Genomic DNA, 144,179 nt, shown 5'->3' with positions numbered 1-144,179 from the left:
TTAAAAGGAGTGTCTTACTTTGTGTCTATAACTTAGTTTCATAGAAGACTTTGAGTCTGATATTGAACCATCGGTAGTAAAACTAGGAATGTGAATCCATGTGAACTTGTATTATTGAGCCATATTTTAAGACACTTAATTTTTTAAATTAATTTTTCTGAATTGCAAATGCATTCAATCATATTAAATGTTTTTATTTAAGATACCTCTTGTTTTACTAGATTGTTACTTCTTTACAGATTGTTACCTTCTTTATATTATACAATACTCAACTTTTTATTCACACTGTAGATTTAGCACTGGAATATATATAATTTCATATTCATTGTTTATAAATTTTAATTATTTATTTGTTACCTTAACTTCAAATCATAGAATTTAAGATTCAGAAATATGCATGCCAAAATTTCCTCAGAGATAAATGTCACTTTTAATGCTTCCACAGTGAGAAATCATTAGAAATGACTAGAGCATGGTGGTAACACAACAGAGAAATAATACGTACTCACCTACGTCACCTAGAATTACCACTGATAATCTTTTATAATCTTTTACCATGTTATGAAATATTTGTTTTTATACAGATGTCTACTCTCAAAATAATGAAATTGGATCACAAGCAGAAAATGTTTCAGTCCACAGTTCTCCCATATCCTACATTAAAGCGACTCAAAGTAGATTAGCAATACCTAGCCATGTATTTGCATAATAGCTTTTCCTTTTCCTTTTTGTTACCCCAACTGATTACATGAGAGTGCCACTTCTATTCTATTATTCCCTTGAGAAAAACCAGCTGCCCGTTATGTAAAATTCATGTAATTTGCTGGTTTAAAGAACATTGTCCAAACTATTGGCTTTGGTCTTCATCTTAAAATATCAAAGGAGACAAGGCCCCTGATGAGATTCTATTGGGATTTCTTCCATTTCTTTAAAATTAGTATTTAAAGGAGGAAATTTAGATGATAGGTAAAATCTTTATAAAGCTTCGTCACATGTGAATTCTGATAACTTATCTCTATAAATAATTGCATGAGTCTCCTGGTATTAAGGGCAATGCATGTTCATGAAATCTCCTAAAATTCCACTGGTCAAAATTTTTATTTTCTTTACATTATTCCAGGGCACTCCTGTGGCCATTTCTCAGTATAGTTTAGTAGAACAAAAAAAAAGGGATGATGTATAACATTCCTGAGATGCAAGAAATGCACATCCACATTTTCTAATACTGTAATCAGGCATTATAGGTATCACACCATTAACAGAATATATATTTGTTGAGTGTCTATTTTATATAGGAGACTATTTTTCTCTCTATGGGAGATGATAAAAGGGTAAGTGCTCGTAATTTATTGAAAGAACTTAATAAAAAAGTGAGAAAATTATGACATAGAGATAAATATTTATACTCACAGCCTGATGGTGCTTTGGTAACAGAGAGAAAGATATGGCTAAGGAGGTATAGGCAAATGTGTGAAGATGTCATGAAAGTGATATCTACATTATGTATCAGAATCCCTAAAATATTGAGGATATAGCACAATAAGCAGAAAGAATGCATTAAAATTCAATAATGGAAAGGTTAGAGGTATATTTTAAAATCCATTGTTATCTAAATTGAAATACAGAGAATATTAGAAGGAAAAGGTGAGGCTAGAGCCAAGAGGGCCTAGAGTGACCCTAGAGGTTCAAGTGCTTGTCATGGGCAAGTGGTAGCTATTGGAGAGTATTGAAAAAAGTAATGGCATAATTACATCTATGATTAGATTATATCGATAATACAATAAAATATTCAGAGCAGGGTAAGGATATGTAATATTAAGCAAGATTAGAACTAGACAGTGGAGAGCTGGGCAGGGTGGCTCACCCCTGTAATCCTAGCAGTTTGGGAGGAAGAGGAGGGTGGATCATTTGAGGTCAGGAGTTCAAGACCAGCCTGGCCAACATGGTGAAATCCCATCTCTACTAAAAACACAAAAATTAGCCGGGCATGGTAGCAGGCACCTGTAATCCCAGCTACTCGGGAGGCTGAGGCAGGAGAATTGTTTGAACCTGGGAGGTGGAGTTTGCAGCGACAGTGAGCTGAGTTTGCGCCACTGCACTCCAGCCTGGGCAACAGAGTGAGACTCCGTCTCAAGAAAAAAAAAAAAAAAGAACCAGAGAGTGGAGGGAAATGTTGTAAGTTAACAAAAGAACAAGAGGTAGACAAAAATCTGGTGGTAAGTTTAGATATAATTTAAAAATAAGGTAATTATTTAAATGTTACATGATATCATAACCAATTATAAAAAATAAAAAGATGTAAAAGTATCAGTTATGTATTATTTTACTAATTTTTAGGGTACCTATGATTACATATTAATACAAGAATTTCTATATATTCTTACATTGTTTACATGAAGGCAACAGAGCAGAAGTGATTATGGATATAATGATGTTGGTCATGGCTCATATTTGTCTCAGAACAAAAGGCCAAATACTCTACTACTCCTTCTGTGAGCTTTGTTGCTATGTACTTGTCATTATTGTAACACAATCAAAGCAACACTTTTGTTCAGAGATATCTTATCTCCTAATGCCTCATATGTCCACACACTGCCTGCTGTCATTTTCAAGTCACCAGAACTGATTGTATTTGGTTTCCAATTGTGGCGCAATATCTTCATTAATGTGTGCAGTTATCTTTTTTAAATTAATTGTTATTTGTCATATACATATATGCATATGTTCGTGTTTACCCTAGCTTGTTCCAGAAAGAATTTAAAGTAACTTATAGTGTGTTATATAACATATTGAAAAAATAAGAGTAAGAAAACCAAGGCTACAAACAAACAAACAAAAATACTAAAATAAGTGTGACTGCAGCACCAAAAAATATTCATTTCATAAAAATGTATATACTTACTTGATGTAGCCAAAAATTTGCTCGTATACTTTTCCATTAACCAAGATAAAGAGAAAACCTGATCAGGTATAATATTCACAGAAATTAACTAAACAATACCATAGAAACAAAACGATTCCTGATCTTAAGCACAGAGAGAGCATCTCCTAAGAGACATAATAAAGAAGACTCTGGCTTTCTTGTATCACTTTCATATTTTGTTGACAATACATTCATTGAATTTTGTTGTAATGACATGTATCTTCAAAGATAAAATATTGACCAAGCGTGGTGTCTCATGCCTGTAATCCCAGCACTTTGGGAGGCCAAGGTGGGCAGATCACGAGGTCAAGAGATCGAGACCAACCTGGCCAACATGGTGAAACCTTGTCTCTACTAAAAATACAAAAATTAGCTAAGCATGGTGATGCTCGCCTGTAGTCCCAGTTACTCGGGAGGCTGAGGCAGAAGACTCGCTTAAACCCAGGAGGCAGAGGTTGCAGTGAGCCGAGATCTTGCCACTGCACTCCAGCCTGGGTTACAGAACAAGACTTCATCTCAAAAAAACATAAATAAATAAATAAATAAATAAATAAATAATAAGAAAATATTGTTGAATTATAATCAATGAAAAGTGCTAACTGCTGAATGAGGAGAAAAGAGAATTTGGGAGTGTTGTGTTTTTTTGCATTTTCCATTTATCAAGTCTCACATTATTCCTAAAGTTAATATTTTGTGTACTTCACCCCAGTGCCTACGTAATTAATTTTTTCACAAAATTTATTAAATTCACAAAATGTTATTTCCTTTGGACATAATTGCATATTCAGAAAAACTATTATTCTTGGTTTCTCTGTAAGCATACCCAAATATTAATTAAACGCCCATTTGTACCTGGTATTGTGCTTAGTTCTGGTAGTACAATGACGAGCAAAAATAGATGAGTCTAGGTCTTCAATGAGACTGTAATGTAGAAAAAAAATCTTTAAAAAAATTTTAATAAACTGCAAACAAGTTACATGCTTTGAAAAAAACAAATGTATTATGTGTCTATAAACACGATCAACCAAAGAGCATGACTTAGGCTTCAAATTTGCAAGAGAATTCCCTAGGAAGAGCTACTTGTGAAGCTGTCTGAAAGATTAAGAAATGGTAATTTATATTAAGAAAAACTTTTTCAAAGGAAACAGCTTGTGTAATGTTCTTCAAGTACAAATAAGCACATGCTTTTGTCCAGGCATGGTAGTGCACACCTGAAATCCCAGCACTTTGGGAGGCCAAGGTAGGCAGATAACCTGAGATCAGGAGTTCAAGACCAGCCTGGCCAATATGGTGAAACCCTGTCTACTAAAAATACAAAAATTAGCCGGGTGTGGTGGTGGGCACCTATAAGCCTAGCTACTCCAGAAGCTGAGGCAGGAGAATTGCTTGAACCCAGGAGGCAAATGTTGCAGTGAGCTTAGATCACGCCACTGCACTCTAGCCTAGGAAAGAGAGAGAGAATCCATCTCAAAAAATAGATAAATAAGCACATGCATTTGAAGAACAGTAAAATGGTAAGTGTGACTGCAGCACCAAGAACAAAAAGAAACACGACATGAGATAAAGTTGGAGAAGGAGAGAGGGGCCAGTGCATTCAAGACCCTGCCAAGATTTTGGCATACATTCCATGGCCATTGATGAGTCTTTAAAAGTTCTTAATGAGCCCAGTGAAAAGTCAGTTTTATATTTTAAAGAAAAAAATATTGGTTTCATAACAGAAAATGTATTGAGAGAAATCCAGAAACTTGCTCTTGGATTTGTTGGGTTTGATGTTTCTTAGAGCTATGTGCAATCTATCAAGGGACAGTTGGATTGACAAGGGTGAAATACATTTTGGCAACTCAACTGATAATAGTACCTTGGGGGCATTTAAATATAAAGTGTATTGAAGCCATGTCTGGAGATGAGGTCTTCACACATTACTTCTAACTTTTTTTTTTAATATATGATATGTCCACATTCTTCTCATCCTAAGCCCATTATTTCTTCAAAGAAATCTTAATAATAGTTTTAAACTTTTAATTGTGTCTTAAAAGAAAAATAGGAATTGATAGAGGAGAGTTGATGAAAAAACTAAGCAAACTGTGCCACGGCACAGAGGTGTGAATGAGCTCTCAGGGAAGAGTGAATGGCTCAAAATGTTTGATGGTCATGATTCATGTAGAGAAACCCTCAAAAGTGAGTTTGGAATAACAGGGTGGAGACAGATCATGAAAGACACTGCCAATTCTGTTAAAGAACTGGACATTTCCATACAAGTGAATGAGAAACTAAAAAGCCATTGGAGGTATTTAGTAAGGTAAATATGTGTTAAATTATTGGATATAGAGGTTTATTTTGTTCTTGGCACAAGATGCTTAAATTCTTGGTCAAAAATTATATCTTTCCAGGTCTGTATTACTTCTTTAGCTACATATTCAGAATTTACCTCATACTTAATGTAAAGCCATAACTTGTGTTCTACTTTACTACATTTCATCCCAACTTGTACTCATTCTGGCAGCACTGCTATTCTGTTCCATTTCCAATACAATAAATTTAATTTGAATTTACTGAGTTTCTATATTTTAAATATAGTACATTATTTTCATATCTAACATGTATGTAACGCCAACATTATCTCAAATAGTATAGTAAATGCTGCAAGTGTCTGAGAAAAACTACGTGTCAGTATTATTACTTTTCTTGAAAAATTATTATTATTATTATTTGAGACAGAGTCTCACTCTCTCACCAGACTGGAGTGCAGTAGCACAATCTCAGCTTACTGCAATCTCTGCCTCCTGAGTTCAAGTGATTTTCGTACCTCAGCCTCATGAGTAGCTGAAATTACAGGCATGTATCACCACTTCCAGCTGATTTTGTAATTTTAGTGAAGACAGGGTTTCACCATGTTGGCCAGGCTGGTCTCAAACTTCTGACCTCAAGTGATCTGCCCTCTTTGGCCTCTCAAAGTGCTGGGATTACAAGTGTGAGTCACTATGCCTGGATGAGAAATTAATTCTTTCTTTTCACTTTGAAATTAATTTTTATATTTGTTCATTTATTTGTTTAACACGTAATAATATTTAGTAATTATGAGAGCTAAGGCAACAACATGATGCTACTGTTATTTTAAGATTTTTGCAGATTTAACAACTTTTATCTGCAGAAATACTTTAAAAATGTTTAAATCACTTTTGAAGAAGTAAGAAAAAGTTATGTTATTATATTCAACTTTCATAAAGTGAAGCAGAAGAGACATTGATGAATTTGTCCGGGGTCATAAAGCTTAAAAGTGGAATAGCTTAAGTTAAACCCAGGCAGTATGAATGTGAGCCTACAACCTTGGTAGTCACTACACTATTCTGTCTCACACTATAATAAAGAGTAAATAATATATATGTGTGTGTGTGTATATATATATACACACACACACACACAAATATGTATATATAAACATGTATTGTCTATATATTACATATATATACTATATGTATTATGAATAAAAAATGGTATTTATAATTTGCCATCTATTTAACTGGTATTATACAACATACTTGAGAGAGAGTGTTTTTTTTTTTTTTTTTTTTTGAGATGGAGTCTCCCTCTGTTGCCCAGGATGGAGCACGGCAGCATGACCTCAGCTCACTGCAATCTCCACCTCCTGGGTTCAAACGATTCTCCTGCCTCAGCCTCCTGAGTAGTTGAGATTACAGGCACCCACCACCACACCTGGCTAATTTTTGTATTATTGGTAGAAACGGAGTTTCACCATGTTGCCAGGCTGGTCTCAAACTCCTGACCTCAGGTGATCCACCTGCCTCGGCCTCCCAAAGTGCTGGGTTTACAGGCGTGAGTCACCACACCTGGCCAAGAGTGCTTTAAAATATAGACAGATTTTGTCTTCATTTCAGTTTATACTTGCATGAAGAAAATCAGATTAAAAATAATTTTAAAATGAGATTGAAATTTTGTGATATTGTGAGTGCACATAACAGAAAAACATGATCTCATAGATGAAAGGTTGTAAGAATTAGATAAAACTTACCATAAAATGTGGTATTTCTTTGGCTATTCTTTGGAAAAAATCTAAAGATAAGAGTTGTTATGCTAGAAGGGGACTCGGATAAGGTGGTCACTTCTCTCTGCATAATTCTGTGATTTTTATATTCCTCTCTATTCAGTAATATAAATGCAAATATAGAGAAAGCCACTCTGCTGAGTTTTAAATTTCCATGTCCACACTCAAGGTTAGTATAATAGCATAATACAGGAAAAAGAAAATGGATAACAGAAATTTCTAGGTGATGCAACAGACCCTTGACTTAAAATTGGAGATGGAAACATGAGCAACAGAAAAGGTTGATAGATAAATAAATAGATCACTAAGGAAATATATATATAAAGTCAACAGATCCAGCCTGATAGATCCATTTGAGAATAAAAAGTTTATGGTAATTGTCGAAATAGAAGCTACGGTTTGTATTTGAGAGTTTATTAATCAATTAAATCATCATATATTTCCAGTAGAAAAGAACATGCATTGTGTACTGATGAAAATAGAAGAAAGGTGATAAAAAAAGAATGTAATTAGAAATGCGAAGATCAAGGAAATGAGAGGGCAGTGTTGAAATGAATTACCCATTTAAATTTTAGAATCATGCAGTGTACAAGGACCTCAAGTGTGTATGTGTATGCATGTGTACATGGGTGTGAGTATGCTTTTTCATTTTCCCTAGTTTGTATCAATAAGGACTGTTTTTGCTATAAATATAGTATTAGAAGTGAAATATTAGTAGAATGAGATAAATAGAACATTAAAAATTTAGAAAGAAAAAATGTGAACTTGAAGACAAGACAATTGAAACTATCTAAACTGTAGCTCAGAGAAATAAAAATAATTGAACAGAGCTTCAGTGACTTGTGTGACATCAAGAAGCCTAAAATATGTTTAATTGGAGTTCTAGGGGAAAGAGGAAGTCATATTTGAAAAATTATACATATAATATTTACCAATTTGAAAAAGTCTAGTTATAGGACTGCTTTAGGTTTTATTAAATAAGTAGCTCACAAAATCATGAAGAAATGAGAATCTTTCATCATTTCCTTTTCTCCCCCCGCCCCCCGCCCCCCGCCACCCCCCGCCGCCCCCCGCCGCCCCCCGCCGCCCCCCGCCGCCCCCCGCCACCCCCCGCCACCCCCCGCCACCCTCCCCTTAGAGTTTCGCTTTTGTTGCCCAGGCTGGAGTGCAATGGAGCGATCTCGGCTCACGCAACTTCCGCCTCCTGGGTTCAAGCAATTCTCCTGCTTCAGCCTGAGAAGTAGCTGGGATTACAGGCACCCACCACCACGCCCAGCTAATTTTTTTTATTTTTAGTAGAGACGGGGGTTTCATCATGATGGCCTGGCTGGTCTCGAGCTCCTGACCTCAGGTGATCCACCCGCCTTAGCCTCCCAAAGTGCTGGTATTAGAGGCGTGAGCCACCGCGTCCAGCCTCTTTGATCATTTTCCTGTGTTGTCCTTAGTATGTTAAACACAGACTAGCTGCCTTCTAGCCAGAAAATGAATGACTTATCTCAAATAATCAAATGTGCAACAGAAAATGTACAACAGAAATAAAGAACATTTGAAATTCTTTTTATGAACATAAATAAAAACATTGCCAAAGCAGATTGGAAAATGTCTCTTATGACTCTGGCCAGAGTCGAATTATGTGTCCTCTTCTAACTCCATCTGTTAATGAGAATGGGACTACCACTGAAGTCTTGCCACCATAAAAAGAGAAGAAAATGGCCCCTGAGCAGACAAATTATAGTATCTGCCACATTCTGTTTCCTGTCCCTGTAGGTCATTCGTCAGTTTATACACAGTGTAACTCAGATAAGCACCTGCAGGCTTGTTTTACTCTTTGATCTCCTTCCATTTCTATATTTTTCATTGACCTCTCTATTTCTACCTATTCACATCACTCACTCTTAGTCTCTTCTTGCCTAAAGATACCACATACATGAAGTATGTGTGTCACTGGAAGTTATTTTCATCATTAATATTCTTAGATTACAATAAAACAAAAACATACAATCATCCACTTGCTAACATTGATCACCTCTTCATAGTATAGCTTCATTCATCGTAAATCATAAATGTATGTATCCCCCATATGGAATTCTACCATAGCACTCTTATTTTAAATGTACATATTAAATTAATTTTTCCAGCCTACCAAGGATTAGAACACTGCTATGTGCCAAATCAAATTAGAGTTTGCATTTTCTAATGTGTACCACAGTACAAAGTGGAAATTGGTCAGAAAGGGGGGTAAAAAATAGTGAGAGACTCAGACTGAGAAAGAAAACAAAAAGTAAATGTGGGAATTGATGCTTGCACTTTGAATGGCAGGCAGAGGTAACAGATTTGGGATATTCGAACAAATAATTATATTGCAATGTGTTAAGAGTTATAAGAATAATGTGATTTAAAAGAATAGGGTAGGGTTTTAAAGATTAATTTCTGGAAGAGAGAGTATATTAAAGGGGAGAACTTTCAGCTTGTTTTTAAAAATAAAAATTCTCAGGGAGAGAGGGAGATGTAAGTCCATTCTGCAGTAAATGAAAAGTTGTTGTAGATGCAAATATGTATGAAAGATAGACACTAACATTGAAATGATAGCATTATAATTAAGACGTAATATTCTTAAAGAAGTAGTAGATGATTAAACCAGGTAAGTAGACTAAACATAATTATGAGCTATTGTTTCTAACAATTCTTATTATATTTATATTTCTATAAGAAATGTGGGACTGTATTTCATATTATTATTTATTATCAATTTTACCTGTTCTTGCAGGTAAATGTCTTGGTGGTTAGTACAATGTGCTTCCAGAACCCTCCATGATTGTGGGAAAAAACTTAAAAAAATAAAAGACCATATATCGCTTGGGTTTGACTGAGTTATCATTAGTAATATTCAGCAGTGTAAATAAATTGCATGTAATATTTTGCCTCTGTTGGGAAAGGGATAGTTTACTTGTAAAGGTCATCTTGGCTGGATGGCAATGGCTCTTTGGACATTAAGCTAATGTATTCAGGAGTGAGTCAGATGCCATTTTGTATGCATTACATGCTGTCGAGAGAAACTGCACTTTGGTAAAAATGATGGGAGAAGGCCTTTGGAAAATGTGAACGCTAATTTGATTTGGCACATAGCAGTGTTCTAATCTTTGGTGGGGTTGCAAAAATTAATTTAATATGTACATTTAAAATCAGAATGCTTGTGGATAGAATCCCAGATGTGGGATACATACACCCACTCATGTGCTCACACACATACAAATGCACACACACTCAGAGATGTAATGTTGAGTTTAGGCATTTAAAATTCAAACATTCCGTTCAGACCAACTTTTACTTATATTGCACAGTATCACTTTGAAGACTGTCAGTTCCACCTAGCTTAGGTCGTTATCTTGTTGGGAATATAATAGTCTCTGGGTGATTTTCTTCTTTTCCTCAGTAAAGCTTAAAGATTTTCTTTAGTTTAACCAGAACAAAAAAGTGGAAAAGAAAGCCTGAGTACTTGTGATATACATTAAATGGCTCACTAAATAAGAGATAGAGAAAAAATTGTAAATTTCAGACCAATTAAACTATTAAAACCTGTTTATATTGGGACTCCTTTCTCAATGCTGTTTATTGTGTTTTTATTAAATAAACTAATGTAACTCTAAGTATATTTTAAATTTGTGTATTATATTCAGTAAACACATAATCAGCTTTAAAATGTTTAATTGAAACAGACCTACAAAGTTTTAACATAGTTTGAATGGAGAAGGCAATCCACCTAATTAATGACACACATGTATTGCCCATGTGGATTTAAACACATTATCTACACATGTCATCCAAACCAAACTATGATATATGTATTGTGTTAATAATCTATTTTGGATTAATTCTTGCTGAGACAAAAGGTATATTCTTTGTTTTAATTTAAGGTGCACTTAATGGTTATCAAACTGAGCTTATCTTTAAAGATTAAATTCATCTAATTGATGGGAGTGCTGCTCCTCATAGTCATCACAGTATGATTCAATTTACTAGTGAAGGCAGGATGCCTTTATGAATAATTTCACAGTGGGATTGAAAACTTATTCCCAAACAGTTAGTGACTATTTTTGTACCTGAGTGGGAAGAGTGAAAAAAAATTCCATACTTATAAAAAAACAAAAAGTTAGAAAATGAGGTGGAAAATTATAAGATTACATGTATTGTTTATGTTTTGTTTGAATGGATTGACTTTTGAAAAATAACTAAGAATTTATGTTCATTTCTGCTTTGAATTAAAATGTTTGATTCAACTATCTGCATAATTGATTACAATAGAGTACAAAATAGAAATGAATAAATATGATGACTATATTTTCATAAAAATTAGAAAAAAGACATCATTACTGGTGCTTAAAATTTCTTTGTCCTATAAAATCAACTTGAGATAGACATTGCTAATGTAGAAAAATGCCATCTAGTATTCAATTTAGATTTCTTTGAAAGAAGATTATTTTTAAAATATACCTTACAGGGAGTGGTGGCTTATACTTGTAATCCCAGCATTTGGGGAGGCCAAGGCAGAGGATCACTTGAGCCCATGAGTTTGAGACTAGCCTGAGTAAATAGCAAACCCCATCTCTACAAAATAAAAAAGTAAAAATAGCCTGATGTGATGGTGTGCACCTGTGGTCCTATCTACAAGGGATCCGGAGATGGGAGAATCTCTTGAGCCTGGGAAGTTGAAACTGCAGTGAGCTATGATCAAGCCACTGTACCCCACTCTGGGTGACAGAGTGAGGCCCTGTCTTTCTCTCTCTCTCTCTCTCTCTCTATATATATATATATATAAAATATATATAAATATATATAAATATATAATATATATATATATAAATATATATAAATATATATAAATATATATAAATATATATAATATATATAAATATATATAAATATATAATATATATAAATATATATAAATATATAATATATAAAAATATATATAAATATATATAATATATATAAAATATATATATTTAAATGTACCCCATATAAATAAAAAAAACAGAAAACAAGTGTGATTACTAGATCTAACCATAAGTCAGTATAAGATTGGTATACCATGTTTACACTTCAGTGCAAGGGCTGTGCAAACAGAGTACAGGGTAATAGGAAAATACAGGAAGAGACATATGCACAACCATAAGCAAGAATAGAATATTTCAATTTTCACATAAAATTTGCAATTTAATGTAATGAGAAGGGAGATTATTTTATAATCCAAGTTTGCCATTTAATCTAGGACAATCTGACTCTTGGTTGACTGAACTAGCTTAAAATAAAATCTGAATATTAACTTTTCTCTGAAAAGAAACATATTGAATAAATGAGATTAAAACCGTTTGATTTTAAGTAAATTTAAGAATTCTTTTAATTGTCTTCATTATTTCAGAGGAGTATGTGAGCATTTATTAAGAATGAATACTACACAAAGCATTGTTAAGAATGACTTCAGAATTTGTTATTTCATGTTCTGTGTCCTAACTTAGACCATTCAAGTAAGACAGCAGTATAGACAATTTACTGCAAAAACAAAATACAGTTTAATTTTGGAACTAACCATTGTAGATATTTATTTGGCTGTGATTAACATTTAATATGCATGACTCTACTATGGAGAACAGATTTGAAACTTGTCTTTAGTAAGACTTTGATTTGAAAAGCAATATGCCGGAGAAGATTTAATAGAGTAAGATTCAACAAGCAAATGCATGTTGAAATAATTCCATACTTTCTTTTATGTCTGTAACAGATGTATCCAAGTGATAGGAGTGAAAGGCTCTGAACACTGTTTTGACATTAAAGAGCAACAGATTCAGCTACAATGCGAATTTGTTTCCACGTTTGCTTCTTTGTTGTCTGAGAGTAAAAAGATTGAATGATCTTAAACTTGTGAAATTACTGAATATGCTTTCTCTTGTAGTTATAAAGAAAGAGTCTTTTTCAGCATGAATGCATATTATTACTGACTGATATTGTGGCCACTTTTAATTTTGTACAGTGTAGCCATTACATAAACAATTAGGTTTCAATTAAAACTGTCGTGTCAGTGTCTTTAAATGCTTCCATATTAAAGAAATGTACAGCATAATAGGCTACCAAATGTTTCACCAACATTGAACTGTATAAAGGCAGTTGCTTTATTACCAATTAACAGTTCAAGCACATGCAAAAATCCTCTTTAACTACAATATGTACATAGTAACTTACTATCTTTTAGAACTTTCATGATTGACTAGGGAAATGGGATTGTATGTTAATCACATCAGGAAGAAAATTTTAACTTTGTATTTAAGTATTACTAGAGATTGAGAAAAGCATTCATCCCTTACTGGGGAAGGAGCAAAATCCGTTGCTGTCCTGTGGCTCTGAGAATTAGGCCACACTAATAATCAATAACCATATGTTTGGCTTTGTTCATGTGTATGTGTGAGCTTCAGTTTTCCAGAAATAATGGGCTAAGTTATCAGGGAAAACTCTTGCTGAAAATAACTAGGGAAATTGGATAAAATATATATTTTAAAATCTTTTTAAAAGCATCTAATAGCTAACAAGATAGTAATAAATTATTAGGATGAATTGTAAGAAACATTAGTGTCCGAAGAGCAAAACAACCCATAGGCACTTTTGGTCTGGAGTATATATTTTTACTTATCTTCTCATGTAGAAATAGGGCAAAAAAAATTTTAAGAGACCAAAATAAAAGCCCCAGAGAGTGGTACTCTCACAGAAGACCCACTGCACAAAAGAAGGATTCATCTAAGTTAAGGAAACAATGCAAGTGGTCAAGTCTTAGTGCAAAAATAAAAAAAATAGGCTTTAAAAGCCTTGCTAATCAATGGATAATCAAGTATTCATTTGACTTGAGGTGATTCCAGACTAGTTATATCTCCAGCTAATTAGTCAAAGCAAATTTAAAATCTCTCAGGAAAGAGTAACCCCATCCAAGGTTGCATATTGCTCCACAATGAAACATATATATATATATATTTAAAAATATATATAATATAAATATAAATATAACTATTTATAGTGAATGAGAAGCATAGTAATATTTATGGTGAGGGAGAAATATATTATTGATAGTTGGTACAAACCAGACCCTATGAGGGAGAAGCATATGTAAAAAAGACAACTTGTGAAAGACATAGTCAAATGTTAAGTCCATGTTAACCCTCTGGATCCCTGTAAAGATACTATCAATAAATTAAACACCTAAATCATCTTATTTAAACAATAGAGAAGAAATGACAGTTATCAAATCTTAGAAAAATCTGGGGTGAGAGAGGATAAAATTACTTTCAAAGGAGCAACAGTTGTGTGTAACCTGACATCCTATGAGCAACAATAGAAACCATGAGATTATGAAATAACATCATTTGTGTGCTAAAAGAAATAAATGCCACCCTAGAATTTTTACTCCAGCGAAAATACCTCTCAGGTATTAAAGTGGTTGTATTAGTTTGTTCTCACATTGCTATTAAGAACTCCCTGAGATTGAAAAAAAAGAGGTTAACTATGAAAAAAAAGAGGTTTAATTGACCCTCAGTTCCACAGGCTGTACAGGAAGCATGGTTGGGGAGGACTCAGGAAACTTACAATCATGGCGGAAGGCAAAGGAGAAGCAAGCATATCTTCACATGGCAGTAGAAGAGAGAGAGAGAGAGAGAGAGAGAGACAGAGAGACAGAGAGAGAGTGAAGGGGAAAGTGCTACACATTTCAAACAACCAGATTTCGTGGAATCTCAGTCATTATCACCAGAACAGCAAGGGGGATGTCTGCCCCAATGATCCAATCACCTCCCACCAGGTCCTTTCTCTAACATATTGGAATTACAATTAGACATGAGATTTGGGTGGGGACACAGAGCCAAATCATATCAGTGGTAAAAGTCATTTCAGATCCCAACTTAAAAAAAAAAAAAGTAGATCTTAAATTTTAAAAAACTACAATTACATTTCAGATAGGTAAATAATATAATTAAATGTGATTATACTCAATGTTCTAGTTAAAAGAAAAAAATAGAAACATATGGGAAAGTAGAGATATAATATAAATGTTGAGTAAAGATATGACTTATACAGAAATGAATGAAAGGAAAAGCACTGTAGCTCTATAAGGAGAACACAGAGATTCTTAACCCATAGCTCTCTTCAAGGAATTACTTGTTGCCCTGGTTGCTGGGAATGCTGTCAGGCTACAGTTTTCAGTTCTCAGTGGACTCAGGAATGGCTTCAGTGGCACACAGCCACCTCTCCAGCGATAATGCCTTTCTGGAGCAGCCACATCACATGACCATATGAGGCAGAGTTAGTAAGTCTCAGATGATTTGGCATGAATTGAGCCATTTCAGCTCCAGGGCTACCTGAGGGGTTGCCTGAGAATGACAGGCTTATATCAGAGCTGGATTTCTTCTGCTCGTCACTCTGGTCCACCTATTCCCTTCCACAAGGAATTTTTTCTAGAAATTATAAAAGTGTTAAAATTCTAAGTAGCAAAAAACATACCAACTGATTTGCATGAAGGATAGCTAACAGATCAAAGAAACCAAATAACTTTAAAAAATAAAAGCAGGAAATTCTTCAAAGTGGAACATTTCAACTAACTTCTTTCAGTAATTTATAGTAAATGCACATAATAAATCTATATAGACATTGAAGTTAGGAATAATACAGTTAAGGAAATTGACAAAATGGACATGCATAGAACTGCACACAAGAGCAAAACAATTATTTTGTAAATACATTTAATATATATCATAAACTGGTCATGTACTGTGTCATAAATTGAATCTAACCAAAAACTTAAAAAATTAAAAGCAAATATTTCGAGTTTTCTGATTACAACATAATCAAGTTATAAATTAGTATAAGAAAGATAAAATAGCAATATACTTGGGAAAATAAGAAATATAGTTATAAGTCACTCATCAATCAAAGAAGAAATATAAATAAAATTTTAAAAATATTTTTAACTAACTATTAATGGCAACACCACACATCAAAACACAGAGGAGGCACGTAAATGTGTACTTTTACTAAAAATACTGATTTTTCTACAGTTTTAGAAAGATTTCAAAGATCATCAAAGAGTAAGATAAAATTAAGCATTTATGTTTAAAAGTAAAGTACATCTAGTTAACAATATAAAAATAACAAATATCTTCAACTTGGTCTTCATTAAGAGGATTTTTAAAAATAAAAATCAAAGAAAACAAAGAATAAATAGAAAAGAAAAAATAGTGAAAAAAATGAATAATAGAGATAGTCAATAAGAAAAAAAAGTAGAGTTTTTTCTTTATTTTTTTAATGCCTAATGAAAATGACAAGCATTCGGGAAGAAGAATAAGAAAAACAAGGAGACTTAGCAAGAGAGAGATTTTAGGGAGCCACTGCTCAGTTCCGAACCTCTGCATTGCAGACTCTAACTCTGGGAGACTTCTTTTCACCCCAACATTATTATCTGGCTCTTTGACATTTGGAGAGAAGATACAAACATAAACATCAGAATTTAATGAAAGATAATACTCAAGTAAATGACAAGTGTTACAAAAGTTAATTAAAAATTATGGAAAACTTTATATTTTCAATATTTGTATAAATGCATGAACTTCTAGAAATATATAACATATTGATTCAAGTGAAAATTTAAACTGAATAATTCTATATAACAAATATGAATAATCAAAAACTTTGTCTATCAAAAATAAGACACAAGTAGATTCATTGACAAGTTGATGTAAATATTAAGTCATACACAAAATCTTTCAGGATGGAAAAATAAGGAACACTACTTGAATGCTTTTTTATTCAGGTTCAAACATAATTAATCTACAAATAAATAAGGGACAAAAAAATTCACTAGTCTGTAGATTATGCAGTACACTACTAAATAACCCATGCACCAAAAAAAGAAATCACACACAAAAAATTAAGAAAAGATGAACATAAAAATCAAGAAAACATTAACTCAATGAGGTCATGGTACCTCTGTATCTGATGATGAAGAAGCACACTCGAACCTTATGAATTACTGCCAAAACTGCTTTTTGACAGAGCTGACAATTATATTCATGTTAATTCAATAGTTCCAGGGATGTATTTTTGGTTTATTATTATTATTAAGTTTAATGCTGCAGTCTACTGTCAGCAATAATGCACATATTTTATTTAACTATATACTTACAGTACTTTTGAAATAAGTGAGTGGTAGATTTACCCAAAGAAACACCTGAAGGTAATACAGTGACGTGGTTCAATGCCAGGAATCTTAAGTCATACTACTTAATTTCACATCCTACATAACCTTGTGGAAATTAGTTAACCTCTCTGACTCCTAGTTTACTCATCCGTTTGTTTAAATACACCTATTATATTACTTAAATATACACAAGATACATGTATCAGTGTAAAGTCTCATTGATGCTTTTATTCTCCATATTAGCCATAGCTGTCTTCTAGTGACTTCTAGTGATATTTAAATGTCCTAAGACATTCTTTCCATTTCATCCCCTTACTGTGAACTTTATTCTTATCATTGTTTTCTAAGTTATCTTCTCTATGCTCTCTCACTTTTCACTCATTATTATTCCAAGAAGAAAAAAAGTACTAGGATTTCAAGGATTTGTAATTAAAATATCAAAAAATATTAAATTGTAGAAAAATAACTCAGGGGCCTGGGGTGGTGGCTCCTGCCTGTAATCCCAGCACTTTGGGAGGCTGAGGTGGGTAGATCACTTGACTTCAGGAGTTAGAGACCAGCCTGACCAACATGGTGAAATCCCGTCTCTACTAAAAATACAAAAATTAGCTGGTGGCAGGTGCCTATAGTCCCAATTACTCTGGAGGCTGAGGCAGGAGAATTGCTTGAACCTCAGAGGTGGAGGTTGCAGTGAGCCGAGATCATGCCATTGCATTCCAGCCTGGGTGACAGCGTGAAACTCTGTCTCAAAAAACAAAAAGAAAGAAAGAAAAATAACTCGGATTACCCAGATATAAATTGAGAAATCAAAATATTCAAAATTGAGAAAGAACTGGAAAGGTGACTAAATTGTCCAATTTTCACCTGGATGTTTGACACAGGAAGCTATCATATTATGAGCAGAAGTGACACATGAGCCTAAGGAGGTTCATCTCAACCTACCCTTGTTTCCTGGAATTTCCAAAAGTTCAGCTAATTAGTGAGTTCCCAGAAGTGCTGTCAACATACAAGCACATTACATGCCCTCTTGACACAAAGTGCTATATCTGGGAACACAAATGGTACCAAAAACTTGTTGTTAAATTTGTCATTTAGGTCTAACTTACTGGTCACTGACATTTTACTTTATTCTACTTAAGTAAAATTTCCTAAACCTTTTAAATTCTACTTATTGGAAATGCTTTAAAAGCTATGTAATTATTTTACTTAATCAGTAAATTCATAAAGAGGGCAAAGGTATCATACCACCTTAAAAAGGGCTTTCTGAGATTGCTGTTTGGTATAAATATGAGATTACTTTAAGAAAGAACAAAACACCAATAAAATGGTTTTAAAAGAGAAATTTGTTTTCTTTTAATTAAAAACATGTTTTAGGATCCATTTCTTTAAAATGTTTAGGCTGATTCTTTTGTTGTCATCGGTCTATCATTTTCACTGATAACACTGATTTAAGTGTTAACACTGGGCAAGTATTAAATGACAAAATCAGCTTTAAAGTAACTAGCAATATCTTGAAAATTACAGATTTCTATATTTTCTCTTATATTTTCTGATGTTACCATTTTTGAGGGGAGAGTTTATTGTTGTTGAGATAGTGATGCATATGTGAATTTTAATAAGATTGTCAGGATATATAAACTCTGGAGATTGCTGCTTGTCTTTCACAGACGAAAAGTTCTTGGAAAAAACAGAGCAAACAGTTTAAATTGAGAAAGTAAAGTGGTATTGTTTGCCCTGTGCGTGGATTTAGCAGTAAGTGAAACCTTCAGACAACTCCAGAAAGAGCTAATGTATCTAGTAGCTGGTTTGTCTGTAGGAGAGTATAGGCTATCCTGATAGCCTTGTGTTAGAGGAATTATAAACAAAAAGGCTGGAGGAAACCAATATTTTTTAGGGATTTTGACAGGCATCCCATGGAGGAGCACATGTACAATACTTTATACCTGTCAGATGCCAGCCAGGTTAGTTGCTTTATCAGGAAAAAAAAAAAGCAAGCTGATAACTGAGAATTGTTTTCTGAAACATGATAAACACTATTTTTGTGAATGTATTCTCAGTAGTAGACATAGTGCTGCAACTTCTTTACTTGGAGGATAACAACAGATTATCATGAAGGTTTCAATTAAAGGAAAGCCTGGGTATCTCTTTTCTGTTTCCATTTTTCTGTTGTATGGGAGCAATCTAGGAGATGCAAAGTGATAAAATATCTATAACGGTGGTTCACTTAGACGTAATAATGGCTTTAAGAGGAGATTGGTAAGTGGTACATCCTTTCTAGATAAAGTCTCCATGGAACAAACCATATATTCAACCCCAAGAAAGAAATCTAGACATATGAAAAGTGTTTTTTAATTTTAGTACTTTTAAGAAAAAGTCACGTGTTATTTTCTAGGATTCCCTTGCATACCACAGCAAGGACTAACTTTTTCACTGTAAAATAAAATGAAAAGTTGATAAAGATGTAAGAAAACTTTGCCTGCCCAAGTGAATTATAGTCAGTTCCTCTGTGAGGCTAAAATGTTGATCATGTAAATTTTACCTAGGGCTCCACAGATGTGAAATAATTGAGCAAGAGGGATGACTGAATAAATTATTTTTAAGTTGCTACCAAATGGTACCCTGGGTGCACTATAGTGATAGAGGTCAGCTAGACACTGATGAATGAGATTTTGGAATTATGCTTGACCTTGGTGGGTTTTTAAAGAACCTCATTTTATCATTTTCAGGAAATGGGAGGTGGAAACTCATTCGACACATTGCAATTTTCATCTTCACAGGAGAGCTGTTCGATTCTAAGTATGCAATTGAAAAAAAAAAAGATCTTGCACTTTTCTATAGGCTGGTTTGTAGGCAAAAGACCAGAAGCTAACTTTCATAATTACAATTAAATTTATCTAAAGTTTGACCAGTGACAAAGCAAACCCACTGATATTTCTTGCATTAAGAATACAGTTTGTAAGGTACAGCAGCAAGTACACATCACAAAATGGGATTGTATACATACACACCTATATTCAACCAAATAGTTGTAACCTGCATCACTCCATTTCATAATTCAACATATTTTGAATATTATCTCTGATAATTTTGGACTAAGAAATGTGTCCATGGACATTGATGTTTTTGACTATATAGCCTAGAGGTGATTTGCCTTATTTTCAGGGCTTCAAACATGTTCAGCCAAGACTTGTATTGTGATGCAGAAAAATATAGCAACTGAACCTAAGTCTATTTCTGCACTACTTACTCATCATTCAAAAAGCATTTATTTGAAGTCTGGTATACCATAGATTAAGACAGACACTCACACATCGATGAAACTACTGGTACACTATGTTCTCACTACCAGTGTAATCTTTGGATAGATTTGAGGGTAGAAGATACTGTGTACTTTCCCGTGTGTGGAACTGGGTAGAACTCCTTTATGCATGAACAGAGCAAGCAAATACTATTCTTTACTTTTTATCATTTAGATAAAAATTGGTAGATCATCTTGTACTCAAAATATCCCTTGAAAATAGGTGAGTGCTAAATGAAAAATCATTTCTAAAAATTCAGTTCTGATAAAATAAAAATAAAAAACTTTTCTGATAAGCAGCTGGTAGAAAAGTCTTCTAAAAGGGAACTAGTCTTTCTGTTCTGCTTTGTATTTGGCTGGTTACAAGATTCTGAGAGAGAAGAGAATAAACAGAAGATGTGGATTTTTGTGGAAAAGATGGTAAAGATGTAAATTTTAAGAAAAGTTGATATTTATAAGCTCACTGCAACCTGAAATTGGCCTGAGGACAACCAGATAATTGTTAGTAGGCAGCCAAAACTAAATTTTGAGAATGAAATAAATGCTTTTAAAAGACCCTGTCTCATTCTGCAATTTTATGGCATTATAAAAATTGCAAGCCAGTAGCTGATAGTTGATAGTTGAAATATGTAAGTTCCATAAATGTATACAATTTTTTTGAAAAAAAAATCAAAATTTATCAAAGAAATGCAAATGAAGTCTATGGTACGATTTTTTTACCCTTGAAATTGACAATTATTATAAAGTATATTAACTTTCTTGAAGATGCCTGGAAAAATTGGTCACTAGGACTTTCCTAACAGGGAAGTAATTCAGTACATATTCTAATATAAAACTGAGGCAGGATAGTCAACCATGTCCTCAGGACATGGCAATCATGGAGACCACACCATCAATGCAAAAAGCCCCAGCATTTGCATCGCAGTCAACCTCATTCAAGCAGTTATCTCCAGTAAGGAATTTCCCCTGTAGAAAGCATGCACATTTTGATTTTACCTGTCCTGAGACTGAATCTTTGCTTATTATAATAGCAAAAAACACACCCCTGGATGGAGATTTGAGATGCTAATACGACATGCAATGTATGAACAAACATGTACAGCTATTGCGCATGTGCCCCCAGAGGACCACTCAAAACATGCTTACTAGTAACACCTCTTTTCACCCTCTTATGTATAATCGTGTAAGACTCATATAAAGGGAGTTTCCCCAGAAACAGTTAACACTTTCTTATCCTTAGGAACAGTGCGCTCTGAATCATCTCTGTCAGAGTGTACTGTCTATTTTGCACCTAACTTTCAGAGTATTCTTTTTCCTTTGCAATAAATATCTCTATGCTGCATCTCCTTGCTGTATGTCCCTAAAATTCTTTTAAATTGAGAAGACAAGAACTGAAGTTTCACAACCGTCATCAACACAACCTGGCAATATGTATGCAATCAACAAAGTCATTGAATGCCCTAGAAATAGGTGGGATTTGGTGCAAAAAAATGTCCAACACTGTTGCATACTTGCCCCAGGATCAATAATTTGATCCTGAGCAAATTATTGACCATCTCATTTGCCTCAGTTTCCACATCTGAGGAGTTGAAATGGTAGTCATACTATGCACCTCATGGGGACATTGTCACGCTAAACATTTTAATTTCCATTAAGTGCTTAGATTGAAGCCTGGCCTATCAGATATACTCAGTAAGTGTCACATAATATTCACAAGCTCTAAAATGTTAGTTACTATCTAGTCATTCCACTCTCTGGGCATGGTTTCCTGAGAAAATTATCAAAGATACACGCAGAAATATATAAATAATGCAGTTTTCAATAATATTTATATAATCCAGATTCTAGAAACAGCAAAAACATCCAGCAATGGGCAACTGGCTAAACAAATGTGTCTATGGAGCCACTAAAGTATCTTTATAAAACAGTTTTTTAAGTGCCACAGTACTGCATTTTTAAAAGGCCATAAAGAGCACATACAGAAAAAAAATGTAGTTTTGGTTAATAAAACACTTATAGCACAACTCAAAATAGAAAGAAATAATTCATATGTTGACAATAATTATTTTTTGATTGATAGATTGTGGGTGAGTTTTTACCATATGCACGCAAATATTTGGTAGTCTCTTCCATGTTTCTATGCATTATGGGTTAAATTGTGTCCCCTGATATAGTTTGGACATGTCTTCCCATCCAAATCTCATGAAGAATTGTAATCCCTAGTGTTGGAAGTGGGGCCTGGTGGGAGGCTATTGGATTATGGGGGTGGATTTCTAATAAACGGTTTAGCACTATCCACTGGTGCTGTTCTCCTGATAGAGAGTTCTTGCAAGATCTGATTGTTTAAAGTATGGTACCTCCCCCCACCCCTTGCTCCTTCTCTGGCTCTGTGACTTTCCTGTTCCCCCTTCGCCTTCTGCCATGATTAAAAATTTCCTGAGGCCTCCCCAGAAGCCAAGCAGATGCCAGCACCAAACTTCCCACACAGTCTCCAGAACTGTGAACCAATTAAACCTCTTTTCTTCATAAATTACCCAGTCACAGGTATTTCTTTATAGCAATGCAAGAAGGAAATACTACATCCCCCTAAAATTGATATATGTTGAACTTTTAACTCCCAGTACTTCATTCAGAACCTGACCTCATTTAGAAATAGCATCATTGCAGAACTAATTAGTCATGATGAAGTCATACTAGAATAGTTGAGCCCTCAATCCAATATGACTTGTGTCTTTATTTTAAAAGGGACATTTAGTGACAAGTACACACAAGGAGAGCACCACGTGCAGATGAAGACAGAGATCAGAATGATGCAGCAGAAACATGTAACACCAAAGGTTGCCTGCAAAGCAGCAGAAGCTAGGAAAGGGGACTGGAAAAGATTTTTCTTCACAAACCTCAAAAGGAGCAAAACCTACCAACACTTTAATCTTGAACTTCTAGTCTCCAGAACTGTGAGACAATAAATTTCTGTTTTTTAAGCTGCCTGGTATGTGGCAATTTATTTTTTACAGCAGTCCTAGGAAACGAATACACTATGCTTTAAAGTTTTATGCACTAATTATGCTTCTTTGTAACAGGAAATAAAATACTTTGCTATATTTATGAATATCAGTGCTCATTACACAGAAGATTCCACTCTCCAAAAAAGTCTCTTTCTTTTGGTTGTATTGACCCTGAAGAGGTCTATATCATTCTGTATAAGAAATAAGAAAATGTCATGTTTTAATCATCCTAGATGCACTGAGCTTTATCTTGGTTTCAAAGACAGTTATTTCTTGGGGCAGTATAGAAGGAATTAAATTCATGTTTTGTCATTTTTTTTCTAAGTAAATTCGAATTCCATTTATGTATCAGTAAAAGGATTCTTTAAAAGAAAAATCATGACTCATAAAAATATACAATTTTACTTCAAAAACACTATTTATTTCATTAATTAATGATGGCACCAGTAAGATATCACAGGTGGCTCAAAGGATAATCCAAAGAGCCACATATATTTTAACAAAAGCATAGACTGACATAAATTTAGAAATAGATGCAAAACTATAAAATTGCTTTCCACAGGAAAGTTCATTTGCATTTGCATTGTTTGTGTGTTAAAGAATTTATAGAGTTGTAAATTAGCTCATACAATGAAAGGCAGAGATAACCTGAGAGGATGCCCTAGACAATGCCTACATGTCTAACTAGTTACCAGTAATTTTCTTTGGTCCATTTCAAAGGCTTTTACAGTTTTTCCTTATAGTACTCTACTATGTTGGCTAATATTGTTGCAGCTAGCCACATGCAGGTATTGAGCACTTGATATGCGCTTATTACTATTGAGAAACCAAAATTCTTAACACAAACCTCACTAAACTAGTTGCTGTCAGAAAAATTGAATCAGATGAAATGATTTTTGCCTGCACAATGATGTAGCATTTTAACAAACTAATTTGAAATTTTATGTAGGCAGTGTGAATTACAGTGATACCTACACAAATCAAAGTTTTAAATTAAAATACCCTTTACTGGTTGGGTGCGGTGGCTCACGCCTATAATCCCAGCACTTTGGGAGGCTGAGGCAGGCAGACCATGAGGTCAGGAGTTCGAGACCAGCCTGGCCAATATGGTGAAACCCCGCCTCTACTAAAAATACAAAAATTAGCTGGGCGTGGTGGCATGTGCCTGTAGTCCCAGCTGCTTGGGAGGCTGAGGCAGGAGAATTTCTTGAACCCGGGAGGCGGAGGTTGCAGTGAGCCGAGATCAAGCCACTGCACTCCAGCCTGGGTGACAGAGTGAGACAACATCTCAAAATAAATAAATAAATAAATAAAATACCCCTTACTTTAATTATACTCTATATTAGTTTTATATTGCTGTGGCAACAAACTGCAACAAACTTCATGGCTGAAAATAACATAAACTCATTATCTTACATTTTTAGAGGCCAGAAGTCCAAAATGGGTCTCACTGGGCTGTGGTGAAGGTGTTGGTGATGCTAAGCTCCTTGTGGAGTCTCCAGGGCACAATCCGTTTCTTTGCCTATTTCAGTTTGTAGAGGACATCCACATTCCTTGGCTCACGACTCTATTCTACCATATTCCAGGGCAGCAGCATCAGGATCAGTTTTTCTTATACTACTGATTCTCTGGTTCTCTTCTGCCTCCCTTTTCCACTGAAGAACAATAGTGATTATTTTGGGCCTACCCAGATAACAGAGAATAATCCCTATATCTCAACCTTGATTTCACCTGCTACCATAATTCCCTATTATCATACATGCAAGAAAAGACGAACTCAGCCTGGGTTGTACACATCCCTGCGCATTATCAAGAAAGACTTGTTTCAAGAATTGGCCCCTGACTGGCTCCTGGGAACAGCTCTTGAATTCTATGGACTGTTCTACCTGATATGAATGTTTTTGTATGATTGTGACCTTGGCTCACACCATACTAATTTGATCACATGTTTTATACTAAAAATATGAATTTATGGTGAACAGTTATTTTTGCTCTGGGGGTCAGGAATCTGAGTAGATGAGGTCAGCCACGCAGGCACTGTATACCAATATGAGTGACTTCTCCGCAAAAAATCCTGGACTCAAGATTCAGGTGAGCTTCCCTTGTGGGCAACATTTAAAATGTGTAGCTACACATCATTGTGGGGTGAATTAAGTGTGTCCTGTGAGACTCTTCTGTGAAGAGACACCTGGAACCCAGGGCTTGGTTTCTTCTGAACTATACCTTTTGCACCTTTTCGCTTTGCTGATTTTAATCTGTGTTCTTTCCCTGTTATCAACTGTAAGCAGGAACATAACAGTTTCTGAGTCCCATGAGTCTTACTCTCAATGATTACTGAACGTGAGGATAGTCTTGGGAAGCCCAAGTATACCATATAACTTTACATCATTATAGGTTCTGGAGATTAGGACATGGCCATATTGGGGGATTGCTAGTCTACCTACAACATAATATAGTTTAATTCATTTTTTTTAGCTTACAAATTAACTATGAACATTTTAAAAAATTAAAATTAATGCATACTTCTGAGCAGAATCAAGTGAAGATGCAGAAACTATTACCAGGACTGTCACAGTAAAAAGAGAAGAAGAAGAGGAAGGGAAAGAATAGAAGAAGAGAACAAGAGGAACAGGAGGAAGAGAAGGAGGAAAGAGAAAGAGGAATGACATTGTAATTCGCTGCTACATGACAGAACGTAAAGGTTCTTCTTTGCATGATAACTTTAAAGGTAATAAAGTGGACACTCTTAAAAGATACTACTTGCAGAGGCATAGTGAATTTTATAAGAAGAGTCAAAAATAATCCGTAAAACTTATCACCTAAAATCTGAATTAAAGTAGAATAGAAGTTTCTTAATTTTAAACAAAATCTGAGCTTGTAAATTTGGAGAGGTGCAAAATACAAATAAGAAAACACTTTTTAGCTGAGGTATTCACTCAATATTTAAGTTATATACATCTTAGAAATGTCAGAGAAAAGACAAATTTTTTTTTTGTGAAAGTGAGAGACATTTATTAAACATTCAAACAATTAATTGCCTATAGAATACAAAACCTAGTTAATAATATGATAGATTAAAGGATTCAAAATTTGAAAAATTATATGTAGCTTTCTTTAGATTGAGTTCATGATATGAGACGTTGACAAATTAATGTTGGGCGTATGTTTTGTTTCAAATGACTTGTAGATTTAAGAAGAAATGTAATCAATTTGTGTCATATGAAATCAAACCATGGCACAGATGTTTTACAATCATTTTATCTCAGTATATTAAAAATAGGTTTTATTATCTTTGACCATGCTTTAGCTATATAGCTAAAATTTTGGCCTGGAATTTTAATACAAGAGACAGATAATTCTCTTATTGAATATGTTTGCCTCCATGGTACATATTAAACTTCTGTGCTCAGTTCTCTGAAATGGACGCTCTATCCTGAGTGCAGTTGTAAAGAGTGTATTATGTATACATCCAGATGGTATGAATAATTGCTAGGTTATGAAAATGTTAAAAAAAAAAGACTATACTTTTTTAAATCTTGTGTTTACTTGTCAATGCTTATTTGGGTGAGTTGTGGAAAAGTTTACAAAAATTTACAGTTAATTCCTCTTTAAGATTTTATTGGAACAATAAGAATATTTGCCAAATAATTATCAAAGACAAAAAACACAGCGGTTTGATTTATGTTTACTTAATAATATCACCCTGCATATAGTAATCTATAAGAATTTATGTCTACATAAAAACTTTCTTAATAAAATATATCATCATCATTTTATACACTTTTCCAATGTCCATCAACATGCAGATGATTTTAATTGTGATGGACAGGGACAGTGTTATGGCAGCAACAACTACAAGGAAAATTTAAGAATGTTTCTTTGGTATTAATACCCCCAAAATTTCTTTTCAATTTTTCTTTTCAATTTATGCAATATCCTTTTGAATTCGATGTTAATTACAACAAATTGACTTTAGTATGAGTAAATTTCCTTAACTTGTGTAGAGTTTTTAAAGTAATATACTATTACTTTGAAACCAGATTCATTATTCTAAAAAAATGAAAAAGTGCCATTAATGTATATGTGAATATCAATAGAATAAAAAATTTGGTATTTGATCTAGTTATCATAATACTTTTAAGTATATTAACTATACTTGAGTATGTAAGTTTACTGCTTTAATTGTATATTTTATGCCACCTAAATATAGGTCAACTATTTCTGATAAAGTTTTAGCTCTGAATTGAGATATTTTATAAATGTGAAATAAAAGATGGAAACTGAGTTCAAAAAAAGAATCTCATCTATTTCATTTTATCATTTATATGAGTTTTATGTAGAATAATAATACTTAGAATATAATATTTTCAAATTATATTATACTTAGATTAACTCACCTGTTTCTTTTTTTAATGTGGCAATAAACATTTTCAAACTACACATGGGAATCAATTTCTTTCCCTATCGTACAGTGTTGTTGTACTATAATGAATTTAAGGTATAATTGTAGGTATGTCATAATACCTTCAGGCTAATTACTTCATTAAGATGAACACAATTTTTTAAAGAACATTCTTTCTAGAGACCACAACATGGTCTCTAGTATTTTTGAATTAATAATCAATGTAAAAATGTGTAAAGCAAATAGTTGTTTTTTTCTTAAGAGGTCTAAAGACTGGTCAAAGTGATTTTCCACAGAATTTCAATAACTATTGCATTGAAAAAAATAGTCAAAAAGAAAAGTTATCTCCAAAGGACTTTATCTTATTATTTAACTTCAAATTTCCATTTATTTATTACTCCTTTATATGCTAAGCAATTTTCTAAATGGAAAATGTCTACATTCATCACATTGTATATTCAGCTCGATTATCATATATTAAAACTGTTCATGTTGGCAATAATAGATACTTGACAAACTGCAGAGACCATGAGAATCAAAGGGGTTACTGATCAGCTGCTTCCTCGCAGAATTAGATGTGTGCATGCACTTGCGTGCTTTTTAGTACTCATTTTAAACTTTTTTTCCATATATAAAACCACGTTCTAAGACAGTTGACTAGTGGAAATTACTGACATTGCATGTGAGCCTTGGAATAAAACTGCTAGGTCAAAAAATATAAAACCTTTATTGCGGCACTATTCACAATAGCAAAGACTTGGAACCAACCCAAATGTCCAACAATGATAGACTGGATTAAGAAAATGTGGCACATATACACCATGGAATACTATGCAGCCATAAAAAATGATGAGTTCATGTCCTTTGTAGGGACATGGATGAAATTGGAAATCATCATTCTCAGTAAACTGTCGCAAGAACAAAAAACCAAACACCGCATATTCTCACTCGTAGGTGGGAATTGAACAATGAGAACACATGGACACAGGAAGGGGAACATCACACTCTGGGGACTGTTGTGGGGTGGGGGGAGGGGGGAGGGATAGCATTGGGAGATATACCTAATGCTAGATGACGAGTTAGTGGGTGCAGCGCACCTGCATGTCACATGTATACATATGTAACTAACCTGCACATTGTGCACATGTACCCTAAAACTTAAAGTATAATAATTAAAAAATATATATATATAAAACCTTTATTTTCATTGATGGCTTTAGTTAACTATGATAAAATTGATCGCAAGAAAAACATGTATATCAGATTTAAATCAAAATGTATTTGAGGGAACGAATTGAGAAAGAATATGTCTGTGGGAGTTTGTAACAATGTTTCTAAGAAAACTCAACTTTTGGGAAATATTTGGAATCATCTGAAAGTCTAGATACATTTAATACATTTGTATTAACTGCTTTATCAGGATTTAATTGACAAACTGTACAAGTAAAATGCGAAATTGTATAAGTTTTGACATTTGTATGTACAAGTTGATCATAGGCATTGGATCATTCTTGTGACACTTAACTAAAACAGAGTTGAAATGCCGGAAGATAGAGGCACTCAGGACTTAGAACATTGCCCCAAAAATGTAATTATCTGCAAGCCTGGCTGCTGACACTGCCTTTTGTAATCTGAAACCGGTTTCACCTAATAGCTACTGAAATGACTAACTACAACTCTAAGACTAATTTATCTACCTCCATCACTCATCAATCTAAACTTGCTAGCTCCCTAGACCCTTACTAGTGCCAATAAACTTTCTCAAAGGGCAATATATAACATTTCTCCTTTTTGTAAAAATTCCAAACACCTCTTTGTTTTTGGAATATGCCCGAAGGCACTAGTCTGCATGTGTGTTCTTAATTGCGATTCTTTATTCCCAAATAAAATATTAATTTTAGAGATTTATCTCTACATTTTTACTTTTACTTCGACTTGTCTATGTCAAGAAACTGAAGGATCTGAGGTTTTTTTACTGATAAGCTAAGGGGTTCACATAATTACTTTGTGATTATCTCTATTCTTGCTTTCATCAATAGCTCATTTTTCGTTATTATTGATAATATTCCATTGTATGACTATACCAAAATTTATTTATTTATTTTGCCATTTACCTTTGCATTGTTTTTCAGTTTTAGCTACTACAAATAAAGTGCTATATACAATTGTGTCCAAGTTTTTTGTTTTTTTTTTTTTTTTTTTGAGACTGTCTTGTTCTGTCACCTAGGCTGGAGTGCAGTGGTGCAATCTCGGCTCACTGAAACCTCCGCCTCCAGGGTTCAAGCAATTTTCCTGCCTCAGCCTCCCGAGTAGCTGGGATTACCGGCATGCGCACCCACGCCCAGCTAATTTTTGTATTTTTAGTAGAGACGAGTTTTCACCACTTTCATCATGTTGGCCAGGCTGGTCTCGAACTCCTGACCTGGTGATCTGCCCACCTTGGCCTCCCAAAGTGCTGGGATTACAGGCGTGAGCCACCGCGCTCAGCCTCAAGTTTTTATATGAGTATTTTTTTTCTCTTAAACAAACACCTAAGACTACAATGGCAGTACAACATGGTAAATTGATGTTAATATTTTGTGAAACTCCCAAAGTATTACCCAAGGTGGTTATATTATTTATAACTTTTACCAATAGTGCAGGAGGTTTCCAGTTTTATCACATAAAGTGTCAACACTTGATATTGCCAGTCTTTTAATTGAAGACATTCTAATTGTTGCTGATCGTTTCATACTGTGGGCTTACTTTGCATTTCCTCAACTACTAATGATGGTAAGCATCTTTTCACTTGCATATGTATTATATAAATATGTATGTGTGTGTGTGTGTGTGTGAGTTTGCACATAACCAACTTCCATCAAAAACTACAAAATAAATGTTTTCCACCTTTCCATATTTACAGCTGCATTCTGGTTGTATTCACAACTGAGCTAGATAATTTGACTTGTACTTTAAGTTCTTCTAAAATCTCCATTTTCTGAGCTCTACTGCTTATTTCCTATTCCACATTCTTTATCTGATATTAATTCTACTTTTATAATTCAAAGCCCTCATAAATGTGCCAATGACACCATCATAACACACTGAATGTCACGAGAAAACAGACTTCTGCTTTGTTGAAGATGGAGACTTGAGGATAAGTTAAGATGCTTAAGACCTCAAGCAATAACATCAAAAGAGTTGGTTACCTCACATAACAAGATGCTGGTAAATAGAGTAGTCCCGGGTTAACTCAGTAACTTGTATTGTTGCTAGGTGCCTCGTGCGTCTAAGTTTACATGTTGCCATTCTAAGCATTTTAGTTTCATCCTAAGATTTATCTTCTTATGGGCTTAAAATGCTGCAACAACTCCAGATATTATATTCAACTGCACATGGTAGTAGGAAAATATAAAGATTCATGACTTCTCACTCTTTTTAAAATTGAGAAACTTTTCCAGAAATATCCCTAACAGACACTTCTCCCCTACGTCACTTGCCTGAACTAGCAGCATTTCTATTGCCAAATAATAACTGGTAAAGAAATGTGAGCATATTTTCCCCAGATGAAGATGGTCATTCAAAAAAGAAGAGTAAACAGAGTTATTTTCAGAAGGAATGAGCTGAGGAATAATTCCAGGGTAGGAAAGGAACATCACAATAATTCCACGTAGTTCACATTTGTTCACATGAACAAATACATGTTCATCATTGGTATAAAAATTATTTAAAGTGTGAAGTATATTGATATACATTTAAAAATGGAAAATACGTCTTCTAACAAAGACATATATGCTTAATTTTATGCTTGATTTCTTAAATAGCAGAATTATATGAAAGGAAAGTTCTATTTGCAGTAGATACAAAATCAAAGGTATTTGTCTGCATTTAATGGTTACTTTAGTATTCTTTAGTAGTAGTTGATTGGAGATTATTGTCCCACCTCAAAACAAAGTACCTTCACTTACTTAACACAAATACTTTAATCACTCTTCCAGCTACTGAGACTGTAGCAGTTTATGCTAGATGGGTTCTTCAGTCATAGTCAGCTAGCTTTTGTTTTCTCAATAAAGTTTGAAAATGCCCACATTATCAGTGGTGGTCTAGTGACCAACCTCATCTAAGGCCCCTCTGGTTCTAGAACCTAAGAAATTATTCCTCTCACTATGCAGATGAAGTAGACGTAAAGATATGAATTACCTTAAATGGCAGTTAGAAAATATGGCCCATGGGGAAAACTAGTCCACTGCATGCTTTTGCAAGTAAGGTTTTCTTGGAACATAATCATACGGAGTCATTTGTGTATAATCACTATGTTCACTCTACCATGGCAGAACTGAAAAGTTGTGACAGAGATTGTAATGCCACCAAAGCCTGCATTATTGTCACCTAACCCTTTAAAGAAAAATAATTGCTGACCTCTGCCTTAAATCAAGAAGAAATGAAGATACGAGACACTTGAAAATATACTAAGTAAGGTAAACTGGGTAAGTTCTTTGATTCAAGTGAAAAGAAATGTAATTCTGTCATCTCTGCGTTCTTTCCTGCACATATTTTTTACTCTCTTTTCTTTCCTGTATGTTATTTAGACTGAAACAAAAAGAAAATAGATTTTTGAAAAGCATCCAACGGGCTTTTTTAAAGAAGTTTTCATATAGTGCACACACAAATACACATTCTAGAATATATAATTTAAAACAAGCTGGAGAACAGGATGGTGGAATATCAGTTATCTTATATGTTCTGTATTCTTAACGAAACATTGACTCTTCTTTCTATCCTTTCTATATGTAGGAGGAATATAGATCAGAAGGCACCTCAGGACACTAAAAGGTGCCAGTGTAGTTACATATGCTTTCCGTTTCTTTATACCAATAAGAATGCAGGTAAGGCCATTCTGAACAGTACCAGGCAATATGAATAGTATTTAATAAATACTATTTGACAATATGAATATCATTTAATAAATATGAATAGTATTAGATCAATACTATTCATATTGAGATAAGATAAAGTAAGTTTCTTAATTTCTCCCAGGTTGAAATGATTAACTAATAAAGAGTATATGGATTGGGGAAAATAAGTAGATGCATCCTGTAATATCTAGCATGTAGTCATTTGAAGAACACTTAACATGCAATTTTTATTTTTTAAAAGCTGCATTTGTTGTGTGTTTGTGTATGTAAGTGCATGTGTGTGTTTGTGTCAAATGAAAAAATAAAAGTAGATCAGCAAACTCTCATGATTTCAAAATTTCCCAAAGCAAATTTATCTTATAGAAATAAAATATCGCTAATCTCTATTGACATTAACAATATTCTAAAACTTTGCATATATTTGATTGAGCCAATATTTTGTAAATGCTTTCTAGAGATCATTGATAACGAAGTTTAAAAAATAAATAAATAAATGACAAATGAGAAATCTAGAAAGCCAATATGTTTTACTTTTACTGTTTCTTATTATATGCTTGAAACAACTTCAAAAAATATTCATAGACCTAGAATTATAATGATCAATGTCTGATATTTACTAAGATGACTTTTCCTAATTATTATTAAATCTCAATTCTTTTCTTTTATGACATTTAGAGATATATAATAAAATCATTTATTAAAAAACAGAAAATTGTAAATATTTACCATAAACACAAAATTTTGGTTATTATTATTATTGTAGAACAACATATGATTGAAAGACATGGACTCACAGAAGCAAACAATAGCTTTCATGACCCTTTAAAATCTATTACAGACTGTAAGACCAGAAATATTGATCATCTGAAATTTGTTCTAAGCATTCTGATACCAACTATGGGAAATAGGGAATTTAGTATGAATGTCAAGCAATTAGAATAGATCATGTTCTAAAACTTTTTTTACATAACATTTAAAAAATCATTTCAGAAACTATAGTGCTCTAATCATCTAATAAGAATTCCAGTGCAGTTTACTTCCTCCTTCTTGTTTAAGGGGGTAACCATGCTGTACATTTTACATTTCTTAAGGCAAATTTTCAGAAAGAAATATAGAAATAAGACATTCCCGTAGTCTATAAAAAATAACTTGACTCTATACTTAAAAAGCTATATTTTTCTATTAAGAAATTATGTTCAGAGTAAATAATCATTACTCTATTAGTTAATAAGGAGAACTGCTTACAATTTGTTTCTAGCCAAAGAAAATTCTAAGCTAGAGATAGGATTAAGAAGTAACATCTTTGAGCACAAATCACATTAATGCGTACTGTTAAGGTCCTGCAGAGGATCTCCTGAATAATGCTAATTATCTGCTTTCCTTTCCATTCTCTTGTCACTACCTTATTTCAGTTTCTCCCTAATTTATGATTTCCTAGTTGTTTTTAGGATTTAAATTTGCGAATTTTTCTTTTTTTTTTTTTTTGATGGAGTTTCACCTTTTCACCCAGGCTAAAGTACAATGGCACAATCTCCGCTCACTGCAACCTCAGCCTCCCAGGTTCAAGCGATTCTCCTGCCTTAGCCTCCCAAGTATCTGGGATTCCAGGTGCCTGCCACCACGCCAGGCTATTTTTTTGTATTTTTAGTAGAGACAGGGTTTCGCCATGCTGGACAGGTTGCTCTCGAACTCCTGAAAATTTGCCAATTTTTAAGTCTATTCTATCACCCTTGTCTTCTTCCACACAAATTGGATCATGACCTTTCTGCATATAAACCTTTAAGGACTTCCTTCAACTTTAACAGCGTAGTACACATGTAGTACATGATTGCTATGTTTTGAAGGTTTGCCCCCTCCAAAACTCATGTTGGAAGTTAATTGCCGTTGTAACAATATTACGATGAGGGAACTTTCAGAGGCAATAGGGCCATGAAAGCACTGCCATTATGAGTGGGATTAATGCTATCGCGAAAGAGCAAGCTCAGATCCGTTTTGCTGCTTGGTTCTTCTGTCTTCTGCCATGTGAGCGTCCAACCTTCCTCCAGAAACCAAACTTGCTGACACCTTGACCTTTGATTTCTCAGCCTCAGAACTGTGAACCAATACATTTCTGTTTGTTATAAATTACTCAAGTCTCAGATATTCTGTGACCACATCACTAAGACAATGATGATGTGATTTAGACTCCAGTCATCATTTTCATTTTAGTGTCTTTACACATTTTATTTCCTCCTGGATGACTCTTCCCCCCTTCTTCATTCAGCCACTTCTATTTTCCAATTCATTTAAAAAACTCAACTTAAATATCATATCCATCAGTATGCTTTTTTCTGAATCACATTACTTTTGTTCTCCTAGTGTTTTAACATCTTCCAATTATCTTGGAGTTCTTCATATTTATTAAATATTTATTTGCCTTTCTTTTCCTCTACAAAATGTCTTTGAGGGCATGTGTTATGTTTTATTGGAATTTTTGTTCCTAGAGCCCATCTTAGTGCCTGACAAATATTAGCTGTTTAAAAAGTATTTCATAAACTTTAACGAAGGCTGGTGAAATGTTAGAATAGAAATATTCGAGTTGAATGGACTAGACACATTTAAATTATACTCCTAACATTGTTTCTTCTTTTGTGTATCTCTGGCACTATGTTCATACCTCAGTTTCTGTAACACCGTTTATCAGTTACATAGAAAATCAATTTTAATTAATGTCAACAACGTTTATGGCTTTTAAAGTAGCTATCATTTCAAAGAGGAAGTACTTGTTTTCAGACAGAATAACCCAGCACAATGACTCACTCTCTGTATAGAGTAACTGAGTCAACATAGTTTTATTTACATTTTATATGTGTGTTGGGGACAGGGGAGACAGATCTCAAATCTGGTGGAGATTACAGGGAGGACTACAGCTGAGGACATAGACCTCTGCAAGATCTGTGCTTCTGATCCATGTGGGAGTGAACATAAAACAGATTAACTTTTATCCTTTATTTCTCCATATCATAATGTATTTTTTAACACTGTTTCCTTCATGAATTTTCATCATATACGTATTAACTTGTCTTATTACCTAAGAATGCTCTAATTTCAGAAGATGTATTCAGAAATGCAAACCCCTCGAGAACTTCATCTGGTTTCCAACAATCCTTTTGGAGATGATGTTACTTAGTAGATTCAGTGTCTTTGAGGGTCTAGTGTTCCACTCAGCAGCATTTAGCAGGCAGGTTAGCATTTGCTTGAGAGTAACAGATGGAAAGTCAGGCTAGAGAAACATGACAAAATCTCAGATGGACTGAAGGCATATTATGCATGAGGCAAAGTGTACAAGAATAAGGCTGGAGGATAAAGAGTGGCAAAACAACAAGCTATATAAGCTTTGCTAAAAAATTGGTTCATATCCAAATATCATTGAAAAAAATAGTGCATTTTGTAAACAGAGTTTTGACATGGCCCATCCCTTTTATTTTATTAAACAAGGGACCAGATGAGGAAGATTTTAATTGTTTATTTAATGAAATTAACACATTTTTATTAAATATCTACTATAGTTTTTGCAGACATTATGCTACACAAAGTTATCCAACAAGAAATTATAAGAGCATAGTTTAAGACAGTTGTCATGAAGGTGGGAAGACAAGGATAAGCAAAGGAGAGTTACAAATAACAGAAACTGTAAAGAAGATAAAGAAATTAAAGGCAATAATCAGGTTCCCCCCATGGGTAGATGAATATACGACAATCTTCAAAATATAAAATTCAGAGTTTTGCTCAAAATTATAGTAAAGAAAATCAATTGAGTTTTGGTCATTTTGAGGTTGAAGTGTCTTTTAATATTCCAGAGGACATGTTGGCATTCAACCACATATAGCTCCCTGGTGCCATAAAGTGAGGATTGTCTGGGAGAAAAATGTAGATTTAACAAGTAGTAAAAAAAAAAATTGTGAAAAAATGGACTCACATAGGTAACTCTTATAAATCCAGAAGTTCCATTAATAGGACATAGATTATTGTGTGAATAAAATATACCTCACATAAAAAAAATGAAAAAATTATTTATTTCTCATAAAAATGAGATAAAAACAGTGAAATGAACATTCTCATATATAAAATTGGGTAAGGTAAAAAATATTTTGGCAATAATTTTTGATTATTTTTGTGCCTTCATTGTAAGCATGAATTGGTACAAGCATTTGTAAGGATAGTTGTTGATTATGTATCAAAATATTAAATACGTTTATATTATTTGTTAAAACATTTTCATCTGTTGAAATCTATTTTGGTTAAATATGTAGAGATTTATCTTCAAATATAATTATTTAACATTTTTGTAATGTGGAGAAAGTTGAGTCTATTTCTACAATGGAATTTTTAAACATATTAGGTTGAATCTTTCTGGTGAGATAATATCTTTCAGTTTAAAAATTGTGGTTCTAAATAATTTTTTATGATATGTGGAAATGGCATATTGAATGCATTTCATAAATGTTTGATGACAAAATTAAGTAATATGGTATGCAAAAACTATATCACTCTGATCCAAATCACGCCTTGTATAAAACATTGCATAATTACATATGCATAGACACACGCACATAACAAAGAGATGGAATTTATATCTGAATGATTTTAGCTCCATGACGGTTTTCTGCATTTTGTCATTTTCCTATCACAAACATGTTAATTTATAAATGTAAAGCATCACATTTCTCTGATATAACATTAATGGTCTCTGCAGATAGTCTAAAGACAGTCTGTTTTGGCATAGTAAGATACCAAAATACTGTGAATTGTAAATGACTTTATGTGGCTTTGTAACCACCCAGCGGGTTCACCTTGCTGCTGCCTAGTCAGAGCTGACTTATCAAGACAGAAGAATTGCAATGAAGAAAGAGTAATTCACTCAGAGCCGGCTGTATAGGAGTTTCATTAGTACTCAAATCAATTTCCCTGAGCATTCGAGGATCAGAATTTTTAAGGATAATTGAGTGGGGAGGGGCTTGGTAAGTGGGGAGTGCTGATTGGCTGGGTCGGAGATGAAATCACAGGGGGTCTAAGCGAGCATTTCTTGCTCTCTTCTGTTCCTTTGGTGGGATTACAGAACAGGTTTGTACATATTACTGGTCTGGGTGGTGTCAGCTGGTACATTGGAACTCAGGGTCTGCAAAATATCTCAGGCACTGATCCCAGGTTTTACAAAAGCAACGTTATTCCCAGTAGCAATGTGGGGAAGTTCAGAAACTTGCAGCTGGAACCTGCGTGGCCCCTAAACTGTAATTTCTAATCTCTAGCTAATCTGTTAGTCCTACAAAGGCAGACTGGTCCCCAGGAAAGAAGGGGTTTTTCAGGAAAGGGCTATTATCATCTTTTTTCAGAGCTAAACTATAAACTAATCTCCTCTCAAAGTTAATTCAGCCTACGCCAGGGAATGAACAAGGGCAGCTTGGAGGTTAGAAGCAAGATGGCGTTGATTAGGTCACACCTCTTTTACTGTTTCAATTATAATTTTGCAATGGTGGTTTCAGCTTTGAAATCTCATTTTTCTTAATGAATTTGCTGATTCCATTTGACCTTTAGAGGAAAGAGAGATCAAAATACTTCTTTTCAAATAAATGGAGTTATACAAAATCTTTAATAAGTAAACGTATCTGTGTTTATGTGATCAATGACAGAAACATATACGTTTGGCATTGTGAAAGAAAAATAAATCTCAGGATCTCAATGTCAGTAAGCCAAGGGAAAAGTCGAGCTGGGAGCCAGGTCAGGCAAACCTGCCTCCCATTTTATTCCTAAATAAGATAGCTACAAAGAGAAAAGAGCTACATACCACCCTCACAATTTACCCACAGGGAAATTCCTTGTAGGCCTCTAGATCTTTATCCTAAAACAATTCTGTTGAATTTCACCCTGGCAATGCAAACTGATAGCTTATCTTCACAGGTGCTGCAGACAGAAAATCATCCCTAGGCTCACCTGAGACAAACGCATGTCTGATTTCTTCCTCCATCCTATTGTGTATGCCAAAATGCAGATTCACTGAGCCACACTAAATTGTGTATTGATCAAAGACTCAAAATAATGCAAACTTTATCTTTTATCTACCTATGACCTAGAATTCCCCCGCTCCCTTCCCTCTTCCAGATTTCCCACCTTACCAGACTGAACTAATGTATACCTTACAAGTATTGATTGATATCTCATGTCTCCCTAAAATGTATGAAAGCAAGCTGTACCCTGACAAAGCGAGCATATGTCCTCAGGACCTCTTGGGGCTGTGTCATGGATGCATCCTTCGCGTTGGCAAAACAAACTTTCTAAATTGATTGAGACCTGTCTCAGGTATTTTGGGCTCACAGCATAAATTCTATTCCACTTCTTTTGAGAGAAGCTTAAATGCATCTGGAGATGGGCCGTCAGTGTTAAGAATCTAATTGAAGCAACTAGTCATGAAGAAAAGAGTTAAGCATTTAATCACTTACTGCCATGCTTTAACAAGAGGCTAAAACCATAAAAAGGGTCAACCCCCTCCAATCCATTTCCTTTCAAAGAATGGCATTGCAGTGCAGGGTCAGGTGGATCAGCGCAGATGTGTGGGTCATTGCCCGGTAGAGAGAGCCTCCAAAAAAGGCTCCAACAGTTTTAAGGACTTTGGGGGTCAGGGGATGAAGGTGAAGGAGAGAACTAGGTATGGAAAATTACTGAGAATTGAGTCACAGCAGACAAAAGTTTCAGTTTCCTCTTTTCCCCTGATAAGGAGACCTCATTAGAAATGCCGGAAGAGGGCGTCAGATGAAGGCAAAGAGACCTAGGAATAAAGGTGACTGTGCTAGGAAGAACTGGGAAGAAACATGTAAGAATCAGAGATATTTATGGAAAATGATGATACTTTCTTTACTTCCAGGTATTAGAGGAATATGATTCGCAAGAGGTAATGGCCTAAGATTTTAATATCTATGTTTACTAGTATTATTCTAAAAGTAGACAAAATATTTCTTACTACAGGACTAAGTCATTTCCATTTGCCCTAGGGTAATCTAATGAGAGCCAGATGTCTTGCTATACCTACTTATGACTGTACTGTGAGAGCCCCAAAATAGGGTCTAGGTGTTTATTCAGGAGAGGAACCCTTGTACCCTCACTCCTCCTAAGAAAGAAAGATGAACACACCACAGTATAAACAAATTCTCCTCTTGAAAACATGGGAAAGATTCTTGGTTCCTATGATTTAGAAATGTTACTAAGCATCTCTAGGGGAAGATATGATAGGGGTTTTCAAATTTAAAACATGAGATTAATCCCCTTTGGAATATAATTACATAGGAAGATAACATTAAATTGCTCTGGAAGTTTCTTGGCTATTCAGTTACCTTTTCCATCAGTTCAGGACCCTTCTCCTTGAAATTAAGTGGTCAAAAGAGATAAGAAAAAGATTTATATCTTTTGAATGAAAGCAAATAGTTTTAAGATTAAGGAAGCCAATGGCTGCAAGCCTAACACCTATAGCATGTGAGGAACAAATACTTCTGGGAGATACAAAAGCAAACATACTCTATTTCATAACATATAAATGTCCATAACTCTGGAGACCAGGACTTTGAAGGAAGATTGAAAATTGTGGGAAAGACTTGTCTTCCCTCAGTGACATAACTGAATCCTATAGAAAGTTTTTAGAGTGGTAGAAATAATAAGCTAGATAATTTCAAGGCAGATGTCCTTGAGAAAAGTGTCTTGTACCTCTCAATTATAATCAGAGACAGCTATCCAGTTTGCCTAATTGCCTAGTTGTTGGGCCGATTATGACAGTAGAAAATAAGGAAAATTTGCATTTTTAAAGAAACCTAAAAGGTGGCTATTTTTCTGTGAAAAAATATGAATTACAAATTATTAGAAAAAATACTAACTTTCTTTATGTCTTTTCTCTCACAAAGTATTAGAAAACATACTAACTTTTTTTTTTTTTGAGATGGAGTTTCGCTCTTGTTGCCCAGGCTGGAGTGCAACGGAGCAATCTCAGCTCACCGCAACCTCCGCCTCCCAGGTTCAAGTGATTCTCCTTCCTCAGACTCCCAAATAGCTGGGATTACAGGCATGCACCACCATGCCCAGCTAATTTTGTATTTTTAGTAGAGATGGGGTTTCTCCACGTTGGTCAGGCTAGTCTCGAACTCCCAACCTCAGGTGATCCACCTGGGGTTACAGGGTGTTGGGATTACAGGCGTGAGCCATCACACTCTGCCAGAATTATCATTTTTGATGTCTTTTCTCTCACAAAGTATTAGAAAAAATATTAACATTTTTGATATCTTTTCCCTCATAGTGTAACTGTGATAACTTAAAGATATTAGTACTTTAAGAATAATGTTAAGTGTCATTAAACATGTAAAAAAGAATGCATGATACAAAAGTTTATTAAAAAACTCAAGTATGCTTCTCTAGTCTATAAACAATAATGCTGCTTGACTCTGCACAAATTGGCAGTCATAAAAATTCTGTAAAAAGGCATTTTAAAGATATAATACTGAATTTCATGATCAGAAGGGCATGTATTGTTATTGTGAGCCTGTCAGATGATTAATGAGGATGAAGCTTCCAAAAATTAATTAGCTGAAAAGAACATCTACCGATTTCAGTAACTTTCCATGGAAAGCATACAATTTTATGACAAACATCTTCTCCTTTTGTAGCTATTACCTAGTAATTTTGTAGATCCCTAAATCTGAATGCAAATGAGCTAAGTGTTAACCCATCTAAAAAACGCAATTATTGTTTGAGTAAAATTATCATTATAAGAACATAAGTTTAAGGCTATAAAATTGATTATTTTTGCCAAGTATCTTCCATTCGAAAGTTAACGTGTACTTAAAACACTTTAAAAAATTTCTTCTGTCTTCCTAAATGTCAGTAATAGTCAGTACTTAGTGTTTGTTTAAAAAAAAAATGTATAAGATGTGTTTAATCCAAATCTCACCATGGCTTTCTATTGATCTGTCATAATTTATCATCTATTTATCTAAGTTTTAAACTGCTTCTACATATAATTATTTTGAATTTATGGACAATAAGCTACATCTATGTTATTTAACAAAGCATCCACTAAAAAATTAAGCTTACTCAAAAGTGAATACAATAACAACAAAATACCAGATTTGATTTTTCTGGTATTTGATTATGTCACAGAAACTTTATCTCTTTTGTTACTTTATTAATCATTCTTTGACCAAAGATTTATTAAGGCCTTGCTATGTGCCAGAGAGTATGCTAGGTATTATGCTTTGCAAAGATTACTGAGCTTTGAATGAAATATATTGCATGATAATTAATCTCTTTGTCTTTGAAACCAGAAAGACTTGAGTACAAGTCCAATTCTATCACTTAGGGTTTGCGAATGACACTTCAGATGATAATTGTATACTTTTTCTTATTGCTATCTTAACTATACCTAAAATACCAATAATATAAATAACAAAATTATGATTTCAAATGAATATAGGCACAGAAATTATACCTTCACAAAAATTTATTGAAATAGGTCAAAGATATAAACATAAAATATAAAAATATAAAACTCCTAGAAAACAACATAGGAGAAAATTTAGATACCTTGGTTTGGCAATCACTTTTCACACATAAAAACAAAAGCATAACCCATGAAAAAATCTGAAAATGTGAACTTCATTAAAATTAAAACTTGTCATATGCAAATAATACTTGTCAAAGAATGGAAAGAGAGATCTCAGTGTGAGAGAAAATTTTTGCAAAATAGATGTGATAAAGGACTGGTATCTAAAATATATAAAGAACTCATGAAACTCAATAAAAAATAGCTAAAAATTTGCAATAAATCTGCACTGATACTTCATCAAAGAAGATCTACAGATGGAAAATAAGCATATAAGAAGATCAACATCATATGTCAGGTCATTAGAGATTTGCAAATTAAAGCAACAGTAAGATATCACTACATATCTGTTAGAATGGCCAAAATTTTCAATAATGACAATGCTAAATGCTGACTGGGATGTGGAGTAACAGGAACTGTCTTTCGTCGCTGGTGGAAGTGAAAAATGGTACAGCCACTGTGGAAGATGATTTCTTAGTTATTTACAAAAGTAAACATACTCTTGCCATACAATCCAGCCATTGCATTCCTTGATATTTACCCAAATGAGTTGAAAACTTATATATGCACAAAAATATTTATACCAGCTCTATTTATAATTGCCAAAACATGGAAATGACCAAGATATAGTGCAAGAGATGAATGAATAAACAAACACATACTGTATGATTCCAAATATATGACACTTTGAAAAAGTTAAAACCATAGAGACAGAGAAAAGATCAGTGGTTGATGAGGGTATGGGAGTTTGAGTAGAGACAAAAAAGAAGGAGTACAGGAGATGTGTAGGGCAGTAAATGTTTTTGTATGACACCGTGATAATTGAGAAGTCATTACATATTTGTCAAAACCCATAGAATGTATAACACAAACAATGAACCCTAAATGATGAACTTTATTAACTTTAGTTAATAATAATATATCAATATTGGTTCATCAATTATATCAAGTATACCACACTAACAGAAGATGCAAATAATAGATCAACCTGTATGTGGAGAGACAGGGCATACGTGGGAACTCTATACTTTCTGTTTATTTTTATGTAAGGATAAAACTATCCTAAAAATAAAGTTCATTTCATAAAAAATGATGAAGGGAAGATTCAGAGAAGACTGCAAAAAAATAGAGCTTTATGTGTTTTCATCTTGCTCTTGGCTCAGTGCATGATGAATAGATATAAGAACTATAAGGCAGTAGTGTTGCTGATGAATATGGTAAGGAAGATAATAAGAGAAAAAAGAGAAAATCTTAGATTGATAAGTGTCACTTTACCAAAAAAGAGCTTACCAAACTCAGAAGAATAAATGAGTACCTCCATTAGGGTTGGGAGATTGAGAACAACTATGTAGAAAGTTTTTATAGAAAAATGCCGTTTAAACTGAGATTTTAAGGACAAGTAAATTTGATTAGACAGAGCAGGAAGTAAAGAAGCTTCCCAGAGTAGAAATGGCATTTGCAAAGCAAAAGTATCATGAAAACTGGCAAATTTAGGAAAATGACTAGTAAATATGTCAGAAGTACTAAATGCATGACAAGATACAGAGATGAATTTGTAAGCCAGGAGTCCTTTAAAGATATTCTACAGATTACTTGGTTTATGTTCTAAAAGTTTAAACAATGAGTGTTGGAGTTATAATAATTAGCAATTTGCTTTCAATATTCAGATTAAAAAGTTATTGAATAGGATTTTCAGACTGCTTATCCAGCAATCTAGTATTCAGTATTTTTGAGGTTCATGAAAATGCATAATTTTAGGTGGGATTTTAGATTTGGGGTTAAACCTAAGATTAATTGCCAGTAGAGATAAACTAAAGAACCTACAGATATTTAGGTATTGAAGTACTTCAGAAAATTTTTATTGATTACTTCAACATGAAAGACAATAGTAAAATATGCATTTCTCATTTTCTCCTTCAAAAAATTTTACTGAGTGAGAATGAATGGGTGAAATTTTATTACTGCTGCTTTGCTATGATTGAAGTGTCCCCTTCAAAACTCAGTTGAAATGTAATTGTCATTGTGATAGTATTAAAGGTGGAATAATTAAGAGGTGATTAGGCCATGAAGGTACTCTCTTCATGAGTGGATTAAATGTTGTCATCATGGAAGTGTGTTTTTATCACAAGAATGAGTTGCTATAAAAAGCAAGTTTAGTTCTCTATTGTTGCTTTCTTAGGCTTTCTTGGCTTTCTGCCTTCCACCATTAGATGATGCAGCAAGAAGACCATCACCAGGTACTGACACACCTTAATTTTGGACTTTCCAGCCTCCAGAAGCATGAGAAATAAATTTATTTTCTTTATAAATTACCCAGTCTGTGTATTCTATTATTGCAACACAAAGTGGACTAAGACAGAAAATTGGGACCAAGAAATAGGACTGTTGCTATAAGAGATACTTGAAAATGTGAAATTGGCTTTGGAACTGGCTAATGAATAGGGGATGGAAGAATTTGGCAGAGTAACCTAGAAAAACCCTAACACTCTGAACACTGAGTAATAAGGGCAATTTTGGTGAGGGCTTGGAAGAGCCTAGCTGTAGGGAAAGTCTGGAAATTCTTACAGATTATTTAAATGTTGTGACCAAAATGTTGGCAGAAATATGGACAATAAAGGTCACTTTGGTGAGGTCTCAGAGTAAAAATGAAATATCTTATTGGAAGCTGAGGTAAAGATCATCCTTGTTATGTAGTGGCAAAGAATGTGGTTAAATTGTGTGCATGCTCTAGGGTTTTATGGATGGTGGAATTTTAAAGTGATGAATGAGGATAGCTGGTGGTAAAAATTTCCAAGCAAAATATCAAAGCAGCTGTGGAGCTGCTTTTAACTACATATAGTAAAATGCAGGAGCTAAGAAGTGACTTAAAGATGCAATTTCTAATTACAAAACAAACATAAAGATTTCAAAAATTTTTAGCATGGCCATATAAAGAATAAAAAAGCATTTTCAGGTAAACAAACCAAGTATATGACCAAAGGACAATTAGCTGAAGAGATTAGTATGTACAGAAGAGATAACCAACACAACGGGAGAATGACAGAAATAAAAAAAGGCATTTCCGATATCTTCAAGGATCCCCTCTTTTCCCCATCACAGGCCCAGAGATCTAGAAAAGCCAAATGGTTTTGAGGGATGGGCTCAGGGCACTCTCCATGGGCTCACTGCTTAGGGCCACCCTGGGTATTTGCTTCCCACACTGGCACAATACATCTTGGCAGCTCCAACCATAGCTCAAGTGGGTCCAGTTGTAACTTAGTTTCACATGCCATTCCACAAGATGCAAGCCATAAACCTTCACAGACTCCACATGGTGCCAATTCTTCAGGCAAACAGGATGCAAGAGCTCTGGGACATGGCTTCCTTTACCTACATTTCAAAGGAAGTTGTGGATAGCTTGGGAGCTCAGGCAGAGACTTAAAGACAGAGCCACTGAAAAGAACTCCAGATAGGGCAACGCCTAGTGGAGCGGTGGGAGTAAGAACACTCTCAGAATGATACCCAAGAACTGTTAAGCTACCATCGTGCAACACCAGCCTGGGAAATCTGCAGGCCCGACTCCAGCTTGAGAGAGCTGAAGAGTATATTGAGTCCACTAAAGCCATGAAGGTGGAACTGCCTGAGGCCTTGGGGGCCAAACTCTCACCCTAGTGTGCCCAGGATGAAGTAAAAGGATATTATTCTGGAGCTTTAAGACTTGCAGTTGTTTTACCTTTTGAGTTTTAGACTTACTTGGAACCAATTACCCCTTTCTTTTTGCTATCTCTTCCTTTTGGAATGATAATGTCTATTCTATGCTGTCCCACCATTGTATATTGGAAGCACACAACTTGGTAATTTCACACACTTGCACCTGGAGAGCAGTTTGCCTCAAATAAATTGTTACTTCAGTCTCATCCATACCTGATTTAAATGAGACTCTGGATTTTAGACTTTTGAGTTGGTGCTAGAATGATTTAATACATTCAAGGCTATTGACATGGATTGAATGATTTTAGTATATGGAAATTACGTGAGTTTTAAAGGGCCAAGAGTAAAATGCTATGGTTTGAATGTCCCCTTCAAAACTCATGCTGACATTGAATTGCCATTGAGATGGTATTGAGAGGTGGGACTGTTAAGGGGCAACTAGGCCATGAGGGCTCCACCCCCATGAATAAATTAATGTCATTATCATGGGAGTAGGTTTGTAATCCCAAGAGTGAGTTATTTTAAAAGTGATTTTGGTCTTCCTGTTGCTCTTTTATGCTCCCATGCTTTCCATCTTGGAATGATGCCACAAGAAGTCCCTCACCATATGCTGGCCCTTGATATTAGACTTCCCAGGCCCCAGAAGTATAAGAAATAAATTTATTTTCTTTATAAGTTACCCAGTCTATAGTATTTTGTTAAAGCAACACAAAATGGATGAAGACTTGCTATTATCTTAACTTTTAAATAGAATCACTGAGGAGGCAATAATGGACAATTTGTAGGCGATTAAATATAAAATATATGACCAGAGAAATAATTTCCAAGGTTTATATGCTATAAGCACTCAACATAAGTATGTATATTCTGAAACACTGAATACATTTTTTCTAAATTATTTTATTTCCTGGATCAATAAATGATGTAACATTTTCTTACTTATACTTCTGTAAAGACTCTGCTACATGCAATTTATTCATTACTAACAATTAGTCACTATGAGAAACCTGTTTATACATCTGAAATCTTTTATAAATCTACTATGCCATTTAAAATGTATTTGCTATGACTATACTTTCTTCTTAAAATGCATTATTTATTTATTTATTTTGAGTGATGGTTTCTTTAGTGCACTTTCTCTCTCTAAGAGTAATGCTATCACCTTTTAATTTTTTTTCTTTTTTAACTAAACGCTAGCAGGACCCTAATAACAGTGATATATGACTCAGAAATCACAAGGTGATTGATGGCTGCCCATAGGTCTGATAATGACATAGTCCGAAATGAAAATACCATTTACTGATGTGAAAAATAGAGTTGTCCCTAAAGCCTCTAAAGCATCATTGTGTAAGTTCATAGAAAGTATCAGTAGTGATTATGGTCCAAGTATACCACAGTTAAATTTAGTCTTTGAGGCACCATTTGTTACTGTCCCAAGTACTTTTTTATAGTATCTATAAGCAGAATTCATGGTCATCCAAAAGAGATCAAACTTATAAGTTACTATATCAACTTCTAAAAGTTAACGAGCAGCCTGGGGACTTAAGATTTACTGTCAGTCCACCAAGAAATGTCAGTGCCCTAGAATATGAGGAGGCAAGTGTCATCTAACTGGATTTGTGAACTTTTCACTTTGCCATTCAGTAGACAGCAAACAGAAAATTAGTCTATAAATAATTGAACTTGATTTTTTTTTGAAAATCTATCACAGCATGTTAAAAGCAATTTTGTTCTTGAATTAGCTCTCCACAAGTAGTAAATATGTCAAACAGTCTTTAAATAATGCAACATATAAAGCAACAGATAAGAAGGTTTAATAAAGGAAAGGAAGACATTAGAAAATATACAAGATGCATGATTTTGTTGCTTGTATTTTCCTTCTCAGAAAATTGGAATATAAATTCTGTTTCAAAAATGCCGATTAAATGTAGACAATTTGCATAATGATATTTTAATATTCTCAGAAAGTGATTCAAACTTGTAAATAAACATTTCTAATATGACTTTATTCTATACACAAAAGAACATATGTTTTAACCTTATAAAGAAAGAAGATAGAGTTACAAGTTACTCAAATGGCTCATAAAGATATAGAAAAGGTATGAAGAAAATATTATTTCAATAAAATACCTGCTAATCAGACATACAAATAAAAAGACAAAAAAATTTTAGGTGGTTTTAAAGAACTGTATGCATAACACTAACAGGTTGGTTTTTTTGTTTGTTTATATTTTGGTATACATAATCAGGTAAAAAATGTATAATTTAACCCTGATCTAAATAAAATACTAGAGTTGATTTGAATATTTGGTATAAAATCTAAATTTATTGTCACTAGTGAGTATAAATACTTATGAAACTGAAAGTACTATGAAATAAAGGGTTGCATGCCAATAAATATCTATCAAAGGAATCATTAGTTTACTTAATTAGATTTATTGTTAAATATTTTTTAAGCTTAAATAATCTAAAACTTACAGAAAGTTGCAAAAATATCACAAATAATATTCTTATTCATGAGCTAGTTGAGTGTAAGTTGCTGACATTATGCTTCATTGTCTAAAAATACTTGGGTGTGCATTTATTGTAAATAAAAACATTATCCTACAAAACCTGATACAATCATCATCATCAGGCAAATAACACTGGGGAGGTAGTTTAAGACTATGGAATTATCTCATTCTTCATCAAACTTTTAATATTTACTTATTTCTTTCTATCAGTCTCTTTTCATACCTGCCTATCTTATTTATTGGCAAAAATCCCTTATTATCATTATTTATTTTGATACTGAATTTTTCCCAGATTTGTAGAGTGAAAGTCTCTTACAGGTAGCTTGTGTGTGACTTTGACATGTTTGCATTACATGTGAGCACATTCTTACTTCCCGTCATGTGTGTGGAACCTGTAATGCAAACATGTCAAAGTCACACACAAACTACCTTGAAGGGACTTTCACAGTCTTACTTCCTGTCTTGTGTGTGGAACACAGACACACACACACACACACACACAGACACCATGTTCCAGGTCATTTTCTAGTTTTCTACTCAGCCTTGCAAACAGTCTTTTCTCCAAGGAAACTTGGTTCCTTTTAAGGGAGAATGGTATTATAAAGTGCTATTTATAAACTGTTATTGATAAATGGTATTAATAAACTGGTATGTATGCAACACACACGTGCATGTGTTTTTATACATACGTATGTACACATATGTATATGAATAATATATATACACATATGTATAAATATATATGTGCTGTATATATTTTACATATATACACACCTCCATGCATGTATGTATATCTACATATATATATGCATATACATGGAGGTATGTATACAGATATATATATATAACATGCAGCTATAAGTTCACATCTCAAATTTCTATTCAAAACTACAATGTTTATTTTAGTTTTCTCTCTTAACATATTTGTGCCTTTCTGCTTTCTCAGTGAAAAAGCTGTATATAATCATCTTAAATCAATTTACTTGTTTGACAAATCTGATTGTATATACTCAACTCATTACTGCTACTGTTCATGCTTCTTGCAGAAATACCTGCCTCAACCTACTAGGTTTCAATCTCCTCCATTTTCATGATAATTTGAAGATACCTGACACATAGTAAGTGTGGAGATAGTTGAGAAAACAAACTGGGGTAGAAAATATGGCTTGTTAGCCACCATCCATTTCAATATTCTAAAATGTCTTCTTCCTTAGCAAAATTCAAAATCTAAAAACCGTATTTCCCAGAATCCTTTATATTGTTGTTCTTGGTTTGATTTAACTGACACCAGATAGATGTACTCCTGCAATTTTGACAAATGGAAGGGAAGAATATTTTGTAGGCCACTCTTGCTATTTCTTCAGGTACCTATCATCATGGAGGTTTTCAGTGTTTTTCTCTCAGCTTCCTGGTACTGATAGTTTCTGATCATGGTGGCTTCTAATCATAATTGCCTTACTTAAATTGTGTTTGTCTAATCATAGCTCTGTAGTCAGTAGTAGTTATGGCAGCTTTCTAAATAGGGTGCCAGAGCTGCCTTAGCTACCTGGTTCTTTAGAATAATCCCAATGTCATTTCTAAAATCCAAGCTAAAGTTTATTTATTTAGGTTTCCCAATGGTATTGTAATGCATTTCATAGAGAACAATATTTTCTTTCGGACAGAAAATATATTCCATAAATGTAGGAATATGGTCTATTTTATTCACTGATACATGCAGACACAAATACCTAAAACAATGTTTGGTCCCAAGACTGCGCTTAACATGGCAATAAAACCCTGAACATAATCACTTGATAACATTTTATTTTTCTATAGACTCCATGCAATTAGAAATTCAGTCCATCTCACTCACTATACATTTCTCTTTTCACCATAAAGTGTCTCAGCTTTTGGTCTATTCAAGACACGTATTTCAAGAAACCAGATGTCAATCATGGACTACCAATACATGACCTTCTTATGCTAATGGAAACCTCTTTTGCAAGAAAGTGATGTTATTCTTCTGAAAATTTAGGGGTCTGGCTTATTCTAAAACATTTCTGGAGATATATTAATTTGAATCCGTTGGGCTACTGTATCCAAGTAAAGACAAAGGCAAGTTGCTTTTTAGAGTACTTGCTATATTCCATTGTTCTGTGTGCTGGGATATAAACGTTGCAGGAAAACAGATAGAAATGCCTGTCTTTATGAAGGCATGAAGTTTGGAAGAGAGGTAGTGTACATGATTGGTATGAAATAATATAACCTATTAGATGATAATTATTGCAAAGAAGAAATATAAATGCAAATGCTGGTCCTTTTCCATTTGGGCCTTTTAACTTGGATTTTATAACACACTAGATCCAAAGATGTTTGAAATGCTTTTGGCAGATGAGTGATAAGCATAATAGGAAAATAAATAGAAAAGATCTAGATTTATTTCTTCTTTGGAAAATACATATTTTCTTTATGAAAAACTCCTGGACTTTTTAGGTCTTGAACAATCCTGAATTTCTAACAGTAAGTTACCATGTAAGCATGCAACATGAGCTAGCCATATTGAGTAGGGTGTGATACAGAAACCCAAAAATATAGGTGGATGTAGTAGCAAGATTCTACTGTTACTTGGAAGTTGACTTTGCAAGGAAAGATTCAAGCAAATTTTTACTTTGCTAATAAATTGGGTGAACATGTGGCTTGTGCTTTCCATGCACCTACTTCTGATTCAGTGACACGTCTTCCTCAATACACACATAGGATTCCCAGAGAAATTTGTTATGATCTTTTGCCTGAAGAAGAAACAATTGGCTTTGATTTATGCATTTTGCATGATATGCTAGTACCAGCTGGGATTAGACTATTAGAGCATGGAAGCTCCACTTGAGGGTGTTCTGGAAATATGAAAAAAAATTGAATCTCTTTTAATGGGCTAAACTTCAAGCTGTACAAACTTCAAGCTGGTACAGTGCTGTCCACCGTAGAAGGGGAATTGTTTAGAAGTACCAGTCTATGATTCATAGACAGTTGCTAATTGCTTTGTAAATATATCAGGTATTTGCCATTATTGAGAATATGAATTGGTTACAAGGAAGTTTGGGTTATGCAGCTGGAACACTTAAAATGGCTTAACATAATAGAAATATTTCCTTCCATTCTGAATGTTGACTAATTATTGTAATAAACAGATGGTCAAAGAAGACCTATTCTGTGGATGGTTTCTGTAGTTTTATTGAGTAATTGTTATAGCACAAGCATTTTCTGTGGGATTGCAAACATTACATAAAATAAACAAAAATGCCTATTTTCACATAAACTTTCTAAAGTTGTGGAGAGAGAAAAGGGACACCATCAATATAAAAATATATAATGCATTGGATAATTCCTATGGTTTGAAATGCCCCTCCAAAATTCAAGTTGAAACTTAGTACCCAATGAAGTATTATTAAAAGGTAGGCCCTTTAAGGGGTGATTAGGTCATGAGGGGTCTGCTCTTTCGAATGGGATTCATGCCTTTATAAAAGGACTCGAGGGAATCTGTTAGTCTCTTTTTGTGCTTTTGTCCTTCTATCATTTGAGGAAACAGGGAGAAACCACCATAAATGAGATCAGCAAACTCTAAATCGGCTGTGACCTTGATCTTGGACATCCCAGTTTCCACAACTGTAAGAAATAAATTTTTATTGTTTATAATTTGTTCTTAGTAAAGTCTAAGGTACTTTGCTATAGCAGCAGGAACTAAGACAGAAATTGGTACCAAGAAGTGGGGTGTGGAAGCAGCTTTAGAACTGGATAATGGGTATAGGTTGGAAGAATTTGGAAGTGCAGTCCAGAAAAGGTCTATATTACTGTAAATGAAGCATTAGGGAAATTTTGGTAAGGGCTCAGAAAAGGAGAACTGTAGAGAGAAACTATGTCTTCTTAGAGATTATCTATGTGGTCATAAATGGAAAGTTGATAGAAATATAAACAGGAAAGGCAATTTTTTTTTTTTGAGACGGAGTTTCACTTTTGTTGCCCAGGCTGGAGTGCAGTAGTGCGATCTTGGCTCACTGCATCCTCCGCCTCCTGGGTTCAAGCAATTCTCCTGCCTCAGCCTCCCAAGTAGCTGGGATTACAGGCATGCACCACCACGCTCACCTAATTTTGTATTTTTAGTAGAGACGGGGTTTCTCCATGTTGGTCAGGCTTGTCTGGAACTCCTGACTTCAGGTGATTCCCCCGTCTCAGCCTCCCAAAGTGATGGGATTACAGGCATAAGCTACCGCTCAGGAAAGGCAATTCTTATGAGATCTCACGTGGAAACGAAGAACATGATATTGGAAACTAGAGGAGAGGCCACCCTTGTTATAAAGTGGCAAATATCTTGGCTGACTTATCCCTGTCTTAGTACTCTATAGAAAGCAGAACTTAAGAGAGATGAACTAGGATATTTGGTGGAAACAATTTACTAAGTAAAGTGTTAAAGGTGTGGCATGGCTTCTTTTGACTCCTTATAATAAAATGCAAGACAGAAAAAAAAAAAACAGAATTTTTAATTAAAAGGGAAGTAGAACTTAATGAATTGGAAAATTTTCAGCCAGGCCTAGTGGTAAAAAAGGAGAAAGTGTGTTTAGGACAGAATACCAAGGGTGTAACCAAAGGAACACCTGAAGAGAAGATGAGTTTGAATAGAAAGACGCCAGATGCTATTCATTAAGTCAATAGAACAATAACCTCAAAGGTAGTTCAGAGAGTGTCAGGGTCTGAATGTAGAACAATTTCAAGGGAGGGGCCCAGAGCACCTGTGTGACCTCAGGATTCATTACCCAGGGCCTCTTCAATTTTCTGCCCCATGCATTCTGGTGCAGTACTCCTCAGCCAATCCAGATGTGGTTCAAGCATGCCCATATCCAGCTTAGATTGTCCCTCCAGGAGGCACAGGCAATAAATCTTGATAGTATCCCTGTGGTGCTAACTCTGCCCAGGCAGACAACTGCTATAGAAATGGAGCCACTGTAGAGGGCTTCTACCAGTGCAATGCCTAGTGGAACCTTGGCGTTGGAGCCATCACAGACAGTCTCAATTAAAGCATTGCCTAGTGGAGCTGTAGGGTCAGGACCACTGTAGACAGCATCCACTAGGGCAATGTCTAGTGCAGCCGTGGACATGGGGCCACTTCTGGGACCCCAGCACTGAAGAGCAACCAGTATGCAACTCCAGCCTGGGAAAGACACAGGCATAAGACTCCAACCTGTGAGAACTGCAATGTGTACTGTGTCGAACAATGCTGTGGTAGTAAGGTTTCCCAGAACATTTGGTTTCCAACTCTGGGTGCCCCAGTGTATCTGGAAGGCAGAACACGGAGTCAAGGAATATTATTCTCCACCCTTAACATTTAAGGTTGTTTTCCCTATTAGATTTTGTACTTCCTTGGGACCTATTACCCTTTCCTCTTTTGTAATGGGAATGAACATTTAAAAAATTTACCAACTACCTTCCCATCTGCCATTTATTTGCCTTTCCTCAAGGGACTCAAACTCTTTTCCTGTCTTGTCACTTCTCTAAAAATGTTCTGCACTTTATTGAAGATGCAATGTATGCTGCAATTCAAAGTTATCTCTTTGAGAACTATTCATTCTCTGGTGTCTCCTGTGTATATATAAAATGTTCATGTTGATAAACTTTTGTCTTTCTCTTATTAGTCTGTCTTTTAAAACAGGAGTCTGTTCCAACTAAGAAATTATGGAGGTTAGGTTTCCCCTGCACAAGGTTGACATCTTTCTTTCCATAGGTAACCATTTTTTTTGTCTACTTACTAAATCTGAGAATTGTTAATATAACACAATTTAACACAAATTTCAAAAATATGAAAAAGTATTTCATGACAGTTATATAGACAAAAAAACTAAAATAAGAAGAAATGAATTAAAACTGATAATATAGGAAATCACAAAACATAACCAATGTAAAACATATTCTTTGTTTCAATATATTTTTGTAAATATTTAAAATAGTTTGGTCCAAGGAAAATGTTGTGACCACAATTTGAAAAGAGAAAATATATAACCATTGAAATTACTGATCCTTTAAGTCTTATACCAAAAAAAAATAAATAAATATGAAATGTGTGATAAAATCAATTTCTCAGTACCTGGATGAGAAAAGGTTACTCTGAAGGGCAAGACTACAACTGAGAGTGATTGTTCATTTGCTTAGTGACCTGAAGAATAAGTGGCACTTTTTGGAATTTTCTTGGTTGGAGGGAGTAATACTTGCCCGCTTTTGCCAGCAAGTTTGCCTCCTGGCCAGTCAACAGGCGAATTAGTCTGGTCTATTTTAAAGAGGTAATTTATCCCTGGAATTAGTTAATACCAGCAATGGCTTTGTAAAGTACAAGTCCTATCAAACTAATCTAAACTTGATCAATCAAGGGCAAGCAATAGATGCAATCTTTCTTGACATGACCAATGATTTTGGTGCTAACTCACATGAAATATTTCTCAGAAAACTGGGAAAATGTGTTCTTGTTAGAGCCTGATTTTTAGTTCACTGTACAACTGTTTGGTCCTGCAAAACAAATATTCACTGCCTTTTTGGCAATCAAAGAATAATAACAGCAAGAACAATAACAAACATAAAAAGCATATAAGAGGAAAGAACAAATATCCTTTATATGTTAACTAAATTTAATTTTACTTACTAACAATGATAATGTCTATTATATTTAGAGTAATGTTGGGCACTTTACATCCAAGTATGTGCTAGTTTACAGTGGGTCAACCATGTGTTAGGTATTATTATAAGGATGCTAAATTTATTTCTGCTTAAGAGCCAAAATTTGTAAACCATGGCTATAGCTCCTAAACTGATGATTACTACATTCTATTCCATCATCTCCCAATGCATCATTTTTAATCCGAATTTTTTGTTTCCCTCCCTTGAAACAAAATAATGTTGCACTTTCTCAATGTATTTTTTGGAAGGGGTAGATAATCCCTATTCCAGGCCACTCTTATTCACCTGTTAGATAACTGAAATGTATACACAAATACAGATAGCTTTAATTGGCATCAAAAATATGTATTTCCTACATAAGCTTGCACTTCTTTGACCCCTTTTTCTAAGTGTTTGGCTTCTATTTTTTAAGTAGACCAGAAATACTTCTTCACTAGAAATGTTTCCAAATCCATAATTCTGATATCAAAGAATCATTTTACTGCATTTCAGAGTTGGAAGGGATATTTAAGTTTATTTAATTTAGTCACTCTTTCTGGGCTTGAATTCCTTTAAAAACATCAAATCAAACTTTTCAGTTAAATTCAATTAGAATTGCATTTATTGAGTACTTCCCCTTTAGCTAACACTATGCTAGGCACTAAATGTACAAAGATAAGTATAAAGTTCCAGCCTTAGATACTCATTATTTAATGAAGAGGTAGGGATACGCATAAAAACAGATATAAATCGATAAAATTAATTTATTAGGCAGGGCATGGTGGCCCATGTCTGTAATCCTACCACTTTGGGAGGCCAAAGAGAGAGGATCACTTGAGGCCAAGAGTTCAAGATCATCCTGGACAATATAGTGAGACCCTGTCTCTATATTATCTTTTCTTAAGTAGCCGGGTGTGATGGTGCATGTGTGTAGTCCCAGCTACTCAGGAGGATGAGGTGGGAGGATTGCATGAGCCCAGGAGTTTAAGGCTGCAGTGAGTTGACTGTGCCACTGCACTCCAGCCTGGGTGATGGAGCCAGACCCTGTCACTGAAAAACAATAAAAATAAAAGTAAAAAATTAATTTATTAAAGTTTTCATGGTATATAATAATAGTACAGGGTATAGATACCATAACATTGTCTGAGGAAGCCAGAGATTTTCAAATAGAAGATTAAATTTAGGACAGGACATAGTGGAGTAGGAGGAGCCACAGGAGGAGTCTAGAAAACAGGCAGTCTGATAGAGCGTCTTATTCACATACGCATAATGAGGAGCAACTCAATACAGTTGAGACATAGCACTTGTCATATCACATCAAATTTTGTTTTTTGCCCAATTGTCTCTGAATAGATTGAAAGGATTTGCAAAAAAAAAAAAAAAGTACTTTATTTTCCTATTCCTAGTTCCCAGCAAAATATCTACCAAATTGGTAATTTTTTTTAAGAAAAATTTACCAGACTTTATAAAATCGTGACTCATAATCATTAATGGTGTAGCTGGAATCATAGGTTTAGATGAGATCACTCATAATGTCTATATAGAGTCAGATGAAATGTCTGAAGATTTAACTTACTATATATCAATATTGAAAGGTGAGAATGAGTAAAAAAAAACTACACAAATAATTAAAAAGAGTAGTTAAACACATTAGGAGATAGATATATTAATGCAAAGGCAACTAAGATAGACACATTTTTCAAGAATATGTGTGTAGGCAGAATGGTAGCAAAATGTTAAGCAAAGGAAATGTATTCATTAATGAGAACTGGTAGAGGGTATCTGAAGACCTTTGGGGAATTGTTTCATAAAGGGGTTGGGATTTAACTCATTATACTGAGCTGAGGAGTAAACTAGCGGTAAGAAATTACATCAAGTAATTCTTAGAGTAGTCCTATAAGGCAGGTTCCGCACACATCTCATATTACAGGTAAGAGCACTATGATTCTAGAGCTTAGAGAATTAAATAATCATGGGCATTTCAGCTAATTATCTGCATAGCTGAGATATGAATCCAGATAACTGACTCATGGTGGTGTGTTAGACCTGGCTCAAATTCTCAACAGCCATTTATTAAATGTCTAGAAAATGTGAAAGCCAATGGTCAAACCATTGGTAGTTGGAAATATGACGTGAGGTCGTGTTGAGAATATTTACACCACAAAAATTGAGAAGCACTATGTCAAAACCTTTTTTTAGTTTGTATTTTTTAGTAAGATAGCCAGTTTACTGCCAAATCACTGCAGGGTCCACATTATTAACTACTCCTGTACTATGTATTTAGGTCTAAGAGTAGTTTATAATGAAAGAAACTTATGTAGACTCAAACTTAAGGTGTTGTACTCAAACATATGTTGTTGTTGTTGTTATTATTATTATTATTATTATTATTATTATTATTATTTTGGAGACGGAGTCTCACTCTGTCATCCAGGCTGGAATGCAGTGGTGTAATCTCAGCTCACTGCAACCTCCACCTCCTAGATTCAAGTGATTCTCCTGCCTCAACCTCCCAAGTAGCTGGGACATAGCACATGTCATATCACCCACCACCACACCTGGCTAATTTTTGTATTTTTAGTAGAGATGGGGTTTCGCCATGTTGGTCAGGCTGGTCTTGAACTCCTGACCTCAGGTAGTCCACCTGCCTCAGCCTCCCAAAGTTCTGGGATTACAGGCGTGAGCCACCGTGCCCAGCCATATTCTTATTTTTGATGGCAGCAACAGCCCATCTAGAACAGCTGGTGCAAGGATGCCAGCTGCAGCAGGGGAGGTGGGGCCAGGGCTGCATGCTCTGCAAAGCCAGTGGGAGCTTGAAATAGGCAAGATCCCCATCCCGTACCAAGTTAGTGAGGCAGGAGTTCAGATTTTTGGGTGCCACCACAGCTGCCCAGCCATGGCTCCATATCCCAGCACCCCTGCACTTTTGGAGGCCCAGGAGAACCCCTGCCCCTGCAGGCTCGAAAGTGCCTGTTCCCACTCCCTATCCTTTCTGGGCTCCTGATGCCTGCTCCAGGGCCAAGCAAATTTGTGGACAATTCTGGGTGGTGTTACAACCTGGCTGGGTGGGCATACACTCAGGGTGGTGCTAACATACCAGTCCCTGCTACCTTGGCCCTCTCTGGACTTTGGGCACCAATGAGAGCAGGAAGGGAGCCAGAGGCACTGAGGGTTGCTCGGCATGGGCCTCCAGGAACCTCTTGGAGCAGATAGCCTGGGCTCTGTGGGTGGCATGTTAAAGGCAGACAGGTTCTTAGGTGGGAAGGTGTGGGTCCCTAGTGAAACCCCACCTTCAGGCCAGGGACATCTGAAGCCTGGGTTCTGCACTGCCAGTTCTGAGCAAAGTCTGCTCCCAGAATGAGAACTTCATTGATGACCTTCAGCCAATCAGACGGTGCTTTTTCCAGGCCTGCTGGTGGCTGCCCATGGACTTCCTCCATTCTGAGCACATAGAAACCCCAGACTCAGCCAGACTCACTCATTCATTGGGATAAACTGCCTGCAGAAAGGAGCTACCCTCTATAGGTCTCCTCTCTGCTGAGAGCTGGACATTGGTCAGGATATCTTGCTTGAGGAAAGGAGCTATGTACTTCGGGTCTCCTGAGAGCTGTTTTGTTGCTGAGTTAAGCTCCTCTCTGACTTGCTACCCTCCGGTTGTCCACATATTTCATTTTTCCTGGATGTGGGACAAGAACTTGGGACCTGTCAAATGACTGAAAGAGCTGTAACACAAACAGGGCTGAAATACACCCCCCTCCCCCACCTCCACCACATTGTGGGTGACAAGGAGAGAAGAGCTGTTGCCCTTCAGGGAGTGCAGACCTAGGGGCTCCCCGAGCCAGAGCTGTGACACCCTCTTTGGGGCTCTGTGGTTCCTGGTGTCTCCAAACTTCTGGGTGCCACCACGTTTCCCTGGTCCAAATGTGGGTACCCGCAGCAGAACCCACTTGTGGTACATCTGATCCTTGCACAGAGTTGGTGCCCGTGCTGGCACCTGGAGCTGCCCAACCCACCACAGCAGCCAGCATGGCTGGCTGTATGTAGTGAGTGTCCGGACACCACGTTCACTCACTCACACAGCACTTGCCTCTCTACACCTGACTTGCCCTTGGCAGGTGTGGGATCCAGTCTGGTAGTGTGAGCCAAGCAGGCCGGAAGAGCCCAGTGGGCCTGAGCAAAACTCGAGCAAAGGCCCCACTGGTCACAGAGGTTTCCTGCTGGAAAAGTGTCACCCTACGGATCCTGTGACATTTGGCTTCTATGTTTTAGGATGCAAGATATGTTCCAGATCTATAAACTTCTGAAGTACCATTTAAAATGTATAGAAGTTATCTTACAAACAAATGCTGAGGCAGGGAATTTTCGTATAATGAAAATGTTAATTTTCATTGGCATTGTTTGACATTGAAAAACTGGATACAAACTAAAAACTTTCATACATTGAATACTATGAAGGTTTTAAAAAGAATAAAGCAGTTTTACATATTTGCATAGGGAATAATCTCTAGGATATATTATTAAATGAATACAACCAAGTGCACAGAATTGCATTTAATATGTCATTTGTGGCCAATATTTAAGTACAGGTATATATGCATAGAGTATGTATGAAATGTTTTATAAGAAACTGGTAGAAGTAGCTTCATTTGGGAAGGAGCATTGGGAAGCCTAAAGAAAAAATTTGGAGTAAGACTTCTCATGTATTGCTTTGTGCTTGGATTACCTATTAAAATAATTCAGTAAAAATGTTAAGAAGATGTATATTTAATGAAGGACTGTTAACAGATATGAAGACTTTCCAATTTTAGATATTTTAATGTTTACATAGATTTTTAAAATTATAGATATCTTCAGAACCAGCTTTCTTACTGTACTCCCCCATCCCCTCCCCCAAATATGCCCCTAAGGAACTCCTGGAAATCCCTTTAACTCATTAAACTGTAAATTTTTGACCCTTGATGGCTTATTGCTAGATTAACCTAAGCACTTATATTTTTAGTAGAAATCAGTGGTACCTTTGATCTCTCTGATAATACCCCAAATTTGCTACACACCAAATATTATTTAGTCTTCTCACAAGGAAAAGTGTTTCCACTTTTTCTTTAAAACTCTTATTGCTGCTATATTAGGTAATGTTTTTAGCAGTAAGACTATTACTATTTCCTCTTTCCTAACATTGTACCATCCCACTCTATTTTTAATGTATTGCTGTATTTATTTTTCTAAATCACTAATTTGTGTTACCCAATTAATTAAAATGTTCAATCAATGGCTTCTACTCTGTACAAAATAAAGGGCAAATACTTTAATCTCCTAGTCAAATCTCTTTACATTGTAGTTTGGAATTAATATAATATGATCAATGATTTAAATTAGGACCAGGTACATGAAGAAGACTCACTCAAGATATGGAAGAAGTTATTGAGCATTAATGTGAGGATGCAGTACACACAAAGTAATATAAAAGAACAAAAGTGGCTGGGCGGAGTGGCTCACGCCTGTAATCCCAGCACTTTGGGAGGCTGAGGCAGGCAGATCAGGAGATCAGGAGATCGATGTCATCCTGGCTAACACAGTGAAACCCCGTCTCTATTGAAAATACAAAAAATTAGCTGGGCATGGTGGCGAGCGCCTGTAGTCCCAGCTACTCGGGAGGCTGAGGCAGGAGAATGATGTGAACCCGGGAGGCGGAGCTTGCAGTGAGCCGAGATCGTGCCACTGCACTCCAGCCTGGGTGATGGAGCAAGACACCGTCTCAAAAAAAAGAAAAAAGAACAAAAGTTATGATAAAATGATCTAAAATCATTACAAAATATAAACTTCAGTAGATCAGAGAGATCTTACTAGTTGGTCAAATGGCACCCCTTTTTAACAGTAGAAACAGCATCTTTCTGTCTATAAGGCTATGGAACAAAAAGACACCACCAAAAGGCTGATAAACTGAATATAGATATTGATTCACGGAATGTTTCTCTCACAGACTAAGTTAAATGTTCCATCTCTCAGGTCATCATATCTGTGAAATTGTATGCATGACTAAACAGGCAGTTTTGAAATTGACATTGCTGAGTACTATCTGCCACAAATACAAAGGTCTATATAGATATAAATTAAAATCTGTATCACAAGCAAATTCCAAATCTAATTGTCTCTATTTATTTGCTAATGCAGGTCATTAGTGGCCAGGTCCTTGAGAAATCAGGTTTCATATTCACTTACTTATGTCTGCTGTAATCTCTTTATCTCACATTTATCATATTATTTGTTATTTATGATAGTCTACATTCTTACATCGTAGATTTATTTATTATTATTTTGCTATACAATCTTTAATATCTCTAGAATTTACTTTTATATATGTTAATATATGGATATCTATTTGTCAATCTATCTTATCTATCCTGTCTATCATCATCATCATCTTCTACTAATGTTTTCAATTCTATTTGCTCGAAAAAAATTGCAGATTTTTTTTTTTCATGAACTAAGGTAGATCCTATATCACATTTTAAAATCACTATTTAGGTACAATATACATAAAAAGGGTATAAACCACATAGTTCACAACTGGATAAGTTTTCACAAATTGAACATGCCTATGTATCCAGCACCCAACCCAAGAAATAGAACATTAACACATCACCTTTCAGGCCCCTGCTGCCATTCTTTCTTGTCCTTTACCCCAAGTGTAACAGCACAGAAAAATTCATCTGTTTCTGTGGTTTATACAAATATAATTATACATCATAATTTTTTGTTGCTTTTAGCTTTCTTTGATGAAGAGTATATTTGAAGGATTCATGTATTGTTCCATGTCCTGAGAGACCATTCATTCTCATTGCAGTAGAGAGTTGGTATGTTAGTATGTCACAATTTATTTATCCATCCAACTGCTGGTGGACATTTGAGTGATTTTCAGGTTGTGACTATTAGAAATAATGTTAATATGAACAGACAGCACATATCTTCCTAGGTATGCATTTCTGATGGCTATATGCCCAGGAGTAGAATTACTGGATCATAGGAAATGCATATGTTCAACTTTAGTAGGTGCTTCCGAGCACTTTTCCAAAGTGTCTGTAACAATTTACAGTCACACCATTACTTGTGTATGAAAGTTCTAGTTGCTCTAAATTCTTGCTATCAATTACTTAGAATTTTTTATTTCTAGTCATTTTAGTGGGTGAGAGTAAACACTTTTGCAGGTATATCTTAACGCAGTATTTATGATAAATTACTTCCTATTGATCTGTGGATCATCGTGTACTGACTGATATTCCAACTAGAGTATATTTGTATGACTGATCACTGCATTTCTCTCCCAAATTATTACTTTTCTCATGGGTTTGTGCAAATGTACTTTAGAATAATATTCCTAGAAATTTTGTTGAGATTGCATTAATTATATAAATTAATCCAAGGAAACATAAAATCTTTACCATAGTCAGTGTTGTTTTCCAGGATCACCCTGTTGCATGTGTATACATTGTGTGCCAAGGAGTTAGGCAATGAGGTGGCCCTGTTCACATACATGGATATATGATTTTTCATTTATTCCTGAATTCTTAAGACTTTCAGTAAATTTTACCATTTTTGTCAAGATCTCTGAAAGATCTGAGTTTCTTTTTCTATTTAAGAGCTATATTAATTTTCTATTGATTCTGTAGCACACATTTAGCAGATAAAACAGCATCTATTTATTATCTCAGATCTCTGTAGGTTAAGTCTAACACCAGGCTTACTGGGCTAAAGTCAAGATACCAGCATTGCTGTATTCCTTACTGAAGGCCCTGGAGGAGTATCTGGTTTCCAGGATCTTCAGGTTATTAGCCAAATTCAGTTCCATATGATTGTAGGACTGAAATATCCATTTCTTTTCTGGTTATCTACTGGAAGTTTTTCTTAGCTACTACAGGCCATGGGCTGCCCACACTGCCCATTGTCTTCTCCAAAGCTGGCAATGGTGCACTGAATCCTTCTCACTTTTGAATCTCTCTGACCTCCCTTTAGGCTTCATCTGTTGTGCTTTACTCTTCTGCCGTATTTCTCTGACTCCAGCTGGCAAAATGTTTCTGCTGTTAAGGGACTTAACTGGACCCACAAGAATTATCCAGATAATGTTTCCATTTGAGGTCTGTAATATTCATTACATTTGCAAAATGTGTTCATATCAATACCTGCATTAGTGTTTGAATAACCAAAAAATGAGAATCGTGGGAGTTATTTCACTACTACACGAACTAATGGGTTAACCTGTTACCCCTTCATGGATGCTGGCACCCATTTGGGACTCTAATGAGACAAATAATTTTATTACTCATGGCATAGCAAGCAATACCTGTATTAACATATTTGCTCAGGTTTACATTTCCCCTAAGTCCCTCAGGTGCCATGCAGAAAGCCAGATGATACTTGTACATGCAGTAGGTTGGATTAGAGAGGAACCCAAGCACTTTTCAAGCAAGCCATAAATATTAGTTAGCAGCAAATAAGCCACTTCTCCTCCCATCAGGGAGAGTGCAGTTTCAAAGTTTTCACACTGGTTTTTTTTTGATCTATTTAGTTGCCTATGTGACTAGCCATAGAGACTATTATCAAAAAGTGGATAAGCCTGGCATTCTGGCAAACTCAGCAAGTGTGTGCAGGGATGCTCAGGGCTTGTGGCAAACTGCCTCCTCTCAACACATTTCTTCACATAAGTATTTCATCTGTGGCTGCTCACTCAGTTCCTCTTTTATATTATTTCTCACTTATTTTTCTCTTGCTCATTCCATGCCAACTGAATAATGTTTCTTCAAATGGCGCTTCCATTCATTTTTTACATTGTGTATGTATATGTACATGTGCAAATATGTTATCTTTGTATATGCTTCTAACATAAGGTCAACATAAATTCAGTGCTGCCTGAAGAATTTTCTGCAAGGATGGAAATTGCATGCCATTTGCACTATTCATATGTGGATACTAAGCACTGATATCCAACCACATAATTAAATGTTTACGTTTCATTCGATTGAATTGATTTTAATTTATATAGCCACTTGTGGCTAGTGGACTATGCAGCACTAGATGTTCCAGCTACTTGCAGTAATCATCTCTGAATACTTGCATGCCTAACTCTGCCTCTATCTTCTCAAGCCTTTGTCCAATTGATGTCTTTTGTGTGAGACTTTTTCTGCCTTCTCTATATAATGTTGCAATTACTTCCCACCTCACTTACAACCTCCATCCCTACAACCTCCATCCCCTATCTGCTCTACAGTTTTACTCTATAGCATTTATTGCTTTGCTACATAAAATGTGGTTATACATTTTTAATGTTTATATTTATTTAAGATTTTTGGTGGTATTTGACTGATATAATTTATCTTTTCCCAATTGTAATTTTTTGTCCTTTGTTTTCTGAAATCGAATGTATTACCTTTTATTTTTCAGTAACTTTCATTCTAAGATTCTCAGGCTTTTAACTTATTATTACACCTAATAGTCTCTATTAAAAATAAGCAATTTATCTCTTCTGTAGGCTATGGGGTATTGTATGACTGACTATCACTTGTTAATACCTTTAAAGAGTGAAACTTACTGTACACATATTAAGAAGAAATAATAAACAGATTTCAAAGGTCTCCACATGGAATGCTAAATGTGACAAATGAATCCAACTTTATGACATAATTAAATTGAGGACAATGGAGGGATAAGTAACCTTGAAAAATTATTTGAATGGATAACTGTGAGACTAAGAAAACAAAACAATAGCCATAAATAGGACACTTTACTTGGGAAATTTGTTTCTCACAGGAACGCAGGAGTCTAGTTTACAAATTTTGAAATTACTTTCTATGTATATTAAGTTTGTACAAATATGTAAATAAATTATAGATAATGGGAGCCAGGTTTCTCACTGCCAGAATAGGAAGTTAATAAAGCAAGAGAGAGAGGTTATAATAAACTCTCTGGTGCTAGATTAGAGTCAAAGATATTATTATGAGCTCATGTTTATTTTAATATATACATGTGTGTATGGGTATACATGCATATTTAAAAACTTGCAAGAACCTTTGAATATTTACATGGTTCACTCAGACATCTATCAGTAGATACCTGGCTTTCATCAAGTTGATGGATACAGAAAGAATTATAGATATGTATGTATATATGAGTTAGTGTAATTATATAATTACTAGCTCTATCATCTGAAAGATCCTAGAATCAGTGACAACACTGCAATAATATAGTTTTAGTTGTTTTTCTTAATTTACATAACATATAATTACACCTAAATGAAGATTTTTTTAACGAACCATGCTTAATTTTTATTACTAAGTGTGATTTTGGACGTTATCAATTACTCTACTTTTGATTCTCTAAACAACTTAAGTATATTTCAGTTACTCTGATAAATAACGTAGGCTTAAATTGGTTAAATTTGTCTCTTTAGTGTAAACTGTATTTATAGTTTAGATGAACTTCAGCAGGGAGTTGGGCATATAGACCTAATTCTGGACCGTCAGGTAAACATTGTGGAGAGATTTTCCTTAGTATATTCATATATTTTTACTTAAATTAGATCTTATCTAAGATTCTCATTATTTCAATTGTAGCGAATGGAAATCATCTCTAAATTGATAAGAATTTGTCATCTACAATTAAATTAGTAGTTAGTCCTAAACAAGATGCTATCTTTTTTTTTTTTTTTTTTTTTTTTTGAGATGGAGTCTTGTGCTGTCGCCCAGGCTGGAGTGCAGTGGCGTGATCTTGGCTCACTGCAAGCTCCACCTCCCAGGTTCACGCCATTCTCCTGCCTCAGCCTCCCGAGTAGCTGGGCCTGCAGGTGCCCGCCACCACGCCTGGCTAATTTTTTGTATTTTTAGTAGAGACGGGGTTTCACCGTGTTAACCAGGATGGTCTCGATCTCCTGACCTTTTGATCCGCCCGCCTTGGCCTCCCAAAATGCTGGGATTACAGGCTTGAGCCACCGCGCCCGGCCACAAGATGCTATCTTAATCTGTTTATATACATGCATAAGTTAAATATAGTAACTAAAAATACAAGTACTAGGTATTAATAGAACCATCACTATTGTAGAAGATTGATTGGTGGTCCCCCCAAAAATATGTCTGTCCTGAAACTGTGAGTGTGATCTATTTTAGAAAAAGGATCATTACAGATAAAATTTAGTTAAAAATCTTGAGATGAGATCATACTGGATTAAAGTGGACCCCGAATCCAGTGACAAATGTTCTTATTAGATAAGAGAAGAAGAAAAACACAGAGGAGAAAGTGATGAGATGATAGAGGTCTATTATACTGTCACAGGACAAGGAATACCTGGAGCCACCAGAAGCCAAAAAAGGCAAAAAAGGATTCTCCTCCAAAGCCTTCGTGAGGAACATTGATGGAAGTAAGTGAATAAGTTGATTTGAGGCCGCTGGCTTGCAGAACTGTGAGAGAATACATTTGTTTTTTCTTAAATTTGTTTAATTGCAATTTAATAATTGCACATATTTATAGGATACAAGGTGATTTTTTTTTTTTTTGAGACAGAGTCTTGCTCTGTTGCCCAGGCTGGAGTGCAGTGGCGCGATCTCAGCTCACTGCAACCTCCAACTCCTGGGTTCAAGCGATTCTCCTGCCTCAGCCTCCCAAGTAGATGGGACTACAGGCGCCCGCTACCATGCCAGGCTAATTTTTTTGTATTTTTAGTAGAGATGAGCTTTCCCTGTGTTAGCCAGGATGGTCTCGATTTCCTGACCTCGTGATCCGCCCACCTCAGCCTCCCAAAGTGCTAGGATTACAGGCATGAGCCACTGCGCCTGGCCACAAGGTGATGTTTTTATATATATTTCGTATAGTGATCAGTTCAGTGTAATTCTGTATCTATCATCTCAAACATTATTTGTTTCTTTCCATTGGGAACCTTCAATATGCTCCTACTATCTCTTTGATACTATATATTATTGTTAACCATTGTCATCCTGCAGTGGTATAGAATACTAGAATTGATTCCTCCTGTCTAGCTGTAATTTTGTATTCTGTTAAACCACCAATTTTGTGATGATTTATATGGCAGCCTAGGAAAGTAATATACCTTTATTCACCTTCAATTGTCCTTCAGTGGAAATTTGCTGAAAATCTTTAGTGGCATAGGTCACTTCTTTCACCATCCCTTTATCTTCCCTATCTATTGATCTGGTTTTGTGGCCTATACCTGTTAGTTCTAGAATAGCCATTGACCTGCATCAGAGGCATTAGTATAAACTAAACCAAACCAAAACAAAGCAAAGTAAAAAATCCTCACTTTGTCTAACATGAAGTACAAGTTTCACACTTTATTAATTAAATGGGCAGATAATTTACTTTCTCCCATAAAGTCAGAAAATATGTACTTCTGGTTCCTTTTTGCACCAGCTATAGTTTTTCTTTCTGTAAAATATTAGGAATCTGTCTTCTTATGTAATGTCAGATTTCTCAATATTGTTTTTCACACTAAAGACATAGAAGCTCAATTTTCTATGTATTCACCCCACCTCAAAAAAATCCTTTCAAAATCTAGTTTACTATAAAAACAAAATATTGATTGTTGTAATACATTTTGACTTTAAGATATTTCTAACTAATTTTATAAATTATTGTTAACTCACAGAATTTTTATTACTATATGACTTTGTCTATACCATTATTACAAAATAATGAATAAATTAAACTTTTGCTTGTGAAGATACAATAATTATTGAACATTCAATACAATTGAATAAAATGTATCAAAGAGGAAGAAGTCAACATTGGAAAATAAAAATGAAGATTTGGTCAGAGATATTGTCACTCCCTTGACCATTATGATGAATATCACGAACATAATGAACACATATAAGTTGAAAAAAAGGTGAAAGCTGATCAGCTAAGAACAAGAATAGAGAATAAATTTTTGAGTCTTTGAGGAGAAAGGTGAGTTTTAAAATAGTCACATGGGAAGAGGGAGAGATGACTCAACCAGTGATGATTGCCTAGCAAGATGAAACATGTATTTTTAGGTTCACTGTCATGAAACTGAATTTTTAAAGTACTTGTCTTTAGTCAAATTCTACTGTGCCGAATATAAGGAGAATAGTATTTCTGTAAGGTAATGGCTTTGTCAAGCAAGACAAATGGAGGCAGTCAGTTGAGAGTTTGTTAGGGAAGTAGGAGGAAACAAGGAGAAGGTATGGAGCTGTGAGGCAAAGTAGATAGTGTAAAGTAGATGGTAAAGTAGATAGGAAACAGACAATCAATATCTGTAGATAAAAGTTAAATCCATTATCCTTTAAAAATCCTTTCTTAGTATGTAGGTGTTTCTAGGGTATTATTTTGTTTTTGTTTTTGTTTCTTTTTTGAGACGGAGTTTTGCTCTTGTTGCCCAAGCTGGAGTACAATGGCACGATCTTGGCTCACTGCAACCTCTACCTCCCGGGTTAAAGCAACTCTCCTGCCTCAGCCTCCCGAGTAGCTGGTATTACAGGCATGTGCCACCACACCAGGCTAATTTTGTATTTTTAGTAGAGATGGGGTTTCGCCATGTTGGTCAGGCTGGTCTTGAACTCACGAACTCAGGTGATCTGCCCACCTCGGCCTCCCAAAGTGCTGGGATTACAGGCTATTATTTTGCTTTTAATATTATTTTGTTATTATTTTTAGATAATTTCTCTCTCTTGTTTTTCCTCACCCAATGTATTTTGTAAACTCTTCATGAGAAGAGAATTTATCTTGTACTTTATACATACTCTAAAGACTCCTAAACTTTTATACTCATGCAATCATCATTCAATAGATACGTGAAATGAATATCTCTTGACGTTTTTACCAATCTTCATTTTCCAATTTTTAGCTCATATACATAATGCATAAATATACAGTCTACATTTTGGCTCAATTTTAAGTAGGCTATTTTAGGATATGAGGTTTTATAAATGTAGATGATCCTTCTTAGCTTCAATAATATAGTGGCATTGATTCATCTAAATGGAACTTTTAATGTCACTGTACATTTCCTGCTAAATGGCATGCACACATTTCTGCATATATTAACTTTTTGGCATAAATTTAACATTTCTTTTTTACTTATTCTATATATATGTATGAATGTATACTTTTTCCTTGTTTGATTTTTCATATTTTCATGCAAATGGATAAATATGTTAAAAAATCATAATGGGTGTTAACTGAATAAAAAATCCAAATAAATTTGGAAAGAAGGACTTTCTTTCTCATAAAAGGTTGCAGTCTGCAGTGTGGCCATGCTGACAGGTTGGGAACCATAGCTCTGGGTCAGAAGCTGAAAACAGACATTTCAAGGGAGTGGCAAAGGAACAGGAATTTATGCTGAGCAGGATGGCACGATATACATATTTAATAAACTATAGGAGGAGTCATGAATATTTATGAAAGGAGAAACATGCACATACACAGTTGAGCTTCATGCCTGTCTGTGGGTCCCATGTCCAAAAAATTAACATGATCCAACGGAGTTTCTGGCTCTCTGAAGTCAAAAGGTGAAGCAGAGGACATGAAAAGTCCTCACTGTACATTATTCGTAGATTGGCCAGAACCATTTCCCGGTTGGTTGTCTCTTATCAGGAAGGAATACTGTAAGTTGTTTCATTGAAGCTGCTAAAAGGGAGGAGCAGCATTATTAGGTGGTTGTTTAAAATCGGCTCTGCAGAGCCTTTTGAAAGGGCTGGTTTCTGTTTGGTCCTTAGGGAAGAAAGCCTAATGACGATTAGTGAGGGGTCAGGTGTAAAAAGGTATGTCCAACCTCCCGTTCTGTCATGGCTGGGAACTCAGATTTCACGATTTCTCCTAGGTTCCCTTGGCCAAGAGGGTGTCCATTCAGTCATGTGAGGGGCTTGGGATTTCGTTATTTTCTCACAAAGGAATTCATAGGAAGTCAAGTACCTGTGCATTAAGGCCACATGCTTAGTCATTCACTTTTACCAACACAACCTCACATTTAAGCTCAATTTTCTTCAGGTTCCTCATCTTAAAAAAGTTGAATTTACACGAGTAATTTGTAAATTTGTGTTGCTTATGATTTAAGGTTGAGTATTTTTTAGGTAATGTTGCTGAAAAAAAGTGTAAGAAAAATAAAACATTATAAGAATAGATTAAATGACAAAAAGCTATTCCCATAAAAGGGTTTTGTATTAAAAAATGAATATTTTCCTAATTGTGCTCATAATGTGGAAATTTTATAAAATTATGCAAATATTTTTGAAGATCCCTTATAGTTTATAAGGATAATGGTATGTTATTAATAAGAAAAGGTGTATATTTCATTTTTTTATCCTACTATTTTTCAGAAATATTATTTGAGTTTGCAGAGATATGAGTTAAATAACTAAACACAAATTGCCAGCGTGGATTGTTGATAGACTGTTTTCCATGGTTGTCTTGCATTTCTGAACATCTTGAGATGAGGCAATTCTGCTTGTTGGTCTGAGCTATCTTTCTAAAGATGCCTGTATGCTAAATGGGTTTGTAATACATGGATAAATATCTATTGCCTTGAGGCAAAGGGCAGATTTGCTTATAGGATTGGAATGTGGAGATAGTGTTTCCCTCTGTAGCAGACAGTGAATGTGTTTACTCTCCAGCTCAATAAATGCAGTGCCTGAATTCAAAGCACAGAACGAGAATGCTAAGTCATGATTGTTTTCTAAGCTGAGGGTCCCTATCCTTTAATGCAAACCACTTCATATATAGGCATCCACTGGGCCTACATAGCCTTGAATCTATGAGATTTGGCTAGAAATCATGTGTTGATATTCACGTTGATTGCTGTGCTGTGAGTAACAGGGTCCTTTCTCTCTGACTCATGAGTGTTGTGTCTTCTGCCAATAACTATGAAATTGTGGCAGGCTAACTTGTTGACTGGCTGGTAAGGTAAAATTTCAGATCCTTGTTATTTCTTGACATTTTCGTGTGAAAAAGTGAATGCTCATAGTGAGATGGCTTTTTTTGAAGATTTGGTAGACAATTTATAGGACTTAAGGGAGTCCATAGAAATTAGTAGCAAACATGTACATCAATTTTAAGGAAAACTGGCGATATGCTCCAGGATTTTGTTGACTTTTAGAAAAGAGGAATTGAGACGTGAGTGTTGGAAAATCGTTCAAAAATCAGTCTTCTGAGTGTTGTTGTCTTGGTTGGTGGTAACTCTTCTCCCAGAAGAGGCACTTTCTTGCTGTCTGGTATTCAGATAAGTTTGCTCCACTGCAATCATTAGTACTATGATTTATCCTGGGTGAGCAGAAGGTTCTGACTTTTCTCTCACTCCGTCACCTGACAATAGATATAGAGATATGTAAACTCTGCTGCACAAAAAAAGAAGAAAATTCATGAATGCTCTCAGCCAAAAATCAGAGTATTTTTAAAACTTTGGGTCACTGGGAGAGAAAGAGGTGCTTGTTAGGAAAGCATGGCAAGAGGTGGGCCATTGTACAGTTCAGAGTCCTCTATCGTGACAGCATTGTATTAATTAAGAAATAAATACATAAATAATCTTTATTGAGTTATTGACAGTGAGTATAGGGTACTATAAGGGATTTGGCAGTCTTGGGAAAATTTCTGTGAGACGGACAACTCTCATGTGAAAACACAGATAAAGCGTTGAACACTTATTGTAGATTTTATTGCTCCAAATCAGGTTTAAAATACCAGTGAAGTAACCGCAAGAGAATAAGTGAGAGATCCAAATACATCTATATAAATTCTTGCAATCATCCTTTCTAACATGAAAAACACTCCTCTCTCCTGAGTTAAAACCATCCCAAAATATGAGAGAGAGTATCAGGACGACTGTACAGAAAATCATCCAGATAAAAATAAACTTTCAAAAAGGGACTATTTAAGCTTCTTATAGATTCTGGATATTAGACCTTTGTGGGATGCATAGATTGTAAATGTTTTCTCTAGTTCTGTAGGTTTTCTTTTTACCCTGTTGATAGTTTCTTTTGCTGTGCAGAAGTTCTTTAGTTTGATTAGGTCTTACTCATTAATTTTTGTTTTAATTTTTGTTTTTTGTTGCAATTGCTTTTGAGGTCTTCGTTGCACAATTCACAATAGCAAAATATGGAATCAACCTAGATGCCCATTTATAGTAGAGTGGATAAAGAAAATGTGGGCCATGTACACCATGGAATACTATGCAACCATATAAAAGAATGAAATTATGTCCTTTGCAGCAACATGGGTGCAGCTGGAGGCCATTATTCTAAGCAAATTAATGCAGGAACAAAAAAATCTAAATACCGCATGTTCTCACTTATAAGTGGGAGCTAAACAGTGAGTATACTCGTACTCAAAGAAGGAAACAATAGACACTGGAGCCTACATGAGGGTGGAGGGTGGGAGTAGAGTGAAAATCAAAAAATTATCTATTGGATGCTATGCTCACTACCCTGGGCAACAAAATAGTTTGTACACCAAACATCTGTGACACACAATTTACCCACATAACAAAACTCCACGTGTACCTCCTGAACCTAAGATAAAAGCTGAAAGGAGAAAACAAGCCTTGGTCAGCCAGAGTGGTAAATTGTATGGTTCCAGAGGAAAAGCAAAGTGATGTGGCTGTGATTGATGAGTCAAGGGATCCTCAAAGCTGAAGTTGTTGGTGCTGGTAATGACTTTACAGCCAATGTGGGGTACAAAACATTAGAACAAAACGTTGTAAATTTGGTTGAGCATCAAACAACCATAATGCTGCATGAAACTAAAAGTAAATATCCCTCAATCACTGGTTTGGAGACACTCTTGTCCTCTATTGATTCTCATCTGTCTTCAGCTGCTTTAATGTGAAAGATGATTTTCTTCTCACTTCAGCTGCTTTAACGTGAAAGATGGTTAGGGGTGGAGATGAATTCCAAGAGTGACTGATGGCTATACATTCTCAAAGAAATTTGAGGCGGGAAGAGAAACAAACTTTTATGTCTCTTAAATATAGATGTGGAAGTTTCTGGAGTTTGGATAAGTTTTTCAGTGGAGAAAGCACACTAACATGAACTTGTGTGTGGCATCCTTTAGGACCGTGTAATGTATGTTGTTGTTTCTATCTCTATATGTATAGTAAGAATTGATGTATTATGAACTGCTTCTTATATTCTATGCTCCCTCTTCCCCATCCCATAAGTCCCAGAGTGGATTCTCTGATTGAGGGGAATTGGATGTGCAGAACTGCTTGTATTTTTAAGATTCCAATATACTAAAAAAAACCTATGAGTTAAAACCTTTGCTATGGATATTTTGATAATTAGAACCTCTGGTAAATTGAGGCAACCTCCACTGAGAAGCACTCTTTGGAATTTTGAATGTGTTACCTATCCCTAATAGGTTCAATTGTGGACAGCTACCAGATACACTGTTTTTAAAAAGCACCTCTTGTCTTGCTACTGGAATTTTGTTGAAACTACATACCTGACCCAAAGAGGCCATTTGACTCTCTGATTTGAAATTCTCGGTTTGCTGTGGATCATATCTTGGATCTCATGACTAACATGGTGGGTAGTATACAACGAATCTCACCAGTCAAATGGAAATGATATATTCTAGAATGCAGCCGAACAGCCCCTGTAGCAACTTGATTATACATAAAATAGTAGCAGCTATCTCTTTGATGAAACCTTTATCTCTCATTTCACCATACGAAGAAAAAGCACTAGCATGATAGGGCCCTCCACTTGCAGACTTTCACCTAAGTGCCTGGTCTATATTATACACACACACACACACACACACACACACACACACACAATCCATTTATTAAAACATACCAAGAAGCTGATACATAAGTTTGAAAATTGTAGTTAAATTTACTAATATCAAAATTTCTTCTTCCCTGGGACCATGGACCCCTAGTTTGAGGTTAAGAATAAATAACATGCTATTGTTTTTATTTTAGGGGTATGTTCTTTTATATAAAAGCTTTATTTTGATATAATTCTCACATATATTTCACCAATTTAATGTATAAGATTCAATGGTGTTATTATATTCAAAGAGTTGTGTAACTATCAACAGAAACAATGTTAAAAGATTTTCATCATCATAAAAAGAAACTCTGTGGGCTGGGTGCAGTGGCTCATGCCTGTAATCCCAGAACTTTGGGAGGCTGAGGCGGGTGGATCACCTGAGGTCAGGAGTTCAAAACAAGTCTGACCAACATGGTGAAACCGCATCTCTACTAAAAATACAAAAATTAGCTGGGCGCGATGGTGGGCTCCTGTAATCCTAGCTACTCGGGAGGCTGAGACAGGAGAATCACTTGAATCAAGAGGCAAGGGTAGCACGGAGCCAAGATCACACCATTGCACCCCAGCCTGGGTGACAGAGCAAGACTCCATGTCAATAAAAGAAAAAAGAAACCCTGTCCAATTAGTAGTCTTTCCTCATTTCCTCCCATACCTTACCCTGGGCAAACGCCAATCTACTTTCTGTCACCATAGATTTGACTATTCTGGACATTTCATGTAAGTGGAATTATAAAATATGATTTTTTTAACTAGTTTTTTCACTTAGCATAATACATTCATTGATATTGTAGCATTGAACATGCTATATTATGTTGAATGTTTAAATGTTCAGCATGTTTGATTCACATTGTAGCATGTATCAGTTATCATTCTTTTTTATTGATGAATAATATTCTATTATGCAGATATACATTATCCACTCATCAGTTCATGAACATTTGTTTAGTTTCTGATATTTGGTTCCTATGAATAATACTCTTATAAACATCCACATGTGAGTGTTTGTGTGAACATATGTTTTCATTTCTCTTGAGTACATACCTAGGAGTAGAATTTCTGGGTTATGTGGAAACTCTACATTTAAATGTTTTGAGAAATAGCCAATCTGTTTTCAAAAGTAGGTGCCCTATTTTACACTCCTGCAAGTAGTGTATGTGGGTTTTATTTTTTCCTCTTTCTCTCTAACACTGATTATATTTTTATTTTGAAAAAGTGAATTTAAAAAATAGCCTTCCTAGTGTAGGAAGAGGTTTTCATTATGGTTTTGATTTGTGTTTTCCTAGACTAACGATGTTCAGCATTGTGTGTGTGTGTGTATGTGTGTGTGTGAGAGAGAGAGAGAGAGAAAGAGAAAGAGAGTGAGATAGGGTGTCAGCCTGTGCAATGGCATCATCTTAGCTCACTGCAACCTCTACTTCCCAGGCTCAGATTATCCTCCCACCTCAGTCTGCTGAGTAGCTGGGGACTACAGGTGCACGCTACCATGCCCAGCTAATTTTTGTAGAGATGGGTTCAACCATGTTGCCCAGGCTGGTCTTCAACTCCTGAGCTCAAGCGATCCACCCTCCTTAGCCTTCCAAAGTGCTGGGATTACAGGCATGAGCCACTGTGCCTGGCCAACATCTTTTCATGGGCTTATGGGCCATTTGTATAAGCTGTTTAAAGAAGTGTCTATTATTAGTCATTGTCTATTTTAATTAGTTTTTCTTTTTATTATTGAAATGAAGGGGTTATATTTTATAGATTAAAGTCTATTATCAGATGTATATTTTGCAAATATTCTTGATTATCCGAGTTGTCTTTTCAGTCTTGATGGTATATTTTGAAGCACAAAAGTTTTTAATTTTGATGAAGATGAACTTATTCTATTTTTGTGTTGCTTGTGATTGTTTTATGTATGTTATAGCTATAAAGGCTCTATCAAAACCAAATTTGTAAAGACTTACTCCTATATTTCCTTCTAATAATTTGATAGTTTTACTTCTAACAGTTATGTATTTCATCATTTTGGCTTAAATTATTTATGTAGTTTGCAGAAGGGCAACAGTTTCATTCTTTTCCATGTGGATATACAATTATCCCATTTATTTGCCCCATCAAATGGTCTTGGTGTACATGTCAAAATTCATTTGCTCATAAACACAAGGGTTTATCTCTGATCTCTCCATTCTATTTTATTGAGCTGTGTCTATCATTATGGAAGTGTCACAATGTCTTACAGCTTTTTGGTAGTTTTGAATGCAGAAAAGATAAGTCATCTAATTTTTTTCTTTTATAAATTGGTTTCACCATTTGTGACTCATATGTATTAATTTTAAAATCACCCTGTCAATTTCTTCAGGAAATGCCAGCTAGGATGTTGATAGGGATTGTGTGAATTAATTTGGTAATAGCATTTTAGCAATATTAAATCTATGAAAATGAGTTTTTTCCATTTACTTAAGTAATTTTCCATTTATTCATTTCTTTAAATAATGTTTTATAGTCTTAAGTGAACATATCATGTTCTTTTTGGTTAAATCTTAACTAAGTATTTTGTTCTTTTTGATGGTATTTGAATAATTTTTTTCCTTATTTGATTTTCATTTTGTTCTTGTCAATGTATACAAATATAATTGATTCTTGTATATTGATTGTGAATCCTATAACCTTGCTGAATTGACATATTAGATTTAATATATTTAGTAAATTCCTTAGGCTTTTCTATATACAAAATTATGCCATGAGCAAATAGAGATTGTTGTTACTTTTTTATTTCCACTGTGTATTATATTTACTTTTGTTGCCTGATATACCTGGTGAGAACTTCCAATACAATGTTGAATAATAGTGGTGAGAGAAAACATCTTTTTCTTCTCCTGAAGTTAGAAGGAAACCATTTAGTCCTTGACTATAAAGTATGAAGTTAGCTGGGGGTTTTTCATAGTTGCTATGATAAATATCAGGGTGAAGAAACTTTCTTCTATTCCTAGTTTGTTGTGTGTTTTTATCATAAAAGGTGTTGGACTTTATCATAAAGGTATTAAATTTCTGTCTATGTCAGAAGTTTTTTTCAAGTTTGTGGAGATAATAATGTAGTTTTGGTCTTTTGTTCTATTTATACAATATATTGTATTAATTTATTTTGGGATGTTGAGCCAACCTTGCATTCTGAGAATATTTTCCATTTGGTTATGGTGTGTAATCTTTTTCAGTTAATGCTGAATGTACTCTAGTAGTATTTTTTTCTGTATTGTTTTTTATTCTCCATGTTATTAGTTTTCACTCTAATTTTTATTATTTTATTTCTTCTCTTTATATTAGATTTAGTATGTCCTTATTTTTAATGTTTTGTTTCTTTGATTGTAGGCATTTATAGGCATACATTTCTATCTAAGCACTGATTAAGCTGTATTATATGCATGTGGGTATGTTTTGTCTTCATTTTCATTAATATCAAAGGGCTTTCTAATTTCTCTTGTGATTTCTTCTTTGATTTATTGATTGGTTATTCAGGTGCATGTTGTTTAGTTTAATAGTATTTGCGCATTTCCAAGAATTTTTTCTGTTATGCATTCTAACATTATTATATTTCAGTTCCAAAATATATGTTGTGTGCTTTCAATTCTTTGAAATATATTGAGGCTTATTTTATTACCTATAATTTTTTTTTAAGAATATTCTGGGTGCACCTGAGAAGTAAATTCAGCTTTGATTGAATGGAGTGTTTCATAGATGACTGTTAGGTATAATTGACTTGTAAAGTTTAAATCTTCTATTTCCTTTTTGATTTTCTTACTATTTGTTCTATTTATTATTGAAAGTGGGATATTAAAGTTTCTATCTATTGCTATTTAATGGACTATTTCTCTTCAATTCTGTAAGTTTTTGTTTCAGCAAACTTGGCACTCTATTTCTGGTTGCATATTTGTTTATATTGTTATATATTTCTGATGGATTGATTCTTTGTTACTATTAAAATAATTATCTTTTTCTTCTGTACATCTGAAAACGTTTGTCTGTTAATAAACTCTCTCCATTTTTTTCTCCTAGTGTACTTACTCTAGCTTTCTTAAGTTCACTGTTTGCATAAAGCACAGTTTCTGCCCTTTACTTCAGAATCTATTTGTGTATTTGGATCTAAAGTATTTCTCCTATAGACTGCATAGACTTGAGTATTGTTTTTCTGTTTGTTTGTTGATTGGTTGGTTGACTTTTTTCTAGTCTCACATTCTCTGATTTTGATCAGTTTGTCTAATCCATGTATATATGTAATGTAATTATTATAATTTCATTGTTAAGTGTAATATATTTATATCTGGTATACACCCAAAGATGCAATGGTATAACTACTGTGTTATAGAATTACTAATTAAGTTGGCTAAGTGTATAAGAAGAAGAAATATGCATTTTTACTATCATTCATACTTACATAATTATTTTTACCTGTGCTCTGTTTTTTTCATGTGGATTCTAATTACATTATGGGGTCACTTGCTTTCACCATAAAGAACTTCCATTATTATTTCTTGTCAAACAGTTTTGCTTGCAAATAACTTCTATGGTTTATTTGGGCATTTCTTTATTTCACCTTTATATTTGAAAACATGTGCTCTCAGTATAAGATTCTTGGTTGATATTTTTTTCTCTCAGTGCTTTGAGTATGTCTTCTCACTTCCTCTTTCCTCAGTTGTTACTGGTCAGAAATTAGCTGTTTCTCATACTGGGGCTTTTTTGAATGTGATGAAATGTTTTTTCTTGCTGCTTTAAAGATTTGTTCTCTGTCATTGTCTTGAAGTATTTTTACTATGATGTATGTGGGTATGAATCTCTCTGCATTTATTCTACTTAGAGTTCATTGAGCTTATTGGTTTAAGGATTAATGTCTTTTATAAAATTGCTAAGTAATTACTTGAAATATTTATCTGCTACTCTATTTCTCTCGTGTTCTCTTTCTTTTGGTATTCCCTTTGCATGTATATTGTTGTGCTTAATAGTGTCCCACATATTTCTGAGGTTCTATTTATGTGTTTATTTATTCTTTCTGTTTATAGAGCACATAATTTCTACAGATTTGTCTCCAAGCTTGCTGATATTTTCCTCTGCCAATTCATATCCACTTGTGAGCCCCTTTGGTAAATTTTGTATTTCAAATATTGTACTTTTCAACTCCAGAATTTTAATTTGATTCTTTATATTTTCTATTTCTCTAGTGATATTCTATATTTGATGAGACAATGATATTTTATCCTTTTTTTTTTTTTTTTTACATCTTTAAGCATGGTTTTCCTCGGGCTTTCAAATGTAATTATAATAGTTACTTTGAATATTTTGTCTACTAAGGCTGACATTTGAGCCATCTCACATCCAGTTTTTTAACACTGCTGCTCTCCATCTCCCATTTCTGGGGACACAGTTTTCTGTGTAGGTACCTCACAATTTTTTGCTTACAGTTGGACATTTTGGATAATTTATTGTATCAAGTCTAGATATTGATTTCCCTTTTCTTTTTCTTCAGGGATTGCATTTGTTTTTATTTCATTGTGTGTTTATTTGTTTAGTAACTTGGGCAAGACTATTTTAGTAAAGTGTATTTTCTTTTCTTTTTTTTTTTTTGAAATTTAGTCTCCCCCTGTTGTCCAGGCTGGAGTGCAGTGTCGCAATCTCAGCTCACTGCAACCTCCAGTAAAGTGTATTTTCTATACAGTGTAAAGCCTCTGCTGTCACTCCTCCAAGGTATAAGGAGATTATCTTTGTGTATGAAGACAATCATCCTGGTATAATAGTGATTCTACAGGGCTTTCATAGATAGTCTTTCCTTTATATTTCTCTTAACCTGTCTACCTCTGTTGGCATCTCCCCTATCTGGTAGACATCATGAATTGCCCGCTGATTGCTCTATTGAGTTCAACAATTCCCTGTAGCATAAATTACTTCACAGTCTCTTTGAAACAGTAGTTTTTTGAGGCTAGTTTTTGAGGTTGTTTTTACCAGATGAATGGTCTTTTTACCTTTCTTTTCTGGGTGTGTGTGTGTGTGTGCACACGCCTTGTAACCTGGTAGCCTCTAGTTTGTCCTATTGTGAGATATCTAAACTCCCCTCCATTGCTTATCACCAAAATCTGTTTTGCAAATGCCTTCAAGTTCCCTACATTGTGGTCTAAATGAAGTCAATTCTCCTGGTGAACGCTTTGAACTACGCTGTATTACGACTTGTTTCACCCCCTGGGAAAAATCTCTGCATGACCTCTCTATTGCTTGGAGTAGAGAGAGTGGCCCAATTCCTTTAGAGTGACACACTAGCTTCATGAACAGAGCACTTTTTTGCAGTCCCAACGTCTTCTTTTCTCAGCTTGACTCTTAGTATGGAACCCGTCTGCCTTTTGAGCAAGTTGGTTGAGGGGCTTTATTATCCTCAGCTTTCCATGCCTGGTTTGAGATCCCACCCTCTAAATGGGGTGGAGAATGCCCTTTACCTCTAGTATATCCTCATTTGAAATACAGACCCTGCCACATGCTGCTGGGCAGAATGAGAAATAACAGTGGCATGATTCTCCTGAAGTAATACTGTTGCCCTTGGCTGCAAGCTGGGAAAGAATAATCTCTATCTTTTTGGCTCACCCCTTCAGAGTGGAGCTTTCATCATGCTGAACTGAGGGGGGAAAAGATTGTTCATGGTTCAAGTCCACACATTCTTGTTTTTCTTATAAAGATTTAGTACATTTTCTTGAACAAGTGTTTATTTATCTTTTGTATGCACTTAGAACAATTTCTGGAAACTGTATTTTTATTTTTTAAAATTTGTTATGGTTATTTACTGGGGACAGAGCTTTTCATCCACCATTCTGGAACTATTTTTCCTCCCTTGCTATACTTTACAAATTACTAGACTACTCTTAATGACAGCTATTTAGTTTGCAATTTGGAAAATAGCACACTAGCAGATTGAAGATAACCCTTTTAATGTCTGTGGACGGTAGAAATAAATTTCTGCTGTTGGTCAAAGTATTATCTAGGTCATTTATGAAGAGCTTCAGAGTCAGGGACTGCTGACACCAAGTGTAATCAAATTGCTGATTGAGCTCAGATAACCATCACTGGTGCCCAGATCAACCATCCTATAACGTTCATTCATTGTAACACATCCACTCTCATAGGCTAACCACGAATAATAAGACTACATGTTTGTAATACAAAGGCTACTGCTGCATGTCCGACTTTAATCTAATGCCATTTTTTTTTCACATAAAGAGAAAAGTACATTGTGCAGGTCTTTGCCTCTATGTGCTCTTGGTAAATTGACTTTCAATTGACATCCTCATGGGGCTATCAGTGTTACTTCAAAACTGTTGACAAATTTTTAGGTTAGAATTGTACTGCTCTAGTCTTATCAGCTAACTCCAACCACATAATTGTCTTCTTTGAAACTAATATGTCATATTTTCAAAGTTCCAGAAAGTTTATAGTCTGTTTTATATCTATTTATATAAATAATCTGTTTTATACATATGTTTGTAGTCTGATATATATAATCTGTTTTATATATGTTATTTTTATAGTCTGATATATATACATGTTATGTTATGTCTGATATACACAGATATGTCTGATATATATAGGTTATATACATGAGACATATATAACATACATATACATATAACAATGTAACCTGCATATCAGACATATATATGTATATATAACATATATATGCTATAAGGACACATTTCTATATAAGTCACTCAAAAATGGGCTGGTAGTCAAGGTATGTTGATAGGCATCCACAATGCCTACTGTAAAAAGTGAAGCGGAGGTTCCTCTTCAAAGAGACGTTCCTCCCCACCTAATTAAGAACAAATAGTAACTTCTCTTAAAAGCAAAATGTATTGAAAGACCTGTGCTAACACTCTTAAATATCTGCTAGCCGTAATAAAGACATCAGTATACTTTGTGTTCTTAGCTCCCACAATTTAGCCTAAATATTTGCCCTGGCATGCTTATACTGGTTCAAGCAAGCATTAGGTCATAGCCTGTTCCTCTTCCTTATTGGAAGGTATTTTTACCTTTCTCAGCATTCCGCAAGTTACTTCCTCCTTCCTTTGTTCTCCTCGGTCTTTATCTCTTTCGAAAAGTTCTAAGTTGCTAGCCAATCAGGACAAATACAGAATGTGAGGTCCCGTTTCAGCCAATGGAAACTGGACACAGCAGTGGGGTGGACACGTCAGGTTATGAACAACCCTGTCTCCTTTGTTCAGTGTACTCTCATGGCAAAACTGCTGGCAAGTGTACCCTTTCTGCAGAAAGTAAAAATGGTCTTGATGAGAAAATTAAATTTATGTTCAAGTGCTATTTCTTTGTGGCACCGGGGAACAAGCATTTGTAACACTGCCATCATTCTATTTTTTTGGACCTACACAAATGTCAATTAAAAAAAAATTTCTAACCCTGTCTCTCTTACTTCCTCCAGGGCCAAACATCTTAGTAAGCCAATTTGCTGTATGTATATAGTTGACACAAGCAAAAAATCTTCTTCTCTTAACCACTTCCTGAAAAACAATTTTTTTAAACTATGAAGTTTTCTTAAAATATTTTTGAATGTTCAGGATTTAATCTTTATCGTTCCTAGACATACTATTTTTTCTCACATAGCACCACACCCAGAGCATCAGGTTGGTGCAGCTTGAAAGTGACAGCCCAGTGAAAATGGGATCTAAGATGTTTAATTTAATTTTGATTAAAGCATCTGCATTCACTAGTTTGACTGACATGATTTCAGTTATGAAAAACAATGATTGAGTACTTGGTTGTATACTGTGTTTACCAAGTCGACCAAATCTGGCTCAAGAGGAAAATGGTTGTGGAAATAATGGATTTCTGTAAGTTTTATACAACTGTGCTTGTACTTCCTGCACCAAATCCCTCTAAATGACAAGTCCAGGTGTGATTATGTGATATTTAGGGAAAAAATTAAGTTATAGTTACTTGAATAGAACACATCATTTCTGTCATAGTGGAAAGACAGCAACAACCTTAGGCACTTGTGAAGGAAACTCTTTAGACCTTGAGAAACACAGGAAAAAGAGGGACATTAATGATCTTGTCTTCCAGACCTGCCCCTTAATCTTTTCTCTCAAAGAGAAAGAATCCGATGTGGCTCCTTTAAATATTATCAACACCTTAATTTGGCTGGGCACAGTGGCTCAGGCCTGTAATCCCAGCACTTTGGGAGGCTGAGGCGTGTGGATCATGAGGTCAGGAGTTCAAGACCAACCTGGCCTATATGGTGAAACCCCATCTTTACTAAAAATACAAAAATTAGCTGGGTGTGGTGGCACACACCTCTAGTCCCAGCTACTCGGGAGGCTGAGGCAGGAGAATCACTTGGACCTGGGAGACAGAGGTTGCAGTGAGCTGAGACCACGCCATTGCACTCCAGCCTGGGCAACAGAGCAAGACTCCATCTCAAAAAAAAAAAAAAAATTAGAAAACAAACCTTAATTTAACCTGACTTTTAGGTCTGCATCACCCTGCCAAATGATTCTGATCATAATTTGATCAACATATCCATCAATATTACCAAGAAGTCTTCTGGAAACATCAGGAGGAGGACCCTGATACTGTCCCTCCCAGACAAAACACCTAGCAGCAATTATGGATGACTTTTGCACATGAAATTCCATAGCCATTTCTCAATTGTTCTGTGTAGCAGATGAATGCAACCTGGGTGAGGGAGTAGACAGAAATGACAGGCTTGGATATGTGTCTTCTAATTGAATTATGTTGATATTCAATACTTTAAACTGAACTAGGAATTTAAAGACCAGCTAGCTATCTGGAAAATCACATTGGAATCATTGACTGATATAGGTCTCACCTGGGAAGCCTCAATTGTTATGCTCAACGTAATGTTTCCAAGGTCACCATATGTGACCTAGGACTGAACATCTTATGTAAAAATAAAGCATTTGCTTGCCTCTTTCCTGGAAACATAACCTTAAACCAAAGAGGTTGCTATAGGAGTTTAAAGAAGCACAAGCAGTAGATCATGTAGCCCTCAGATGACTACGTATTCCTCCCCCAAATGAGGCTTCTAATGGTCTTTGTGGGAGGTTTCTTGTAGGATAAGTGACTGATTACTTATGCTTACCATTTGGGAAATTATCTCTACAATGGGAGTCATCAAATTAGAAAAGACAGTAGAAAGATTCTTTCTGATGTTAGCTGAAGTGATCAGTAACACCTCTTCAGTCCCCAAAGTGATTTAGATCAGTCTCAACTCTCTGGCCAGGGTTGTTATGAATTATGTAATTTCTCTACTTTTTGTTCTCACAAACCAAGTTGAAGTCTGTGAAATAGTTTATGGGAATTTTTTTTTTCTTGGATCCGGCTAGATGTGGAACTCAGGGGTGAGGCATTGCTGAGGTCAATATTGTAGTTTGGTTTCATCTTCCTGTATGGAAACCTATTGAAAGTAGTGTTAGTTGAATGCTGTATGGCACAAATTAAATAGATATGGTCCCAGCCTTTCTAAGTTAGATTAATTAGAGTAGATGGTAGAGTGATATACTCATGTAAAAGATGCATAAGCCAAAAAGTTATTAAATCAAGGTAGGAATCTCTTTGGATTTCTTGTGTTTGTATATCTTTCAAGCAAGTAACTTGATGTCCTTAGCAGTGGACAATCTTTTTATGAATGTTTTTACAGCATACATTCTTAGAAGATTAGTGTCTCTCTCTAGAACCAAGTCCAGTCATGCTGACTATGTAGTATTGTAAAGATAATATATTCTTCCTGAAAAAAGGGGCAGTCATGCTCATTGCCCAGTGTAGGAGATTCGGAGTTCCTTTCTTTTAAGCTAACTTACTGCAAGTGCAGTACATCTGGGCCCATATTGTGTTGTTTCCTTGGGACTTGGGATCTAGGGAAGGCAACACAGATGCTAATGCTCATGAAGCTGACTGATCTGTGACTTATAACATTTTTAATCCTTGATTCATAAGTCTCGTGTCTTACAAACAGCATGCAAAAGATTGTGATAGGCAAAGTTTTAGGATGCAAGTGGAATAAAATGGTGGACCATAAATATTTTTTGGCATAGATGTAACACGTTTTAATCATATCTTTTGGATTATGTTAAGTGAAGAGTAGGTATAGACACAATTCTAAAAGGAAACATTTTAATGAACATAATATAGCTAAGTTTATATTTTTTCTTATTTTAAGACAATTTTAATTTTATTAAAAACAGAAGACCATGAATTTTCTTTGTTTAAAGACAGTTAAACTCCTTTGAATTATTTACAGAATAAAAAAAGTTTTCTTTGAGAATTTAATATCATACATAAGGCATTATACATTCTGTAAATAGCATGAGTAAGAAATACAGACCTTAGAATGGTCAGACTGTCCATTCTTGAGTGTTTTAATCAGAATATATGTAAATATTTATTTGAACTATTTCTATATTTTATGAAATATATTTTCCCATAGTTTTTGTCACATATTTTGTAATAATATTTTATTTAATATGGTTTAGCATAATACAATGTCCACACTTGAATATAAAATTAATACAAGTCGAAGTTGCAAATGTGGTGACATTCAACCTTTCTTCATTTTAGGAAATACATGCTAAAATCTCTTAGTTGCAAGATAAGCATGTTTCCCCCTTATTTTGTGTTCTTAGAGGTCATTTGACTGAAGGCCACCAAAACAGTTGTCTCAAGTGTGAAAAGAGGTATTTACAAAGACTTGAAACATTCTTTCATATTCCCCAATGACAATATTTCAGGCCAGTAGTCACTAATGCTATAGTATTATAAAGCTAGGAGAAATACATCTTAAAATAAATGATTAAGTTTATACAGTTCCAGAGCTGAGCAATTTTTCTTTGTTTTCCAAATATTTGAGTATTGTGGTAAAATAGCTATTATGCCCTCTCCTATAGCTAGTCTTTTATCTTTAGACAAAATTTATTTTTAATATTGAATAAGCAACACTTAATTGGAGTTTGCATCTGATTGTTGCCTAATAAAACATAACAAATCATATAATAATTCCAGTTTGAGCATTTTATTTATCAGCACTTGCTAGACAGATTAACTGTAACTTAGCAGGTGTGAACCTGAAAAAGCAGCCCTATTTTGGAAGATTCAAAGAAATATATCTGATTATGCACAAAGTTCTTCCAATATAGGCAAGTCAATAAAACTATTATTTTCATATCAAATGAGTGCTGGAAAATTTTAGTTAAATTTTTGTTAGAGATCCTTGAAGAAACAAGTGGCTTATTTTAGAGATAATTAGATTTGTTCTTAATATTTTAAAAATACTGTGAGATTAATTCTTCTTTTTTCATTATTTCATTTTAGATCACTATATTTTGTACAAAAGAAACTGAGTTAAAGAAAGATTAAATGTCCTGAACGATACCAATAACTAATGACTGATGGGGTGGTAAGCCTAGAATTGTATCTTAATTGGTGACACTCAAGACCCTCATGGTAAAACACTTTTTATATGCCTCTCATGGACTCAAATATAAAGGAAGAAGTCACCATACTAAAAATCCATAAACTCAATCACCACTCTCCCAGTAGAAATCTCTATTTAGCCAGTAGAAATCTCTATTTAGCAGTAATATATTTTTTCTTTTGACATTGAAAAAGTATCACTTAAAGTGCTTTTAAAAGATATTTCTTTTTCAAGTTAAAATAAAAAGTTATAGAGCAGTAAGAAAGAGGTCACATATTTGCAGTTGATATAATTTAGGAAATATTTCACCAAATTTCTAATGAATTTTACCTTGTTTACTTACAGAAATTCAAATTCCACATACCAAAATATTTAGATAGAAACCAATAATTTTAAATATAAAGGAAATATAGACATGACTAGCCTACATATAAGCTCATAATACTGTCATGTGCCAGGCTACATGAACAGCCTACACATAGTACTGTTACACATAAGCACATAATACCTAAACACATGATACTGCTAAAAGAGGGACAGTCACTTTGATCATTTTAAGTGAAAATTTAAAATAATTTATATTGAATTATAATTATCAATTGTCATCTAGAGTAACTATATTTAAAAATATAGTTTAAGTTATTACCCTAAATAAAACTCTAGGTTATTGAAGATGGTCTTAAAAGAAATTTAGTATAGTACTATCATTTTTATGAACATGATTTTGGTAGATTTTCTGCATAATTCTGTAATATTTCTTTATTAATTAAAGGTGTAACATGGGCATAAATTATACTATGTAATTACTGCTTGACTCTCTAGGGCAATTCAATAGATTTCACAAGAAAGATTTGTACTATTCAAAGGGAATAGACTGATTTTTTTTTAAGAGTTTCAATACCAAAGAATACGCCACATGTCTTTAAAAGTCACACAAATGTGTATACCTAAGGATGTAAGGGGAGATAGTGTTTTCCATTCTATTTAATTTTTCAAGCAAAAATGGTACTAACAATAGTCTATATGTTAATTTAATCTTTTAAAAATTGGCTTTGCAAAGACTAAAAAATAAACTAGACATACCCTATACTTTCTAAAACATATGCCTCAAAATTTGTATATCATAAAATTCATTAATGTCATGTGTACAATTCAATACTTATCATAAAAGTGTTTTAAAACATTTTGTAACCTCAATAATCTTGTCCATTAACTGTTAATTCTCATTCTCTCACCTCTTCCCTATTTCTTGCACCAGGCAACCAGTATCTGCACTTCCTTTTCTAACTTATTACTTTGAGATTTTAGACTTACAGAAAAATTATCAAAATTCAGAGATTAACATTGGTATGGTGTATTAGTCTGTTCTCATGCTGCTATAAGGACATACCTGGGTAATTTATAAAGGAAAGAGGTTTAATTGCCTCACAGTTTGGCATGGCTAGGCATGCCTCAGAAAAATTACAATCATGGTGGAAGGGGAAGCAAACACATCCTTCTTCACAAGGCAGCAGGAAGGAGAAGATTGTGGGCAAAAGAGGCAGCGGTGGGGGGAAAACCCCTTATAAAACCATCAAATCTCAGGAGAACTCATTCACTATCATGAAAATAGTATGAGGGTAACCACCCCCATGATTCAATTACCTCCTACTGGGACCCTCCCACAACACCTGGGGATTATGGGAACTACAATTCAAGATGAGATTTGGGAGGAGACACAGCCAAACCTTATCATATGCTATGATGAACTGAACAGCAGAATTTATTTGGATTTCACCATTAATATTCATTTTCTGATTTGGAATCTAATCTAGGATTGTTTTATTTCTCATCTTCCTGTGATAAGTAGAATTAAACTCATCCTCTCTTCTTCCCCAAGATGTTGTTCTTTAATCTCCAATACCTGTGAATATTTTACTTGACATGGTAAATAGACTTTGCAGATGTGATTAAAGGTATAGGTGCTGAGTTAGGCAAATTATTATTGATTTTCCAGGTGGGTTCTTTCTTATTGCATGAATCTTTAAAAACAGAAAATTGTTCCTGGGCGTAGTCACAGATCGATGTGAAGATAGAAGACAGGTGAGAGAGTTGTGAAGTTGTTTGCATGAAAGATAAGGAAAAGGGGTCAAACCAAAAAAGGTTAGTCATCCACTGGAAGCTAGAACAGCCAAGGAACTATATTTTATCCCAGAACCTATATAAAGAAACACAGCCCCGCTAACATCTTCTTTTAGCCCATGAGAACCCTGTCAAACTTCTGACGTACAGAAGAGTAAGACATTAAACTTGCATTAAGCTACTAAATTTGTGATTTTTTTTTTTTTTTTTTTTTTACAGCAGCTTGGGGAATCTAATAGTTTTCTCCAATCTCTGACAAAATTCAGTGTTCCATTACATTTTATGATCTTGATATTTTTTAGCAGTCAGGTCATTTACGTATAGAATGTTTCTTAAGTTTTGTTTCTCTGACTTTTTAATGATCGGATTGGAAAGGACACCACAAAACTGGTTTGCCCTTCTCCGTGCATAAATCAGGGAGTTACATGGTGTTAACCCAGGCATTGTTTATGGTATTGACCTCGAGCAATTAGTTAAAACAGTATCTGCTAGAATTATACACTGTACATTTACTAGTTTTCTCTTTTATAATATAGTTTATAATTCTCATTTTGGAATTCCATTGGTGATTTTCTATCCCTCATACTTTCTACAATTTCAATTGGGTCTCTTCTCTAAAGAGTTGTGTCTTTTTCTTTCTTCCACTCTTTCTTTCATCAGCAGGGAATCATGAGTGTTTATTTTATTCTTTAGGTTATCATTCAATGTTATCATTATTGATTTTGTTTGTCAAGGTATTGTAAGTTTGCTGTGGGGAAAATTTTCAGGTTAGTTCCCTATGCACTTTTGACATTCCCCTGTTTTCTTTTCTTTCTCCAGCACCAGAATCAATGAACTCTGCAAAGATCCTGGACTCCTTCTCCTGCTGCATAATAAAGGTCTGGGCACTGGGTCTGCTTCTTGCTCCTGGGGTATTACTGATGGATTTTGAACTATAGAAGGGAAAAATGTTCTTCAGTGATTTTTAATATTATTAATTCTCAGAGTGAGTATTGGGTTAGATAAGCAATTTACACAGGAGTTTAGTTTAAAGAAGCAATTTACACATTAATTTCTGTTGTCTTGAGTCATTTATTTTTTATTTCTACTACTCTGAAATTTTAATCAGAAACCACAGTTTTTATTGTGCTTATTATCATTGTGTAAAATGAGCACAATGCTATAATAGGGATATTCAAGAAAATCATTGTTGCAGAGCATTATTGATTATGTTTTGAAGCAAGATAAAATTAAGCACGAAAAATATTATTGTAAAAGAAAGAAATATAATTAAATATCAAAGATTATCTCAAATAACTATGATAATAATGTTGTTCTTAAAGAAGTTAAATCCTGGGCAAACTACTTCAACTGTCAGTCCTCAGAGCTGTCATAAATAGCCTTGTATGTGCTTTTAGTATTGATTTGTACTAGGGTCTGGAAATTTTACTTCTTTAGTCAAAACTATTGATAGTAGAAGCTTAGAACTTCATATCCTAAAATAGGTCTTGACTTCAGGAAAGTGGCTTGACACCCAAGTAAAAACTTTTACAGTATTACTTAACTTTATTAAACTTTAGGAATTTTATTTAAAATTAAGAATAGCCGGGCGCGGTGGCTCACGCCTGTAATCCCAGCACTTTGGGAGGCCAAGGCGGGCGGATCATGAGGTCAGGAGATCGAGACCATCCTGGCTAACACGGTGAAACCCCGTCTCTACTAAAAATACAAAAAATTAGCTGGGCGCCTGTAGTCCCAGCTACTCCGGAGGCTGAGGCAGGAGAATGGCGTGAACCTGGGAGGCGGAGCTTGCAGTGAGCCGAGATCGCACAACTGCATTCCAGCCTGGGCAAGAGCCAGACTCCGTCTCCAAAAAAAAAAAAAAGAATATAAAAGTTGATTTTGTAAGGGTAAGTTTAAATGCTATAGTTCATTCATATATATATATAATTTTGGAACATTCTTTAAGTCGGTATCTTGTACCTCCATATATTCTTAACGATACTGCAGTTAAATTGGTTTTGTTTTAAATGAATTGCTCAAATCTGCTGTGGAATCAGAATAAATTAGATGGACAAACATTTTGGCATTATTTTCCTGGGAAGGTCAGAAATATCTGAATGAGAGTCTAAGGAGCTCTTCTATGAGTAAAATGCATAGACTTTGGTGCTTAATCCTTATATTATCTAATTTGGCAGCTCTGAGAAATTATTTGTTCTGTGCTTCTTGTTTGCCCCAAATTGAACTCTTTCATGCTTCAATGGGTGCTTCTAATTTTAATGTACTTTTGGTTGGATGACTATGCCTTGCTAATCCTATCCACATCCCCCATTAGTTTATTAAAGACTCGGCAGTCATAATTTCAAAAGGCTTAGTTTTATTAGACAAACAATTTTAATACTTTTAGCCTCTTCTCAAAAAGCAATTACAGTGTCTTTCTGCCCCTCTATACCCAAGGTGAAATATTGCTTATCATTTACACTTGGAGAATATTGAACGTGAAAGGGGGTACTAGTGGGCTACAGGACAAGTGAAATATGCATTGGAGTACAAAAGGTCTATTGATTACGCTACATATACAACTTTTATAATTTTAAATAACTAAGTTTTTAAAAATCAGATTAGTATTCCAATAAGGATGCGCTATAGTTTATAAAAGGGATCAAATTATTTGCATTTAATATCAGGATTTTACTTTTGTCAAGGTTTTTTTTGATAAGAGGAAGCTTTACCAGAGTTTCTCTTTCTGTCTTATCCTGTTTTCTATCAATTACCAGGAACCATGAGTTGCTCAAGCTACTTAGATTTTTTCATGTAATTGTCCAACATATGCATGATATTTATATGATTACATGTTTCCATTTGAGAAATCCAAAGCTAGGAGAATTTAAGTATAATTTCTAAAACTTCTGATAGAACAGAGGTTCAGATTTGCAATCAAGTGCCATATCATTTCAAATCCTCCTTCGCAAATCTCATGGAAAAATAGTATTATTACATTTATATTTTAGGTTTCCTCAACTTTAAATTTCACAATTTATTAAATATTTAATTGTTCAAAGACAAAAAGTGTGGAGCATATGAGACTATACCCTAAAGCTATATTCCTCAGATGAAATCACGGCTCGGCTACCTACAAGCTATGTGATCTTGGAAAAGTCACAAGTTTTCTGCCCTGAGTTCCCTTATTCTATGAACCCTCCCGGAGGAGCCCATAGTTGTTTTGTAGAATAAATCAGTTTATGGAGTTAAAGTATTTATCTATTTTATAATAAGTTTGTTACCATATGTGAAGTGTTTATATTTCATTCTAATTATTTTGAACTGTAATTATATTTAATATATCTAATAAATATGTTTAGTTATAGCTAATTAAAATATAAAAATTTATATAAGGAAATATAAATATATTCATACATATTTTATGAGCATTATATATATTCATGTTTTTAAGTAATATATCCTTATAAGTATATCTGCTTATATATTTTACAAATGTGCATACATAACTATAAGAGGTATATATTTGTAAATAAATAAATATGAATATAATATACAAGGTAAGTGAAAAATACTTTATAACAATTTGGATAATATATGTAAGGTGCTAATATTTATTACATCTTAGTTATTTTGATACTTCATTACTAGGAAGAATTCTATGTTATCTACAAACTTAGAAGTTTTCACTTTAATATAATTTCTACTCTGCTGAGAAAAATATTCATAAGAAACTGGTCACAGAATGGGACAAAGGGGAAATGTTGCCATTTATTTAGACGCTATAATAAGAATATACCTATAATCTTTGTTCCCATCTTCATATCCTAAATCAATTCCTCATTCATCTATGTATACTTCATTAATCTCATTAACCCTATTTTAAATATGGTGTACTTTAGAACACTGCTGTTATTGAAAATTTGAATAAGTAAAACATATCCTTTGGTTATACTTTTTCTCCATGCTTCTTATCCCCTCAAAACAAAAATTTAGAAAATAGTCATCATTAAAGCTACTTTTCTTTTGAGATGCTGTCATACACTCCTCAGAAAAATGGTGCAAAGTTGGTATAAAGTTCAGGCAAAATAACAGCAAGAACAACATAGTTGAAATGTGGTGTCAGGGCACTCGCCCAAGCCTGGAGAATTGCCAATGATATAGCTGTGGTATAAACCCATATATGCTTGGCTCCAAAGCTACTGTCTTTTCACTGTGTTGATTTTTCTCAGGAAGTGAAATTCTGCTTCATCGATGAATAACAGGATTTTATATAAAACTTTGAATGACATAGGAGGGACAATTTGCATAGAACAACAAGTCCTCAAACTGGCCACAAGGTATTTATAATGTATAAGCTAGGTTGTAAATTTTGTTATATTTTTCATGAAAAATACAATTTATGCAAATTTTTCTTACTAAAACCATGGATCAAATAAAATGTGTGTGTGTGTGTGTGTGTGTGTGTAAAGAAGTTTAAAATTGTTAGATGAAAAAAATCATTAAGAATATACTAAAATATGTCAAAATCATGTACATTTTGATTTGCAAACTGAATCTTGGTACAATTTAGGTCAAACTGTTTATATTCCCTATGGATTAAGTAAAAGCATAATATGTACTAAATAAATTGTTCAAGGTCTCATGGTAAATTTTATGAAATCCTGAATGAGAACTTACTTCCCCTGACGTTAAAGAGTTGTTCTTTATTTATTCCTAATGCATTGCCTATACATTTGTATAATTTAGAGAAGTATGTTACATAAATATTAGTATATGCAAAAACCAAATAACTATAAAATACACATGACAACCCTGCTATCAGTTTGACCTATATAAATTAATGTGCCACCTCTAATAAGTAAAAAATAATTACAATGTAATAACTTTTCTCAGAAATAAATACTTTCATTAATGTGGTCATAGATGTTTTGTATGTCACATGTGTATTTCATAAGTGCAAGTTATTTAACACATAAAAGTTCCTAAGAGTTTAAGAAGATTCTTTCTTAGCTGCAAGGTGAAATCCCTGTAATAATTGCATAGTTAATAATCACTATTAATTATAATTTGACCTTATTCATGAGGATTGAATAAGCTATAATGTCTGGAATTTTATTAAATGCAGAGGCTCTGAATTAAGAAATATTTTTTACAATTTGCTAGCTATGTTATCTTAGAAAATTTATTGTTCTTTCTGTGCCTTTGTCATTTTTCTATAACGTGAGAATTATAATACGGGAGAAGCTGATTATGAGGAATAAAAAGTTCATCTGCAGCATTTCCAAAACACTGCTTTGTTTTTGGCCTTATTTCTTTTAAGTTTTATGTAGCATATACCTTTGTAAATTTTTTATAAGACTTCATTAAATACATTTTTAATGAGGCTAGACTGTACCAAAAAACTGTTGGCATTTTGAGTTTTGCTTTATATTTACCTTTCTTGCTGAAACACTGCCATTTTCTAGAATTGTGACTGTCTTAACAATGAGAAAAAATAGTGTGTTCTCCATAGTATTATGACACTCATGCAATCAGTTTTTGGAGGAAGTGGTCTACATGACACGGTGAGGTGCTTAAGTCAGCTCTGCCTCTAGCAATATCTACCAAACAATATTTCTTCTGCTGATGTATGTTTCTCTAGTGGAAAGCAGTTTTATGATATCGGATAGCAATGATAACTCTTGGTAATGTTAACTTTCCTGTGTACCCTAGGAAGATAAGTTTTTATAAGCAATTACCACTGATTTCTTAATATAATAGAAAAAGCTATAACATTTATATGTGTTTCACAGTTACCATTTCTCTACTTTTCCTTCTTGTCAAGTGTGGTTTAGTTTAGCGACCAACTTGGATCTTATAGCTCATCTAGAAAGTAGTAAGTAGAAAGTAACTCTGAAGTTACTTTAAACTGTTATCTCCTAAAGTTACTACTATTTCTCTTTAAATGACTACTCCATGATAGTTACGCATATTTTTAAGGCCTTACCCTACCTAGCTTAGATTTGGTCTAAGTCACCAAATTTCTCCGTTAGCAACTGATTTCAACTCAGTATTTATAAAGGATATTCATTGCCATATGAGATAACCTCAATGACCTGGAAGAATTTATGCAATATATAAATGAAGATTATATATTTCCTCTGTGTAAGAAAGTTAGAATATAGAAAAAAATTTTTGCAAGCAGTAGAACAAAATATTTGTTAAAATAAAACATGAAACATTATTAAAACAAAAGGCTATATTAAGTGCAAAAGAGGGTAAATATATGTTTTTAAAAGAATAGCAGACAAGTTTAAAGAGATAGAACTTGAAGTAGTGTGGACATAAGCATATATCAAGATGCATTCAAATCTGTATCAATATAACTGCTTTTATTATATTTAATGTTATAATTTCAATGTATCTTCATATCAGGGAAGTGTTAATCCTATTCTAATTTTTCAGAAAAATAATTTCTTCTTGACTAAGGGCTGATGATGCTTTTTATTTTAAATATAATAGTTAATAATAAACAGAAAATCAGAAAACCAACATGAATGTTCAGAAGAATTATTAATGATTAAATCTGAGTGTAATTTAACACTACTCACTTTATAAATTTTATTTTTTAAAATTATACTGCAATTCTGAGGTCTCTTAAGGAACATTGTGCTTTAACTGAATGTATGTATCCTACAACTGTTGTTTTACCAAACAAGAACATCTTGAATGTGTTTATGTTGTAGACACATTAATGGATTTCTTTTCATATTCAAAATACCAAGACATTTCCAGATTAGAACGTTGTCTAATTCAAGGCAACCTAACATCAATATTGAATTACTAAAATTTGTGTGTTCCATAAGTATTGTTTAATCAATGAATTTTTTTATTGTTAAGAACAATATTAGATTGAGATATATTTAAGATAGAGGATAATTTCTCTTAAATCTTCTCAGTTAAGAGCACCAGGAAAATTAATAGACATATTATATTTACAAGCAAACTTTTCAAACTTTCTTCCACCCTTTCTTTGCTATTATCCTTGCCTCTGAGTGTTAATTCATCATTCTTTTTTTGTCAGCTGTCTGCACTGTTAGTTGAGGATTTCCAAAATGCCAGAAGGTGCACTAACAGCTGTAGATACTTGAGTCAACAATGTAATATCAGTTGATTTTGTTCTAGACAATACACATATACATAATTGCACAGAGTACATGTTATGGAGGCACTTGGCACATTTCAAAATATAACCTTTTGTTATTGCACTAAGTGCCTGAAGCGGCACAGAATTTTCACAATAATATTTCTGCCCCCAATTATTTTTTAAATTCTGAAAGTTTGGGGATCAGGTATTCTTCAAGAGTCACAATAAAAAATGTAATTCTCATAATACTTGGATAAATTACTAAGCAATCTAACCTCTGCATTGCTCTACTTCTTAAATGCACTTCAGTGAATGAAACTGAATGTCCCTATTCAGGAAACATGCTCATTGCATCGGTGGAGTTATACCACATATATGCATGTTGTTAATTTAAAGTTTAGATAAGAAAGCAATCTCTAATTTATTTATGGTATAAAAAGAAAAGGAGAGAGAACTAGTCACAGATATTGTACCTAAAGAACTTCAATGTCTAAAGGGAAATTTAACTCTGATCCTTTAAGAGTAATCCTGTAAGTTATTAAATGAATCTATATAGTGTTAGTTATAAATTTAGAAACCTAAGTTTCCCATCTCATATTATTTGAGGGTATAATCACTCCAGTCTCTCAGAGAATATGCAGAACATACATCTCTGGTAGATCCATCATCACCTGAATTGATTGGATTAGAGTGTACCGAAAGTTTAAGAGGCTACCTTTAAAGTACTAGCAAATGGAGTGATCAGTTAGTGAGTTCAATTTTCCAGATTCCAGGTAGGATGCAAAAACACCTTGGTCTGTGGCAGGCTGTGCCCCTAGTGAATACAATAGGAAAGCAAACTGAAAGCATCCTGAAGAATACAGAAAGCTAGAACCAGGTCAGAAAATCAAAAGTAAGAACACGGAACAGTCGTTCCAGTGACTACATAGAAATCAGTCAGGAGAAATACCTAAAGAGTCAGGATTCAGGCTCACATTTCATGTGATGCTGGAGATGAAAAAAAAAAAAAAAAAAAAGACAGCACTTAAATTTCTTCCACTTTAAAAATTATGTTTGTTTGGTATTTCCTCCTTTACCAATTCTGGCTTACATTTTTATTTTTAGAGGTTAGTTCACCTTACCCTTTAAGAAGTTATGATCTATAATATCACAGTCAAGAACACTCTTTCTGTAAACTCCAACAAAAATGGATTACTAGAGGAGTCTAACTTGTTTTAAAATAATGTCATAAATAATGTATTATCAACCTTGTAAAGTCTTGCACATATGTATACATATTTGAGAGGAACCTGCATTTGTATAATTTCATAGATGTATAGCATCACAAACGTATTAAAAATATTATATATATGCCAATATAATTGTATTAAACATGTATTTTTATTTGATGGCAAAAGTTGGTTCATAAGCTGGGAGAAATAATTTTCTCCATAATGTTCATTAGTTTATATGTTCATGGCATAATATTCTAATTCATTTTCTAAATGCATTGTATTTAAGCTTATGTCTAAGAATTTTTTTTGAATCTAATTTAAGAAGTTTTCATAATTCACTATTTGAAAACATATCATTTTTTTCTTCCTTGCAGAAACTTCTGTACTTTTTCTCTCAAGGTCATACAGCCCTGAATCTGATAGCAACAGAGCTTCAGCAATAACAGCAGATACCATCTTAGATTAATGTGAGTGAATGTTTTTTCATAATTTTTATAGTTTCTCTTCTTTGCACCCATTTCGTCAGGGAACAATGTTGGGTTCAATGCTGGGTGCCCTAGAGGTGCCCTAGAGTTATTTTAACGAATTCAATTTGCTTTGCTTTTCATGTAAGCACGGTTTTTCTTCTTAGATATTTTTTGGAGGTAATACGAGAAACTATTTCTTACATAAAATATTTTTAAAAGTTTACTCTTTATATAAGCCTTCATTATAGAATCATAGAATTAAAAAACCAGAGACTATAGAGATCGTCTATTCTACTTTTTCTCAAGGATAATAGACAGAGGTTTTTGCCTTACCACCACTCATTTCTATTTTTTCTTTTCATGAATGCAGTGATTCTCACCTGCTTTGCCCACTTTTCCTATTTCTTCTTTAAGTCAGTAGTGGGGAATTTAACTAGTTTACTTTTTTGTAGTATATTTTGAATTATGAAACACTAAAGTGGTTTTAAGTCCTCATTTCACATAAAGAGACTACATTGCAGAACAGCTTAGCTATTTAACGAAAGAGCACACAAACACCTAGTAGCAGAAGAAGGTCCTGAATGGCTCAGAAATGCAGGGCTATTTCCCCCTGTGAATTCTAACCTAGGAAGTCTACACATGAAGCCAGAGCTTTGACTCCTTTCCTACTGCACATAACTGTCTGGAGACGGAGTCTTAGCCTGTCGCCCAGGCTGGAGTGCAGTGGTGCGATCTCAGCTCACTGCAACCTCTGCCACCTGGGTTCAAGTGATTCCCCTGCCTCAGCCTCTGCCTCCTGAGTAGCTGGGATTACAGGTGCCTGCCACCACACTTGGCTAATTTTTTTGTATTTTTAGTAGATATGGGGTTTCACCATCTTAGCCAGGTTGGTCTTGAACGCCTCACCTTGTGATCCACCCATTTCAGCCTCCCAAAGTTCTGGGGTTACAGGCGTGAGCCACCGCGCCCGGCCAGAGCATTTTTCATATGCTTATTGGCCATGTGTATGTCTTATTGTGAAAAAATGTTTATGTCCTTTGTCCACTTTTTAAATAGGGATACTTTTTGTTCTTGTTGTTTGTAGATTCTGGATATTAGTTCTTTGTAAGATGCATCGTGTGCAGATACTTTCTCCCATTCTCTAGGCTTTCTGTTCACTGTGTTGATTATTTCTTCTGCTGTGCAGAAGCTTGTTTGATAAAGTCCTATTTGTCTATTTTTGTTATTGTCGCATTTGCTTTTGACGTCTTAGTCTTGAATTTTTGCCTAGACCAATATCTAGAAGAACTTTTTCTGTTTTCTTCTAGTATTTTTATGGTTTTAGGTCTTACATTTACGTCTTTAATCCATCTTCAGATTTTTGCATATGGTGAGAGATAGGAATCTAGTTTCAGCTGCCTATTTAAAGAACTATGATGTAGCTGAGATTTTTTCAGTGTACTTGAAAGCTAGCAAGTTAGCCTGACACCAGTACATGGATGTTGATAGAAGAGCCAAGATTCTTGGGTCAGATACAAAGGTCCTTATTCAGAAATTACAATAGCCTCAGCCACAGTCATACAGAGTAATGTCAAGAGGGCCAGGTGAGACATGCACATGTAATGTGATGCATTATAGGAGAGGGACCTGAAACTTAGAGAAACCCACTTTTATAATAGGCAGTAAATATGCCTTCTTTGTTCTGGAGGAAGTCACTAATACTACATGTCAAGCTCAGAAAAGTTTGCTCTTTGCTATGGAGAGAAATACTGTATCTTTCAAGGCAGTTAAACAAACGTTCTTGAAAACATTTAATAAGGATTTTTTTAAAAATGGCAATGAGCAATCAGTGTCACAGCTCTCAAGACGTACAGAAACATAAGAGACCCAGGGATCATTGTCTCCCACCCACGCCTTTCTACACAATGACAATGTCTTAATTGGAAGATCAAAAAAATAGCATGACAGTTTAAATTGGAACATGCCAATTTTGTCAGTATAAACTGTCTATTGTTACAGGATCAACCAGTATGTATTATTGTTTTAAGGAATACATTCATGGATGCACTTAGAACATTTTTTTCTGCCACGTTTGTTTGTTCATTTGTTTTCATCTTGTGTTCTATTGCTCCAGTTTAAGTCAAACTTGTAATATAAGGTTTCTTAACTTCCTCATAGGACTGAGAAAAAGATTCTGAGTTTTACTAAGAATTACCTGACTCACAGCTTAGCTATTACACAGAGTAGATAGGAACATGTGGCAATTTGTTGGGGTGATCAGACCCAACACCAGGTTGTGGGGTTGACACAAAGTTCAGTGGAGTCAAAGGATTGAGAAAAAGACAGTTTGAGAGAGAAATGTGGAACACCAGAGGGCCATCGCTATTGTGGAGGCTGCGAAGGCCCCGAGTTCTGGGAGCCCACAGTATTTATTGGTAATCCAACAAAGAAACAGATGGTGAGAATGTGGAGGTCAAAAGGGCAGATTGCATTAAGCACATGATTTACAGCTGTGATTGTTTAGCATTTATATGGAACATGTTCTGCTACTTGAGATAATGGGAATAGGAGCCTAGGAGCAAGGAGCCAGCAAGTCTAGACACATTCCAGAGGACATTATGCAATCCCTGCCTCAGTTTCCCTCCCAACACTCAGCTTTTTCCCAACATGCCCCCCCTTCTCTTTTTTGTAAAAGAAGGTATCATTATTACTATCATTACTACTAGCTATCATTATTACTAGCATAAAAGGTAGCCTTTTAATTGAGCAAGGCGATTGCAGGCTGTGCAGCCCTTAATTGCAGGCTGGTGATCCAGCTTCATTTTTCTTAGCCCTTATTCAAACTGGAGTCACTCTGGTTTGAATGCTTCCCACATATCTCCCCTTTCCCTTTTACAAGAGGACCCTTAATCCTAGGGGTTGCAGAAGGATGAAGGTCCGTCTTCTGTAACTCCTTCCTGCTGAATAGGGGCGGTGATATTCCTGCCTATTAGGGTCTCTTGTATTCAGGGTAGAGAGGTGCTGAGTCAGAAAGCATTGGTGCATTAAGCATTGTGACTCCAGTTGGTCCTGGTTCCATCTTCGCATGCACATTCAACTGGCTCATGGCTCGTACTGGGGGAATCCAGTCCATGGTTGTGATCCATGGGTCCCTCCAGTCTCCTGTTACATGGTTGTACACATCTTGAGGACATCCGCACGGTTCATTCATCTCATGTAAAAACACAAGCATACTCTCACCCCCATGTTAGTAAATCTACTGAAACAGAAGCAAAAACTTCTGTGGCTGTAGCTGGGAGGCATGCCATTGCTGAAGCATTTGTTAACTCCGTTTCTGCCTCTTTCGTTAATTACCATGAGGTAAAACTTTCCACTGATAATGAGAAACAGGCCTTTTTTGATTAACAGAAGGCATAGAGAAAGCAAATTGAGGCTTTTCAAACCTTCAATTCTCACTGTACATGTGGGTCCACTAGATGCTGTGGCTTATGATAGATCTTGAGATGTTTGGTGGCCACCTACATAGGCATCTGATTGTCACCTGGACAGACACAAGCAAATCCTCTTCCCCATAAAATTATCTTTAGGCAGGGATCAGAGGAAGTAGACTCAGAGGTAAGGAGAATTTTGGGGCCTAATGGCTTCCTGATGTTTGATAGGTGTTCCCTTGGAAGTTAGGAATTCCCTTTCTCTCCATATTGCTGTGTGGGCATGGAGGACTAGGTAAGCATACTTAGAGTCTGTATATATATTTACCCCTTTTCCTTCTCTTAATTCTGGTATATAAGACCCCTGCTTTTCCTAGGATGTCTCTCCCTACCAAAGGAGTGGGGCTTTCAGGAATAATTAGAAAGGCATATGAAAAGAGTAAAGTTCCCCAGTCACAACTTAGTGGCTGGGAGAAGTATCTAGTGACTGCCTGTCCTAGGACGCCTCTAATAGTGACAGATCTGGAGGACAGTTGTCCGGGACTGGAGAGTAAGACCGAGAAGGGCAGCGCCCGTGTCCAGGAGACAGAACCTCCTGGCTCTCAGTGGTCAAGCATACCTGGGGAGGCTGATGGCATGGGCTGGCACTTGGCCCAGGCACCCTCAAGTCCTGCTGCTGGATCATCTGGTTAGTGGCTTCTGACTCAGAGGACCTTCGTCCCCTGGGGCAATGGGCCTTCCAGTGATTCCCTTGACATAAGGGGCATGGACAAGGGGGCAGCTTATTTCTATTCAGAATCTTTTTTAAAGTGTCCTTGTAGACTGCACTGGAAGCAAGCCCTACTAGGCATTCGATTTTTCCTAGCCTTTCCCTTTTACAGAGCCTCCAAAGTCTGCTTGCCTGAGGGTCATGACTAAAGCAGTGGCTTTTTTTTTTTTAATCCCATTGGTCCCGTTCTGCCTGCTCCTTATCTCTATTTAAAAAAAAAAAAAAAAAAAAAAGTTTGCCAAGTTCAATAGGGTTTCTAAGTTTTGCTCCGGGCCTAACACAGACTTTTGAAGTTTTTTCTAATGTCTGCAGCTGACTGAGGGATAAATTTATCATTTAAGATTAGTTGGCCTTCGTTAGAGTTAGGTGACAGAGAGGTATGCTTCCTCAACTCCTCCCTTTGTCTCTCCAGAAAGGCGGTAGGATTTTCTTCCTTTCTCTGTGTTATAGTGGTTTCTTCCTAGTTTTCCTTAGTCCTTCTAACACGCAAGTTAGCAAACGTCTGCGGCACCAATCTCCACATTCTGATTCTGCGTCCCACTACACTGGGAACTTGCCTGCTGGCCTGTGGGGAATTGTTCTCTTTCCTCTGTTGTCATCTTTATCATTGACCTGACTGAGATACCAGAGATCGCCAAACTCTCAGGCTGCAGTTATGGCGGCACTTCTCTCATTTGAAGTTAGTGTCTGATGTAGCAGTAACATTATATCTATGTCAAATCAAAGTATTGTCCTAACCCTTGTAAAACATCAACAGAGCCATCAGGGTTATCTGAGAATTTACCTAGGTCTATTTTGTTTCAGGTCTGAGAGGGAAAAAGGTTCATACACTCTGACTGGGCCGAATTCTCCAGAATACATCTTAGGGGAGTTTTTGCCTTGGGGGGAACGTTTCCCATCTGAAAAGAACACAGGGTTGCCAGCACCCCTAGTCATTTTCCGAAGCCGATGAGCATTAGTCCTAGAGCGTCCTCTACGATCCTAATGCTTATTCTCTTCCAGGGTGCGTAACCACCCATAGACTTCTGCTTATCGGATTAGTTATGCTCACCGATGTAGCAGTCCTGCACCTGTTTTCCCGCGTTTCTTGACCACAAAGAAAGGGGTCTGGGCTGCTGGATTCTAGTGGTCCTTTACCAGCATGCCCACCATTGCCTTTGCGCTCAGAGGTGAGTTCTAGAGCTGGGCTGGGTTCCTGAGTATTTCATAACAACCCAGCTGCCCCATCAAGATGCATTCCCATAAACAACAGTTCTTATGCAAGTTCATTTCAGAGAGGGTGTAGGTAACCTTTTGAGTCAGGATTGAGAGAGTTTGATTCTGTGAGTATTTTAAGGCTTGGCTGAGTGCAAACAGCTCGCACGTTTGAGCAGATTATTAGGCAATTTTCCTAACTCTGCTTCTATAAGAGTTTCCCTATCAATTACTGAACACCCATTGTTTGTTTCTCTTTTCTCAATCACCCGGGAGGAACCGTCTATCATCCTGTCCTGAAGGGAGTTCCTCCTAGGTCTGGTCGGACTTTTGTGTGGTAATTAAGGTTTAAATCCCCTGTTAGGAAACCTGCTAGGTTAAGGGAATTTTCAGTGGTTAATGTTAAATCACCTTTTTCTAACAGAATAGCCCCATACTTTAAGATTGGGTTAGTAAGCTACTTTTTTTTTTTTTTTTTTTTAAACTTAGGATAGCTCTGAACTGGTGAGGTGTGCTCACAATGAGGTTTCCTCTAAAGTTTATTTTTTCTACTTTCTTCTGCTGGCAAAGCAGTTGCTGCTACAGATTGAATGCATTTGGGCTATCCATGGGTTATCAGGTTAAGGATTTTTGATAGGAAGGCTACTGGTTGTCAGTGGTCTCAGTGCTTTCAGGCTACTCCCTTGTTTATGCTGACAACAAGGTAGTATTGAAGTATTGTAGGGTCATGGAGAAGACCTTCAATTATCAATTATAGGTTTTAAATTTACCCTGGCTTTTAAAGGAATAGGGTACACTTTTTTCTTTGTGTATCTCTTTCTCCTTTTGTAGATGGATTTTGGAAACACAGTGGAACGACATTTGCTGTCCTCCATGCTGGATTATAGTTACGGGAAATTGCCATGCTTCAAGGTATCCCCCGGCTCTAGCCTTTTGAATAGAATTTTTTATAGCACCACCAATTGCTCCAGGTTTTAACATTGCAACTACAGTAGAAGTTTTGTAGCTAATTCATCTTCTTGCCCATTAAGGGGAGAGAGGAGGTGGCCTTTTACTTAATGCGGCAGTTGGAGCCGGCGGGCTAGTAAAACATACTTTTTTCAGTTTCCCTTTCTTTTAATTTCCTGTTCCTCACATTCAGAATCTGAGGTTAGTTTTTTACACTCGTCCTCCTCTTCATCTGAATCTGCCTCATCTGTTTGAAAAGGCTCAAGAGCTGCTTTTATTAGCACCTACATTGACCAAACAGACTGGAATTTTTGCTCCATGTTTAATGTGTTTTTTTTTTAATTTCTGCCAATTCTCTCCCATTCATCTAACTCCATAGTTCCTTGTTCCAGAAACCATGGACAAAACTGCTTTACTGCACCTAAGAGTGATAAATTCTGAGTACTAAGTTTCACTCCCTGTCTTCATAATAAATGCCTTAAGAACTTTAAATAAGCAGAATGTCTGCTTTCACTTTGTCCTATTTTCACCCTGGTTCTTCTGAGCACTCAGGTTTTCCCACCAAGCTTCTTTTAGACATCCTCCATGTTCATATGCTCTGGCGTTCCTTCATCGGGGTCTTTGTTGCCCCACGTTGGGTGCCAGGAATATTGGGGTGATCAGACCCAACACTAGGTCATAGGGTTGACGAAGTCCGGGGGAGTAAAAGGATTGAGAAAGACAGTTTGAGAGAGAAATGTGGGACAGCAGAGGGCCATCGCTTTTGTGGAGACTGCGAAGGCCCCGGGCTCTGGGAGCCCACAGTATTTATTGGTAATCCAATAAAGAAACAGATGGTGAGAATGTGGAGGTCAAAAGGGCACGTTGCGTTAAGCACATGATTTACAGCTGTGATGGCTTAGTATTTATATGGAACATGTTCTGCTACTTGAGATAATGGGAATAGGAGTCTAGGAGCCTAGAAGCAAGGAGCCAGCAAGCCTAGACACATTCCAGAGGACATTATGCAAGCCCTGCCTCAGTTTCCCTCCCAACACTCAGCTTTTTCCCAACAGCAATTGCACTAAGAGTTAGCACTAGAATGAGACAAATAAAGCAAGAAGGAAATGTGCAACCAAACCAGGGAAAAACACAGTGTAAGTGAAATATCACAAATTGTATACTTCCTATCAGTTTTTACTATAATAACTTAAAGACTGTCGTCGTATTTTTATCTGTGTAGTTTTGTAAACATACCTATTCTATAATATTAGATACAGAATAATCAGGTACAATCTATCTTGCCTATTTTGTTTTATATATTGTTCATTTTTAGTTTTTATATCTTCTTTATAGATACAAGTATTAAGAGAGAAGGGAATACATTATTTTGCTCTAAGTACTGTAGAAGTGTGCCTGGTAGAAGAAGCAATTGTGAATGTTAGTCGAATATGCAAATAAATAAGGAAAATATTATGACTTTTGTGCTTCAGAGATTATGGTATTGTGTCAAGGTATAATGTTTCCAAGAACCTATATTTAAACAGCAAACAATAAACATAGTAACAATATAAACATATAAACAATATAAACATAGTATATTTTACTATATTTAAAATATAGTAAACTATATTTAAATAGCATCCTTTAAATGTTTTTCTGACATAATAAGCAAACATAAAAAAACATGTTTCAAGATTACACAAGGTAGACATATAAATGAAATTCAAATATTATAACAATCCTTAATAAAATGGCAAAAAATTATGCTATTATTATGACACTTGTATACTTTCAGACATAAGAAAACATACTTGACTTAATTTTCTTTTAAGTGCATACTTGTGAAATAAAGCTAAATATGTTAAGCTAGAAATATCATTAAAGTAAATCATTAAAATACATTTTATTAGCCTCTTTTAAAGACACTGTATGTTTCAAAGGACTTAGTGATATTTGGTGTTGCTTAGCAACATGAGCTTTGGAGCAATACCGACCTGGGTTCAGATTCAAGTCCTGCAATATTCATGTAACTTTGGACAAAATATTGAACCTTAAATAGCTTCGATACAATTTTCTATAAAATAAAGATAATGTATAACTTTCTGAATAATATGAGACTGTACACAAAAAATGTTTAGCATTTTGCTTATTTCATCACTATTGTTATTATTACTATTATTAATAGCAAAAGCTTTGATATGAGTTTGTTAACATCTTATTTTATATGAAGAGTTCAAAAAGTTTTCCTGTGTTATCTGCCCTATCTGGAAAATGATACTTGGAATCTGGGGCTATGCACTGTGTAAAAATTGACCTTATGAAGAGTGTGCATCATGTTTCTCCAAGTATTTGTTTATTCATTATTTTAACAAATAGCTTGAGCAATATCTGTATGTGAAAAGCTTGAAGTTATGAAAAATGCAATGAATTGAGGAAACAATAAAGAGTAGTAGCCTTAGCAAAGAAAGGCAAGTTAATGAGTCTTGTAGTGTCTAAGATTCAGGAGCTTGCCATGTGTTGAAAATCTTGAATGTCAATAAGGATAAAATACAGAGGTGCAGTAATGAGAACATTATGAGTGAGATCATATTAATCATGTATAACAAAATCATATTAGTAGAGTGAATATGTGAGAAAAGTAGAGATGTGATATCAAAGCAGAGATACCAAGTTAAGGAAATCATCTCCTGTACTTTTTATTTATTAGATTATAAGATTTCTTCCTTTTTTATCACTTTGGATTTATTTTTTCCCTATTTAAAATTGATACATAATAGCTGTACTCATTTATGTGGTACTTGTGATAATTTGATACAAGCATACAATGTGTAATGATCAAATCAGGGTAGTTGGCATATCCATAACCTCAGACATTTATCCCTTGTTTGTGTTGGAAACATTCTAAATGTTCTATTTTACCCATTTAAAAATATACAATACATTGTTGTTCACTATGGTCACCCTACTATGCTATCAAACATTAGAACTTATTCCTTCTCTCTAACTGTATGTTTTTACCCATTAACCAACCTCTTTTCACCCCCCCTCACCCTTCCCAGCCTTTGGTAATTATCATTCTACTTTGTCCTTCATGGGATCAACTTTTTAGCTCCCATATATTAGCGTGAGCACATGTGATATTTGTTTTTCTGTGCCTGGCTTATTTCACTAAACATAATGCTCTCCAGTTCCATCCCTGTTGCCGCAAATGCCAGTATTTCATTATTTTCTTATGGTGGAACAGTATTTCACTGTGTATATATACCACATTTTCTTTATTCATTCATCCATTGATGAACACTTAGATTACTTCCAAAGCTTAGCTATTGTAAACAGTGCTGCAACAAATATGAGAGTGCAGACATCTCTTTGATATACTAATTTCCTTTCTTTGGGGTATATTTCCAGCAGTGCGATTGCTGGATCATGTGGTATTTCTAATTCTGAACCTCCATACTGTTTTCCATAGAGGTTGTACTAATTTACATTCCTACCAACAATATGCAAGCATTCTCCTTTCTCTGCATCCTCATTAGCATCTGTTATTTTTTGTCTTTTTGATAATAACCATTTTAACTGTGATGAAATTTTATATATATATGTGTGTGTGTGTGTGTGTGTGTATATATATATATATACACACACATATATATATTTTTTGAGATGGAGTCTCACTTTGCCACCCAGGCTGGAGTGCAATGGTGCTATCTCAGCTCACTTCAACCTCTGCCTCCCAGGTTCAAGCGATTCTTCTGCTTTAGCCTCCAGCATTGCTGGGATTACAGGTACCCACCATCTTGGCCGGCTAATTTTTATATTTTTAGTAGAGACGGGGTTTCACCATGTTACCCAGACTGGTCTTGAACTCCTGACCTCAGGTGATCCACGTGACTTAGACTCCCAAAATGCTGGGATTACAGGTGTGAGCCACCATGCCCAGCCTGAAATGATATTTCATTTTGGTTTCGATTTGCATTTCCCTGATGATTAGTAATGTTGAGCATTTTTTCATATACCTGTTGGTCATTTGTATGTCTTCTTTAGGGAAATGTCAGATCTTTTGCCCATTTTTTAATAATTAGATTATTTGTGTTTATTGCTATTGTTTGAGTTATTTATTCTGGTTATTAATCCATTACCACTTTTATTCAAGATAGTACTGGAGATACTTAGCCAGAGCAATTAGACAAGAAAAAAAAAATTAAGTACATGCAAGTTGGAAAGAAAGAAATCAAATTGTCCTTGTTTGCAGACAACCTGATCTTATATTTAGAAAAAACTAAAAACCCTTTCCAAAAAAATTCCTTTTAGAACAGATAAATGAATTCAGTAAAGTTGCAGGATAAAAATTAACATACAAAAATCAGTAGCATTTTTATATGCCAACAGTGAACAACCTGAAAAAAAAATCCAGAAGGCAGTTTCCTTTACAATAGCTAAAAATTAAATCCCTAGGAAAAACAATAACCAAAGAAATGAAAGATAGAATTAAATTATAAAACATTGGTGAAAGAAACTGAAGAGGATAATGAAAAATAGAAAAGATATCTAATATTCATGGATTAGGGGAAGGATTAATGCTGTTAAAATGTTCATAGTATCTAAAGTGATCTAGATTCAATGCAATCTCTATCAAATGACATTCTTCACAGAAATAGCAAAATTAATCCTAAATTTCCTATACGACCACAAGAAAACCCCAAATAGCAATCCTGAGCAAAAAGAATAAAGCTGGAGGTATCACATTACCTGACTTCAAAACATACTACTAACCTATAGTAATCAAACCAGCATGATACTGGTATGAAAAGAGACACGCAGACCAATGGAACAAAATAGAGAACCTGGAAATAAATTTATGGCTTTAAAGCCAACTCATTTTCAAGAAAGGCACCAGGAACTTACACTGGGGAAAGGAATATCTCTTCAATTAAAAAGCTAGTAAAACTGGATATCCATGTGCAAAAAAAGAAATGAAACTAAACCTCTGTCTCTCACAATAAACAAAATTAAATTGAAATGGATTAAAGCCTTAAATGTAAGACCCTAAAACTATAAAAGTGTTATAAGAAAACACTGGGGAAATGCTTCACAGCATTGATATGGACAAAGATTTCTTGACAAGGACCTCAAAAGCACAGGCAACCAAAGCAAAAATTGATGATTGGGATTACGTCAAACTAAAAAGCTTCTGAACAGCAAAGGAAACAATTAACAAAGTGATACATCTAACATAATGGAAACACATTTGCAAGCCATCTTCTATACTTATGTAAATCCCCAGTTGTATCATATCCATCTTTCTGAGAATAGAAAATACTTACTTAGAGTTTTTAAAGATCTGGATCTAGTGAAAAGTAAATTATCACTCTAAACAGTCATATATTTGTATATCTCAGGAAAACTTTTTTGAAAGAAAATTGGTACACACAATTATTTATTATTATTATTATTATTTTTTTTTTTTTGAGGTGGAGTCTCACTCTGTCACCCAGGCTGGAGTGGAGTGGTATGATCTTGGCTCACTTCAACCTCTGCCTCCCGGGCTTAAGTGATTCTCCTGCCTCAGCCTCCTCAGTAGCTGGGACTACAGGGATGCACTACTACATCCTGCTAATTTTTGTATTTTTAGCAGAGACACGGTTTCACCATGTTGACCAGGCTGGTCTCGAACTCCTGACCTCAGGTGATCCATCTGCCTCAGCTTCCCAATGTGCTGGAATTAGAGGTGTGATCCACCACGCCCCATCTGAAATGTTAAAATGTAACTTCATTAGCTCTGTATTTGAGGGTTAGACAATTGCTAATACTTATTGTGCATAGTAGTTTTCTTTTTCCATTTTTTTTTTTTTTTTTTTTGAGACGGAGTCTTGCTCTGTCACCCAAGCTGGAGTTCAGTGGAGCAATCTTGGCTCACTGCAACCTCCGCCTCCCAGGTTCAAGCGATTGCCCTGCCTCAGCCTCCCAAGTAGCTGGGATTACAGGCACCTGCCACCACACCCGGCTAATTTTTTGTATTTTTAGTAGAGATGGGGTTTCACCCTATTAGACAGGATGGTCTCAATCTCCTAACCTTGTGATCCACCTGCCTCGGCCTCCCAAGGTGCTGGGATTACAGGCATAAGCCACTTCACGGGGCCTTTTTTTTTTTTTTTTTGAGACAAAGTCTTCCTCTTTTGTCCATGCTGAACTGCAGTGGCTAGATCATAGCTCATTACAGCCTTGAACTCCTGGACTCAAGTGATCCGCCTGAGTCCTCCAAGCAGCTGAGACTACAGGCATGCACCACTACACCCAGCAAATTGTTTTTTGTTTTTTGTAGAGATGGGATCTCACTTTGTTGCCCAGGCTAGTCTCAAACTCTGGGCTCAAGCAATCCTGCTGCCTTGGCCTCCCGCAGTGCTGAGATTACAGTCGTGAGCCATTGCTCCTGGCTCCTATTTTTCAAAACGGAAAAACCAAAAAGACCATTAGAAATTTCCTTTCAGAACATGTGAAAATACTCTTGACTCTTACAAATGGTAATCAGAATAAGTTATCCATCAAAGGAAGTTACTATGGTGAGCAAATTCCCCTCTTTGCCAGAGTTCTAAAGGAGTCTCAGAGGGGGAACTTCATGAGAAGATACTTGAAGAGTCTTTGTGTCTAGATTCAAGTAGTTTAAAGTAGATTATTTAAAGCTGAAGATTGATTGGAATCAGACAAAATTTAAAAGATATTAGTTTAGGAATTGTGGACATAAGGTTAATGTCTTAAAGTGAGTCTTTATTGGTAAACTGTGGTTTGACTAGCAAGCTACTTGCTCCTGTGAACAAATGGTTTGATCTGTATTAATAGTTTGGAAGTTTCTACCCTTTTCCAAAAAAAAACAGTGAAATTATTATTTTATACATTATCTTCCTGGTCAATGATTTCTTAGAATAATGATATATTCCTGTTGACCTATGTGGTCTTTTTTTCTCAGTCTTGTTAATTAAAATATGTACATGAAGGTGGTCTTTGTTCTTTGAGTCCATTCTTTTCATACTCATAAGTCTGTTCCCAGTCTTTTGTAATTTAAGGGCTCTAATAGAAAAAAGAACTTTAAATAATTTGAATGTGAAGCAATAAGAAGGGTAAGCCTATAGTTAGTATGAAGTAAGAAGACCATTAATTTATAATGAATGCTTGGATACATTCAGCAGTTTTATTAGTAGCAGACTAATAAAAAATATTTTTACACACACAATGTAGTAGCACTTGTGAAAGTTCTCTGTCACTACAGCTGTTAATTATATTCTGCAACAAGACATAGTATTTCTTTTAGATAAAATGATAAAATTATTTGATTATAACCAACAATTATTTGGTAATAATCTTATGTTGTTAAAATACAAACTACTTGCAATTTGGAAACAAATCCAGGAATTTAATTAGAAGTTGGAAGCCTTTGAGGGATATAAAAGGTTTACTGTTGCTAGAATATTGAACGAAAATGCAGGGATGTTTGAGATTTTATAATTTCAGGAGCAGGTTGGTGATAGAAATAGTTTCACTTAAAGCTGATTTTGTTTTTCAATTTGTTTCCTCTTCCTGTATTGCTACTATCTGTACACATGCAAATCACCCTATAATCAAAAAGAATTCCCTTCCATGTACTTCTTGTTGTAGATCACAGAGAAATGACACATAGCCCTTGCCTATCATTCACATACTTCAAGGTCCAAAGCTGTTTCTGCATTTCTTCTATTATAAGTGATGCAGTTGGACCCTGTAGTCCACAAAATTTGCTGGGAAATTACATGATGAAAGTACCACATTGCTGTCATAGTGTAAAGTTTATTATCTTAATGCATTCTGCTTACTCAATCTTATTAAACAACAAGAATTGGCTGTACTCAAAAAAGCTTTCTAATAGTCTAATGACAAACGTTTACCTCTTCTCTTCATATCTCAAACTTATAACACCTCCCCCTAGTTCCACACATGAAACTATTTCCACATCTAGAAACAGTTAATGTGTCCACGAAGTTGTGTATGTGTGGTCTGATATGTTAAAATTTGCTTCTTCACTCTTACCACACTTTCTTTTTTTAATATTTTTTCTTGCTTCCACTAGTGTAACAGCCCTCCCTGTGCTTTGAAAGGAAGTTAAATTCTTCAAAATATGATACTACCTTTTAGAATATAATTTGCAAACTATATACTTACATACAGATACTCACGGTGAAATAAATTACAGATTGTGGTTTTAAACATCTCAGACTAGGCAGCAAGTGCATCAGATCGTCACTCTGGTTCTGTTATTTAGACAGAGACAATAGCAGAGTTCTCACCAGGAGGATAAGAGCAGCTTCTACAGACACATGAATGCTAAGGAGGCAGCAACATTCTTTTGAGTTTAAATGTATTTTTCATCTCTGATATACAGCAGTCTGGAAATCCCGTGACACTTTAATTATAATAATTATTATATGAAAATAGGGTTAGAGAATTGTGTGTTTGGCTAAGATGCTGGAATACAAGAGTGGACCTTTTGATTTTTAAAAAAATACCCTTTGGCTGCTTGTTCTAGATAATTTGTATTTACATTTTGGTAGTTCTCTTCATTCCTGTTGAATGTGGCTAAAAGTATACGAGTCTTTAAAAACGAGAGTAGATCACCTAGTTTCCCAAAAGGCTAAAAACAAATTAGGGAAAGAGCGCTTGCTGAGAGGGTGTAAAGGCTAATCCAGTTCTTCTTTCTGTTCCTCTTGAACTTTGAGCAAAACTAGAGGACCAAGATTAGCTTTTTCTCTACCTGAGTGAAGTTAACAACGCAAAGACAAATTTGAATTACTCTTTGTAATCAACTCATATGATTACTGTGAACAGGAGAAATAATAAATACCAGGCAAGACAAGATCATAGTAACTGGAGGGCTTTTCACCTCCCCTACTTTTTAAGATCTTCGAGTCAAGCGTGACTCTTGAGAGACTGAAATGAAAAATGAAAGAGAGAGTGAAAGAGAAGGAGAAGGTCACTGGCCTCAATTTCTTTAATTAATTTGCTTACCATGAAAACGAATTAAGTGGAAATGACTGACAAATCTTATTTGTGAATGCTTTCGATCTTGTTCATATATTTTTGTTTTGTTCTAGTTTATTTGCCCCTTAATGTCATGATTTCATGTGATTACTAATTGAATATCTGCGCACTAAAACCTTACATCATAGAATCTTAAGATTACCAGGTTGCTGCTGTTGCTTGCTACTGTATATTTGGTGAGGATGATTTTTAAAAAAATAAACACATTGGTCTATTAACACCTACTAATAGTTAGACTAAATATACATATTTGGGTTTATTAAAGGCATTTTAAATTTCTTCTTCTTTGAAAATACCCAGATTTATGGGAAGCATTCATTTGGGACATGGATTGCATAAAAATATTTAACCAACTGAGTATCTTGATAGAAATGATTTCATAGTGCTTAAATGTATTTGGTAAGTCTAGCTACCTTAAAATATAAGAAGTATCTGTAAGTAAAGTAATGCATCTAAATATTTACAAAAAAATTATTAGCCAACACCTTAGTAGCAGTTATTTAGCACTACTAAAATATTAAGTCTTGGTAAAAACTCTAAATAACCTGAATGATCTGTTGAATTATGTAAAAATATAAAATGATAAGAAACATAGATATAATTAATTTTTAATGTCACTTCTTTAAATGTCTACATTTTTTTCTAATGTTTTATCCAAGCATCTCTCATTATCTGAGAAAAAGAATATTGTGCCTCTATCATGTTAATTTATTCTATCAGTCATCCATTTGAAATTGTGAAAGAAGTCAGCATAAAGGAAGGCAAATTCTGGCTTCTTTTCTTTCATGCTTCATGGACCCTGAAACTGTCCCGTCGTTGGTCATTCATTTCCCATGCCTCAGATCCTGCTTTTTAAGAGATGAATGAACTCATACTGACATAATTTATTCTCTCTGAGTCTCTATGTAAAACCATGTACTCTCAAGTCAAAAAAAGTACAGAACAACATTTTGCACTAATAATCACAACAGTAATATTATTTTTATTTTTAAGGAATTTATTAGAGGAAAAATGTCTGCATTAAAATATATATCCTTAGAAATTCTAGAATATCCTGATCTTTAAATTAACTCTGAAACATACATTCCAACACAACTTTTTTACAAAGGTGGCAAATTTAAACTCAAAAAGTGTATTGTTATAAATAAAACCTACAATTTTATGTTGAAGGCTCAGGGTTCAATATGCAAATGCACAACTTTAGGTCCCCAAAGATTATGCAACTTCTGCTAATCTGACACCAAGGTAGCCTAGACTTAAATTTGAGGTTGCTAATAAGTAGGAGGTGACAAGGGATAAGATTTATTAAATCCTTCAGTTTCAGTTCCCCCATTATAAGATTCTTTGATACGGTGATTTTTAACTATTGTACAATGCACATTTAGGAGATAAATTCTATTCCTTCACATATCCATCATTAGACAAATGCCAAGGTTGATAGAAGGCCAGTATTTAAAACAGAGCAAAATAAAACAACACCAAGTTTTTGTTAGGTCATCAATGGATTAGGCAAAGAGAACACAAATTACAATTGTCAATCTTATAAGCATTTCTTTATAAGTCACCTTCATTCATTTGAATTTCTAGGTAAATCAAATTTTATCTCTTAGCTTTATTCTTTTTAGAAACATATGTGTATGTAGTAGGGCAAGTTCTTTTTTCCAAAAAATAGTTTGAAAATATATTGTCTTCCCAATTGAATGTATTTTTTTTGCTAGTTGTACTTTGCAAAATAATTTGTCTATGACCTTTTCCTTCCATGATGTGCACTTTTTATTTTCTGACAATACTTTAACAAAATCTTCAATATCTTACACAAATGGATTAACATGGACAGTAGGATAAGATAAAATAACATATCATAAAATGTTTATATCAGGTACTCCCTAAAGCACACATACACACATATAAACATGTACATACACAAATACATACAGATTCAAATGAGAATATACAACTTGCCACATTGGCTATGAATTTTTTCCAGTAATACCTCCAAAACCCAAAGATATCTGGACCATGATGTCATAATCTCTAAATAAATTTGCCAAAATTGACAAATGGGACCTAAGTAAACTAAAGAGCTTCTTCACAGCAAAAGAAACCACCATCAGAGTGAACAGGCAACCTACAGAATGGGAGAAAATTTTTGCAACCTACTCATCTGACAAAGGGCTAATATCCAGAATCTACAATGAACTCAAACAAATTTACAAGAAAAAAGCAAACAACCCCATCAAAAAGTGGGCGAAGGATATGAACAGACACTTCTCAAAAGAAGACATTTATGCAGCCAAAAGACACATGAAAAAATGCTCATCGTCACTGGCCATCAGAGAAATGCAAATCAAAACCACAATGAGATACCATCTCACACCAGTTAGAATGGCAATCATTAAAAAGTCAGGAAACAACAGGTGCTGGAGAGGATGTGGAGAAATAGGAACACTTTTACATTGTTGGTGGGACTGTAAACTAGTTCAACCATTGTGGAAGTCAGTGTGGCGATTCCTCAGGGATCTAGAACTAGAAAGACCATTTGACCCAGCCATCCCATTACTGGGTATATACCCAAAGGATTATAAATCATGCTGCTATAAAGACACATGCACACGTATGTTTATTGCGGCACTATTCACAATAGCAAAGACTTGGAACCAACCCAAATGTCCAACAACAATAGACTGGATTAAGAAAATGTGGCACATATACACCATGGAATACTATGCAGCCGTAAAAAATGATGAGTTCGTGTCCTTTGTAGGGACATGGATGAAGCTGGAAACCATCATTCTCAGCAAACTATCTCAAGGACAAAAAACCAAACACCACATGTTCTCACTCATAGGTGGGAATTGAACAATGAGAACACATGGACACAGGAAGGGGAACATCACACACCAGGGCCTGTTGTGGGGTGCGGGGAGGGGGGAGGGATAGCATTAGGAGATATACCTAATGCTAAATGACCAGTTAATGGGTGCAGCACACTGACGTGGCACATGTATACATATGTAACAAACCTGTACGTTGTGCACATGTACCCTAAAACTTAAAGTATAATAATAATAAAATAAATAATAAATAATTTTAAATAACCATTTAAATAACAATTCTATCTTAAATATTTAAATATTTTAACTGTTTAAAAAGTTACAACATAAAACATTTCTATTCTTTCCTAAAAATACTAATTTCACAACTGATATTCCAAATGATAATGCATACAAAATAACTGTTAGAGTATTAAGTTTAATGCACAAGAAGAATATTTTGATTTTACCTCCTCAGAAGTATGGACAGGATCAGGGACAAGGTGTCTGTGTAATATACATTTGCAAAATATTTCTTTGTATACTAATTTTCCAAATACTCTTAAAGATTTTATTATGTGCATTAGGGATTTTGTATGTATGTATATATGTATACACACCCCATTTTCTACCTATATCTCTTCAAGGACACAAACTTAACATTAATATCATGGGCATTTTAACATTCTATATTCAGGTTCCCTTTTCTATGAATCCTGTCATGAGCTGAACTACCTAATTTTTTCTTATATTCTAACTATAATTCATTACACTCTTGTGATTTCTTTATAACACTTTTTTTTCTTGATTTGCAGGAATCTCTTCAAAAGTGGACCATCAATCACTGAACATGTGCATGAAGAAATGACCTTCATGTCAATTTTTTCTTCTACATAATTTTCCTCTCTTTGGACAAATTCTTCAAGGTAGTGGTATTTTCTCCAGCTTCTTGTTTCAAGTTTTTGCTATGAAATTATATTTGGAGATAGCAGGATACTATATATGTATTTATACTTCTTCATATATATGTAATATGTGTGCATTATATATATATATAAAATATGTATATATTTATATAAGCCTGAGCCATTAACTATTTAGCTTCTTATTTTTTTCTTATTTGTACCTTTAGGTACAAATAAGCAAACAAAAGAATAAAGAATATATTATGTAGTAATAAGAAATATTATTATATAATATAATAAAATATTTCTTATAGTAAGAAAATATTCATGTGTGTATTTCCTTTTGAATAATCTTGCTATTTTGAATACCTAATCATATGATCTGGTTATAGATACCTACCTTAATTACTTTAAATCATAATTTTTCAAACTGCTCTTATGAAGTGCAAAAAGTTATCAAACAAGGCTGAAATTTTTATTATTTTTAAAATTTTCAACATGTGAGGAATAAGCTGAATGAAGCTGAACTAGACTCATTCTAATTGTGCAGCACCTGTGGATTGGTTACATTAGACTGGATTATGCTTTAAATGTGAAGAACGTGCAGTTTGTTACATAGGTATACATGTGCCATGGTGGTTTGCTGCACTCATCAACCTGTCAACTAGGTTTTTTTTTATTTTTTTATTTTTTATTATTTTTTATTATTATTATTTTTTGAGACAGAGTCTCACTCTGTCACCAGGCTGGAGTTCATGGTGCAATCTCAGCTCACTGCAACTTCCACCTCTCCTGCCTCAGCCTTCCAAGTACTGGGACTACAGGCGCACACCACCATGCCTGGCTAATTTTTGTATTTTTACTAGTAGAAACGGGGTTTCAGCATGTTGGCCAGGATGGTCTTGATCTCCCGACCTCGTGATTCGCCCCCCTTAAGCCCCGCATGCCTTAGGTGATGTTCCCTTCCCTGTGTCCATGTGTTCTCATTGTTCAACTCCCACTTATGAGTGAGAACATGTGGTGTTTGTTTTCTGTTCCTGTGTTATTTGCTGAGAATGATGGTGTCCAGCTTCATCCATTTATCTGTAAAGGACATGAACTCGTTCTATTTTATGACTGCATAGTATTCCATGGCATATATGTGACACATTTTCTTTATCCAATCTACCATTATGGGTATTTGGGCTGGTTCCAAGTCTTGGCTATTGTGAATAGTGCTGCAGTAAACATACATGTGCAAGTGTTTTTATAATAGAATGATTTATAATCCTTTGGGTATATATCCAGTAATGGGATTGCAGTGTCAAATGGTATTTCTAGTTCTAGATCCTTGAGGAATCACTACACTGTCTTCCACAATGGTTGAACTAATTTCACTCCCACCAACAGTGTAAAAGCGTTCCCATTTCTCCACATCCTCTCCAGCATCTGTTGTTTCCCAACTTTTTTGCCATTCTAACTGGCGTGAGATGGTATCTCATGGTAGTTTTGATTTGCATTTCTCTAATGACCAGTGATGATGAGCTTTTTTTCATATGTTTCTTGGCCACATAAATGTCTTCTTTTGAAAAGTGTCTGTTCATATCCTTAGCCCGCTTATTGAAGGGGTTGTTTTTTCTTGTAAATTTGTTTAAGTTCCTCATAGATTCTGGATATTAGATCTTTGTCAGATGGATAGATTGCAAAAATTTTCTCCCATTCTGTAGGTTGCTTGTTGACTCTGATAATAGTTTCCTTTGCCGTGCAGAAGCCTTTTAGTTTGATTAGATCCCATTTGTCAATTTTGGCTTTTGTTGCCATTGCTTTTGGTGTTTTGGTCATGAAGTCTTTGCCCATGCCTATGTCCTGAATGGTATTGCCTAGGTTTTCTTCCAGGGATTTTGTGGTTTTAGGTTTTATGTTTAAGGCTTTAATTCATCTTGAGTTAATTTTTGTATAAGATATAAGGAAGGGGTCCAGCTTCAGTTTTCTGGATATGGCTAGCCAGTTTTCTCAGCACCATTTATTAAATATGGAATCTTTTCCCCATTGCTTGTTTTTGTCAAGTTTGTCAAAAATGAGCTGGTTGTAGATGTGTCATGTGATTTCTGAGGCCTCTGTTCTGTTCCATTGGTCCAAATATCTGTTTTGTTACCAGTACCATGCTGTTTTGGTTACTGTAGCCCTGTAGTATAATTTGAAGTAAGGTAGCATAATGCCTTCAGCTTTGCTTTTTTTTGCTTAGGATTGTCTTGGCTATACGGGCTCTTTTTCAGTTCCATATGAAATGTGAAGCTGTTTTTTTCTAGTACTGTGAAGAAAATCAATGGTAGCTTAATGGGAATAGCATTGAATCTCTAAATTACTTTGGACAGTATGGCTATTTTCACAATATTGATTCTTATGATCCATGAGCATGGAATGTTTTTCCATTTGTTTGTGTCCTCTCTTATTTCCTTGAGTAGTGGTTTGTTCTTGGAGACCCACAAAGAGACTTAGACTCCCACACAATAATATTGGGAGACTTTCACAACCTTCTGTGAATATTAGATCAATGAGATGGAAAATTAACAAGGATATCCAGGACTTGAACTCAGCTCTGAACCAAGCAGACCTAATAGACATCCACAGAGTTCTCTACCACACCCCATGGAATATACATTCTTCTCTGCACCACATAGCACTTTTTCTAACATCAACCACATAATTGGAAGTACTCCTCATCAAATGCAAAAGAATGGAAATCATAGCAGCCTCTCAGACCACAGTGCAAACAAATTAGAACTCAGGATTTAGAAACTAACTCAAAACCACACAACTACATGGAAACTGAACAACCTGCTCCTGAATGACTACTGGGTAAATAACAAATTAAGGCAGAAATAAATAAGTTATTTGAAACCAATGAAAACAAAAACACAATGTACCAGAATCTCTGGGAAACAGCTAAAGGCATGTTAAGGGGGAAATTTATAGCACTAAATGCCCACATCAGAAAGCAGGAAAGATCTAAAATCAACACCCTAACATCACAATTAAAAGATCTAGAGAAGCAAGAGCAAATATGTTCATAAGCTAGCAGAAGACAAGAAATAACTAAGATCAGAGCAGAACTGAAAGAGAGGGAGTCACGAAAAACCCTTCAAAAAATCAATGAATACGGGAGCTGTTTTTTTGAAAAGATTAACAAAATAGATAGACTGCTAGCCAGAATAAACAAGAAGAAAAGAGAGAAGAATCAAATAGACACAATAAAAATGATAAAGAGGATAACACCACTAACCCTACAGAAATACAAACTACTATCAGAGAATACTATAAACACTTCTATGCAAATAAACCAGAAAATCTAGAAGAAATAGATAAATTCCTGGTCACATACACCCTCCCAAGACTAAAACAGTGAGAAGTTGAATCCCTGAATAGACCAAAAACAAGTTCTAAAATTGAGGCAGTAATTAATAGCCTACCATTAAAAAAAGCCCAGGACCAGACAGATTCACAGCCAATTTCTACCAGAGGTACAAAGAGAAGCTGGTACCATTACTTCTGAAACTATTCCAAACAATAGAAAAAGAGGAACTCCTCCCTAACTCATTTTATGAGGCCAGCATCATCCTGATACCAAAACCTGGCAGAGACACAACAACACACAAAAGAAAATTTCAGGCCAGTATCCCTAATGAACATTGATACGAAAATCCTCAATAAAATATTGGCAAACGGAATCCAGCAGCACATCAAAAAGCTTATCCACCACGATGAAGTTAGCTTCATCCCTGGGATGCAAGGCTGGTTCAACATATGCAAATCAATAAATGTAATCCATCACATAAGCAGAAGCAATGACAAAAACCACATGATTATCTCAACAGATGCAGAAAAGGCCTTCAATAAAATTCAACACCCTTCATGCTAAAAATACTCAAAAAATTAGGTATTGATGGAACATATCTCAAAATACTAAGAACTATTTATGACAAACCCATAGCCAATATGATACTGAATGGGCAGAAACTGGAAGCATTCCCTTTGAAAAGTGGCACAAGACAAGGATCCCCTCTCTCAGCACTCCTATTCAACATAGTGTTGTATTGGAAGTTATGGCCAGGGCAATCAGGCAAGAGAAGGAAATAAAGGGTATTAAAATAGGAAGAAAGGAAGTCAGGTTGTCTCTGTTTGCAGATGACATGATTGTATATTTAGAAAACTCCATTGTCTCAGCCCAAAATCTCCTTAAGCTTATAAACAACCTCAACAAAGTCTCTGGATACAAAATCAAAGTGCAAAAATCACAATTCCTATACACCAATAAGAGACAAACAGAGGGCCAAATCATGAGTGAACTCCCATTCACAATTGCTACAAAGAGAATAAAATACCTAGGAATACAACTTACAAGGGATGTGAAGGACCTCTTCAAGAAGATCCAATCAGCTTCTAATGTTTAAATTATTTAATCTTTTTACCTTTTGTTTTTCTGTATTTATCATTAAATTTATATTTATAATTTTAATATTTAATCAATTGACTTTCATCTTTTCTTATGTATGTCTTGTAAAATTATACCTGATAACTCAGAATTACAGAATTTATCTTATTTCCATATATTTCAGTGAAGAAAATTAATATTTTGTAAATGTACTTTTGTTGTTGAAAAAAATAATATTTGTAAGTTGCCAAGAGTTTAAAGAATCATCTGTTTTTTCTCATGTACACCATAAGTTCATGGCCCTTTAAAAAAAAAAACAAATGGTATTTTGCTTTGTTTCCTTGTGATAGTTTAAAAGAATTTGTAAAGGACCCTTTGGCGCTTACACAGTTTGATCATATTATTATCTGCTGTATTAATGCTTCTTTACAGCACCGCACAGCTACAACACATTATGTTCATTTATATAAAGTATAGATTATTTTCTCAAATTTTGACTAAAGCTTTTCTCTATGGTTAACTTGAATAGTCAAGTCAACACTTTTGGAGTGTCCGTTGTGCTCAGAGCACTGTGATACCTGCTGCAAATACTAAGCCTAACTTGATTAATATAATATTGTTGAAGAGATAAAACATTTATACGTGCATTTGTTTGGTTGTTTTATAGCTCAAGAGAGTTCATTTTCAGAAGTGCATAGTAACATAGAATTATTTTCACAGAAATGGATAAATCTCTGTTATCTGCATGGGTTATGGGATATGCATAATTCTAAAAAATCATTTTAAACCATTTACATTTCAGTTTGGAATATTTAGTACTATTTGAAGCTGTAAAATAAATAATCATCTGATATATATTTTGCTTGAATTAAAGCTAGAATTGTCTGCCTTGTCTGGGAAAACTTGTATTACAGACAAAGGCAAGGATGTTCTTTGTGTACTGAAGGAAGTCAACCTAGAGAATTAAAAATTCAGCATGAAAATAAGTAAGTATGTCCCCTCATTTACGATTTAATTGAAGAAAAGGCAAATTATTAACACAGCTGGCTTGGATGCACTGATAATAATCAATGTTGCAATTATACCGGCTAGATGACAATTTATAGATTGCATTTCCTGATTTGCCATTTGCCATTATGTTTGTGCTATTTATCAAAAATCTTATTTTCACAAAGCTCTTGTATATATAAAAAACTATAGCCTGCCCTGTTTCTAAATCTAATCCTACAAAGTAATATACTTTCCAAAAACTTAACTGTTTTACATATTTATGAATTTCTCACAGGCCCCCTAAGGGATTCATTTCTCAATTGTGTCATAAGACACCACAGTATAATGCTTGGCTTATTTTCCCATTCCCATCAAGTATTGTTCTACAGTTACACGGTGTTTTCTATTTGTTGTTGTCTAGAGCAAACTGAGGATGTAGCACTGACCCAGCCTGCTCAATGTGCAGGACTCATGCCTGCAAGCACTGGGACTCATAAGACTTATCACTGTGCGTTTCTGTGTCATATCAGCAAGCTCATCTGCAGAAATACATTCTGACTGAGTAACCCTGAGGTAGACAATGCTTAATTCTCCATTTCAAAACATTCCAGGAATGGAAAAATGATTCAGCTGGAAGGCATTCGCCCTGTCAGCACCCTATTATCCTAACACAGTGTTTACTCTGTTACTGGTTTCAGTTATCCCTACACAGTTTGATAATCATTTTTGAAGCCAGCCTGGTGTATAACTTAGCACTGGTTCATAGCATGTTTATGATTGGTTTTAACATGATACCTATGGATTCGCATCTATCTTTTTGCCTACTTTGTCTATTCTCTAATTTTGAGAAAATATACTTCAAAGAATGTAATTGAAGAAAAATATTGAAAATTAAAAGTATATGTTAAAATATTCTAAAGCTTATTTTAGTAATTACCAATTAGCAATTTATTGAAATTAACATATATGCACACATACAGACACACAAAGAGAGAGAGGGAGAGGTGCCATCAACAGTGTGTGTTTGAAAATATGTAGAAGTGTCTGTAAGATATGATGTAATTATATTAAGAAAGCATATTAAGAAATTCAATCTTTCTTGAAAGTGAAATAATCAAATTTACCATATAGCGTTCTACACTTCCATATATATTTATAAGATATTCTATGAAAACAAAATGTATACATATTTAATATAAAATAAAATCTTTATTGAAAAAATGTTTTTTTCATATTAGCTTAAAATGACAGCTATTTGGGAAAAAAAAAAGCCTAAAATTTCAGTAGGCTTAATATTAATGTGGCTTTAAAATTATATTTTCTACATAAATCTAGGGAATATATTTTATATGATATCATTACAAAAATATCAACATTAATATAATATTTTCTTCTTGGTATTCATGATAATGATTAATAACTAATACAAATATATTGATTTGAATTATTTTTAATTTCATAATTTAATCAATGAATACATATTCCTTGTTTGTACTGTATGTCAGATTCTTTAACATAATGTACTTTATAATTTTAGAAAAATAGTATCAAAGTCATAAATACATTAGTGTTAATACTAATATATTTGCTCTTTTATTCTTTTCTAGTTGGATCTCTTTTTAGTATCTTTCAGGGATGAAACTGCTGAAAATCTGTTGTACACCATGCCAAAATGCTTTCAGGGTTCATATGTAATAATGGGCTTTAAAAATTGTCTTTGTGAAAGTTTATTTTTGGTCTTGATCATATATAGTTTTTTTCTATTTCATGTATTTAGAACATTTTAATGTAAACATATTTAGAAAAAGATCTTTTCAGTTGATTTTATGTTTGATTTGAGAATTATGCCATGATGTATGCATTTGAAGGCTATTTGATTCGATAATATACATATGTTTCTATTTATGGATTAATTTTCCTTCTGGCATGATTTGCATTTAAATGAATTAAATTTTTATAATCATATATGCATATGTATATGCACCTATATATATCCATACATGCATAATTATTTATATTGTTTATAATCATAATCATGTCTATGTCTATACATGCATATGTACATGTATGTATGCATGCACATATGTTTGTGTGTGTTAGGACTGCCATAAACAAATTACTACATACTTGGTAGTGGTAAAAATCAAGTTTAGCCTAAAGCTGCCTCCTTACGTATTTTAAGTTTGGCCTAAAGGTTTCTCTGTACATTGTGAACTATAACAAGTGAAGATGTAAACAGACCGTAGCTTATACTTGTGCCAATCAGTGAGTTTTGACTAATCAAATGTAGCCAACTGTTCAAACAGTGTTCAAATAAGCCATACAGCGAGCTGTAACCAATCTGGCTGTTTCTGTACCTCACTTCCGTTTTCTGTACTTCACTTTCCTTTTTTTGTTCATAAAGCCTCTTCCACCATGTGGCTGTGCTGGAGTCTCTGAACATACTCTGGCTCGAGAGGCTGCCCCATTCACGAATGGTTCATTGCTCAACTAAATGCTTTTAAATTTAATTCAGCTGAAGTTTTTCTTTTATCATACTTAGAAGGACAGTTCTGAAAGCTAGATGTCGGAAATCAAGGAATCACTAAGGTTGGTTTCTTCTTAAGTTTCTGAGGAAGAATCTGTCCCATGCCACTCTCTCAGCTTCTGGTGGCTGCTGACAATCTTTGGTGTTCCTTGTCTTGTCAACACACTTTTCAATCTCTGCCTCTGTCTTCACATAGCATTCTCCCCTGTGTTTCTGTGTCTCTCCTTAAGAGGAGAGACGATATGATACAAGATCATGATATGATTAAGTAATATCCAGTAAACAGCCCACACTGATCTAATATGAGATTCCCATCTTAAATGAACTCTTTACTGCAAAGTCCCTGTTTCCAAATAACATCACATTCACAATTACTGTGGACAGGATTTCAACAAATCTTTCCAGGAGACTTAGTTCAACCCACACTGTGTGTGTATACATAAGCATATACACATGTATATGTACAACAATTCACTTTAATAATAAATAACAAGTTTTCATTTGTCTGTTGCAAAAGTATGTGTCATCACAAACTTTTATTTACACTGCTTTAACTATTAAGTAAATACTAATTCAGTAGTAAATTGGTTATGTCAGTATTTCAGAGCATTATATCTTAAATAAATTTTGAATACAATCAATTAAAAATAATACAAAATATTTTAACATAAAATTGATGTAGAGAATTCTGCAATATTTGAAATTTTAGAGAATGCCAATTAATTGCAAACATTAGTTTTAAGACTAGGTGGATACCTAGCATTCGTGTAATGTTAATCTCTAACTTTAGAAAATGTCAAATTATAATTAAAACTTTTATTTTAAACATAAAAATAACATTATTCATGAATACAGTAGACTAACAGGACTAAACAGAATGGCCTGAAAAAGCTCAGAAGTATCATCACCCGATTCAAAAGTAAAATAACTTACTTATAGGAGGCCAGACATGGTGGCTCATGACTGTAATCCCAGCACTTTGGGAGGTTAAGTCTGGAGGATTGCTTGAGAGTCCAGCAGTTCAAGACCAGCTGGGCGACATAGTGAATCCCCATCTCTACAAAACAATACAAAAATTAGACAGGTATGGTGGCATGCACCTGTAGTCCCAGCTACTTGGGAGGCTGAGGAAAGCGGATTGCTTGAGCCCAGGGAAATTGAGGCTGCAGTGAGCTCTGGTTGCACCACTGCACTTCAACCTGGCTGACAGAATGAGACCCTGTCTCAAAAAAAAAAAAAAAAAAAGAAAACATAAATAAATAACATAACTACGTTTATAAAGTTAGGTTATAAAATAATAAAACATGCTTTATCTCTCTCCAAATCTCCACAAACAATATTTTTGTTTATATTCCAATATTAGTAAAAAGGGTGAAGAGTAACACTGAGAAGACCTACTCTTAAACTCTTCTTAATGTCTTTCTAGATATGATTTTTATTATGAAAAATTTTACACATACAACAAAGTTGAAATAATTTTACAGTGAACACTAATACATCCATTATAGATTCTATGAATAATATTTGCTACATTTGTTTAATCACATGTGTATCAATTTGTCTTCTATCCATCTATCAACTTTGTTAATTTTTGATGCATTTCGAAATGAATTGTGAATCTTTGTGTATTTCCTCCAGTACATCTTTATGATAACATTAGTCAAAGGTCAGCATTTATTACTGTTTTCTGTAATTTGATATAAAGTTTTCATAAAATGTCATGCACAAATAAGTAAATATATATTTAAGTTTTGAATACATTTACTCTTATAACCATATCTCTACAGGTGTATAACACTATCATCACCCTAGAAAAGTTCTTTCTATAAATAATATATAATTTATATGATATATAAAAAGTTCTTTATATATGATGGATACATTTCCTTATTAAATATATAATTTGCAAATATTTTCTCTCATTCTGCCTGTTGTCTTTTTTGCTTTTTTGATCCTGTCTTCATAATACACACATTTTAAATTTGGATATAATTCACCTTTTTTTCTTGTGTCACTTGTGCTTTTGGTGTCATATCTAAGAAACCATTGGCTAAACCAAGTCAATAAGATTCTTACAGTTTTGGCTCTTACACTTATATCTGTCAACAATTTTGGTAATTTTTTGTGGCTGATGTAAGTTTGGAATCCAAGCGATGCTTTTGCATACAGTTATCTAGGTGTCCCGGCACTAGTTATTGAAAATACTCAATAAATTAGTTTGGCTTCTTTGTTAAAAAGTCAAATGACCATAAATGTATGAATTAATTTCTGGAAATCTTGACCTATCTGTGTCTTTTCTTATACCATACCACATTGTCATTATTAGTGTAATTGTATAGTAAGTTTTGAAATAGGGAATTGGTGTCTTCCAAATTATTTATTGTTTTTCAAAATTATTTTGTGTATGTATTTGCATTTACATAGGAATTTTAGAATGATTTATGATTATGGAATATCTTGATTTCTTTAGATATTTTATTCCTTTCAACAATATTTTGTGTTTTTTTTTTTTTGTTTTTTTTTTTGACCGAGTTTCGCTCTTGTTGCCCAGGCTGGAGTGCAGTGGCGCAATCTCGGCTCACAGCAACCTCTGCCTCCCGGTTTCAAGAGATTCTAATGCCTCAGCCTCCTGAGTAGCTGGGATTACAGGCATGCGACAACACGCCCAGCTAATTTTGTATTTTTAGTAGAGATGGGGTTTCTCCATGTTGGTCAGAGTGGTCTCGAATTCCAAACCTCAGGTGATCCACCCACCTCGACCTCCCAAAGTGCTGGGATTAGAGGCGTGAGCCACCATGCTCGGCCCCTATTTTGTGGGTTTTAACACCTGGATTTAATTCTCTGGATTTGGCAACGCTACTGGGAGAGAATATGAAAAAAGTGTGACGAGTTATTTAAAAAGTATAAATAGGCCCGGCGTGGTGACTCACACCAGGTGGATCACGAGGTCAAGAGATCGAGACCATCCTGGCCAACACGGTGAAACCCTGTCTCTACTAAAAATACAAAAATTAGCTGAGCGTGGTGGCAGGTGCCTGTAGTCCCAGCTACTTGGGAGGCTGAGGCAGGAGAATGGCGTGAACCCGGGAGGCGGAGCTTGCAGTGAGCCAAAATAATGCCACTGCACTCCAGCCTGGACGACAGAGCGAGACTCTGTCTCAAAAAGAAAAAGAAAAAAAAAAGTATAAATACTGATAATTTGTACCTAGATTCTAAACTCACTTTTGCAACTTACCCTGCGAGTCTTTTAGCTTCACTTTGCTCCCTTTACATCACCGGCAAATGAGGAAGATAATGCCTGACCTCACTTTCTTTACAGGAATGTTGTTAGAATAAATGAGGCAATGCACACATAAACACAGAGCATACTGGAAGACAAATAATCTATAAAACTGTAGAATCATCATGATTATTATTATATTATAGACAGAATTTCTGAAAAGTCAGCAGGGTTAATATAGTAATTTCCTACAAAGAAGAAAATAAAAATATCATTACAATATGGATTTAATGGCTTTGTCTTTTATTTTATTCAGCACAGCGTAAGAATATAGATGTACCTCCTTTGGTTTATTATAAAGGTGCATTGTTTTCCATTTCATGGTACCTTTATGCCTTTAATCAGAATCTAACAATATGTATGTTATTGTACATACATTTCTTACATTTCTAAAAATCACTATAGACTGATTAGTCATAGGTGCCAGATTTTTTAAATTATACATTTTCACTATATACGTGTATGTATACACATGTATACAGTGTGCATCTTTGTGCATCAGTTTTTCAGTGTACACTTTAACCCTAGGAATAATATATCATGGTTCATATGCTTAATATAAATATCAGTGTCTTAGTTTTTTACTACTTAAGTTCCAATGACTTCTTTGTATAACGAAGAGATTAGATACAATTTAGTGTTTTCATTTTAAACAATACATTTTGGAATAAACAATGGATAACTATTTATGAACAAGTTGGTCACTTTCTGTAGGATTCTTTATTTGATATATTATGGAGTTAGGCACAATTATGATTAAGCTCTGTCCACATTCCAATATCTTTGAAATATGCAGAGTATTTAAGGTATGGAGGAGAATGAAGAAAAAGACAATTCTAGGATCAAGTTATAGAATATAACTGATAAATATATGTTTCAAAGAAAATCTTGCAAGTAGAGCAATTTTCAAACTTTAGTTTTCTAAAGTATTTTAATTATGTAATACCACTACTTAAATATCTGTTTTTGGTTTCCTTTAATTTTTTAAATAATTTCTACAAAATATTAAGTTTAGCATGCAGCTCATGAAATAAAACATATATTTTATAATAAGGCCAGAAACGGGTAATATTCTTTAAAACAAATGAACTATGAGTGAGTAGTTTTATCTCAGCATAAATTTAATTAAAAATACTCTAATGAATTTTCATTGTGGTTGAAATTATTTTCTTTTAATTATTGTTATCTAATTTTAGTCTATTTTTTAAAAAATAGAACTCATATTAAATACAGCTGACTCTTGAATGACATATGTTGGAATGTGTAAGTTCTGACTTAATTTGCAGATTTTTTTCCTTAAAAGTTATACCAAGTGTTCCTGCCTCTCCTAACTCCCCTTTCAACTCCTCCACCTCTTCTGCATCTGCCACCCCTGAGACAGCAAGACCAACCCCTACTATTTCTCCTACTCCAGCACCTACTCTAAAATTAAGACTTTTATGATAATCCACTTCCACTTAATAAATGATAAATGTGTTTTATCTTATGACTATCTTAATAACATTTTATTTTCTCTAGCTTATTTAATTGTAAGAAGACGGTATACTAAACTGATAAGAACAGATACTACACTTGATCTTAGCCAAAAGACAAAGGATATGAACAGACACTTCTTAAAAGAAGACATTTATGTGGACAACAAACATATGAAAAAAAGATCATCAATGGTCATTAGAGAAATGCAAATCAAAACCACAATGAGATACCATCTCATGCCAGTTAGAATGGTGATTATTAAAAAGTTGGGAAATGACGGTTGCTGGTGAGGCTGTGCAAAAACAGGAACACTATTACACTGTTGGTGGGAGTGTAAATTAGTTCAACCATTGTGGAAGACAGTGCCATGATTCCTTAGGGATCTAGAACTAGAAATACCATTTGACCCAGCAATCCCATTACTGGGTATATAGCCAAAGGATTATAAATCATTCTGTTATAAAAACACATGCACACATATGTTTATTGCAGCACTATTTACAATAGCAAAGACTTGGAACCAACCCAAACGCCCACCAGTGATAGACTGGATTTAAAAAAATGTAATACGTATACACCATGGAATACTATGCAGTCATAAAAAATAATGAGTTCATGTTCTTTGCAGGGACATGGATGAAGCTGCAAACTAACACAAGAACGGAAAACCAAACATCGCATGTTCTCACTTATAAGTGGGAGTTGAGCAGTGAGAACACATGAACACAGGGAGGGGAACATCACACACTGGGGCCTGTCAATGGGTCAGGGGGCAAGGGGAAGGAGCGCACTAGGACAAATACCGCATGCATTCAGGGCTTAATACCTAGATGATGGATTGGTAGGTGCAGCAAACCACCATGCCACGTGCATACCTATGTAACAAAACTGCACGTTCTGCACCTGTATCCTAGAACATAAAATTAAAGAATACAGTATATATTTCCTATAATATACAAAATATGTGCTAATTGTTGGTTTTTTGTAAGACTTCCAGGCAAAAGTAGTTATTAGTAGTTAAGTTTTCTGGGAGTCAAAAGTTAAACGTTGCACAGTGTTTTGGTGCCACTAAGTTCACATTGTTCAAGGGTTAACTGTGTATTATAATGACAGTCTCATATACTTAGAGAAATTGCAATCTGTTTGCTTATAAGTATTATAATTGCTTGATAAACCAAATGGAGCTTTGGCTTTGTTATAGATTATAAATTTATTTTCCCCAAGCCTTTAAAACCAACTGTATTATTTTGTTTTCATGTACAAAGGCATTTAATAGTTTGAAGCTAATGTGTCATATTTGGCTGCCCTTGTCATAGTCCATCCATCATATTCCTTTCCGTAAGACATAATCTGATTTTTGTTGATGAACATGATTTGAGATACAAGAGCCCCATCTTATGTAAAAGGTCAAAGATAACCAAAGTACAGTGAAGATTTTGAGACTAACGACAAACAAAAATCCTTTGTCATGGAGTAATTAGAATATGCAATAGAAAAAAACTATTTTCCTCATACTGTTTGTTCTCAGTTTTATTTATAAATAAGTGTATACGTTAAAAAAGAAAAATTTGCAATAAAGCCATTGAATGTTATATGCAATAATGGCTGCGGCTATATCCACAAAATTCTTTGACAGGTACAAAAACATTTTTTAAGGCAAGGCATTTTGCTTAATAGTGAATAAATTTGTATTTACATGTAAACAATGTTTGTCCTGCTGGTAAGTGCTTCAATAACCTATAAACTTCATTTTGCATCCTCTTTATTTTATGGCAATTTCCAAAGGCTCTCCAACCATAGGGTTTCAGAAAAATTTATTAAAAACCTTTTGTCTCTACCTTCAAACACTACCATTTTTCCCATTGTTACTACTTCTTATTCACTTTCTCTCTTCTTGAGGCATAAATTTCATTGTTACTTATTAAAATAGTCCTGTAACCAACACTAAACAAATTTTAGTACTTCTTAATCATTTGTTAAGGGAATTGATATTACTGAATTCAGAATAAAGGGAGAAACCAAAAATAGAAAAAATAAAATATCATGGACTTGAATTATTCTATCAATATCTTATTTTTTCTTTTAGTTAACATGTGGAAGATAAAAGATCACTGCTTCCATGGAACATACTGTTCATTAACTTTTATTTCTGTCTCATTCATTAAGCATGCTAGAGCAAAGTACCATCGACTGGGGATCTTATAAACAACAAAAATTTATTTTTTCACATTTATGGCATCTGAGAAGTTTAAGGCACTGGCAGGTTCGGTGTCTGGTGAAGGTCTGTCTTCTGGTTTGTACATGGCCCCTTCTAGTTTTTGTCCTCACATGGTAGAAGGGAAGAACTCTGATCTTTTTTCCTTTTACAAGGGCTCCACTCTCACAACTAGGTAATGAGAGAGGAACCCTCGTGAATGGGAACTCCAAAGTCCTCACCTCCTAATATCGTCTCTTTCAGGGGTTAGGCTTTATCATATGAGTTTTTAGGGGACACAAGCATTCAGTCTATTAAAAATACCTTTATTTTCTTAATTAAGATTTGGAGTAAAGTTATAGATAACTGTATTCCTTTCCTCACTGTGCCCAGTAAAGTTATTTTAACAAAATGGTAGGTAAATTTAAAAAATGAATAAAAATCATAATAAATAATTCATTGTCTTGGTGGCAATAATATGCTATAAATAATAACCACTCAGATTAAAATTACAAGGTACTGCAACAATTTAGTGTTTAATACATGTAGTCATGACAAACATAATAGAAGTCTGTATTTTCCTTATTATTATTTTTCTTTCTTTATATTGCAACTATAGACATAAGCACATGGAAGCAATTTTAAAAAATAATAGACTTTATTTCTTAGAAAAATTTTAGATATAATAAAATATTTATCAGACAGTGAGGAGAATTTCCCTTACACTCCTTCTCTACCCAATGCTTCCCATATCATTTACATTTTGTTCTGATGTGGTACATTTGTCACAATTGATAAGCCAATATTAACACATATTGATAACTAATTCTGTGGCTTACATTAGGGTTTACTGTTTTTGTTTTGTTTTGTTTTTTGAGACAGACTCTTCCTCTGTGACCTAGGCTGGAGTGCAGTGGTGCGATCTCAGCTCACTGCAATCTCTGCCTCCCGGGTTCAAGAGATTCTCCTGCCTCAGCCTCCTGAGTAGCTGGGACTACAGGCGCCCGCCACCACACCGGCCTAATTTTTTGTATTTTTAGTAGAGATGGGGTTTCACCGTGTTAGCCAGGATGATCTCGATCTCCTGACCTCGTCATCTGCCTGCCTCAGCCTCTCAAAGTTCTGGGATTATAGGCGTGAGCCACCACGCCCGGCCGGGTTTACTTTTTATGTTGTAGAGTGATCTGAGTTTTTTCAAATGCATAATGCTATATCTACACCATGAATATATCATTCAGAATAGTTTCACTGTCTTGTAAAATTCCATGCACCTCTACTCATTGCTTCTACTTTGTCAATGAACCGAGAACAACCAGTGAACTTTTTACAGTTAGTATAGCTGTGCCTTTCCCAGAATGCATATGTTGGGAATCCTACAGTAAATAGCCTTTCCAGACTGGCTTCTTTCACTTATCAATATTTATTTAAGTGGCTTAGTAGTTTATTTCTTTTTGTTATTAAATAATGTTTTATTATTTGAACGTATCACAGTTTAATCACATGTTGATGGACATCTTGGTCACTCTGATAATTGGCAATTATATATAAATAAATTGCTGCAAGTATTTGTGTGCAAGTTTTTCTATAAATATATGTTTTCAACTCACTTGGGCATAGATTCTAGATCATATGGTAAAATTGCGTTTATTTTTTAAAGAAATTGCCACAAGTCTTCCAAAGTGGCTGTAGCATTTTACATTCCCACTGGCAATGAATAAGTGCTCCTGAAGCTCCACATCTTCACCAGCTTTTTGTTCTGTCAGTGTTTTGGATTTTAGCTATTCTAATATGTATGTAAAGGTAAACTTTTGTTGTTTTTGATTTGTAATCCTCTTATATCATAAGATGGTGAGAATTTTATTTAATCCTTATTTGCCATCTATATATCTTCTCTGTTGAGGTGTCTCTTCAGATCTTTTACCTACTTTTTTGTTTTTATTTTTAATTTACGTGGAGTTTTTACTTTAGATTCAGGGGCTACATGTGCAGGTTTGTTAAAAGGATATTTTTTGTGATGCTGAGATTTGCACTTCTATTGATCCTGCCACCCAGATGGTGTACAGAAGCACCCAACAGAAGTTTTCCAGTCCTTCCCTCTCTTCCTGTTCTTGGAGTCCCTAGAATCTATTGTTCCTGTCTTTGTGTCTGTGTGTACCCGAGGTTTATCTCCCACTTATAAGTGAGAATATTTTATATTTGGCTTTCTGTTTTTGTGTTAATTTGTTTGAAATAATGCCCTCCAGCTGTATCCATGTTGCTGCAAAAGATGTGATTTTGTTATTTTTTTTATAGTTGTGTAGTATTCCATGGTGTATATGTACCACATTTTCTTTCTCCAACCCATCTTTGATGGGCACCTAGATTGATTCCATGTCTTTGCTATTGTTAATAGTGCTGCAATAAACATATAAATACAGGTATCTTTTTGGTAGAATGGCTTGTTTTCCTGTGGATATGTACCAAGTAATGGGATTGCTGGGTTGAATGGTAGTTCTATGTTAAAGTCCATATTAAAGCTCATATATAAAGTTCATATTAAAATTAAATGTGTTTCTATTTCTCTGTAGCCTTGCCAACATCTGCTCTTGTTTTGTTTTTAATACTAGCCATTCTGACTTATGTTAGATAATATCTAATCATAGTTTTGATTTGCATTCCTGTGATGATTAGTGATGTTGAGCATGTTTTTATATGTTTATTGGTTGCTTGTATGTCTTCTTTTAACAAGTGTTTGTTCATGTCCTTTGCTCACTTTTGTGTTGTTGTTGCTGCTGTTGATTTGCTTAAGTTCCTTATAGACTTTGGATAATAGACCTTTGTTGAAAGTATAGTTTGCAAATATTTTCTTCCATTCTGTAGGTTGTCTGTTTATGCTGTTGTTAGTTTCTTTTGCTTTGCAGAAACTCCTTAATTTAATGAGGCCCCACTTGTCAATTTTTGTTTTTGTTGAGCTTTCTTTTGTGGACTAAGTCATACATTCTTTGTCCAAAAGGGTATTTCCTAGGTTTTCTTTTAGGATTTTTACAGTTTGAGGTCTTAAATGTATGGCTTTGATCCGTCTTGAGTTAATTTTTTCATATAGTGACAGGTAGTGGTGCAGTTTCATTCTTCTGCATATGGTTAACCAACTTTCCCAGCACCATTTATTGAATAGGAAGTCCTTTCTCCATTGCTAATTTTTGTCAACTTTGTGGAAGATAAGTTGGTTGAAGGTGTGTGGCTTTATTTCTTGGTTCTCTATTCCGTTCCATTGATCTACATTGTCTATTTTTGTACCAATACCATGCTGTTTTGGTAACTGTCATTTTGTAATATAGTTTGAAGTCAGGTAGTATAATGCCTGTGGCTTTGTTCTTTTTGCTTAGAATTGTTTTGGCTATTTGGGCTCTTTTTTGGTTCCATATAAATTTCAGAATAGTTTTTTTTCTAATTATGTAAAAATGTTGTTGGTAGTTTGATAGGAATAACATTAAATCTATAGATTGCTTTGGATAGTATGAACATTCTAACTACATTTATTCTTCTAATCCATGAGCTTGAATTTTTTTTTCATTTGTGACATCTATCCTTTCTTTCATCACTGTTTTGTAGTTCTCCTGATAGCAATATTTCACCTCTTTTGTCAGATGTGTTCCTAGGTATTTTATCATTTTGTATTTTTTGTCCACTTTTTAATTAGGTTGTTGTAAATTTTAGATACGACTACTTTATCAGACATGTGTTTTGCAAATATTTTATCTCAATTGTGACTTGTATTTTCATTCCCTTAACACTATCTTTCACAGAGCAGAAGTGTTTACAATTTTAATGAAGTCCAACTTGTCTATTTTTTTATGGATCTTGCTTTTGTGTTATATCTAAACACTCATTATGAAACCTAAGGTTACATAGATTTTCTCACATTCTATCTTTAAGAAAGTTGAGAGATTTGCATTTACATTTAGGTTTATAATCTATTTTGAGTTAGTTTTTACAAAAGATATAAGATCTGTGTTTATATTCTTTTTTTTTTTTTTGCATGTGAACATTTAATTTTTTCAGCACCAATTGTCAGATTTCCATTTCTCCTCTGGCAAAGACAAGTTGACTATTCTAGTGTGGGTGTCATTTTGGGCTCATTTTTCTATTCCATTATTCTTTTTGTGTATACTTTTGTTAAGACACTCTGTGTTTATTACTATAGCTGAATAGTAAGTCTTGAAGTCTTACTGGTCAGTCATGTAGTATCACTTCTCTGACTTTGTTATTTTTCTCCAAAATTATGTTGGTAATTTAGAGTCCTTTGTTTCTTTGTATAAACTTTAAAATAGTTTGTTGATATACACAAAGTAAATTGCTGATATTTTTGTTGAGATTGAATTGCATGTATAGATGCAATTGGGGAGAAGGGCATCTTAATATTTAGTCTTTAAATTCATGAGCATGATATATCTCCATTTATTTAGAGCTTTGATTTATTGTATTACAGTTGTGTAGATTTCCCCATATACATCCTGTAAATATTTTGTTAAATTTCTTCCTCCTCTTCTTCCATCTCCTTCTCTTTCACCTTCTTGTTCTCTTTCTTCTTTTTAGAAATAACAAAAACTGTGCTGTATCTTTTATTTCAGTTTCCAACTCCTCAAAAGCAATTGGCATTGTATGTTACACATGTATCCTATGCCTTTATTATAATTACTTATTATGTCTAAAAATATTTTTTCTGATTTCTTTGAAATTTTTAAATATATATTAAAGTGAACTAATATTACCTGAGAAGGAATCCGTACTTCTATACTTCAGTCCTTGTGGACAAACCATAACCTAGCTTAATAGGTAGACAAGATTGAAAACCTAACTTAGGAGTGTGTGCCCGTAACAATAACTGAGACTTGGTCAGTCCCAGCAGCCATACTTCAACCAGTCATATACTGCTGAATGTTCAAATTGTGTCCAGATAAGGTAAACTCTGAGCTGTAATCAATTCAGCTGTTTCTGGACCTCACTGTTTATTTTTGTATATCACTTCTTTTTTTGTCTATAAACTTGTGACCATAAGGCATCCCTTGAGTCTCTCTCTGGATCTTTTATGATTTTGGGGTCTATTCAATTCATTTATTGTTCATTGCTCAATTAAACTCCTTTAAATTTAATTCTGCTGAAATTTTTCCTTCATTAGATGATGTCAGAAGTGGGATCCAAAGCAGAGGTTCTAATGACCCCCAAGAACGCTGAGTGACCAAACAAGGTACCTGCTGGACTCACTTGTGTCTGCTGATCTTTCAGGGCAGCTGGGGATTGTGGTAAGTTTTCTCTAGGAGTCTGAAACTCCATGGATTTGTGCTTTGAGCTCTCTGAGTTTCTTTGAGCAAATTTCTTTTCCACACTGGGTTTGGAAGTTGTGACAGAAACTGGACTGGGTCCAGAATTGGATTAGATCTGGTAATTAACTGGGTTGGATCCAGTTAGAGGTCTCTTACATCTGACTGGGTCAGACAGAAATTGGCAGTAAATGGTAATATTGCAAGAATTGTAAAATTTGGCTTTTGGAAATTCTCAGGGATTTTTGTTTTCTACCCCTTTGTTTCATTTTTCTTGTATGCTTAGGTAAGAAAAAAAAATCATTGGCAAGGGAAAGGAAACCCAAGAGCAAAGACAATACCTTAGATAAAAATGGGATCTTTAATTTCTGAAGAACTGAGTTCTTTCTGGCTTATACGTGCATAAATGTTAGGCCCCAGAAGCAGCAAAGTCTTACAGAAATGGCAAAATCTTACTAAAGATAACTTGCAGTGGAACATTCTGAATGAACAACAACACACTGATGTACATTTAAAAATGAGGGCTCCCAAATTAGTCTCATCTAATGATGCCTATTAATGTGCAGAAGTTTCTAAAAAAATTTCAGTGGTTTTATTTAAGACTTTACAAAAGGCAAATAAAAAGCTTAAGGGACTAATTGATTAAAAAAAATCTGTCTCCTACTTTTTGCTGATGGGAATGGGTGATGGGATTAGGCATGCACAGGATCATGGGATACAGGAAACATTTTTCTTCTTGAAGGAGGAGCTGGAGAGCTGATGGGACTGCTTGAAAGTCCCTTCGTGACTGAAAAGTGGTCACCTGAATTTTTGATTCAATACCTCTGCAATGGATGAATCATTCTCTGGCTTCCCTGAGCTTCTTGCCTTCCCCACCCTACCTCAGGCAATGCTACTCTCTCTCTCTCTGTGCAAACTGGTTGTGGGAATGATAAAAATCACTATCTCTCGCAAAGGTTTAATTAATGAGAAAAGGATTCATGAGGCTAGTCTTAAGCTGTACTGAATCTAGTGTATTTTGTGCTATGAATTTGTCTTTCTGTGTCATTCTGTCACAAAGAGGGGTACCTTACGATAGAACATGGGCTTAGGACCCCATAAGCTTGCTGTTCAAGACAGCCCAGCAAGCCGGTCAGTTACAAACTTTGCTGCAGGTCCCCAACACAAACAAAAAACTGGATGAGGTCTCTATCTTGATTTTTGTCCTTGGGAGCTTGAACTTGTAACCATGTGGTGGTACTTTCTTTTGGTCTCCACCATCTTGGGAACAGGAGTTTTGGGGTTCATGTTATAGTTAGCTCTAAAAATTATCTTGAGTAGTTAAAAGCCATTGCAAGTTCAAAATTGACTACTCTAGACTCGACTCCTTCTGGGAAAAGCAATGGAAACTGCCCAAATGCTGTAGCTCACCAGCTAAGGTTTTGTCATTTTATCATTTTAAATGCCATTTTATCATTATAAAGCCTGGTTCAATCTTGGCTTAGGGAATGAGTACTTCCTGGTTAATACCTTTGTGACTTTTTCCATTTGTTTCTTCTCTTCCCCTCCATGAACAACTTCTTGTTTCCTTTCTTAAATTTTCCCTACCTTGAGCTACATTGAAAGACTCTAGATTTTGTAAAATCTGCTTACCACCTCTTTGAAAATACCTCATACACTCATAGTTACTTCATAACCTTAGTTGAGGCTTGTTGATTTCGCTTATTAGGTTACCTTTGGTGAAGTTTAAAAGCCCAAAATATTGGCTGTTTGGCCTTGCAAAAGTATCATAATAAAAAATTTAAAAGGACATTTTTTTTAGAGAGCATTATGGTTAAAAGTCAGCTTAATTAAAAGTGGATATCCAAGCTATAGGTATATTTAAAAGGCCTTCACGTTTTTTTCTCTTTTTGGACCTTGTTTTTCTGGGAAAAAGGTTTTTATTTCTTCTTGTTGACTGAATTATTTTTCTCCATTTTGTCTTGCCACTCTTAATGCACACATGAGTGGCCCTAAGATAACTTTTAATAGCCTGGAAGTCTCTGGGAAAAACAGAGAAGGCATCACAGACCAAGATTTGAGAAAAAAATCTCTGTTTTGCTCATGAAACTCCAGGAATTGAAAGTGAATAAGTTCCTCTCAAAACCTAAGGCTCTGTTCTGTTTTGTATTGTGTTATCTGATGGTTTTTAGTTTGGGGTTATCAGAAATTACTTCACACCATGAGAGAGCTTTGGTGTGTAATAACTAGGTAGGCAATAGACTGTTAGGGCTGGCTAATGGCAGTTATAAGGGAATACTTAGCTCTTTGCACCTTTGGATCAGGGAAGCATGCTCTTGGCCGCCTAGAAAGCATGGAAATGTCCTCATGTCCCACTGAGGGATAAAAATTCCATGAGGGATGGGCTAATTGCAAAATGGGCTAATTGGTTTCGGGTTGCCATGCAATAAAGTGCACAGTAAAGGTATTGCACTATCTTTTCTTGTAGCATTTTTCTCTTTTGGGGGTTCCAGGATGTGATATAAAAATAAGATCCTAAATTTTGGAGATCTGTTTTTGTCTTCCAGCTGTGCCTGCTTATTAGGCCCTAGAAACTGCATGTTTTCCTGGCCCTGTTACTTGAAGAACTCCACCCTAAAGCCAGTAATCCAATTAAGCAACTTTAAAACTGGCAAATGAAAGATCTTATAAGTACTGGTTATTCTTCTATCTGTCTGTGTAGTTATATGTATTGTGTGTGTGATGTTTATGTAAAAGAGCTCTAATTAATTGACTTTAAGAAAAATAAGTGCTTAAATCAAATATTTTAAAAGAAAAATGAAAACTAATGCCTTTTAGATAATGTGACTTTACAAATCTTTGGGAAGTAAAGACAGCTTTAAAGATTATTAATAAAATGAAGACATTTGGTCTAAATTAGGCAGGTCAGGTATTAGGTTTGCTCAATGCTTTAAAGTCATAAACTGCTTATTTGCTTTTGAAAATTGTTCAACTTGTCTGCTTTACAGCTAGGTAAGGCCTGGGGACATGTGGAGTTAGCCACACCCCTACCTATGCTGGAAAGAGTCAAACCTTATCTGCACTTCTGTCTGGTGTCCTAAGCTCCACTCCTAGTACATAATTAAAATAACTTACCAGGTTTTTCACCAAAATTAAAAATTTCTAAGAGTTGCCATTAAAACATGTAATTGAGACTACTATATGAGTGATTGAAGTATGGCTGCTGGGAATTGCCAAAACTCAGGTATTGTTACAGGTACATGCTCCTAAGTTAGGTTTTCAATCTTGTCTGCCTATTAAGTTAGGTTATAGTTCATCCACAAGGATTCAAATATAGAAGTACAGAGTCCTTCTCAGGCCATATTTAGTTTACTTTAAAAATTCCCTTCTTTTTGGCAGCCTCTCAATTTAGACAGATTGACCAAAACTTTAGGCATTGATGCCACTCTCTGTCACCATCATAAAGACTTATTTGGTCTCAGGGTAGAATTTACAAGTCTCCTTTAGTTTCAGTATGGAGCTTCACAAGTCTTCTTTGGTGTCAACGTGGAATTCACAAGTCACAGCTCTATACCAGCTGATGATTCTTTATGTTCTTGCTGACCCATTTCGTGATTATTTGTTATGTTCTTGAGGTCATTCCACTCTCAATGGATGACTGCATCTGAAACATTTAAGACTTGAGAGAATATACCACATGAGGGGGACTGTTGTTATGATTATCAGTAAGATCACATCAAAATGCCATTGCATACTCCTTAATAAGAGTTCCTGTGAAACAAACCAAACCAAATTAAATGAATTAAGGTTAAGACAATATAGGCGGTCTAACAGTATTAGGGTCTAAATGGACACAGTCCTCGTTTGGAGTGTGATAGCAATCAAGGACCATAGTGCACTGTAAAGTAGCCTGATTTTAAGAAGTACTCATTTTTATTGTTACCCTGGTAACACAAGTCATAATATCTTAGAAACCTTCTAGAATTAATATAAAGATTAGAAACCTTTGGAAAACCCAAGCTTGCCATTCACCATTTAGGATGCCTGCAAACCAACTGTTGGTTGCTCCTGTAAACACATCATGGGTTCCTTTCTCTAGAGAGATTTATTTAATGTATTTGGTGGCAGCGTCTAAGGAAACATCAATATCAGCCACCTTTTTTTTTTTTTGAGACAGAGTTTTGCTCTTGTCACCCAGGCTGGAGTGCAATGGTGCGATCTTGGCTCACTGCAACCTCTGCCTCCTGGGTTCTAGCGATTCTATTGCCTCAGCCTCTCGAGTAACTGGGGTTACAGGTGCCTGCAACCTATCAAAATTCTAGCTGTCTTTTCCTGAAGAAATTGACAAGTCGATTTTAAAATTAATATGCATGAGTCCCAAAATAGCCAAACCAATTTATAAAAGGAAGAAAAAAGACGACTTATCTTTTCTGAATTCAAAACTACTAAAAAGCTACAAGACATTGTGACACTTCCATAATGATAGACACAGCTCAATAAAATAGAATGGAGAGATCATAAATAAACCCCTGAGTTTATAAGCAAATGAATTTTCACATAGACACCAAGACCATTTGATGGGGAAAATAAATGGGATAATTGTATTTCCACATGGAAAAGAATGAAACTGTTGCCCTTCTTCAAACCACATAAATAATTTAAGCCAAAGTGATGAAATATGTAACTGTTAGAAGTAAAATTATAAAATTATTAGAAGGAAATATGAGTAAATCTTTATAAATTTGATTTTTATAGAGACTTTATAGCTATAACATACACAAAACAATCACAAGCAACACAAAAATAGAATAAATTGAACTTCCTCAAAATTAAACTTTCGTGCTTCAAAATATACCATCAAGTTTGAAAAGACAACTCAGATAATCACAGGATATTTGCAAAATATACATCTGGTAATAGGCTTTAATCTATAAAATATAACCCTTTCATTCCTATAATAATAAGAAAAACTAATTAAAAATAGTCAGTGAATAATAATATACATTTCTTTAAACAATGTATACAAATGGCCCATAAGCCCATGAAAGGATGTATTTGTCCCCCAGTTGCTGGAAATTTTATTTCATCTTTTGAATTGTTTTCTCTCTCCCTGTTTCCATTTTGGAAGTTTCTATTGACACATATTCTACCTCACTGTTTTTTTTGTTTTGTTTTGTTGTTTTGTTTTTCCTCTGCTGTGTCCATTCTACTGATAGAGCCATCAAAACCATTCTTCATTTCTGTTAAAATGTTTTGATTTTTAGCACTTCATTTTTACTTTTTGTTAGAGTTTCACACTGTTTACATTACTCGTCTGTTCTTGCATGCTGTTCACTTTTTCCAGAACATTTAGCATATTATATATATTCAAATTTCTTGTATGGTAATTCTAAAATCTTTATATTTGAGCCTGAATTTGGTACTTGCTTTGTCTCTTTAGACTGTAATTTTTTCTTTTAGCATACCTTCCAATTTTTTGTTCAAAGCAGGATATGATTTATCAAGTAAATAGAACTGAGGTAGACAGTCCTTTAGTGTGATATTTTATACTTATCTGGTGAGTAGTTAGGCTGTTTGCAGTAGCTGTGGTATTTTAGGCTAACATTTTCTCTAGTGTCTTTGTATTTGTCTTTGAGTTTTCCTGGAGATTCTTTAAGTAGGACCTGAGGTTTGCAGTTATTTTTAGCTGTAATACCCTTTTATTATAAAGGGGCAATATTGATGTGATGGTAAGATATGTGTGTGTGGCAGAGGAGGGTTTTGTGTAGTTCTATAATTAGTCTTAATCTTTTAATGAGCTTGAGTTGACTGTTTACCTTTTTTCACCTCAAAGCCTGGAGAGCCCTGGCATTTGGGTATTTTCCTTTCCCCAGGTGTTAGGCTTGGGTAAAACTCCAGTGGGTTAGGCCTTGGTAGTTTTCCTTGAGGGTAGGCTTTGTTAAGGAAAAAAGAGAACTCCGGGCCTGAGTAACTCTAAGAATAGTTACTCTGCCTCTTCTCCCTGGTAGAAGCACCAGGGAATTCCCTCTGTCCCCCATCTTCACAATAAGAGTCAGCTAGAGCTTATGCAGATAAAACCCAAATGTACAGGGGCTCACCTAAGACTGGGCTCCATCAGAATTGCTAACTCTCAAGCTAGTCTATACTGAGCATCCAGAAATTTGTCGATTACTATTTAAGATGTTTTTACCAGCATTGGCTGCAGCTTCAGGCTTTTGCTTCCGGGCTTTTAACTTCTGGGCTTCAGCTCCAAGTAAACCATGATTTTCTGTATCTATCTGCCTATACATCTTACCAGTTATTCTGGCAGGAGTTTGCCCTGTGATCTAAATTCTCTGATGCATTTAGGAAGAGTCGGTAATTTTTATTTTTTAAATATTTTTTCCTGTTGTGAGGAAGACAGGAGTGATGACTTCCAAGGTCTTTACATAACGGACTGGATGAAGCAAATTATATTTCAAAAATTGGCAATTGCTATAAATAAGAATGCATAGATTTTCAAAACTAATATTCTTGCTAAATTCGGCTTATAGATCTATAGGTTTTCTCTTTTAAAGCAATTAATTAGAATTATGTCATTATTTTATCAACAATCCCACTTTGACGTTAATTTATTTTGACTAAACTTTTTAAATAAAATGATCTCCTCACCCCCACCTCAAAAAAAGGACAAAAGGAGATTTGGTATTTGAGACCTAAGAGTAACAAACCTAATTCTTTGCCACATATTCTTGCAAAAGTTATTGGGTTCAGGTTGCTAATTTTTTAAGACAAATAAATCATTATTTGGGGTTTTATGAGGCTGGCAAGATTTCACTATAGTAGAAAAGGTATCCATTTTTTCCCTAATTAAATCTTTCTCCTAGAACTCTATTATAACATTTAAATTTAAAGGGTTGGCAAATATTTAGCAGAATTTGACATGTATGATGAAGACCATAAAAATTGGTTCCCAGGAATGAAATGGGAACATGGAAATGGTGTGGGGGCTTCCTGAGGAAGCAGGATGAAGACTGTTTTCACTTCACTGTGTATGCACAAAAAACTTAGAGGAAGAATGGCTAAACTGATTATCTTTTGGGGGTACTGATATCTGAGTACATTGATCATAATGCTTGTCAGAGGTTGACTCTAGAGATGGCAGTTCAAGTGTTTCAGAAAAAGAAATTATTCATATAGAGTATATAAAAATATTATCATGTGAGGTTTAGACTTGGGTAAAATATGTTGATTAAATGAATAATATATTAATACATATGTGTATATATACATGCATGCATTGATAAATATATCTATTTTTAAAATAATTTTCTATTTCAACTAATTTGTATTCATTTTTGTCACACAAATTTCAAAATTAAAATAGAGAAATTGTAAAATACAAGGTAAAAATGAACTTCAGTCATCAATGCCGTGTTAGTAGGTCTCTGAAAGTATTTTAGTGATACAGTTCTTAACAGATTCTGCTGTTAGAGTGAAGAGTG

General features: G+C 34.7%; 1 long non-coding RNA gene across 1 annotated transcript; it reads left to right on the top strand.

Annotated features, from left to right (window-relative positions):
• The first annotated feature begins 37,848 nt into the window (after window positions 1-37,848).
• On the top strand, window positions 37,849-116,562 carry LOC129526429 (uncharacterized). The gene is made up of 7 exons (XR_010130469.1): window positions 37,849-37,917; window positions 39,713-39,739; window positions 44,610-44,667; window positions 89,485-89,543; window positions 92,877-92,984; window positions 97,362-97,454; window positions 116,449-116,562. It is a non-coding gene; the product is annotated as an uncharacterized lncRNA (long non-coding RNA).
• The last annotated feature ends 27,617 nt before the right edge of the window (window positions 116,563-144,179 follow it).

Source organism: Gorilla gorilla, chromosome 14 (assembly GCF_029281585.2).
Source record: "Gorilla gorilla gorilla isolate KB3781 chromosome 14, NHGRI_mGorGor1-v2.1_pri, whole genome shotgun sequence".
Lineage (NCBI taxonomy): Eukaryota > Metazoa > Chordata > Mammalia > Primates > Hominidae > Gorilla > Gorilla gorilla.
This window is presented reverse-complemented; position numbering and strand designations above follow the sequence as displayed.